This window comes from Enoplosus armatus, chromosome 2 (assembly GCF_043641665.1).
Source record: "Enoplosus armatus isolate fEnoArm2 chromosome 2, fEnoArm2.hap1, whole genome shotgun sequence".
Lineage (NCBI taxonomy): Eukaryota > Metazoa > Chordata > Actinopteri > Centrarchiformes > Enoplosidae > Enoplosus > Enoplosus armatus.
In genome coordinates, this window is record NC_092181.1 from 17,837,884 (window position 1) to 17,982,062 (window position 144,179).

Here is a 144,179-nt window from a genome sequence, read left to right on the forward strand (position 1 = left end):
ATACGTCATGTTTTTGTTCTTCAGGCCAAAGATAAGGCAGGAAGCTATATTCATTATCCCGCCCCTCCCTCTTCATGTCTATCTTTGTCTGCTTCCTACCTCCTAAAAACTCAACATTCATCTCACTGCCTCTTTTTTCTTCGCTGTATCTATTTGAAGTCCTAACTCGTCATACTATCCTCAGTTAATTGAAGAAATCAAGAAATACTGGATGAGATTGAAATGAAGAGTATGGGGGGGTTTGTGGCCACATGCTCCCAAGGCAGACTTAAATCACATCAGCGATGTCTATCAAGCAAAGGAGAAGTTTAATTTCTTATATTACTGTTTTTGATATCCTGATTATGAATATCGTCTACATAATTTTTGCTGCAAATGGATGAAGACCTTACTCCCTTCATGGAGTCTTGCCATTACCGTGATGTTGCCAGGAAGTCACTGCACCCAGACAAGAAATAGTCTGGCATGTAACGCGCTCCCCCGGTGAAACCTCAACATGTCATTTTGACACTTTTATTTTTGTATGAATTAAACAAACAAGATATAATTAATTAGTTAGCTTTAGAGGTGCTGGAAGGAGCAGCCAGGCTAGCTGACCCCATTGTTTGTGCTAAGCTAACTGACTACTGTATTTACTGTACATGAGAGTGGTATGAATCTTCTCATCTAACTTTCAGCAAGAAAGTGAACAATTAATGCTTGCCTTAGTTCCCTCTACTTTATTAATACTCCTGTTTTTATTTATTCAAAGAAAGAAAGTTTGACTAGAAGACAGAGTGACCATCTGTGCTCTCTCTATGGACACATGATCTGACCAAATCAGCAACTTCTGGACCAACTTTTTCTTTGAATACATTTTTAACCCATTTGCCCTCAAAGGAAAATTATGGGGAATACACCACAGACCAAGTGGACCACATTGAAGACATTTCTGATGTTCTTTTTTTTTTTACACTACCCCTTAATGTCAACGATCTGTGATGTTACATATATATACGTTACATTGGGCGTTTATGATAAATTTACTTGTTTTATTGTTTTATATTAATTTGTTCAAGAAACATGGTCAAAACAGGTTGACTGTATACAGGACACACTATTAAAGCATTAGAATTGTTAAATGGGTTTTAACTTACCTTTAATATCAAAATACAGACTTTTTCAAATTAGTTGCTTGTGTTTACATGTCACACCACCATTTTGAAAAGGTCCCGGCCTGTCACAGTCACATGACTGTGACATGACCACCACACCAGGATGTTTCGTATATGTCGCTGAGGGACTTAATGAGTTAAGATCAAGCACAAAGCTGTATAAGGAAGATTCTGGGGCCTTTGAAGTGTGTGTTACACTGGTGTCACCATGGGTTCTTATGGGTTAATATCTCAAAGAAGAGAGTTTGAATTATTTCCCAGACAATCGTTGAAATATGATGAGTGCATATGGAGACAAGTAACAAACATGATGCTCTAAAAATAACATTGATTGTTTCCTCCATCAAACCAAACAGCAAAGGTTTAAAAGAATGCACAAGGAGGATTGCAGTTTTGCTGATTCAGATAGAGAAGTGGAAATGGACCAAGGAAGTGAATATGTTGAGTTGAAACATGTTGAAACAAACATCCAAACAAACAGACAACAGATTTAACACTGACACAGTGAGCAAGTGTGAGTCATGACAATGTGTTATTGAATGGATTTAGTTAACAGCATGAAAACAAGTGCAAAAATGTAACAGAGAGGTTGGAGAGCTACAGATTTTTACAGTGGTCCCCAAAAAGCCTAAATAAACAATTGAAAGACAAGTTGGAGGAAACAAAGGACAAATGCTCACAAATATTAACAAGATAAGGTTAAAAATCAGTTACAATTGAATGAGCAAAGTAAAAAGTGATTTGTTTTGGCATCTTTGTCCCAAAGAAAATCAAATGAGGATTAGTCATATAATTATTCAGAGCTAAATAAGGGACATTGAGTTGTGTAGTTTGGTGGCGCTGATACCCAGTCACAATTCTGTCATCAACAGATCAAGATGTTTTTCTAGTTGTGTTTTTTATCAACCACACAGAAAACAGTGCAATGAACTTCCCGTATTTGTCCGGTTATAAGAGCATTTTCTTGATATTGAATGGAAGCTTGATGAGTTAAAAACATTTAAAAGCATAATTATAAAGTAGTAAATATTTATGAAATGATTGTGGCTTTTTGAGATCTTTGGGAACCAGTTTCCTTGAATTTGACAAAGCTATAAATAAGAGGTTCAAACATAGTCAGATACTTGTTTCACTGGGAGTCTTCAGTTTTATTAAAGAAGGAGAGGAGGAGGAAGCACTGAAAAAATAAAATTGTAATGACTCATTTGTTTTATATTGCTCCACCACACCTCGACAAGTATCACTGTGTTTCTCACGATAGCCGAAACCTCTTATAATCCTCAGGTTCGCCTTGTTAAATTCTTTGAGAAGCTACAGTAATGTCTATAAAAACCATAGAAGTAATACAGTATTTCAGGACTGTATCTTTACTTCTGACTATTTATGAAAATGTCATTCAATCTTGAATCACATTTCAAACTTGAGTGGGGCTTCATGTCTTTCCTTTTTATGTTTTACTTTGCTTGAGTTTGAGAACACACAGAGGCTTTAATTCAAATCTCCCCATTAGTTTCCACATATATGGTAGCTGTTGAAATTTTTTCTGTTTTGAGTAAACAGTTTGCACAGTAGCTGCACAACTAATTCAACTGTGTACTAATAAGTCATATGGTCCTCATTTCAACAACAACAATATATTTCTGCCTCTCTTCTTTTTTTTTTTAAGGAATAACAGAATCTAAGGGAGGTAGGAGAGTGTTTTATGTGACTGTGTATGCACATTGTTAACACTACTCAGCCTTACTTGAGATAAGCTGCTTTGTCTTTTGGGTCATTCTGCGAGAAAGGCAGCTTACTAGTTAACATTTCGAGAGAGACTTGGGAGTGGAGGAGGAGGAGGAGGAGGGGGAGGGGAAGGGGGGCATCAGTTTCGGGGGGGGGGCTGGGTGGGGGGGGGGTTGGCCAACACTTTGTGACAGGGCTCCTTGTTACACTACAACAACAGAAAACTCAGACCTCTGGCCAAGACCTGTTGCGCAACCGGTGGTGTGATAGTGTACACAAAAGGGAGTGAAATAGAGAAACAGAGTAAGGGGCAACAGAGATGAAGGGATAAGGGAGGAAAAGAAATGATCTGGAAAAGATAGATTCTGTTTTCTTGCTCTGTTTAACACTTTTACGTTTAAATGCTCATCTTTACTTTACTTCATCACTTGTTGGTGATGGACAACAACATGACTCCTCTCTTTCATAATGAATGTGACGTGAAAAATGTAAAAAGAGTGTCTTATTGTTTATATTTAACATTTTAATGGTTTTGGTCACATGATGGATTTTGTTTGTTTTGTTTAACAGCAAGAAAGAAACAAGTCTCTGCGGTTTAGACGATTGGATTTGGATTTCCCTTCTCACTCCAAACACATGTAAGTCTGATAAATTGGTCATTCTAAATTATAATTTAGAGTAATTGTCTTTTTTAATCCCTGTTAGACAGGGCCGTCATTCTGACAACTTTTATATCTATAAAAAAAGAAAGTTCCAGAAGTTTACTCCTGCTCGAGTGGAGAGGCCTTTGAACTACAGTAGCATTTAGACCTTCACAAATAAATAAATACAGATTATACAGAAATATATTTGAACAGTTAGCTAAATAAATAAATCATGAAATGTCCAAATAATTTAATCATTTTAGAGATGCAAAATACAACAACAAATATATCATTAATTAAAGCAGCTATATCAATATTTCTATAATAACAGTGTATCAAATGACTTTGTGAAAATGACTTTGTGGACCTACGAGAATGATAGTGATGATAGTGTCATGTTTGCCAAACACATCGGTTAGTCCTCATCCTTATCATACAAGTTATCTAGAAGCATTACAAATTGAGCCGGAGATGCAACCAACTCGTGGAGCTAACGTTAGCCTACTTAGCTTGCTAACTACAGCTGATAAAAGCAACAGTAGGCCTAACTAAGGGGGGCAGGGCTTAGCGGTCAATTGGATTCATGACCTCAATATTTCCAAAATCCTTTGATGAACAGATGTCAGTTGTTGAATGAAGTCTGCTTTATGGAGAGATATTTCGACATCATAAAATCCAACTTGCCAAGGCTTGTTTTTCCTCCAGACAACATGTGTTGCTCTCACATTAGTAAAAATGCTTGCTGTCCAAAATGTCCTGCCCTGAACTCTGCAGCTGACTCCCAGAAGCTCTGTAGTGGATGTTCTTTCCCACTCATAGAGGACCTTGAAGTCTGACCAAAGTACGTTACACTATAACAATAAACTGCCCATTAATGAGTGCACTGTGATTGGTCATTTGCACCCCCACCCCACCCCCCTCGCTGCTTCATGGTAGTGTTGGAGGTAATGAGTCACTCTGTAGTATTCATGCAGGTTGCTCGTTGCTGGGGAATAGCTCAGGATCATGAAAGGCAGTTGTAGCCAGCTGACTGACTCCGCTCTACACTGAGTTCCTGTGCATGCTCCAAGTGACCCATCAATGAAAAGCCACTTTCTTCCCCCTCTCTGGTGTGTGGCTGTGCAGGAGAGCGAAAAGGGAGGTGGGAAAACGATGGACAATACAGTAACCCAACTCTGGCCAGGCTCACAGTGTGAGGTCTCTGTGCCCTGGTGGACCAACAAACAGAGAGGCCTTTCTCATGATCCAACTGCTTCACCAATCCCACGCCAGCATTCCTCTGCACTTTAATTATGCAGCAAACACATGCATATTCACGTGCTAATTACGGCACCTCAGCTGGGACACCCTGTGAAGTAATCTAGATAGCAAAGGAACATGTGACCCAAGCGGACCAATACGTATAGAGGGCATTACTGTCTTTTGATTGCATAATCCCGTCAATAAAAGACTGAGGTTGATTGTTTAATCAGTGCTGATCTATCTTGTAGGGGCCCGCAGGGTGTCCTGCTGTGCCCTCATGATTTTAGCTTCAATAAGCACAGTATGGCTCCATCCCATGTCAAAACAATAATCCTGTTGATACAAAGATTCTATTATATCGGGCAAATGTTGAATATACTCATTTATACATTCAATTTGGGACTATTTATTTACATCTTATATACATTTATATCTATGCAATTTTTTTCTTCTTTTTAAAACCTATTTGCAGTACTTGTCTTTTTATTTTTCATCATGTCTCTTTTACATCTCAATGTCTTTTCTTGTCCTATGTAAAGCACTTTGAATTGCTTTGTTGTTGAAAGGTACCATACAAATAATCTTGCATTGCCTTGAATTACAAAAGCTATAGCAAACCAAAGTACGATGCACACATGAGTGTGGAAAACTTCACCATGATATACTTTAGTGATATATTTATTTAAGTGCTTGTATTTTATGTACACAAAATGTTCTTCCACAGAGTTGTGCACAGGTTAAGAAACTCTAATGACCTCTTTGCACAAGACACTATAATTTCAGTACAACTAGGTTTCTCCATCAGGATAAGCCTACTCAAAAAGATATAGGGCTCTTTCATCAATACTATACTTACTAGTGTGACAAAATGTGGTTATTGCACTCTTTCCTAAATGTGCATGAAACTCAGTCGGGCCTGTTTGAAGTCCATGTTGCACTCAATGTACCTGACCATTTTATGTTTATTCCAAACAACAGCTAAACTGAAAGTTTCTAGGGAAGCAGTGCAAACCCTACTCCAATTAATAGATAAACAGTTGAAAAATGAAAACTGTGGCCTCACTTGCAGAGCCACAGTTCCAAACAATTTCTTCACTGACAAAACAAATCTAAGATCTGAACATGGGCCAAACAATATTTGAATTTCACTTCAAACCCATTGTTTAAAAATGGGTCAAACTTTGCATTCCACATCTGGAGTTTGAGTGCTTATATGAGACGACGTCTACTTGGGAAGTTGATTAAAGTGCATTAAACTTACAGTCAGTCAAGGGGGTGGAAAAGTCACAAGTGAGGATGTGTAATCTATTTCAAAGTTGGCGACAAAATCAATAATCTACTGATCAAAAATAATTATTGCTCTGTCCTGCAGAATCCTGGAGTCACTTCTAGCAGGACAATGACGTTAAATAGGTCATGTATTCAAGTTATGCTGAGTCACTTGCTGCTGTATCTTGCAGAGCTTGACTTTTGTGATGGACAGATTCCAACAGACATACTTTCATACAATAGGTGTGTTCATTCTATTCAATGCTCATCAGGTCAAATAAAAAAAAAACCTTCTTGTATTATCTTAAATACGGTTGAATTCAGCTGCATTTATTGGTCCAAACTGTTGTGTTCGTCACTTGGTAAGTGTAAATCAGACTTCAGGTATACAGTGTGCTTGCCATTAGAAAAGAGTTGAGAGGACTTTGTACATCCTTAAAACTGTAGAGGGAGATTTCATAATCCATGTGAAACCGGTGACACTGGAAACAAATTCAAAACCGGACACATTAGGTTCATGAGTCCAAGTTTCCCCAATTGCAGATCCTTAAGAAATGTTTAACTGGCAGCCAAAAAGAGTCTCTAACATGTTCAGATTAGGAATATAATTCTGGTGGAGAAATACTTGATCACTATATTTTATTTTTATTTAACTTAAACCTGCATTTGGCCATTTGGAGTCTTGCTTCTGGTCACTGGGTAAATATGAGTCCAATATTCGCTCCACTGTCTGGTCTGTTTTTGATTTCTACTGACTCCTGAGGGAAATATCTGGCTCTTTAGCTGCTAAATGCTTTATTATATTCACCAGCTAGTGACCATTTGGTGCTGAGCAGGAAAACGACACGAGTGAGCCAAAACAGTAAAGTTGTGGCCCAAACAGCTAAACAATAAAACTCTGTAAAGCCGCGGGGAGCTGCAGATTCAGGTGATAATTCTCTGTAGCTTTATCACTTCGAGTGACCACTTTCACATTGATATTGTCATACATTGTCATTATGAAAATATCGATGAACAACAGCTTTAATGTTTTGCCTAAACGGTCAAATTTAAAAGTATTGAACATCCAGAAAAAACCCTGGGGACATAACCTCAGTGTCCTCAGTGGCTTTAATTGATTTAATATAATGGCCGGTGATATTCTACCTTCATTTGCTGTAACAGCAATAACAACATGATATCTTTACAGAAACAGATTGGTCATAAAGCTGTGTCAGTATAACATATTTTCATACTTCAAATATTGTTGTTGTGTTTAGTGTGATGGTTTGTGTAAAGATCTTTAGTTTTCTATTGCAGCTTGTGCCATTTTCTGCTGATTATTCAGATGGTAGTCTGACAAACTTCCTTCTTTTAACAAAGCATAGACAGGAAGGGAGGCAACCTGCAAGATGAACTTAAGCGATTATTGGCCCATTTACAGACAAACCCTGATGACATCCGAGAGGTGCACCGCTCCACTGAATCATCCACAGGACTTCCTGTTGATTTATGAGTTTGGACTTGTAGACAAAACAGCTGTGGATGGCCTTTAGGAGAAGGTGAAGGGTCAACCCACCAAAACAAACTTCCTGAGGGATTTCCTACCCAACAAATCCACCTCAGGCACCATCATCACTTTAAAACACTGTGTCGTGTCATTGAGGAGACACCATAAGCACCTTTTTTTTCCAACCACCATCTAAACAATTGTGTTGCTGATCGATATATTATTTACTTTAATTATGAGTTCTGTTTTTTTGTGGTTGCAGGTTGGAGATGGGATTGAGGCTGGGTATGCTTTATGCTTTTTTGTTGTGTATTATTTTGGTAATTTAATTAATGATGAATTTTAGGGTGTACATGTTTTACAATAGCCTCTAAATTATACTTGACAGCACTAACTTGAGAACATATTAAAGACTTCCTAAATAAATCTGTGTGAATAATGGAAATGGGCAAGAAAAAAATGTCTCTCTATTTGTCCAATGAACATTTGGTTTGTGCGTTTTCAATGTGTGTTAGTGTGTTCATGTAAATTAATCCTTGTAGACATGACTAGACATGTGTCTCTTAAGTTTATTATCTTTAAAAAACAATAGGCCACCAAAAGCTAAAACGAAAGGTAAGCAACATTGCAACAGCTTTTGGTGGCCTATTGTTTTTTCTTCCCTATATTGTAATGTGTCCCTTTATTAGACTGTTGACATAAGCTACATTCAAGATCAAAATTGTACATCCAAAATATATGATAAGCTTATGAAAAATGACGCCTTGACTCCAGTTTTTTTGATGCTCTTAATGTATTTACACACAGAACAATTTACAGGAAGATAGAAATAGACATACAGCTAAAACAAGGACAAGAAAGCTGAACAAAGATAGGTTCAAACATTTAACTATAATGTACACAGTACAAAAGGTGAAAGAATAGATGCGTACATAAATATATATGTCTATATACAAGTCAAACTGTTTCTGTAATAAAAACAAGAATACAATAGTGCAATGGTGCAGAGTGAAAAGAGTGCTGGAAGAAATATTGAATGATTAATATAACTGGTTACTTTATATACATGAGGTAGGTGGATATGTACAGTATATGCATGCGGAAGAAGTACTCAGATCTTTTACCCACAAAAGTACAAAGGTATTAGCATAAAAAGATACTTAAAGTGCCAAAGGTAAAAGTACTAATTTTGCTGAATTGCCCATTTCAGAACAATTATATTATTGGACTATAATTATTGATGCATTATTGTGTACTTCATCTTAATGTTGCAGCTGGCAATGGTGGAGCTGATTTAATTCATTTTTAAGTTTTATCTCATACTACAATAATACATCATAATCTATTCACTGATTATATTTTGTAATATTAATCCCAATCCACAAAGTAAATAAAGCTGTCTGATAAATGTTGTGAAATAAAAAGGACAGTATGTAGTGTGTGTGTGTGTGTGTGTGTGTGTTTTTCGCAGCCCTGTGACAGCAGGCTTACTCAGCGGAGGGCTGGTCTTTGTCGTCATCGCTGCTCATATTTAATTAATGAGGAGGCGGCGGCCACGGGAAAACTGGCTGCTTCTGGTTTCCAGGCATAAATACAAAGCGGAGCCGGTGTGAGGAGAAAAACGGCACAAAGGAAAGCTGAGCACTGTGAGGTTTTAAAGCTGAAGACCAAGAGAGTCAGGTAACCAGCTGCTCTTCTTAAACCTAATGTCAGGGATGGCGAGGGCTGTGATTTACATGTTGACCAGAGGAACAGACTGTATCAGTTCATATCGCTGAAAATATCTTCTTCTTCTTCTTCTTCTTCTTCTTGGACTTGTCAGCGCTGTGAGCGACCGTAGATCAATCAGACTAAATGTCAGCTAGTTTGTGTAGATAAGACAGCCGGCAGATCAGATGTTAGTTACACTGATGTATATTATAGGTCGCTGTCTCTCTCTCTCTCTCTCTCTCTCTCTCTCTCTCTGTGTGTGTGTGTGTGTGTGTGTTTAACGGGACGAGCTGCTCTGTCTGGAACAAGGTGTATTTGTGTTTTTCCGCTTGATTTTGTCGGCTGTAAACTGTGTTCAGGTTTTGTCGTGTCTCCGCCACACGTTGTCTCCCACAGACGATCAGTCAGAGTAACTCAGTGAAGTTGTTCGCTTTGTTTCAAACTGCTGCCACTTTGGCATCGCAGCTTATACGTGGCAGCAACGTGTTTTTTCCTATACAGTTTTCCAGCCAGGCAGCATATATAGGATGATCAAACACTTTAACTTTCAGGGTTTTCTCTTGTGTATCTTGTCTCTGTCTCCAGTCAGATCCTTCTCCTCTGTTAAAACTTTTCATTTTCGTTTCAGTATTTGTATTTTTGGTACCACTTTCAAATAAACCATCTTTGGTAAATAAGTCGTACGAAATGGCTGTATTAATGTTTGATAAATGCTTTAGAGATCAGATATAATCTATTCCTTTAGCTGGTGTTCACCTTTACTGTGTCATTGGTTTTATAAATGTGAATAAGTCAGTGAAAGTTTTTAATTCATCATTCATTCGTAAATGTTGTTAATAAAAAATAGATTTTGGTCCAAGAGGTCAAACCGTTCAACCAGATTTTGTACAACCTGGAAACCCAAAAGTTGCCTTTATTACTGGCTCATAACAGATCTATAAAGCATTAGTAAATTATTGATTAACTCTTAATAAAGCCTTATATTTATATTACATATATTTTCATTTAAAACTCCTGACTTATTAGAAAATGATACCCGCATTTTAAATCTAAAGGCTTCCCAGGATGTGTTTTTTATTACAGAAATATGTACTTAAAAGTTAACTTTAATGTTTATTTATCTTTTTGTTTGTTTACTTTCTCTATCAGCGCTCTCTGGGGTGATGATTTGCCACCAGTGAGGACTTCTGATTGAATGTATTGAGCCTGTTCTCTGAGGCAGCACTTCTGTAACTTGTGTGTATCTTTGGGAATACTACAATAATCTCAGGGCACTCTTTATCTGCACTAGCGGGAACATCCAGTGTGGTGTACAGTAACACAGCGGTGGAGTGTGTGTGTGTGTGTGTGTGTGTGTGGGGGGGGGGGTGCTTCCTCTTCATCATCCCAGCTTGGGAACGTCAGAGCTGGGAGAGAAGTGTGGAATGTCTGGCTTTTGGCACGAAGCCTCCAGGCTCCACTGAAGTTTTTTTTAAATATAGGGATGTAGAAACGTTAGTTACCAGGCTGATACTCTCATGGGACTGATAAAGGAAATTCAGATGTGCGTGTGGACACAGCTGGAAAGAGCAATGACCACAATTAAAGGAGAGTAAAGGAGCACAGATGAGAGACAGAGGCTCAGACACAGTAATTTAAGATATTCCTGCTCAAAGCTGGCTCTGCTCATGAAAAGGCCACCGGCAGACGCACTGCACAGTAGATGGCCATTTCTAGGTCAGTGGTAGCCCCCTGCCTGCCACCCTCCCTCCTCCTCCTCACTCCACCCCACCCTGAGCCGCCTGTCTACCCAAGGCCACACATTAATCTGCAGTGGTGGTGTAAAGCGTGCAGTGGTGGCATGTGGTGTACCAGCCGTGGAATTACAAGCAACCACAGGGACGGATGCACAATCTGTCAGAGAGGCCAGTGTGTGAAGTCATCAAATGCTGTCTATGAATGTCTATGTCATTAATCATTCATTTAAAATCGAGGTTGCTTAGGTACAGTATTCAGGTGAATTTTGCACTGACATGGGCTTCATTTTGTAGGTCAAGCAGATTAATTCTGAGCAGTCCAGGCCATGGACACTGATTAGGAAAATGTGCTGCTGCATTTAGCAAAAAGCAAACAAATGCAACAACAAAATACAACAAATACAATATTTTACAGCAAACAGAACAATTCCATCTGCCACTGCATCCTCCTTTTGTCAGATATGTTGTCTACATATGTTGTTTGCGTCAAGGCAGCGTTCTCCTGTGTCCCTCATCTCTACCAGCTGTGGAATATAAAAGAGCAGCAGTCATAGTTCTGAAACCCACTAAAAATAAAACACAGTTTATATACCATCTATTCTTTACTGTAACTAACTGCACGTGTATAAACAGACATGTTAGCCTCAATTCAACACCTCAGATTCAATTAACATGGACCACCCAACAATCACAGACAACAATTGCATCCTTTTGTCAGAGGCTTGTTTGTGTAACTTTGGAAATAAGGCCAATTTTACAACCTCTATCATTTTAGGGGATTCTGCTATTAATATTTTACTGTTACGAAAATAAAAAGTTAAACCAACCTCAATCCTTTACTTTTCTTTAAAGCCCAAGAATGAGTCTATTCATGTTGATTTTGCATCAACAGTTCGGGTCAGATTCTGGGAATCCAACTGATGATTAACGTTGTCTTTGAACTGTGTTTTCTGTGTGCAGATATTTAATGCAAAGCATTCATGACTGAGATTAGTTTCGGAGAGAAAGACAGAACTGGAAGTGAAACATGGCCTTTATTTAGTACTCACAAAGACATAATTCAGTGTAATTCTGTGGTTTAGCAGTAATACATTGGGAACCACAAGTGCAGACTGGGGTCTCCTAGGATTGTGCAATATGGATATGGATATGGGAACTCTTTCACGTAATACATTTTCTGACAAATCAATTCACAAACTGTTTATGGATATAATTATTAAAGACAACCAGAAAGAAATGTATGTTTTTGTAGAATTCAGTGAGTTAGATACTTGCCAAATCAAGAAACTTCATCACATTCAAATCATATAAAAATCCAATACTGCCACAAAGCAGTCAGGCTCATTGATTGGCAATATTGCTCCCAATGGCCTAATACACCCAGAATGTAAACAGTATGGCAAGACATATTGGCACTTCTGATTGGAAACGCCTGTTCAGTAAATCTGTGTCATGTCCGACCCACATTCAGGACGAGGGTCGTGGGGTCGGATCAGACGTCGTGTGCTGACCCGTCCAGACTATCAGGTTTGACCCACATCTGTGTCGGAGGTCAGCGTTCAACCAAGACTCTGGTAGACTTTGAAACAGGAAGTCATAGAGATTTACAGAAATCCCTGTATATGTCATCTTTAGTCACAGTTTGGTTCTTACTTACAACATACATATGTTACACACACGCACGCACACATCTTTTCTTGCAGAGCTGGCTGGCCGTTTCCTCTCTGACTCTCTTTGTCAGCTCTTGTTGATCATGTGACTCCTCCAGCTGAATTGACAAGACTGACAACTTGCTTACAACACAGTTTCTCAAACGTTAAAGTTGAAACAAGGTTAAAAACAAGTGAAGATGGCCACTCTCCTCTGCCACAGTAATCTGTATTTGTAGTGTACATACTGTGTGTACTTGTTTAGTTCTGATGATCTCTTATAATTTAAGGTAAACACATAGACAGGCTCACACACATATGAGTTTGATATTCACATCCGCTGAATTCTGTCTGCTGTGTGACCTCAACCTGTGAGGGAAATGGTGTGTACTTTCTACATCGTACCATATGTACCGCCCTGTGTCCAGCGTTGCTGTGGTAACAAAGCGGGGAGCATGTGTATGTATGTGTGAGTGTGAGTGTGTGTATTGCGTAACAGCAGGTTATCGCCGCCTTACCTCAGAGGACTTGATATTGTTGCTCATGCATGTCAGGAGTTGGACTAGAATAACATTTCACATTCAAAGCTCACAGATAACAGTTATAACATTACTATATACATCTTCCTTAAAAAAAACTGCCACTTACTGTTGGTACTTTGTAAATGTCTCTATTGGGTTACCAGGAATGTCTTCTGAATAGACTCCCACTGTGTTATTCTCACACACAGCTGTCTATACATTCACAGCAAGCAGCCTTGTGTACTGGAATAACAAGGTCGCTTGTGTATTCTTCACTCTGAATGTTAGCTTGAGCAATTTCAGTATCATTAGATATCGTGTAAGAAGAAAGTAAGAATCACTTTTCTTTGCGTAAAGTCTATTTTCTGACAGAAATAACAGGGTTGTGTCAGAACTTCTAATTTGGCTACACGGCGGGTACATCAGCTGTAAATGTGGGTCGTATTAGAGCAACACTTATCAGCCATAAAAGAGATCTGTGTAGTCAGCACTTCATTAGCAACACAAGACAACAGAGCTCTAAAGAGGCCAAGTCTGTAGGTGCATTAAAGGATCAGTTTGTTTTTCTTGTCTCTTGTGGTATCTAGTCATGCCAAGTTTTAAGACATCTGTCTCCACCCCAGTACAATGGAGGGATTTAGTTTGTGGGGATCACTGCACTGAAATATTGCATTTCAAAAATTGGAGCGTGATTTGTATCTTTACACAAACTGTGCCTGTGTGCCTCTCTGAATGATCCACAGACCTCACGGCAAGTTTTCATAGTTTTCAGTGAAAACTTATTATAGCTTTTTCGGTGGATTAAGTAAAATGAGTAACATGAACACTGGTTCTTAATATATTTATCTTGTGTGCATAGGAGAATAACTTGTTTTGTACAATTAGTTTTGCGCAAAAGATGGATCTAATGTATTGTTTGCACAAGTTATTATCACGTGTGCACAAGATAATATACTATGCACACAAGACAGTACCTTGTCCGCACAGAGGAAAAAAATATTTCATATATATATATATATATTATTATTATTTTTTTTAATATATATATATTTCAGGGCATCTGGGGTTCCATATTTTCTGAACACAATGCTGTTGTTGTTTTTTTAAATATGTGATTTTTCAGTGCTGTTCAAAAAATCCTTTATATTGAGATTGATAATCCATAAAATCTTGACAACATATACCAAACACAGACAAATCAATAGATCGGTAGCTGAAAATACCAACCAGGGATATGATATAGACATGCATAGGCGGCATACAACCCAACACGATCCACCCAACCAGAGGTGTTTGCAATCAGGATGTACTAGGTAGGTATGTTATGTAATTTATTGAACTTATAGAAAAAAAAGAAGATTTCTTTCTTTCTTTCACTCCATATCATCTTCTGCTGTGTGAATGGCTGTCGCCTGCTGACTCAGTGTTATAACTGCCATTTTTAACTTGGTTCTTTTTTTTTTCTTTTAATTTGTCCTCAGACTCAATCGAAGAGGAGCTTGGACGGCATGCAAAGTTGTGAAATTTCCTCAGACAGCACTGATGATCCTCTTAGTAGCGGCCTACGCACTCATCGGCAGCCTCGAATAGTAGTGATTGGTGCTGGCTTGGCCGGCCTTGCTGCAACTAAGGTCCTACTGAAAAACGGCTTCACAGATGTCACTGTCCTAGAGGCGTCAGACCACATCGGCGGGAGAGTTCACAGTGTTCAGCACGGTGAGAGGACGTGTCTCTGTTGACCTGTTTGCTACCTTAAACTTTGTGAAACACCTAAGCACTGTAACTGTGCCCTTTTTCGACAGCATCACTGAAACTGTGTACGCTAAATAAGACGTCAGAGCCAGTGGGTGGCTAGCCTAGCTTAGCATAAAGACTGGAAGCAGCTAGCCTCCAGGAAGTGACTGTGAACTAATGAATAACTCCCTGTCATTCACACTTTGGTTTTTGTACAAACAAGATATAATGTGTTGATGAGTGAGCTTTAGAGGTGCTGCTTACCTTTGGACAGAGACAGGCTAGCTGTTTCCCCTCGTTTCCAAACTTTATGCTAAGTTGCTAACCGGCTGTAGCTGCATATTTAGCATACAGGCATGAGAATGGTCAAACTGTTTCTTCAAGTCCATCAATATGTGGGTTTATAGTAATAATTTTCTTTGTGAAAATCTAAGTGTCGTTACACATCACTGTAATGCCAAACGGTTCAATAGCTGGTTCGCTCACAGAATACCTGATTGTTTTTGTGTTTGTGGGCAGAAATTTGCACTGAAGAGACAAAATATTTATTTTAAGTAACATTTTTTTTATGAGAAAGAAACAGCTTATCTGTGTAGTCCTGTGCACTACATCTGTTGTTGTGTTTTTCTAAGGTTACATTAACTTTGATTATTAAGTACTCTTCATATTTACTTTGAAAATGGTCGAATCAGCCGGCCATACGCAATCAATGTTGTTTCCCTAAATAACCTGAATTAATACACTTATCGGATGCGTGTCTAGTTCCAAGAGAAATATGGTGCTTTTCTCTTGATCTGCTTGAGTGGCGCTGGTAGATTTTCCCAGCAAAGTCGAGTGAACTGCAGCTGATTTCCATCATGACAAACTCTTTCAACTGGCAAGAACAAACAAGTAGCGCTGATACCATATGCACATAAAAGAGGTCACGTGTAAAAACACACACTCATGCACTGCACTGCTAAATGTAAACCTATAGGTCAGGCTCACGGATAATTGCGTCTGTTATGTAAATGCCTGTTTATGTACTAAGATGTTATGTTATTATAGAAGCATGAAGTCATTTCTGTCTTTGCATTGGCTCATTTTTATTATATAAATGAATGTAAAAAAATACATAGTGTGAGATGCCCCTCAGGAAAAATATTAATTTAATGCTACTCAAGTGGGCTTCAGCAAGTGCAGCATGTTAATTGAGTTGACGTCCTTCTTGAACTGTCCAGTTATCTAACACTCAAGTGTGATGTCTTAACAAAGCAGACTTATATACAGTTTCATTCAAAGCTATGAAGGAGATGTTGAGTTCAAAAAGATCCTCTTTTTTTTTTTTCAAACTCACATTGATCTGTGCCGCTTCTTTTATTCTGAAGGAAAAGCAACTTTGGAACTCGGAGCCACCTGGATCCATGGTGCCAATGGGAACCCAGTGTACCACCTGGCGGAGGACAACGGGCTGCTGGAGCACACCACAGACGGGGAGAGGAGCGTGGGACGCATCAGCCTGTACACCAAGAATGGTGTGGCTCATTACCAGACCAACGTTGGGAAGAGGATCCCCAAGGACCTGGTGGAGGAGTTCAGTGACCTGTACAACGAGGTGAGGGGACACATATACTCAGGGACAGTAAGGTGCACACATGAGAGCACAGAGAGACTTACTGTTCAGCCTGCCTAACATTAAAATATCAAAACGTGTGTAAGTTAAATTATGTTGCAAACCCCTAACAAACGAATGCTCTGCAGTTTTTCCACAGATCCAAAGTGTTCTGGGCTAAATTTGGGTAAATGTGTATGAAATGATGCACAAAGACATCTAGAACATTTCCACTTGATAGAACTTTGCAGCCGTAAATACATGGAGACTTGAATTTGAATGTTTCACAGTGTAAACATCATGCGGCTTCAATAGCGTATTGGACCAGGCTGATAGAGAATATATAAGATGCTGTCAGACAGTGTAGATGAAGGTGATCTTAGCAACCTTTAAAGCTGCTCAAGGGGAAACAAAAGGGGAAAGCTGGACGTTAAGAGGTACGTGCACACGCCACTCCTATGACAGCATTATTACATATATCTTTAGCCATCTTGTGATGGAACAGTCCACCAAAACATGCTGAATTTAACAAGGAATGGCCATTTTTGTTAGTCCAGCTCTCCGCTCTCTGCTCTGTCGCAGCCTCTGTTAGAGCACGATTATCATACTGTAAGTAGGTCACGTCTGGAAAAGCAGTTACAGAGGGAAGGTATAGAACACACAAGAAGGCAGTTTGTTTTTATTAACCCTCGTACATCTGTGTTTTTTCTGCGTAACCTCCGGGTCCACGTGCTGTCTCCTTGGGATAAATCTTCTTAATGGAATTTCACACCTTCACAAACACGGCGGCAGCTTCAGCATCCTAAAGACGGGATATATTCTTGCCTCTGCTACAGCTTAGCAGCCTTGTAAATCCACGTCAGCCATCTTGTCCACCTATTCCTCCAGCTTTCTTTCAGCCTTTGAAAATCTTCATAATGCTTTCTTTGTATGTTGTATAGAGTGTGAAGCTCTCTGAGACAAATGTGCTACTTTGGAAATGAGATTGACTATCTTTGTAAAGACTGCGAGCTGCCATCTCCAGGATGGGTTTTTCAATAGCATGGCGTAATGAAAAGAGAAAATAAATGAGACCCTGCTTCACGGTCACCTCACCTTTATCACTCTCTGTGATGTCATTCAGCCGTGACTGACACACTGCAGAGTGATCAGGACCAGGTTATCTCCCCTGTCTCCTTTCACACTGATGATCTTCATGGTCAGATGACTCATTATGCTCTTTATTCTCTTAATCTTCTTGTTGAGGGAGTGGAGGGAAGAAGTTTATATTTCCTCACTTCCATAACTGCCTCGAGTGCATATATGTACAAATAACAATTATTTTCATTTGTTTAATGTATTTTTAGATTAATCAGTTGGTCTATAAAATGTTAGAGAATAATGAAAAATACCTGTCAGAATTTCCCCAAAGCCCAAAACCCCAAAATATCCAGTTTGCTACCACAGACTGAGAACCTGAAGCCAGTGAAATGATGGCAAAATGACTTCAACGATGAATCCATGATCAAAAATGTTGCTAGATAATATTCTGACAATCATGTAATCGATAGTTTGATAAACTCATTGTTTCAGTAGTATATCAACAAGATACAATCTCCAACACCTTAATGGATTATATCAAAGTTATGTTTCATTATTAAGGGATAACAACACTCAAACTGAATATATTAAGCATTTACAGTACTCGTTCTACGTGCTACAAGTCAAAGATTTAAAGATTGCTGTTGAAGTCCAACTTCATTAACTTGGTTTTGACTTGATACATGTTGATATATCACTACAGTTGTTTTCACCTGATACTTCCCAGGAAATGGTGTATTATCACCTTCAAGAAAGACAACTTAACATAAACACAACACAGCATTCATGTAGCAGCTTGTCAGTGTAACGACATTTTCCTAATCTCTTTTCCTACTCTCGTCTGTGTATTTCCATCTCCTTAATAAGGTGCCGCTCTTGTAGCAGCGGGCGGCATTTCTTTTTAATGTGCTGTGGTTTGATGGTGTTTCTCCATCATCCTGCAGTTTACCATTTGAAACAATCAAGCACTTACCTGATCTGCCCCGAACTGAGCAAAACTGCTTTCTTTACGTCCGTCTTCATCCTGGTGACCTTCCGTCTCTCACCTTTCACCCTCTTTTTAGGTGTACGAGCTGACTCAGGAGTTCTTCCAGAATGGGAAGCCAGTTTGCGCTGAAAGCCAGAACAGCGTTGGCGTCTTTACAAGAGACGTGGTGCGCAAGAAGATCATGTTGGATCCTGATGATTCTGAGAGCACCAAGAAGCTCAAACTGTCCATGCTTCAACAGTACCTCAAGGTGTGTGTCCATGTCTACCTGTGAGAGAGTGACAATGAAGCAGTGTATCACCTCCTGGGTTTCTCTTTGCGATTGTCCTCTCAAGATACACTTATGTGAATTCAGAGGCGCTTTTGCCATAAAGTCCGCACTATAAGGGCTGATTCACTGCTGGCCTCTTGCTGAGCTAATACAGACTGATAATCAGTCAAATTCATACATGAATCATCAAGTCAGAAATGTGAAAACCTGGTACGAATGGAATGAGGAAGTTGATATTGGTCTAATCTGTTCCTGCTGGCACTAATAGCTAGGGTTAATTAGACAATAATTAGCTTTTAATCACAAAAAGATTGGTTTGCTAATTAGATAGTAATTATGAGCTTTTGTTTACTTCCTCGTAACCTATAATCCACATAGATATCCAATGACAAATATTCAGGCGAGGACTTTTGTTATTTCAAGCAGAGCTGTTTTTACATGTTTGTGTCCTACGACAGAGTTTAGAGTTGTTTTTACACTGACCGCTTTTCTTTTTTATCAGCGGGACTTTTACTCTGAAGAGTAGAATACAATATAAAAACATCCTTTCTATAGTTTGAGCGTGCAATGATACAAAGACATACAGGTTTAATTCAGTTTTAGGAAGGAAACATCTTGATAAACATTCAGTGATTGATCATAGGGATGCAACTAATGATTACCATCAATTCATCTGTTGACTACTTTCTTTATTACCTGGTAAGTCTATAAAATGTCAGAAAAATGCACATATTCCCAGAGCGCACGGTGATGTGTTCAGACCAACCAACAGTCCAAAATGAAAACATATTACATTTTCAATTACATAAAACAAAGAAAATCGCCACATTTTAGAAGTTGCAACTGGCTAATGTTTGGCATGTTTGCTTGACAAACAACTTTTAGGAATAGTTTGACATTTTTGGTTAGGGTTAGGGTAAAGCCACAGCCAGCAGCCTATTAGCTTAGCTTAGCACAAAGACTGGAAACAGGGGGAAACAGCTAGCCTCGCTCTGTCCGGCGGTAACAAATTCTACCTTCCAGCACCTCTGAAGCTCACTGATTAACACATTATATCTGGTTTTCTCTAACCTGTACAAAAACTGAAATGGGAAAAACAACAATTTGCCAAAGGTGGTTTATGTGCTGGACTATTTTTTGGTTGGGAGCGATTATTTCCTGGAGTCTCCACTGGTTACCTGGCAACTGCTCAGAAAGCAAATCAACATATTTCCCAAAATGTCAAAGTATTGCTTTTAATAATTAATCTATGATGTTGATTTCAATTAATTTCCTGTTTATTGGCTACTTAATTGTGAGAGGGAAGAGTTTTACCGTCCTCATTGGAGGCTATGTTTTGTTCTCGTTTTTTGTCTTTTTGTCTGGAGGACGTCATAAAAACATCCAAGAGCTAAAAGTGCAGCTCCTCATGATTACTGTAGGCTTTAAAACACCTCAATTGAAACTCTTGCTGGCATTTTATATCGATGGCCATTTAATAAATTCGTGTGAGCTGTATATTAGTGCTATATTCACTTCTCCTCCATACGCTCCTGCCCACACACAAAGACACAGGAGACAGAACATGTTGTGAAATGCAGCAGTGAAGAGACGGTGGCATATTTGCCACCAGGTAACCTCTGCCATGCTGGCTTACTATTTAATGAGGCAGAAGCTGTAACATATTTTTTTTTGCTTTGCAATAACACACCACCAGTAGTCCTGTAAATAAAACTTAATGTTCCCAGCATGTTTGAACATGCCTGTCATGCTGATTTGTTCAGAGCTGTGGCTGTAGAGACAAGCTTTTGACATGCTTACAGTATGAATTCAATGGGTGTGGAGAGTTGATTCAAAAGTCAGGAACGTGATTGCAAAAGTGATCCAAATGTTGACTTTGGGTCTAACAGCTGCAGATATTCGGTGGATATATAACGGACTGTGTGTTGATATGTTTCAGGTGGAGAGTTGTGAAAGCAGCTCTCCCAGTATGGATGAGGTGTCTCTGAGTGAGTTTGGCGAGTGGACGGAGATCCCTGGTGCACATTATGTCATTCCTGAAGGTTTCATGAAGATCGTGGAGGTCCTGGCCCAGGACATCCCCTCCCCCACCCTCTGCCTTAGCAAACCGGTCCGCTGCATCCACTGGAACTACTCAGCCCAGCATCAGGAGGTGATCGCCAAGAGCAACGGCGACAACAACCAGGACAACAACCACAATGAAAACAACCACGGCTGCCAACCTCACGAGGACCCCCTGATCCTGGGTCACCCCATTTATGTGGAGTGCGAGGATGAGGAGTGGATCCCGGCCGACCACGTGATCATGACCGCTTCTCTGGGCGTGCTAAAGCAGAACCGCGAGGCCATGTTCTCCCCCTCTCTGCCTGAGGACAAAGTGCTCGCCATCGAGAAGCTGGGCATCAGCACCACCGATAAGATATTCTTAGAGTACGAGGAGCCCTTCTGGAGCCCCGAGTGCAACAGCATCCAGTTTGTGTGGGAGGATGAGGCTCAGCTAGAACAGCTGGTCTACCCCGAGGAGCTGTGGTACAAGAAGATCTGCAGCTTCGACGTCCTCTACCCGCCCGAGCGCTACGGCTATATGCTGAGCGGCTGGATCTGTGGGCAGGAGGCGTTGTACATGGAGCGCTGCGATGATGAAACAGTGGCTGAGACATGCACTGAGCTGCTTAGGCGCTTTACAGGTCAGGACACACAAACACATGGAAACAGTGCATTGTGGGGAAAATGACACCGATCATACATCCTGTTTACACTACAGAAGCTTTTGTGGGTTTTCTAGGTTGATATATACACAGGGTTTCATGTGTCTCATTTATTTTATTTGACTTCTCTGGCTGTTTTATTTAATCATTATCCAAACAAAGACAAAATATTCTTTGTAAAAGACAATGCTACTTATATGATTCTGACTTCTGTAGATTTTTACAACAGAAAACAGACAAGATCGACTTCCGTCACCCAACTCTGTTCCAGTTAAGCTCTCACAAAGAATCAATAATCTAAAACTAACACAATAGCCTTGGAAGGCTGAGACTGAGTGACTCATAGGAGCCATAACTCTGGTTGGGTCATTGCGTTTTGTATAAAGGAAATCAGCTGTGACATAAGAAGCTTTTTTTCATCCCAAAAAAGGTTGACAGATAATACGGCTGAATGACTCAGGTGTCTGCCTTTGTGTCCAGTGAGCAGCAGCTACTGTAACTGGTTTGATGTCAGCACAACAAAGGAACAAAACACTGGGCAGAGGGATTGATCATGTGATAGATGAGGTGAAGAGGCCTTTGCTTTAACTGACACACAAGTGACACGGCTGCCACATTTTCTCTGAGACTAATTCGGTGTTGCTGCTACTAGTTATTTAAAACACTTCACTTCTTGTGTGATAAAGGAATTTTCCCTGAGAAAAGAAAAACATAACAAGACATAGCGGTTTCAAGGTGATTGCAACATAAAAATGTAAACAGTTTCATCACCGGCTGACTCATTGTTTGTAGTTTAGCAATGGGTTTTGTGTGTGCGGCTAGAAAATGGCTCCGATCATTACTCAGTAAAGTGATTTCCTCAGAAGTAGGTCACAGTGTGAGTGCAGAAACAATGACTGTCACTTCATGATGAGGTCAGTGGAATTCCTATAGATACAGACTGTACACCACACAGAGAGTCTACGCACACACACACACACACACACACACACACACACACACACACACACACACGCACACTTTGTTCATTTAGGTCAATGCGGTTTAATCCCCTCAGCTGTTGCTTAATTACATATAGACTCGCCGGTGCCTCGCTGCTCACAGAGGGTCACGCGTTCATTAGTGTTGGCAGATTGGACATCCCAGTAAAAGGCCTCAACTCACAGCTGCCACATTCCCAGTTTGAACTGGTTTGATTCTGTATTGTACTGGATCGTCGTTAAGTTTCTCCCTCTCTGTCCGTCTGTCCACAGGGAACCCCGACATTCCAAAGCCCTGGCGTGTCCTGCGCTCCTCGTGGGGCAGTAACCCCTTCATACGAGGCTCCTACTCCTTCACCAGGGTGGGATCCAGCGGTGGGGACTGTGAGAGGCTGGCCATGCCGCTGCCTTACGCCAACAGCACCAAGGCTCCGGTAAGACAGCCACAAGACAACACATGGGGTGGACACAATAATAAAAAAAACTCTGCCATGTAATGTAGTTCAGTAGCCCTGAAAATAATTAGTTTATAATGTTAGACTGTGTCAGAAAGGTGTTTGACTCACCATTATAGTGATTGTTAGGCCAAAGTTTAGTCGTGTTGGTACTGCATTATTTTGCTGCATGTTTCTGTTATTTTTTCCACCACACTATATATATATATATCTAAATGTATGAGAACACAGAGCAGTTAGTATCATATTTGTCAGTCACTAAAAAAGTTGTGTGATGCTATATTTTATAGGTCTGTATTTTCCTTGGAGGTTTCCTGGAAAGAACTATGTAATTTGTTGCTAATTTTAGGGAAATCAAGGCAAAGTTCTGGGACATTTATTTGAGTTTATAACTAGTTGTTGATTTTTAGAAAGATTTCCTTGGAAGAACTGCTCCATTTAAACCCAACTAAGAATTGACTCATTATTAATTTCTTACTGGAAACTCATACTCAACCTCATATGTGTTGAATTGGTTGGTGAATTGTAGACACAATTACCATTTTTGCATGTTCAGCAAAGGTTACATTAGCACTTACGTGGAAATAAATGAATGGAAGTTTACCAATTGAAAATTAGCTTCATTTTCAGCAGTTATTTCTAGAAACCTTCCTGTGTATTTACAGTTACATATCAGTTCCTTTGTAGGAAATTATAGCAAACTAAGGGACCTGTAAAATAAAGTCTTACAACAGTGGTTGCGCTCTGAATGTTGTAGAAAACTTTGAGCCTTTACAACAGTATTTTCACTGACTGTACATTCGGTTGTTTACAATCCTTCCAAGCACTCTGAGCGCATCTGGTTAATGCGGCGGTGTCATCACTACCATGTCACATCGCAGCACATGCAGAGCAAATACAGCTGGTGTCAGGGGGGTTGTGAAAGCTGATTCCTGGCCAGCAGTCTAGACCGTGAAACCTGATGCGTTCTGGGTGAAGGGGGGTTAAAGGGGGGTGAAGGGAGGTGGGTTTCGTGTGCTCACTTGACACTGCTGAAGGAACGGCATGACCCCTCCGCTGAAGACCTTCAACGCTGTCAAACTGAAATCTTAAGCCCTCAGGAAAGTTACTGTAGCCTCCTACATGTAGAGGACTAACAAGGGAGTCGGTGATGGAAATAGAAAATAGTGCCGCACAAGAGGCCAAAAATATGTCAAGATGACACTGACGGATCTCGTTTTGAATCTGGTTTTCTTCTCTAAAATCTTTTCTCCATTTTCCCTTTTCTCCTCCCTCCTCCCTCCTCAGCCTCTACAGATCCTGTTTGCTGGAGAGGCCACCCACAGAAAATACTATTCCACTACCCATGGTGCTTTGCTGTCAGGACAGAGAGAGGCCACTCGCCTAACAGAGATGTACCAGGACTTGCACAGAGCTGAAACCACAAAGCCTAATATCTAAAATAAAACGAACCTCTGACTAGTGAAAAAAAAAGAAATACAAAACTGTTGAGTTTTACGCTTTTTATCTTGATGATTAAGTTATACTTAAAAGCATAGCTGGGGCATTATTACATTACAGTACATTGTACATTGATAACAAATGAGTATTGTTTATATTGTACTGTAGATTTGAATCATGCTAAATTTCATTTGAGATGTACTGTTCAGAAGTTGCCAATGGTGCTGTCATTTCTTGTCTTTATCATTCTGTCATTATGTTTTTCTAATCAGTAATTTAATGTTTATAATAACAGCATCTGTAATTTAACTTGTTTTTGTAAGTGCCTTCTGTACGTAACGTTATGTTAATAATGGAAATACTAAATACAATTTGAGAAAGTTTTAACAAAATAAAAGTTCTATCATCATCTAACATGACCAGTTTCTACTTAATTCATTAGAGTATTAAACACACTAGTGGTGGCCATCAGATATCGCCTCTTCATCCACTTCTGTCCTCGTGGATATTTTCCAGGAAAGTACAACCACAGGCAAGAACTGTTTCCATACTATCACCATTTTGGTATCCTTTTTAAATCTATGAGAGAAAGGCAGAAAGTGAGTGCACATGGAAAGAAAAGAAAAGGCTCATAAGGCTGTGCCAAAGTGACAGATGGTGTTAGAACAGACCTCAACCCGGTCCTCACTTCTGTTGGACAACAGTGCAAATCCTCATCTTCAGTGAGAAACATGATCCGAGGCTGAAAAGAACTGGGGAAGTTTTAGTTAGTAACAGAAAACAGGGACATTTGTTTTAAAACTTTAACTTATTTCACAGTTATGCGGTTAAAAGAAACCTCCAGAAACATCTAGATGAGACGATATATTTTTAAAATGTTCACAATAAATTTCTCACATTAGGGGGGATAAAGACAAAATCAATCCTTTTAGACAATGTTTGTCATGTGCCGGTGGCTAAATAATGAAGACAAACTACATTTTCTTAAAATCTCCTACATTTTCCCAATTTACAATATAAAGTTAGTATGTTTTGGTTTTTCAGTCCCATAGTGTGAAACTGATTAAAGGGGTACCCAAGCGACATTACTCCCGTAATGTCAGACTTGCAACTGACAGATTTTTAAAAAAGATTTAAATCAATGCAGAAGAAGCCGAGATATTCTGAGTTCTAGCACCCAATATGGGTTAAGCTCCAAAACCCCTGGATCATACATTTCCCATAATGCAACAAGATAGTGTTACTTGTTAGATGCCTCCTGCCTTGTAAATGCCCATGTCTTTAAAACTCCATGTCTGTAACGCAGGCTATCTGTTAAAAATGTGTAGTTTTTAGTTCATCAGTGTTGTTCTCAGACTGTAGAAGCTCATCTGAAGCCACAGAAGACACTATAAGACACAGAACTGATACATTATCTGGACGTCGACTTGTTGCCAACTATAAATATCAAGGAGCATCAGATGGTAACTTGGTATTTGAGAAGGAACAGAAAGACTAAAGTTGACATGCCAATATTAAGAGACACTGCCACAGTTTATTTTTCTCTTCTTAAAAAAAACTACTGATAAAGAGACACCCGGTGTTATAAAACATATAATTCTGTGTGAAAATGAAGCCCCTGCACACTCATGGTCCACACACACACATGTTGACATCACACAGACTTGCATTCATTTCCTGGAGACTTACCCTAACCCTAACCCTGACCATAACCTAACCCCAACCTTAACCACTGATTTTGCCTTTTCCCAATTGGGGACACGACTTTTGTCCCCAGCCATCCCCAATTAACTGATCTTTAGTCCCCAAAAGTAGACTAAGTCAAATACACACACAAACACAAAGTGTTTCCACTGATTAGACCTTTTTCTCAGGACTGTGTGCAGGTATGTGCAGACTCTGCCTAAGTTAAATCTTGTATACTAACTGCTAAAACACTGTATTATGATGAGCAGTATGTGCTGTATAGAATTAGTACATAGTGTGGATTTGGGACAGTTAAACAAAGGTGAACTCTGACCTGTGATTCAGCTGCAGATCGCACTGAAACAGGAAACACATTCCAGAGTTCGTCAGTGATGCAGGCTTCAATTTAAGTGAGTGAACTTTTCACCATTATCATTCTACATCAAGCTTGGTAACGTCATGTGATTCTCTACAGAACTCTTCCCAGCTTCAGCGTGAGCAGAGGTCTAATCGCCCACAAATGAAAACACCTGTGTGAGTTTGCAGGCGCTTTAAGAGCTCTTTCTTCATCTCAACCTCGAGAGCTTTGAAAATGCACCAATTACATTATATCTAATTGGACAATAAAACAGGAGAAATAGATCAGATGGATTCAGACAATAACATTATCTAATAATTTACGTGCTCTCTGTGGAGCCTTGTTGTGGCAAAACTTTGGTAAGCCACAGTAAGACGTAACAAGAGCTTCATCACCTTCTGACACCACAAAGTGTCAAGGGCACAGAAAGAAGAAGGAGAGAGCCTGCCAACAATCTTCATCTCATAGCCAATCAGAGCTCGTGTTACATTTCAGGACACAAGACGGTTTGGCAGAGTTTCCCCCATGAGCTCCGAGTAAAGACACGAACACGGCTGTGTTTCATCAAGACAGCACAGAGTTAACATTAATATCTTTATTCGTCACTGTCATTGTTAATATAAAGATACTGATTAGTGGAGCTGTATAACATTCTTTTTTTTTTTCAATGAGAAAGGTTGGGGGGGGTTGTTGTGCTTTGTGATTGTGTGTACAAGACTTTAAAACTGAAGCCTTGTTTTCGGTGGGCAGCGTACTCACCCTCCTCTTTCATTCAGACAGTTGGAAAGCAGAGAGGGAAACACAGGGACAAAGTTCTGGCAGGAGTCCCGGTCCAGTGGGGGAACACGAGAGGCTGCAGAGGACTTAACCATTCAACTACAGCTATCACCAGAAGGTTAAGTCATCTGTTGTTCTGCTGTTTTAGTGAAGCAGACGGATCATTACAGAGGGAAACAGACTTTTTTTAAAAATCAGGACTTGATGGTTGTAGTGGGAAAATAGAACATATCCCTTCCTCACCCTGAAGAGTTTATTTTAGGTCACAGGTATTTGCTGTGGTGCCCTTTGACCCTAGCAAGGGACCATAGACTTCTCTACGTGTTCTCAGTGGTGCATTTTCAGCTGTTATCATTTATTGGGGACTTGATCCTTACAAGGTGATGACTGTCAAAGAGAGTGACGTATGTCTTAAGTGTTCACATTCTTCGCTGTACATGCTGTATAAAAGCAGACCACTCTGAGATGCAGTACGGTCAGCCGGGCAGGGACAATTGAGTTGCTGTCGGAACCGTCCGTCTGCAGACGTGAATAAAACCACAAGAACTACTCCCTTGTTGCCAGTCTTCTGTTTTTCCTGAAATTCCCACGACAATGGTGCTTCCAGGTGGTCGTTCTCCATTTATTAAGTTACAGATTTCTGAGTTTACCAGAAGAAAGTTGCACTCAAACGACCTACAAGCACATTGTTAATCTGTGGTAAACTCATACAAATCCCATGATACAGTTTACAAGGGACACTGTGTAATTTATAAGCCTTTCATGACAAACTAATCATTCAACTCTAAAGGATTGATTACTTATTATTTGATTGTCATGAATTAGTTGTAATTACTTTTTGAAACAGAAGTAATTTCAAACCATTTGTAAGTAGTTACATTTTTTTTATCTGTGCTTTTCCTGCTAAAACAACTCAAGGCCTGACATGAAAAAGGCCTATGAACATGCAAATGTAAAACCAAAAAAGTGAGCAAAAACAGGCTAAAAGTTGTTGGCTCTGCTGCAGAGTCGGGTGATAATTTTCAGCAGGTTTGTCAATATGATAATATCGTCTAAATGCTAAAATATATATACCTGTGTACAGTCTATGGTTCCAACAACAGGATACAGGCTTTCTTAAAGAAATGCCAAAATTACAAAGACACATTTTTTCCCTTACCTCTAGTGGTATTTATGAAATAGATAGATTTGTGTGTGTGTGTATTATTTTCCAGCTTTACAGACTTGAATACAACTTTAATTCAACTTCAGTGTGTAAAGGCTTCCTTACACCTTCTGTGATGTGTTTGGCCTTCTCGCACCTTAGCATTGTGTTGTGAGAGCAGAGATCGCCACGTTGTAAAGTTTTATTTGAAATGAATTAAACACCATACTTCTTTCAAGACATGTTCATGTTCATGTTTCTGTATAATCCACGGACCTCACTGTGAACTGGTGTCATTGAAACGAAGAAGAAATGAATTCGACCCTTTAATCGTGATCTAGAAGTCTTTTTCAAATCATATTTAAAAAGTAGCTTGAAGTACGAGCAAGTACAATTTAAAGCAATTTTATTGATGACAACAGATGAGTGAAAATGAGTAGTAAAACATTTCCATCTATTGCAGTCATCGTAGAAGGCTGATCATCTTTTGGGAAAGTTTTGTTCAGCAACAGAATCCTTTTTGTCGTTGTAGCAACATGGATGAAGTTCATGGTTAAATTGGCATAACTGTCGATGTCAAAAATGAAATAGTACAAAGACAAACTGCACACTTAACTGCCCAGATAAGTGTTGAGGTAATGTGTAAAATACTATTCAGATGAATGGGCAGAGTACAATCATTCATACATAAAATATGTACAGAGAGGTACATGAACACTCAGACACTGTTTTCCAATTTGCACAGAATGAGACATGAGTGCAACTACAACAGAGGAAGAATAAGACTTGATTTAAGAAATCAAATAATGTGTGAATGAGGAAGCACCTTGGTTAATAAGTGATGCTTCAGTTTCTGAATCTAAATAAATAAATTAGAAATTATTCTGCTTTATATTTGGAGAGGCAGAGAATGGAGATGTAAGCCAAAATTGACTCTGGCGTACTTGGCACCTCTAATCTGTAGTTTCAGAGCATACAGGCTCCGTTACATCTTCAGCAGGTCCATTTTCACAATAAAGCAAATAAACTGTTGGTATGAGCGTGAAATCTACAGTATAATGCAAAGCTAAAACAAAGACAGTAACAGACACAAAGGTGAGCATAAGGTCATATTGGCAATGAACCTAAAAAAGCACTTGAATGTAGTTGAAACAGTTTCAATCTTTAACTTCCCAACCGATGAGATATGACAGATGGTGTAAGAGAAAAGAGGCTAACTGTACGTCTGTTCGGTCAGACAAGTTCATGTGTAATCGCTGTATTTCCAAAAATCTTCTTTCCATGTAACCGAACATGTAAGTAAACAGTCGGTTTCACACCACAGAAACACAGAAAACGCCGGCAGGCATCCCGCCGACAGAAACCAGAGCTTCGCTTCTGACTAAACCGACGACCGACGGGCCGATAAAAGTGTTCAGGAAAAAAAGTGCATCATATTTTTGTCAAATACTGAGAAATAGCTGAACATTAAAAACAACACTCTTATAATAAACATCTGAAATATCTTCTTTTTTTTCTCACTAGTGCAACAACAGACTGGATCAAATGAAGAAAAACGTTATTAACCTGCAGGCAATCAAAGCTCTTTAAACATCTAATAATTTTCTTGTCACAGTAGCAGAACAGTTAAGAAGGCAACTTAATGATTTGATGCTTGAACACAAACATGCCAACATTATACACATCGCTCTTTTTTTTATAGAAATAAATAGCTGAATTATCATCTTTATCCTCTTCTTAAATAATTTCCATCTCTATATGACTCTGATGCACATTTAATATAAAGTATCTAATACACAACTGCAATTTCAACACTACTGTTATACATAATATAATTCTCTATATTTATCTTTCATTCAACTTTGGAGAGAAAATGCTTACAGAATGAAGACCTGTAAACTTCAACTTTTTCCACTCATTATATGACCTTAATATTATATAACATCAAATGTTGGTCCTTTTTTTGTCTTGTTTTTGTTGTTGTTTTTTTTACAAACATTATGTACAGAGTAGCTGATAGCGAAGGCAGGATTGTCTAAAACTCAAAATCAACAAGTGCTTTGTGTTTTCTCTATTGTGTCAGCAAAGTTTTACACCGTCCCCACAAACATCTTTCCCTCAGTGAAACCGAGCGGACAATCAGTACCAGTGTAGGATAATAATATGCAGTACTGGAAGAACATGAAGAAATGGACGTCCACGACTGTTTCTCACATATTGACCTGGAACATCATCACTACAATATGCAGCTACACAAGTCCTCAGAAACATTTTTGACTATGAAGCAGAGGCCAAAAACAGCAGCTCAGAGCTCTCCTCGTCAGAGAGGTTTTGAATCTTAATAAAGAACCCACATGACAAAACGCCTGCTCGGCATTCCTGTCACCTTGCTCTGTTGCACTCTACGCCCACGAATGTTGTGGTGCGTTGCAGAGACAGGGGCCGCTTGCCTCGTGACGAATGAGGTGTGCCAGGTAAAATGAACAAAACGTGCCACAAAGGAAGGAATGCGATGTTCTGCCTGATGTATCAGTTTAAAACCTGATTCCAAAAGGTGGGCAAGATGTCTTTAAAGCACAGTGATTGTAAGTGTCTAATAGGAGCTCTGTTTAAAGGGGTACTCCAGTGATTTAGTATTGCACTTTCATAGTGTTCAGGGACTCGCAAGAGACTGATTTAAAATAAATAAATAAATGATGCAGAAGAGGCAGAAAAATCCTGACTTTTGGTCCTTACTATGGGTCAAGCTCCTACACTTCTCATAAATAGTATTTCCTATAAACCCTCTGTGCCTTGTAAATGCATCTTTCCACATTTTTCTAGCCGCATGCCCACAGCTTCTAACGCAGGTTTCTGTGTTCAGAGATAAGCATTATGAGGATTATTTTCCTCCAGAGCCACAGAAGACATTACACAACCGTTTTCACAGTTGTATTCCTCATGAATTTTGACGTGTAACATTTTTAGAACCCCTCTTTAAGTTATCTGCAGCACTGAGGAGTGCACACCAAGTATCACCACAGTATGTATTGCTACTCATACTTCTTGAGAATTTCTGCAAGGTATGCCAAACTTGGGTGTGGCCATGAATTGCACCAAATCAAATTCCTAATTTGAAGGTGATACTGAAGACCTGATCCCTTGGATTTGAGCAAAACAGTAACACACGCTGCAAAGAGCACGAAGTGTCACATCACACCAGCTGCATATGTGCTTGGAAAAACCAGCAGAGGGAGCCAGAGGATGTCATCTGAAAAATATAAATAAGGATTGTTCAGAGCCTCGGCCATGACAAGCACTATTAGTAGGAATGGCACTGTTTAGTATGATTAAGTATGAAACTCACAGGATATATAAACACTGCAACACCTGTTCCATAAGAAACACAACACCCTTGTTCCTTGCTTACACTCAAATCAAATTGCAATAAGTTACTTTTGATTAAACATCTGCTTTACACGGTCCCTCTTCCCTCGTTAATGGCACATTGGAGAAAAAAACGTTCACTGGAATGAGGACAGACACTGTTACAAATGGCACCAGGTTGTGAGAGAAATGCATTATGGATCATCTTCCAGCCTTGTTAATGAGCAGTATCAGATACTGCACCCTGTTCTCTCAGTCGAACAGGTCTAGAGATACCACAACCATCGAAAACACAGAGTCCAGGTTCGTGACACGATGCTGTTCACGTGAGGAAGCAGAGGATGGTAGAAGAGGCTAAATGCATCGCTGCCATGCAGCCAGAATGACTGTCAAAGTCTGCGTGTAGCAGGGAGCGCTGTCCATGCTCTCTCCACTGCGCCTGGAGCTGGTGCAGCATGTTTCTGTCCTGGGTGGAAGCAGTAAGTGTTGAAGGTTGTCCGTTGTAAACGCACAGCAGTGCAGGGCAGGCAGGATGAAAACAATTTATTCAATCCTCGGCTGTATGCATTCGCACATCCACAAACAAAAAAGCTACCGTCTCGAGACTTTTAACCTTGTACTTCTGTGGAAAGTACATATGCTTTATAATGTGCTCCTGCCCCCGAGCTGTTGGTGTTGAAGGTAGTCTCAAGTATGCGTCAAGCATTATGTGGATGCAGACAGTTAAATACAGCGCTGTCACCTGGCTCCAGGCGTTTCAAGAAAGGGATCTGACTCTCTGCTGCGACACGATCCATTTTCATGGTGAAAGCAAAAAGACGACTGAGAAAGAGGAATCTGACAGTTTCGTTGGGTTATTTGAGTCTGTAAAATTTAAGATGTATAGTGCCTTAGTCCAAATAAGCCTCCTGACTGGTTTTCAGTCATAACCAACGTGAAGGAGATGTTGATTTCTCCTTACTGGAATAGTGAGTTTTTCTGTTTTGAAGTTTGTACTTGTGGAGTATGCGCATTGAGCCTCGGCCCTGGTTCATCATGGCGTTCTTCTGTTGTTCCTGTCGGTGCTGCAGACGTATTCAACCCCGTGGAGTGGGCTCAAAACAGCTGGTCTTTTCTTTCTGATTGACTGGAGCCAAGATGGCGCCTCTCCAAGACTCGAAGAATCTGCACAAAAGATGTTAGCAGAGACTGTCTGCTTTCACATGGAGGATTTTGGAGAAGCCAGGTCTCTTCTTCAAAGCCTGAAAGAAAAAGGGAGGAAGGGATATCACAATCTCATTTTCTCAAAGGCAACTGCTGTAGGATTTCTACCTACATATTGAAAGGTCAAAAAGCTCCATTTCCCTGTCATCTTTATGATTTTATGTTTTCTTCCATTAGCAGTAAGTGTATACAAGAACTGATGTATGACAAAGCTATAAAAACCTTCATAAGCTTCACCTCTACAGAACTCCCTTCAAAAAATGGATGATTAAACACCAGAAGAGAACATTTTGGCTTCCTTTTCCCAGCAAACTTAAAGAGGGAGGGATAAAAATAAATCATAGCTGTTTGCAGCTTTTGGAGAGGTTACCTAACTGCTGTGAGCAACCCCACCATCTTGAGTGTAATATCCAAGAAGAACACGCTGTAAACTGACTCATAAAAACAAAACATAAATAAAAACCAGGGATTTCACAGCTTTTATATCTCTGTTTGTGTGTGGTCAGCTACAAGAATGACCCGGGCCTCTCACAGTAAGCCTCTGCTCGAGTGAGTTAGCACCAGCGCATCCACAACCAACCATCACTGGGACTTCAAGGATTGAGTCATGCTTTAAATGGTGTGTAGTTGTGATAAAAATAGATGAATCTTATCCTCTGAACAACTATTGGCCAAGCTCATGTTAGTTATGAGCGTACACTGGTGCAAAACTCCAAGGACGTGTCGGCTGGAAAAAGAAACTATATTCACAAAAGAGTGCTTAACAGAGTGCAGACCTCTGTTAACAAAGCTAACCTCCGTGTTGGCCATTACCTTTACAAAGTCAATGCTGCAGTCGATGGATGGCAGAGTAGTTATACAGTAAAAGGATGAGTGTGTGGCACTGAGGGGACCGAAAGCAATACGTTTCTTCCTGTTTGGAGCCTAAATGTGCACACACACTTGTTATTTGTTTATGTGCTTACGGCAGATGAGATCTGCTCATCTGAAAACTGAAAGTTCAGCCAGATTGTGGCGTTAGAATAAAGAGTTTCAATCGGTTTCTCCCTCATGGTAACTTGTACGTGCAAAGCAGTTTTTTTCCACATGTATGAGCAGTGGATGAGGGCTCCCTTACTTAATTATGTCTGTGAATTTTATTATTTGTTTCATCAGCTGGCATGTCTGTGGAACACAAAGGTGTGTGGGTGTGTGTGTGTGTGTGTGTGTGTCTGTGTGTGTGTGTGATAGGTGTGATGTGAGACACAGAGGTGCTGTTACCTGCAGCTTGTTAACCATCTCATCGAACAATTTTCTAGCTTCAGGGCTGTTGGGGTCCTCAAAGTAGTCTTCTATACCAATCTGAACCACAATGGACTTCAGGTTGCGGCAAACACCTACACGAGGAGGATCATTATACATTTGTACTATTCGTAGCTATGAAAAGTAAATGCACAGTACCTTCCCATGATATTCTCGAAATAGGAAAGAGGAAGCAGACCTCAAGTGACTGTGGCATGCAGTGGCTCGACAAAACAGTGCAAAGAAATGTTGTTATAGCCGCCTAAATGCTGTTTTAGAAGCCTACCCAACACCTTAACCTTTTCAGTACCCAAAATATTTTTATGGCCTGTCTCTCACTAGAATATCACACAAATATTACATGAGATTACACAGCACAGTACATTTAATATCAAGTACTATATCAGAGGGACAATATTACAGTTGACCGTTAAATGTTGTACATTCACAACAGGATTTTAGACAGTAGGCCTACAGCACAGCAGTGTTCAAACTCACTGTTGAAGTGGAGCAGGGCTTTGGGGGTGACTGGTGTGGAGGTGAGCACCAGCATCTCCAGACCTTTCAAGCCCTCTCTGCAAACCTCTGCTGCCACCTCCTGGTTGATCTCGCTCACATGATCCAACTCCAGCACCTGCAGGCGCATGCAGTTCCTCGCTGGTGGTGGTGGTGGTGGTGGTGGTGGGGGGTGAACGGGAAAAAAAGGAAATGCAGAGATGGGAAGGATGAGTAGGATAATACATTTAAGGTCTCAACGAATAGTGCTTAAAATGCATTAGATGAAAAGATTTACTTAAGTACAAGAAAGACACTGGTTAAACGCTGGATCTGTGCTGTCCCAGTTTATGACCTGATATGACAATAATATTGTTTAATCATCTCTTAATTACAATTTTAATCACAAATGTTACTTCTGGCCACTTACTTGGATTAAAAAAGCAGTGACAGTATTTGAATATTTCATAAATATTGTATCTTAAATCACTAGAAGCAATTAAACTATGAATTGAAAAGTTGTTTTACAAGTAATACTTACCAAGAGAGGCCAGCCCCTGAATGCCACATCCAGCCCCACCCACACCGAGAGCACGGAGGTGCGGCCAACATCTTCCAATCGTCTGCAGGCATCTGTTGCTGAAACGAGCAGGTTGTTGGCTAAAAGAGAAAAAACATAGTGCATGTTCATCCATTTAATATCCCACAGCATTGATATCATAACAGATAGAGTATTTAGTATTAATCGAAAGTTACAGAGGTGTACAGTATATTACCATGGGTGTAGGGGCGCCACCTGTAGGGAGATGATGTCTCTACAGCCTGCTCCGAGGGCCCAGATCACCTCCTGGCCAACTGGATCTGTGGCACTCCTGGGGCACAATAAGTGCAGAAAATGTGTGTTTATAAAACTGAAATCTTTGTGCATGATGCAGCGGACAGTGTGCAAATTTACAAGAGAGATGGGATCTGGGTGTACTGGTCTACCTGTAGGTTACAGCCTGCAGAGCTCGGCAGTAGCAGCTGGCCAGCCAGAGGGAGCGATCGGTCAGCAGGTTGGGGCAGTGTGAAATCTTCAGTATCAGCAGGTTACTTCCTGTGGCCTTTAACAACGCCTCCAGACCTTCCTCCAGACAGCCACTTAGACGGAAACGTAAAGGAAGGTCAACAAAAAAAGATTGACAGAGACGGAGCAGAGGAAGTCATTCTCCTGTCCTTCAGAACAGCACTTCTACCATTTATAGTGCATAACAAAATGACCCTGCAGTGTTTGCAGCAATATATGCAGGAAGCAGCATGTCTATGCACTGTCCGCACAGTTTAAGAGCAGCTTGGAGCTAGAATATGCTCTGTCTCCTTCACACAAACAACTTCACTTCTTCCACTCATGTCAAACTTCTACTCGTCTTCTTTCAGGAAATGAAAACTGACATCGCACATGCTGATCATGATCGAACAGCACAAAAACGTCAGCGTTCAATCACTTATGTTCCTCTTGCTGGCTTCCTCTCATCAATCACTGTTTGAGGAGTCATTTAGGATGTCACTCAGTTCAACAGTTTTCAGAGCAATGTGCTTATTGTGATCTTTTTTTTAGGAAAATGTGTCTCTGTTTTTGCAGCATGTGTGTCTCACCGTGTGCTTTTCAGGTAGTCCTCCTTGGTTTCCTTCTTGCCCCGCTGTCTGGGTTTGAGGTTTTGCAGGATGAGGGAGTGCGTCTGAGTGCACCACTGAGACATTATGCTCAGGAACTAAGGGAGAGACATGGAGATCAGTGGAAATCTTCACAACACACAGCAAAGACGAGGCAGCCAAATGCAACACATGCTTCTGCTTCAATAATGCTGCTGACTATTGACTGCGTACTGAATATAAACGTTCACTATGCACCTTGGAAGAAATGCGAGCGTTCTCCAGCAGCACTCTGGTCCACACAGCCGGGTGACGAGCCACAAACTTCCAGTCACGGCAGACCTCCGCAGCTCTCAGCAGGGTTTTAGTATCCAGGTAGGTGAAGATACAGAAGAGAGCTGCACGCATCTTCAGGATCTCCGGACTGATCACCTCGTTGGATTTGGATGGGCTCTTTTCATGGCGGCATGGCTTGTTGTAGACCCCATCAGGCCGACCTGTGGGGAGAAAATAACAGTCTTTTGACCCTTTAACACAATGTGGTTTGGTCCAAGTCAAAACAAAGGGACTATTCTTGATCATTAGACCACTGTGTTGAATTTAGACTTTCAGTTTTTCGAGGATTTATTAAATTGTTGGATTACCAGACGGATTTGAAGGTCGGGAGGTTTCAGTATATTCTGCCGTATATTGTACCTTGATTACTTTTATGACCGCAAGTTCTTTCTTAAAATCATCACAACGGCAGATACGACAAGCTTCCAATCTAATGAATAAATTCACATTCATGTAACTTTTCATTCTGCTAGAAGTCCTGTAGAGTTCTACAGAGGCTGGTAAAAGGTTAAAATGATGCAACATTAAAGGCTGGACATGTGAATATTTTAAAGTTCAAATCCTTATTATTGGCCCTGACCATCTATAGCAGACAAATCCAGGCTTCACTTGGTCCACCATCTAAACATGTTAGTTCTGTCAGAAACCCAAGTGTCATTCCAGCCTCAATTATGAATTTCATATCAGCAAAGTCACCTAATCTTGCTTCTACCATCTCAGGAATATCTCTGCAGTTTGTTCAATTTTGAGTTGATTTTGATACAGAATCCATCATACATGCTTTCATTTCCTCTTGGTCGGAGAGGAAACAATTCACAGACTGCAGAATGACAAAACTAAGAAAAGATAACAAAACATACAACTTACTCCCCTTTTAATGTCCTAACACTGGAAGACAGTGTGTTTTAGATAAGATTTTTAAGATCCTACTACTCCTACTGCTTTTAGCACTTCATGGCCAGGCCCAGATTACATCTTTTAGTGACTTTCTACTTATCACCCTACTGAGGTCCTACATGTTGGCTGTATTTGGTATTTTACTACTCCCTTTTCCTGATTTTGTTCTTGCTATTTCACTTACATTTTATTTTTTTCATTTCACTTATATTTCTTTACTGTTCATTTTATTGTTCTTATTATTTTCTATTTTATGTTTGCTTTTTGTAAAGTAATCGTTGAACTGCTACATAAATAAACTTTATTATGATTATACATTTTTGTTGTAAGCATAGATTTCTAAAGCAAATTTCTACAGATCAAACACAAGTAAATGCAACTTCAACAATGTTGAAAAGATCTTCTGTCACATGGTGGCGCCAACCTTCAACAAGACACTAAATGAGATTACATAATTTTTTTTTCTTCTTTTCTTCTTTTCATGCTCACTATTGCTATTTATTGGCTGATACCATGTGTCCAATCCAAGCCCGTCTTATTCCTCCCAGCAAGATTGCTCCTAGATGACTCATTTCATCTTTGGCCTTGGAAGGCGTCTGCTCGAAACCATCAGGGCTATGAACCATTACTTACACTCTCACTCTCTCTCTCTTCCTCTCTTTCTTTCTCTCTCTCTCACACACACCACCTACGCTCAAGACTGCCAAATGAACTAAAAAAGCCAAGCTGTGTGTTACATGCTGAGAGAAAACTGTGTGCTTGTCGATACATACCATCTGATAAAACCTGGCAGAGACTCTCCCAATGAGGAGAACTACGTCAGAGCAGAGGAATGCCAGTAACATGTTGAGTGTTACGTGAGAAAAACCTTTGAGTTAATGGGGTGGTAATAGCAGTTCATGCGAATTTGTCATAGGGCTCTGGCCCAGTTTTGCTCTTTCCCAGACTGCCTCAGTCCACCTGGTATTTAGAAGAAACCCGACAGCAGGTGGAGAAAAATGGAGGGCAGCAGCAGTGAGTTTAAGGATCTTGGCAGGGTAGGAAGTTGACAGAGAGATGTACAATCTGTGGTGGATGTGAAGAAATGTGCGGGCATGATTGGCGGTCTGACTAACTCACTCGAAAAAGCAAAGCTTAGTATGAGACGAGGAACTGACATGATACAACAGGCAAACAGTGTTCTCGCAAATACAAATATGTTCTGCCAAAGACACAGACACACAATGAGAAGTGCATAGCAACAACAGCAATGTATGACTTGGTTTACTCATCATCTACAACAGACATACTGGTGGTAAACAAAATAGTGTAAACATCTCATGAAAAAGGGACTTTATCTGCTTAAATCACAACTGAAATCACTGCAACCCTGATGGATCACATGAGGTTTCATGCCAATTAGCAGGATGTATACACCCTGAGCTGTATATGTTCATGTGTCCCTGACAGTTAGTTGATTTTAATACAAAACCAAGAACACACACGTACGGAACCGGACATGAGAACTTCCTGATGACCTTACATGCGTCCAAACTTCAGCCACTGTCCAATCGAAGTAAAAAAAATCTGCTGTTAAATAATTTATTTACAGGACTTTTGTTTCCTTTATTAGATGTGTTTTTTTTAGTTTAGTCAATTTTATTCTTCTTTTTTGTGTTTTTAAATACTGTTCTAATACATTTCTTTGCCTGACATAAATCACTTTGAATTGCCTCTGAGTTTGAAAGATACTACACTAATAAACTTACCTTGTCCACATAAAAACAAATACCACCCTATTGTTCTCTCTAAAAATAGAAATTTTAAACTATACTGTACATATAGTATGTCATTATGAATCCACATCTAACTTTGTGCTTTTTCATACACTGAGAAGCTGAGCTTGAAGCTGCTGGGTTTTTTTTTGTCAATGCAGTGTTGCACATATTAAATCATTTTAATTTGTTTTGGTTGATGCACCTGCAATTTGGACACATACAGTATCATTCTGGCCTCTTTGGAGCCCTATTACTTGTCTCATGATGCTTTAAAAATCACATATCAGAGTGCTGACTGTCTGGCCTTATTAATAGCTGACAATGTTACTAATTGGCATTTTAACTAGTCAAGTTTGGATCAGAGAGCTGTGAAGCATACTACACCCACTGTCCTAAGAGCCATGATTTGGATAAGGAAAACTTCCAAAAAACATTTGTGGCAGTGTTTGTGATTAATTTACTTCAGAGTTTTTGTAGGGTGAGCTTTAGTCATTGACACAGCGCCAGCAACGTTACAGCTACTGCAACTCAACCTGACCCAGATCCACATCAGTCACTGCTCTCATGGGAGTCATTTTAAGGCCTTTGTTCTGTGAATCCTGGCTCCCATGTGTCTGAGCTGATAACTGGATGTTAGATTGGAGGGAGTGTGTGACTGTGTGTACATTTCTAAGAATAAAACAACTTCCCAGAGAGCTGTTACCTGTGTTGGGGCGATATCCTGCCCTGCCGTGGTGAGGATAGGGAGCGGCAGACTGCTGGACTTCAGCCACAGCTCTCCTCTCTTGTTCCCACATCTCCACCTCAGACTCGGTGGTCCGGGAGCCCACGTCTGACACGTCTCCTTCCTCGCCTTCGGTGCTGTTCCTGTAAGGTCGCCGCTGCCAGTTCTGGATAGCCTGTTTACGAAGGCCCCAGTTCCTTGATCCGCCACCGCCACATCCAGGGGAACGCTCGTAACCCCCCTCACCCAGCCGGCACTGCATGTGATAGTACTGAGCCTCGGGACACTCCTCCATGGGATGCATCTCCACGCTGTCACTGTCGTAACCTCCAGAGCCCTGTGAGACGGACTTGATCCGCCCCGATGCTCTGCAGCAAAACAGGAGGAAGTGTACTATAACTGATGATTGAATGATTTTCTTTTCAAATAGGATACTCAAACACATGGATGGTCCACCCCACATCCAATAACAATGCCATACTGTATAATCACAATAAGGAGAATCAGCAACATTATGACATTTTGGAAAAAATTGTCAGAGATGAGAAGATCGATACCACTCTCATGTCTGTCTGTTAAATATGAAGCTGGAGCTGGTTAGCTTAGCTTAGCACAAAGACTGGAAACAGCTAACCTGGCTCTGCCCAAAGATAACAAAAACTGCCTTTTAAAAGGTACCTTTTAAAACTCATTGACAGGTTGTGTTTTCACGGATTAAACAAACGAGATGTAATGTGTTAATTAGTGAGCCGTTTATTTGTATAGCACCTCCCAACAACAACGCAATGTAATGTGTTTTACATAAGACACAAAAGGCATTAAGACAAGATATAAAATAAAAATAAAAAAACAGCAATTATTGTTATTTTCAAAGAGTAAGCGAGTAGTCAGACTAGCTGTTTCCAGGTGTTACAAGTCTTAATGCTAAGCTATGCTAACTGGCTGCTGTCTGTAGCTTCATATAGCTATAAGAGAGTGGTATCGATCTTCTCATCTAACTCCCGGGAAGAAAGCGAATAAACGTATTTCTGTTCCTGAAACTGTTCATCCATCTTGTGGTCTATTTGTAATTTAGAAAAAGCAAAACAGTGTGCACAGACTGATGAGGATCATTTCGATCATGTTGTGCCATCAATAATTTAGATTTTGGATGCCACTGACGTGCTTACCTTTTTACTCTACTCTAATATATTTTCACAGCAATCATCACTAGAATCTAACAGTCAGATATTTGTATTTTGTCTCATAACTGCAGTTTATCATTTTGATTTTGATAATCATGTCATATGTTTTCAGAGACTTAAATGCTAGTCTAATTATGCATTGAGATATTTCACTTATTACTTAATACCTACAGCAAATACTGAACTTAATCTAATGGCAAACTCACACACATTCACACACTACACATAAAAGACAAATATAAAAAAAGGTATTACGCCTGCTCTAAATCCTTTGGTGACCTGTTTTTATTCTCCTGATTGTTTGTTCCTGTGGAGACTTCAGTCCCTTCAGCACAAAGTAACATCCTTAAAGGTCCACTGAGGATAACAGCAGTATTGGTACTTAATTTGACGTAGTGGATGCGCCAAAAATGAACCAAAATGAACCACAAATAGGTACTGTACGACCGACAAGGAACAGCTGTACTTCAGAGGATTTATAGTAGAACGAGGGCAGCTTTTGTACATATGTACTGCTACAGTACTTAAAATAACCTCCCAGCCGATACAAGTAATGAGCAGTTACAAATATCAGCCTCTGAAAAAGTAGGGCATTTTTCTTTCTTTTCTCCATTTCTTCCTTCTCAGTACTCCCTCCTCTCTCTCACAGCATAATATGAAGAGTGGAAGCATCTGAATACATCATTTTAAGAATAAAAATGAATCACAGATGATACTGCAGGTACCGCTTATCAGCACTTGCAAGAAAAAAGGATGCACAGAAGATGAATTGAGATTATGTAAAACCAAAACAGTGCTGTGTGTTTACGGTGTCAGCAATCTAAAACTGTGATTCATTACAGTCTCATTGTTGAGTTGTAAAGCAGTAACCTGATAGAAAGTGCTTTAATGTTTTGTCATTAAATCATTATCATTAGCAAGACACAATGTGCAGGACGTAACGATATGAATTGATCCCAATCAGCTAATGTTTTTTCACAATTGCTAATTAATGATTTCAGAGTGTGTACCCAGAATGCAGAGTAGCATCAGAGAGTAAATAGAAAACAAGCCAATAATCAGTGGAAGAAACACACCTTCTCCTGTGTCACCTCACTGCTCGTGTTGTAGTATGAAAAGGTGGCTTTACACTCTAAAGAAGGTCAATTTTATGTCCTGATTCTCATGCAACTATGAAGTATTCACAGGGATGAATTGCATTTACATTCATAATAATTACATAAGCTATTCAGACAGGTTTTCTATGTTGTTTGGAATTGAATGGCAGCCTGAACAAAACTGATTTAGACATTTTAAGAGGAAAGATCTCATATCCATGAATAGCAAAACTGTTTATTACTATTACTATTATATAAGAAATATATATTATGTACAACATTTGTGATCATTAAAGAAACACAAAATGTAAAAAAGAGAAAGCTGCATTTTGGTGTAAATTTGACACATGTAGACTAATGACTGCATAAATATCTGGTTAGGTCAATATCAATGAATCCCTAAAACTGTTGCACACTTGAGGTTATGACCTTTGCTACATCTAGTGGCAAAAACATCTTGATCCCTGATGAAAAGCTATTGATAACCAGAAGACAGAAGGCTTAGAGGCTTGTTGTTGGGCCACTATGTGTGTGTCGTGCCATCAATGATTCAATGGGGAAGGCCTGACAGGTTCTGCGTGACGTCACGTTAGGAAACACATTCACATACCAACTGGGAGTGACAGTTGTGTTAGTCAGCTAATACTATGGCACAGCCATGTGTCTGAAATCATCTCCAGCAGGGACCCAGAAATACTTCAGTCACATCTCACACAGAGAGACGTCCAACCTGCACCTCACAGTTTCTACTGAATGAGTGTCTGACTAAAAATGGGATCTATTCCATTGCATATCACCGTGTTCAAAACTATACTGCATATGAATATCGTAATGCGGATGTCTAAGTATGAAACAACATGCAAGAGGAGGACACACTCTATTCTCAATATCAAACAAACTACATAAAGTAGATCAGTTATTGTATAAGTTTTGCAGGGCTGCAACTAATGATTACTTTCATATCAATTATATGTTTAGTCAAAAATATCACAAAATAGTGAAAAATGACCATCACAGTCTATAACCAAAATATATTCAATTTCCAAAGATGAAAAAAAAACAGAAGAAAGCAGCAAATCCTCACATTTGAGTGGCTGGAGCCAACAAATTTTGACAGTTTTGCTTGATAAATAACTTTAACAACTATTATGGATTATGAAAATAGTTGACAGTATCTAATAATTGTTTTAGAATAAAGTATTGTTGTATAATTTCTGGAGAGGAGACATAGTGTGCACCTACACTATGGCTCCTCGACAGAAATTAGAGGGTGTATGAAAGTTACAGAAATCTAATTTTATATTATGTGAATCTACTACTTAACGACAGTATAATCTCTGGATCTTTTCTATAAATGAATGTGGGGAAGTCAGCACAGTAGACGGTGGTTGAAGGCTCTGGGGCTCCAGAGGTTTTGTTATATTTCCACATAACTGACAGATTGTGTTTCACTACATCAGCTCTCACAAGGTGAGACAGATGAGGTGCACCAAATTAATTTGACAGCGAAGAGCTCAAGTAATCCTCTCTTTACTTCTGGATGGTTAAGTGTACCAGTAAGTGAGAGTCTACATTCATGGCACAGCGGTGGTGAATTCAGAGGTATGAGATCATCTGTAAATGTGGAAGAGGAGCAGTGTGCTGACTTACCCTGTGCTGGGGGAGGAACGTCGGTCTGACACTTGGTACATGCCTCTCGTGCTCCCAGAGAGGCTGGAGTTTCTCTGGAGAGGCACAAACGTGCAGATTGGAGGGAAACAACAAAAAGTGTTATTAGTAAAATTACCCCGAAGCTTCCTTAAACATGCCATTAGCTCATGTTAGCTCAAAAGTATTCCTCTGTAAACTCCTGAAGAGTGGACGATGGCCTTGATGCTCTGGTTGTTCCGTTCATTTGTTCCACAATCTACATGAGTCCTCAGATGATTGTGATTGTTTTTGATGACATATGAGAACACAAGTGTTTTCTAAAATATAATAAAGATGATACACTCAAAACAGAAGGAGACATACATTTCATTTTAAAGCAGTTGTCACACTAAGTTAGCACGGCTATAAAACTGAAATGGGTACAGAAGGCCGCTTAACAAATCCCCACTGAAAGGACAATAAAATGAAATAGTACATCAAAAAGTAGCCTAATTTGCTGTCATCATGGGAAGCTCATCTATATGCATTTCAGATGTTTATCAAATAATCAAAACTGAAGTGAACAAGACAAGCAAACTTCAAATCAATGACTTCAGCTTACAGATTTGAGCATGTACATTATGACTGATGACAACATTGGGACATCAATGGGCAAATCTTTTCCCAACACAATAAGAATAAATGATGATCAGTCATAGGTGACAGTTAGGCAACTGTTGGGTCTCTGTAATAACATTATAAAGAGTCGGTCTAGACCTGCTCTATTTGTAAAGTGTCATGAGATGACTTTTTGTTGTGATTTGGTGCTATATAAATATAACTGAATTGAACTGAAGAAGCTTGTTAAGATTATTGGGATCATTTTGTCCAGAGGGGGGCACAAAAGAAAAGCTCAAGAAGTGAACGTAAAATGGAAAGAGTTAATTAAAGTAATTTCTTGACCTAAAAATAATATATTTTGTCACTAAAAGAAAGCTCAGGGAAACAGGAACACAGCAAATTCCTGGGAATTCCTGGGAATCTAGTGTCCGTTTTTTAAGATACCTTGTCATGAACTGAAGTGTTCGATGACATTTTAACCTGGTGCTGGACTGATATCATTAGAAATCACCATTTGGGACCATGAATAACCACAACAAATTTCATACAAATCCTGGTCATTACACATCACTATCTTGTGTCCAAAGTTGACAATTTGTCCTAAAGGTGGCAGTACAGGAAGGGCCATGGACTGTCTCAAAAGGAAAGAGTTCAAGAATATGCTCAATAATGCCAAACTTACATAGGATTTTCTTAGTTTATACAAGTGAAAACATGGGCCTAATAGTGATGCTACAGGACGTCAGAGGGTGACCAGAATCTTTAGGAGATGAATATCCATACAAAGCTTGCTGGCAATCTGGCCTGCCGTATTCCAAGATATCTTGCTGTTGGCCAAGGGCAAAAAGCAACACAAAAACCCCTCAACATCTTTCCTACTTCCTAAAATATTTGGTTGTAGCTCTGAAAGCAGGTGAGAGTTTTTCAAGTGTATTTGGTTGTGGGTGTGCAGCCTAACTCTCACTCTTTGCCTGAGAGCAAAATCCTCCTAGTCACTCTTTCATACAGCACTCAAAGCTGCCTGTGCATTGAAGTATGCCGTGTGTAGCGTTTGCACGCGCGCGTGTGTGTGTGTGTATATCTATTTGTGTGTGTGAAGTAGTGCCAGGTGGGACTCTGTGTACTAGACTGGCGACGTGCCACAGAGGGAAAAATGTGCTCAAACACAGTCACTTTCACTCCCTCTCTCTTTCTTTTTTCCTTGCTTCTACTCACACAGCTTGTTTCTGGCCTAGTGCCAGTGAAAATGGACCGTGGAGGAAACAGGCAAACACCATCCATGGCTCTCATTCCTGGCCAGCCTGCAGCGAAGGCAGAACAGGGACAAAACTCCTAGAAATGGATGGTACAAAATGCGCCCAGCAGAAGGTAAAACTCCAATCTGGTGGCCTAAGTTTGGTCTGAAACTCGAGTTTCTCCCTCGTCTTCACCTTGCACTTCCTGTGAAGAGACGCAGCTTGGATTGAGAGAGAGAGTGTGAGAGAGAGAGCAGGAAGCAAGTCATCCATCCTGTCTCTCGCTGTCAGTCCTAAAATACCTCTGTGGCTCTAAAACCTGTCTCCTAGGAGATGAGGGCGACCTCGCTGATGCCGCGACAGAGAGCTGGAGAGTGAGGTTGTGAGATCTCTGGGCTTCCCTTGACAGTGCAACAAGGTGCCAACCAGACTCCACACTTGTACTTGTCATCTTGATTATTTCACAGTCCTACACGAGGACTCACGAGCACACTAACATGAAACTGACTGACGTCTAAATTTAGGCGGCAGTGTTCCAGGTCGCTCACAGGTCACACGGCTCTTTAATATAGCTTAAGAAAGAGGGCCGAGTGTATTTCTTTATCGTTTTCTCAATTGTCTTTGCAACAGGTTGCTTACAGCATTACAAAAGAGGTATCACTTACAATATTCACTGCACTGTACGACTATATAAAGTGAGTGAGCCAAGGATGTCGAAAATACATTTGCACTTAGTGATAGTGATCTGAATGGAAGATATTTACTGAGAATCTCTCAAATAACAAGCGAATATGAAACAGCCAGTTTCTCTCAGGCGGATCCGTGCCACATTACATCTGATTCAAAATCATGTTGGAACCATCAGCGAGAGCAAGAACTGGTTTCCATGGCAGCACGCAGATCTGTGCAATGAAACAGGTCGCCTCTCTTTCAAGAGGTGTTGGATGATAATTTGAATAAGTGACATTTTTTAAGAACAGAAAGTGTCTGCTTTTACATTTTTTGTCATCGTGTAATGAGGCAAAGTAAAAATGCCACAATGGAAGCCGCAGAGAGCCGCCGGACAAAAGAGCTGATCTCCAGTTTCCGGAGCATGAGGCAGCTTTTTATGCAAGTGCACTCTCTGGTCAGGACGTCGCCTTCTGCAGAGCTTCACTGTTTCCACTGTTTTGATGCTGAATGCAAATCAGACAGGGATCAAATCTCTAGTTTCACTTTGCTGCAACCATGACTCCTAACTTTACAATCCTATGGTGAGTGAGCATCACTATATTACAACACAAATGCTGTAGATACATACACTATATGGCCAAAAATATGTAGACACCCCTGTCCACATATTTGTATGTACTGGTCTGGGGCTGTCTTTCAGGGTTTGGGCTAGGCCCCTTACATGTAACGCTTCAGCATACAGTGATATCTTAGACAATACTGTGCTTTTAACTTTGTAGCAACAGTTTGTAGCATCAAAATCTTTTACAAAGCCTTCCCAGATGAGTGGAGGCGGTTATAGCAGCATATTAATGTCCGTGTCAGCGTCTCGTCTTGTTTTGTATAGTTTTGTGAGTTTGTAAGAGTGTCCTTTGTCTCATGCCCATGTTTTAGCAAAGAGATATTTAACATCACATGTAAGGGTATCATGTTTGGGTGTCCACATACGTCTGGCCAGGTACTGTATTCAATCAGTTTATCAAACTTTGTTACCTGACATTAAAAACATCAGATGAACTGAAAGGTGAGAAACAAAAGATTGAAAATATTTGAGTAGAGGTCAAACAGCACAGCGTTGGGATATAAACAAAACCCAAATGCTTTAGAGAAATGAATCCCACATATAACCATTTAAGCACGCATTTCATATCCACGCCTTGTAACTTCCAGTTGTTTAATTTCAGGTTATAAAAAAACATCTCTGCAAGGTTTAATTAAAGTCATGCTAATACAGTAAGTAATGACTGAGTGATTCCTGGAACAGGAGGCACAACAAATGAGCTAAATGACTTAAAAGACCTCAAGCACACGTTCACAACACATTTACATACGCACACTCACTGATCCCCTGCTCTACTAACAATCCCTGAGCTTGTAGGCTTGATTTAAAATCTCAGCTCAAATTAAACACAAACCCATGGCGAGGACATGTATCCCATTTCATTTTCATTTTCCAATCATCCATAATCATCTTGTCTCATATATGTGTAGATTTTGACGTTTTAGTTTGTTGAATTTCACCGCAGACTGTTATTGCACTTTAGCTCAGTGAAGAAGAGTACATCTGTTGTCTCTGCATCTTGAAGTCTATTATGGCTTTGACCTGCGGTGCTTTACAGGGACATTACTCAATATAATCAATGCTCATGCACTATTTAACAGCAAAAAGCTGCTCTGTCAAACACAGAAAGGAAGTAGCACAAACAATTGCAAAAACAAACCATTCTAAATATTAATAAAAGAATCGCAGTTTTATGAAATAATATTGAGCTGTTGTGAGACAAGTCGTCTAATTTATCATGACAATTAAAATGTGTCACAGAATTAGATCTGAAACAGCTTCGTCTATTATCATGCAGTTCAATGTGATCAGATTCAATTCAACATTTTAAAACCATTTGTATGTTAGCAGATGTTGTTATGTATGGCTGCAACATTCCTGTTTTATGTTTTGTTGCCCTGGCGATATCAATACAGTCAAGTCAAATCTGAAAACACAAGAAACACTGCAACGCACAATGCCCTTTGCAGTGTGCTCTGAGCAGTAACCCGACGATGCAACAGAAGATGCAAGTCACGATATGCTCACCTGGCGTCCGTTGCCCTTTGAGGCCTGGAGGCTGCAGCGTCCCAGGCTGCCGTTCGGCGTGGTGCCACAGCTGCTGATGATCTGCAGCTGCTTTTCGGCACGGTCAGCTCGGTCCAGCAGCTCCTCAATGAACTGCTGCAGCCGCACCTTGGCATTGGCTTCACGCGCTGCCGTCTCCTGAAGGAACTGGTCAATCTGGGCGACTTCCCTGAGCGCAGAGAGGGGAACAGAAAAATGAATGGGACATGCTTATTTGTAAATTCGAAAACGTACATGTGCAGCTTAGACGGTTGTGTATTACACAAATGGCCCTTTTGTGACTGCAGGACCCCCCCCCCCCCTCTCATTTTTTTTAAACTTCTCTCACATTCACTCCAGCTGCCGTCCTGCCCTTTTTGCATGGATACTACGCACACTGAGGGTTTGTGACAGAGATAAATACACTACACAAACACAAAGGGAGGGAGAGAGAGAAGAGGAATAGAGGGTGAGAGAGCAGCTGGATATTTATACAACCGCAGGCACAGCAGGGCCAAGTTGCCGTCATTTTAAGGGACAGTGTGTTACTCAGATTCAGACAAACAAACCAGGAATTCAGACAGCGTTAGTAGTCGTCTGCAGCCTGCAGCCTGCTCGGCATGCTGTATATTTCTAGCGTTCCCTGCAGTGATTTTATTCGCTGTCATCTGATCTGAAATGGTCTGCTGATACAAATTCCTAAACGTTCAGATGTGATCAGTCAGTTCATGTCAACTCAATAAGTTTAAGCTTGGATTATGAATTATATAAGCAGTCCTTAATGTCCAGTACCAATGAGCGGTCTCTGCATTTATGGGAACTGGCCTTGACTTGGGATGTGTCCAAATCAGCCACAAGGAACAAGTTAAAGCAAAAAATAATGTCAATGGAAAATGTTATTGTTTACCTTAGTGACAGCTGCCACTATGAATACACAGAATCTGACTAATGCCCGTCCTCATACAGCGCTGCTCTTTTCTGGCCACTTGGGGGCAGCTGAGACAAGCTGCGAACACAACATTGACATATCATCACCTTTTAAGTTGACCTGACGAACTTGTTAGCAAAGATCTGCTTACTTATTTATCCAGCAGTTACAGAGCAACATTGTCATTCATGTGGAGTCAAACGCCCACAGATATTCAATCAGCGTCACACACAACTGGGAGAAGCAGCCAATCCTTTGAGAAGCTAGAACCAACAAATATTCAGCATCTTTGATTGATGCAGACAAACAACTAATCGATTATCCTATATAAATAAATGAATTGACTAATTGTTTCAGCACTACTTTTCACAAACTTTTCCATAGCTGAATATCTTGCCACCACTCGACCCAACATCCCACGCCCCACTTCGACAGAACTTTTTCTTTTCATGTTACGTGGAACTGTCTCCATATGGGACTTATACAATTCCCAGAAGCTGCAGATATCCTCCAGGCTTTTTTCTCTTTGTATCTCTGTTTATGTCCTCATAAACAGTCTGAGCCTTCACTGTCTAAACAACGCAGTCAGGAGCTCTTAACAAGACAAGTCAGACATCTGACCTTGACAAAGCCAAAGGAACCATTAAAAGGTTCAGGCCGTCACTGCAGACAGAGAATGAGGACATAAAAACTGTGTCGCTCCAGTTTAAATAGGTTTGCGCTCATGAAATAAACCAAGCCCGCTCATTAGGGTGGATACTTTTACGTCCAACTAATGTCAAACATCCACTACTACTAACCATTATACAATCCAGGATCCATCCAAAAACAGTAACGGCACTCACAGTGAATCTTCTTGAAATGGGGCCATTCTGAGATAAAAATAGTTTGGCTTCTGGCACACTTAACTTTTCTTATCCACGGGCAAAGATTACAAAAATATGGCTCCAAAATTAGTCTAGGTGTTTGACCGTAGGGGAGAAATGAAAGCACACGTGCTATGAAACCTGTGAGTAAACAATCAGTGAATCAGTACATTATATCAAAATGAAGTGGCCATAACTTCACTTCCTCTCTTCTGTGATCAATCCTGTTTAGAGTTTGTCTCTTGGTAACTGCTCATAATGTAAGATAACATGATTTCTCTTTACTTTGGGCCACATACAATTGGGTGTTAAGTGCTTTAAGTGATTGAAAGAGGTCTGTTACTGCACACTGTCTCCACTGCTGGAGATGACACTTCTCACTGTGGAAATCTACAGAGAAAACATGAAGAATGTGTGTGTTTGTGTATGAGACATAAAGCGTCTCAGCTCGAAGCTCTTTCATCCATCTCGTCCTCATCAAACTATAAACTCTTCTCTCTACTTCTGGCAAAAAGGAAAGGGGGACGTCGACATCCAGCCAACACATAAGAAAGATTGTATCAACAGGGATCTCTCAGAAACAAACTGAAGATACAGACAGGAGGCATGGTCTGGTTACATAATAAGTACCAATTAAGGACACTAAATCTAGAGCTAACTTGCAGAGGACCTAAGTCTTACCCCAGCTTTGGCTACATTTAAATCCTGGTTAAAAAAATCATGTTCTTCTCTGATTGCGACTGAACCTCAAAGCAGCATTAGTTGCTATAAGCTGTCAACACAGCATTGAGATATTATCACCATATAAAGTTGTTATGGCTTATTAGCAAACAGTTATTTACATATCCGGCAGACACAGAGCAACAATGGCATTCAATTAGAAGCATTTTTCTGACCACATGGTGAATTAAGTCCAATATTCACTCTCCTTTAGCTCTGTTTTTGGTCTCCACCAACTCCTGAGGGAAATATCTTTAGCTGCTAAATGCTCCACTATGTTCACCAACTTGTCGCTACTGCTTCTGTCTGCTGTTTCATGTTGTGCAGGTAGTGTAGAGTGAGTTTTTAGAGCTTTATCGCTGAAAGCAGCTCAGGGAGCTGCGATCTTTCTGTAAAGTTGTACAGTAGGTCAGTATCAAAACTGACACAGGATTGCAGAGATTAAAAATATGAACTTCCCGCTGTCCAATCACAAAACTATTTTTAGCCACTTTTTGGTGAACTGGATCTCTTGAGGTTATTATACACATCAAAAAACACACTGAATATGAAGGAAGGCAAAATAACACGCATTAGCAAACAGATTATATTAATGATTCATCCTACTGTATCTGATGCATCTCATTACAGTGCACAATTAATGAGCCCAAGTATAATTTATTTGGATTTAATGATTGGAGCTGTACCTAATGTGATGTATGATTAAGCAGCCTGAAGCGAAAGTTTTTCTCTCATTATTCACGTTAATAAACAGAGAACAATGACTGAGCACTGCTTTTAGTTTAGCCTCCAGTACAATAACATATAGCTATCTCACCACTGCTATTAATAGGGAATAGCTGAGCCAGGTTTGTACGCACCGTACATTATGCCATTTGTGTTTCGGCATCCAGATTGTAATGCACTTGTAATTCAACTTAGTTAATTATTCAACTGTATCAGATTTGTGTTGTTACAGGAGACAGATACACCAATCCCATGAGGAGGAAAGTGTTGGAGGCAACACAGGAAAGCCTTCCCTTCTCTTTGTCGGTGTAAGGAAGACATGCACAGATGCAACACACCGCCTGCCAGCCACTCATCCTTATGGAGAAGGAAGGGAATCGGGAATTTGGTCGAACGATCGAGATAGATGTTGGAGGGTTGGCGGAGGGGAGGAAATATCTTCACCAGATCCCAGGGGACGTGCAAGGAAAAAGGCCAGAAATGAAGAGAAGAGAAGAAACAGAGGATTGAAGCTGGTAAAAGCCTGTGAAGAGGAGGGAATGGGTACAAAGAGTGTGAGGAGGAAAAAAACACTGCAGTGGCTAAAGCAACAGACAGCAAACAGAAATCTGCAGTCATGTGGAAGCAGAAAGCACAGGAGGTTTGACAGAGGAGGGGAGAGAAATGGGATGTGGCTGCTTCCTGTTGTCAATCCTAATTTCAACAAACACGCACACACCTCACTCTCACAGTGTGACTCATTCCAACACCTCAGAAATAAAGCCTCAAGGTGACAAACATGCTCGCCTGTTTACACGGACGCTGGGGGAGCTAGAGAAGGAAGACCGCCATCTTTTCTGGGTGATGAACATGCAGGTTGTTCGTCTGGGGCATGATTCAGAGAAAATGACTCGGCGGTGGTTCCATGCTGGATGGACACCGTCCGCATAACGCCGATTCATAATCGCGGGTGAGGGGAAACCGCATATTTGTGACCCTCGTGCTCACTGTTTGCTGACGGTTTTGTCTCCTCTCTATCTTTGTTTCAATCTCACACACACTGAACATCCGGACACAGACTTTATAATGCGCACATACACTTTGCTGTGATTGTTCAGAGTCAACAAGGCACATAAACTATGTTTTCTTTATATTCATTGTCATATTTTGTTTTACAGGAAGAGAACATGCTTGGATTTTGATATAAGAATACAAAATATAGATTTTTGTTGGTATATATTGTAAAATAGGTACACAATATGACCGGGGATGTGATCTAAAAGGATTGAAAAACAGTATCAGGATAACAGTAGATGCAGCGTTTACACATTAATGCCTTGCAGATATGAAATGTTTATTTTATAACTGAACAGCTCACAAGTAAGCAGCTAATCTAAAATGTACCTTTACTTTCAGCTATAGAGGCTCTTTGTTGTCTCAGACTGACAGGATTTTGCATTTAATTGTGTTAAGTGAACTCATAATGTCAAGTCAAAATCTTTCTTTTTAATTTTGCAGGCAATGTTTCATGAACAATGACATAAATGACAAAAATAATTTTCTATTTCCATTGTTTATCCGTCCGGCCCAAAACTTAACTGTTTTGGTTCACTCTCACCGCTTTCATGGTGTAGTTGTCGACAGCAGCAGGCACCTGTTTTCAGTGAAAAAGCTCTAAAAACCCACTGTACACGACCTGCTCGGCACCAAACTGCAGACAAACACAGTGAGCAACTAGCTGGAGAACATAGTGGCGTATTCAACAGCTAGTTAGTGAATATTGGACTTATATTCATCAGGTGTTCGAAATATCAACTTAAAAGACGATGATGATGTCAATGTTCATAATTTGTTTCCGCTGCAATTATGTCATTCTGTCTGAAAAGTGCTACTATTGTGCATTCATCACCATTACCTCCAGGATGTTCAGGAGCTTCCATCATCCACCTGCTGGCTTCACTCCACCACCACCAGCGTTCAGACTCCATGGGACCCTGTCCTATCACCTATCTTCACATTGTTACACACCTCCATTTGATCTGTCCGTATTGAATTAAATATTACATACTAAGCTGAGCGCTGATGCAAACAAATTGCCTCACTAAATCCTAACATGAACACACAACAGTTGAGATACAATCAATACCACTGATTAAATAGAATAAGGTCACAACGCTGCATTCTAGTTTTACCACACATTCCCCCTCAACGCCCAAACAACAAACACCGGTCCTGAACTCTCGGCTTTCACCGAGGAGACTGGAACAAGGGGCTTGTTAGCCTGATATGCGACTAAAATCTGATGCCTTCTTGTCCCTTTAAGCTCTTGGAAATAAAAAAAAAAAGCATAATTTATTCTTTCACTCAAGTCTTGCTAAATTTAGGCCTTGAGAGCTTGCAAACAATCTAAGCTACAGTTTTTTTTATCAAATGAATGAAAATGGGTTTTGAAGAGCTCAATAAATGTCCAATGCTGCTGCATGAGCTCAGAGAAATAATGAATAGTGGAGCCAACCCATGTTTCATTTCCCTTCCACTTAACAGCCATAACAAATAGTCTATAGCAAAGACATCCAGCTGTAACAGACAGGATTAATAAGGAATGATCTTCTGACGGATTCTGTTTAAATGTTAATTACAATCGCTGGTCAGCCTCTTTTCACAGTTGTCATCATCTCTGGCCATTAATTCAAAATTATGCCTCATTAATATTTAAGGGCAGAGATGATTGACTGAAAGGCCCGCACGAGAAAGGCGAGGCTGTTTCATAAATACGAGCTTTCTCTGCCGTAACAAAGGACAGCTGCTCGTGCGTCGTTCTGTTTTGACACCTGGATCAAATAGTGTTGTTTTTTTTAGTTTTTTTTAGACAGATTCAGTAGGCTACATTGTGCCATCGTGTCATAATGTCACACATTTTTATGCATTACACATAAACACACAAAGAGAAAGGCAGCATGAGGAGATGTGTAGAGAGTATGGCTACATGAGAGGAGATGTGACACAGACAAGGATGAAAGGGTGAGAGAAAAGTGATGAAAGAGACGCAGGCTGACATGTACTGTTTTCAAAGCCTCTCAGAAAAAAAAAAGAAAGGCATGACTGGTTTCCCAAGAAACCACTAATCCAGGTCTTGGCTCAGATCAATCAGGGGAAATAAATATTTTATTATGGCTCCACCAGTCCTCCCAAAATCTAAACTCCCGTTACAAATCACAGACGGCTGAGTCACCCAGAGAGACAACAGCAAGGTGATGATGTAGAGCATTTCAGCGTGTACGACAGAAGTTGATTCATTACGGGAGAAAACGCCACCTGAAATTCAGCCGTCAGATTTTCAAATGAATTAATATGTCCTCAAATGCCTGTTTGCCATGATGACAGAGATGCTTTGTATTTGTGGATGCAAGAACAGAGACGAAGAACAGAAATGCAAACTGGAACTAAACTGGGAAAAAACAACAGATATGCGTATGGAAATATGGCTTTGATTAGGCTTTAAATCTATTCAGAGGCAGAAAATAGTGAAAAATGCCCATCGTAAGTCCCCAGAGCCCAAGGTGACGTCTTCAAATTGCTTATTTTGTCCAAAACTCAGAGATGTTCTATTTTCAGGGATATAAAACTGAGAAAAGCAGAAAATCTTCACATTTGAGGAGCTGGAACCAGAGAACTTTTTTGTATGACTAATTATTCCTCAATCCATATCAAACGTGTTGCTGAATCGCTTTCTGACTAATAAATGAATGGGCTGAACGTTTCAGCTCCAGCATAGACTTTTGTAAAGGCATACAGGCATTTCATAACATATACACAAGAGCAGCACTCATTCAGCTCTATGACAGCTTGACAGCTCAAAAAAAAGAGAGAGAAAAATCATGACAGCATCGTCTGGATATCAGGTTTCCACTGAAGAACCACACACATACTGACACTAAACCCCAGAACACCCTCCGAGCATCTTACACTCCTATAGTCAGTCCATCTGCTAACAGCGTAACGTGCAATGGTTACTTCAACCCTTCGTGTCAGTCTTAACTAAATGAGAAAGAAGAGAGACGTGTGCACTGATAGATTGGCTGCAGCATCCTTCCTGTTGCCATTGTGTTTCCAAAGCGTTTCATCCAGCCTCAAGGACACACGTCAGTTTCTTCCATCTAATGATAGACATGAACAGCCCTCCTCTGCTCATAAATCCTGCTCTAACTCCGCTGGATCAACACTACAATCTGGGTTATCTAATATCATGCAGAACCCTTTTCTTGTTATAAGCCACTTCACTTCACTGCTGGAAATCTGAATGCAGAGTCCACGTACACACGTTTGGCATACGTAGAGCATAATTCTCTCTAACACAGCTCTGCACTATAGCCTTCATATATCTAGCTGCAGACATCCAGTCCGAGCAAATGAGCTCTACAAGTACGTAACAATGCAGATAGCACGTGCCAAGTAATTAATTGTGAGAATTCTCGGAAATTTCCAGTTAATGAACATATTTCAAATTCTGCACAATGCATTCTGTGCATGCATGTTTCATAGCGTTTAAGTGTTTGGCGTCAGCGCTGCAGTGTTTTTCTGTCAGCCAAATTATTTACTGGCTTACAGGGTTTGGACAAATATTACTCTACTGTCTTACGCTTTGAGAGACACACTGCACTCTAACATTTATATTAAAACACAGACCCCTGATTGCATCCATCTTTATGTCAAACTAATTTTCAAGCCCAAGCCCTCCACATTCTTAGACGTACTGCAGATCACATTCTCCCTCTGATTTCTTTTCATTAGAAAGCCTTCAGAAGTCTTGGCATGCTAATACTACATGCTCCTCTCTCTCTCAGACACTGCCGTTAATGAGGAGAGTTCTCTCTGCCCTGACAGCTTCAATTTGCATTCAAGATTGCTGCTCGGTGAAAAACGAGCTTGTTTTTTTTTGAAGGGAGACCCAGTGACAGCCAATTGTGAGACTCCTCCATGTACTGTGGTGCCTTTAGAGCCTTCAGCTTTCTTATGCTGCACAGGAAACTCTTACTTTATCATAGCTGGTTGTAGGAATAAATTAAGCCTCAGGGTTGAGGCCTACTGCAGCAACTGTGTGTGTGTGTGTGTGTGTGTGTGTGTGTGTGTCTGTGTGAGATGAAAATGATATGAAAACCTGACAGGAGTTTTCTCTGTACTGTACTGCTCCCTTCTCTATACAGAGATCGTGAATCTAATACAAACAACTGCAATACTGCAACATTTAGTCCCTCCCCTGTTTGTACAGTATATGAGGTGGGAACAATACTAATTACAATATAATACAATTCGACACCACATGCCACAACGTACAGCTGCAATAATTACCACAATAATAATCTCTCTAACCAAAATGGACCACTATCCACAAAGGAAGTGTTTGTTGTAGGGCTGCAACTAACAATTATTTAAATTATCTCTATTATTTCTTTGCCGGTCCTTTTCTCAGTTAATTGGTTTGGTTTGGTCTCTAAAATGTCAGAAAATAGTGAAAAATACCCATCAAAACGTCCTACAGGTAAAGGTGATGTCTTCATGTGCACACGTGCAAAAGGGCAAACTTCAGACAATCCTGCGTAGAGGAGCAGGAGTGCAGTACGTGGAGTTTTGATTGATTAATTGTTTAAACAATTAAAACAATTACAACCGCAATATTCCCCATTTCATTGCTTTGCGTGTTTTATAGTATTTGCTTCGAGCAAATCAATGATTGGATGTTTTTTTTCTCCCCAGTTTATCTCCAAAGATAAAACTGAAATGATTGTGTTTGGACCCAAAGAAGAACAATTTAAAAGTCAGCACTAAGCTTCAGTTGCCAACGTTAAAGACCACAAACCAGGCCAGAAATCTCAGTGTAGCCACGGAAAGCAAATCATCACAATGGAGAAACTGGGACATGGACCCGTTTGACATTTTTGCTTGAAAAATGTCTTAAATTAATCAATAATTAAAATATTTACCATATATTATTTTGTCTATTGATTAATCGATTAATCAACTAATCCTTTTAGCTCTAACCTGTTTCAGGGCAGGAGTACTGGACTGTAAATATTACACAGGTCTGACTGATACCGTATCAACCCCCTGAACATCTCAACACACAAACGCATTCCACGAGAAGAGAAACAACTGGGTATTAAAAGAACAGCAGCTGATAATGTGGTATTATGTCCTCCCGCAGGAGCACTCAGTGAGGCCATGCTACCACTTCCGCACATGAAACGGATCACAAACTGTACTGTAATATCAAATGTTACTGACACGATCAAAGTTAATTAGAAATAGCTCTTTAAAATGATCTACCGGAACAATAATAAGACAATGGGCATATTAGCAATTATAATAATCTCATCGCAACTAAATAAACCTTGCCGTATGTCATCAAGCAATCACTAATTGGCTGGAAAGATTACAACAATATTCAGCATATTTCTGTGACAGACACAAAATGTGGCTGTTTTTCACGCTGAAATGATGGGAGATAACCGTCCCACCATTTTTCATTTCTCCTCCGGCTCCAGTTTCTGCTGATTACAGCTGCTCTCATTTATTCCAGCTGCTATTAAACCACTCAACAGCCAAGTTTGAGGGCCTCTGTTATTCATTCAGTTTTGACTGCCACACTAGAGTGTGTTTTTGTGTGTATTGCTGTTGTTTGTGAATGAATTTCGCTACAAACTAAAACTGCATGCTGAGATTATAACGAAGACCAAGATGAACTGCACCTGAGTCGTTCTGCATGCTTTTCATAATTATTTACAGCATTTCTGAGTGCAGAATAAATTGTTAGGTCGCTGTCATATTTTCATGCATAGCTAGCAGCCAGGCCGTGGGAGTTTCCTCTGGTTGCATAGCAACTCGCAGTGAGGTGACTCACATTTTTAGCATTTGACACCACTGATGTACAACAACATGCATTTCTCCTTGAAGGAGACTTTCACAGACTCATGTGTATCAAAAATTTAAAAAAAAATATCAGTGTATAAGGTTGTTAGGCAGCCATGTTCAAGCCAATAAGCTGCTCTGTGTCTGTTAACTACTGCTTAGTCATCAACCCTGCTGAACATTCACCGACTGTGACGCTCTTTTTCCACCTCAGACCTACTCTGCATTTTAGAGTCTGAATGAGCTTACTGTTTAACTGCCAGCTTCTCCTCAGAGAGACAGAGACAGGAAAAGTGTGTGTGTGTATGTGTGTGTATGTGTGTGTGTGTGAGAGAGAGAGAGAGACTGGGCTGCTGGCAAAACGAGGAGGCAGTGACTTTAAGCATACGACCTTCCCAGTCTGATGCTGCCAGCTTTGGGATACGTGACCACAGCGACTGTAACCTTTACAACAGAGGGGCGGGACTAAACAGAAGAAAAGCACACTTGTCTTCTGCTAATTCAACCCGAAGAGACACTGTGTTGTATCAGTCTATCACAAGATCAACCAAGTCAACTTCTATTTCAAGTTTAGTCTCTGTCATACGACTTGGGAAGAGAAAAGAATAGAATCATTTTTGTAATGTTAACAGACACAAAGAGATTGGTGAGCCAGATGAACTACTGCATATGTACATGCTTATTGTAATTTACTGCACATTATCTCAATGGACGACTCTAGTGCTAAAACAATTAGTCAACTAATCAATTAGTTCATAGACAACAATTTTGTTAATCAATTACTCTTTGAAGTCATCTGTATTAACATTTTTGCTTGATAAACAGTGAACAGTGGAAATTGAAAATCTTGAGGTTTAAGACCGCTGGTTGGATAAAACAATGACTTCACTACAAGGATCACCACATTGGTGAAGCAGCAAGGACCCTGGACATGAGACTGAATGAACACTGGAAGCAGACCACCAGACCAGAACCAAGCATGGACCAGGGTTCAAAGTCATCGACCTGGCGTCAGAGGACAAACAGGGAAAGACCAAGAAGGATATTCACATCCACACAGGGGTTACGATCTTCCCCCATATACAGCATGTATGACCGAAGTTCTATATTTAGGTCACATGATAATGACTAAATCATCTCCATGACAACTGAGCAACTTCATCCACTGCTAAAGGCCATTGGATGTGGCTGACAGTTTCGGAAAAACCAAGTAAGAGGACCAAAAATATTTATTTTTGCTAAACTTTGGGCTCTGGGAAATTATGTTGGGTGTATTTTTTACTTTTCTTTGACATTTTAAAGACTTAACTATTAATTCAGAATAATCAGCAGATTAATGGATAATGATAAAGATTATTAGTTGCAGCCGTACATAACACACATAACAATGCCTCACTATTAATACCCAAAAGCCAAATAAATTGATATGTACATCAACTTTGTGCCAGGAATCAGTAAATGGCACACACACACACACACACACACACACACACACACACAGTGCAGTGATATATGCAGTCGTGTGTTTGTGATGAGATTAGAGGCCTTGGAAAGCGCCTTTCTGTCTCTGACCTACTGTTGGACACTCGGGCCTGATAAAGAAAGCAGAGAGAAGTGATAAAAACCAAGAGGAAGATAGAAAGACGAGGCCGGCTGTCCTGTCAGATAAAGACGCAGTACAGATACCAGATGACTTCAGTATGAGCCTTGAATGACACTTTGACATCATTGTTGATCATTTTAACAAAGAAAAGGAAAGAGTTTGTGTTTGTGGTTGCAGAGGCTTAATCTATACAGGTGGACAGAAACTAAATATTTTAAAAACTTCCTACTGACACCTTCATTGGGCTTTCTGAGAACAAAATCAGATGCTTTAACTCACTACATTCTTATACTGAACACAAAATAATCAATCTATCGCATTCTTCTGTTTCCAGAGCCTCCTTTTCCCATAAGATTGTTATTGCACCTCATAATTTCCTTTCGTAAGCACTCATTAATAATGAATAAGAAACTTCACGACTGTTTGACATTGGTAAAATATTTTTATGGAAATTCAATGCCATGCATCTTTAAAAACCTAATCAGTAAGAGAGCAAAAAGGCAAACCATTTTGTAAAATATAATGGAAGAGGATGCATTAGTCTTATCGCCAGTAAAAAAAAAAACGTATTTTACGCATTGCTTCTAGGCTGTCAAACTAAAAATAGCATCCATGTTTGGAGCACACAATAAATTACTGCGAGATTCATTTCAATAAAAGCTCAGAAAAATCAGAAAAATAAAGCCTGGTCACTCTTTGTGCCATGCTGTGGGAGAGCTCCAAATCATGTTCCTCGGATTCAGAGCCAGCAATAATTTGCATCACCACACTGTGATTTATATCCAAGTACTCCTTCTATTTACAGCAGCCGCGCTTTTAACTAGTTCATGAAGCAGCATGGCAGCTTTATGGGGGCGGGGGGGTTATCTCTGCTGTCGACCCGACTGCTCCTGTCCAACTCTGCATTCAGCATGAGCTGCTAACCGGCCCTGGAGGGCACTGGTATATGGAGACAGCAGCAGCGGGACAGATGCTGACCACATCTGGTGGGTGGATACGACTGAGAATTACACTATCAACAGACAGGCAGGGGTGAAGGAGAGGAGGGGAGTGTGAGTGAGTGTTTGTGTGCATGACAATGTGTTTTATAAGAGGAAGAGTATAGAATCTGCGATCTGTATTGAGGTCAAGGGTGGAGAAATTGGTAATCAAGGGGGTTCATTTTTTACGTCTTTCCTGCTACTACGTTTCATTCACCACAGGCCATGTGGATTACAACCTTTGTATAAACAAGAGAGATGGATCGACCAACAAACTGACATCATCGTCATCAAAACAGCAGTAATTGAGACAGTTTGTGAGTTTTCACTTTTATTTTTTGGACACACAATGAAAAATAGGGCTGCAACTAGATTACTTTCATCATCAATTAAGGTCAAATTGCTTGTTTTGTCTCTCCAATTGTCGAAAACCCAAAGGTATTCAATTTTCTATCATAGAAGACAAAGAAAACCAGCAAATATTCACATTTTAGAAGGCGAAACCAATGAATATATGGCATTCTTGCTTGATAAATGACCTAAACAATGAATCTATTATCAAAATTGTTCTTGATTTCCTCAGGTATTAGGAAAGAACACAACAGGCCAGGCACAGCTCTAAGCCTACACTAAGATAAGATGATAAGATACAGCATATTACTTACTGTTGTTTGTGATTGAGCTCCTCCTCCTTGTTCACCAGGTCCTGTTTGAGGTTGGCTAGCATTTCCACCGAGACGTCCACCTGCCGGGAGAGCTCGGAGGCCTTGTCCTCCAGGTCTTGTTTCTCCTGGCTCAGCCGTTCGCTCTCCTGCTTGGCCCGGTCCAGCTCAGAGCTTTTCCTCTCCAGCTCTGCCTGAAGACGACCTACGCGGGCCGCTATTTTCTGCTCCACCTACAAGACGAGAGGCACTTGAGCTGCCTAATATCCCCCCGATAATCAGCACACTGTATGAAACATAACTAGTTATGCAAATGAGGCCATTAACTAAGATAAGCAATTAATACATTCATTAACAAAGATTTCTGTCAGCACATGTCTTCACATATTCATGTTTTGCAAATCCATCTTACAGCAAAATTAGTTTGAAGATAATTTGTTCCTAAATAAGATGCAAAATTAGATAAATTAATACTCAAAGGCGTAATGAAATGATCGAGATGAAAACTTCTTTAGATTGTCAACTGACAGTCACAGAAAGACAGACATCATTTTGACAACATATTGATGGAAAAAAGGTTGTTATACTAGCCTTGACAATGTACAGTCCCTGTACTAAAAGTGCTCAAATTATAAAACAGCTTGGCTTGGTGTCCAAAAATGTGACTTTTTAGTGAGAAAATCTTCTTTGACAAATAGCATGACAAATCAGTGGTGCGGTCACGGCTCTTCTAACCTAGAAAAAACAAAAATATTAAGCGTTTCTATCAGCTAAAAACTTGGACACTGTTATTACAGCCTTCATGTCTTCATTCCTTGATTAATGGTATTCACTATATTCTCATTTTGGTCAGCAAATACCTTCCTGATTACAATTATACAGCTGCTAAGCTCCTTAGAAACAACGTTTAGCTCGTCTCCACTGGTTACTGATAAAATGTAGCACTGATTTTTAACTGATCAGACTCGGTGCATGCATGTGACAAACCCATTACTTTTCTCTCTGCTGCTGAGCTCAAAGTTCTCAAAGCAGACTGAGAACATCAAGGCGAGTGCTGCTGGTAGTTTAAAGTCTAAACTAAAGACAAAGGGCGATGAGTATTTTCCTTTCCTTTCCTGAACTGTGCAATAACCCACCTGTGGAAATCAAACTGGCAAACAGGAGCAAGATACTGTTGCGATCTTGGAGTGATATCTAAGCCACCCACCTCAGTGTTGAAATTGCGAAAATCTGCAACATGAAATGTGAAAATCTGAGGGATTGGAGGTGATTTCCATAGTTCCAAAGCTACATTGCAACAGGTTTTCTTTCTCCATTATATTTTGTCGCAATACAACTTCCACCCATAAGTGGCAGGACTGAGCACAGTGCTATTCAACAGCACTTCAATCCCTCATGTGCAAGAAAGAAATTATGCAGCATTTTGTATTTTGCATGGCTTGAACTTCATTGGAGTTAAGCATGCGCTGGTTAATTTACAACCATATGACCTAAACTATTTCCCCTACGTCACAGAGAAGTTCCCTCTGGTGAGTTTGTATTTTTGCTCATGTTTGTTTAGCTTGTTATCTTTATTTAATTGTATTTATGTAAAATAACCCTTTTTACCTCTTCAGACAGCTTCTCTAGTCTTTCATCCAGCTCCAGCCGTTCAAACGCCCGTGCCTTCAGCCTGGCCAGGCCTTCCTCATAGGCTGCCTCCACTGCACTGGCCGCTACATTAGCTGCCACTGCTACAGCTGTGCTGGGGTTTCCATGGGGACCTGGGTCTGCGGATGTCATGGCTTTCTTCATAAAAATCTCCCCCAGGGGAAACTCCACATTGGGAATATACCTGGCAGCAGTGTTGGAGTTAGCCGGGGTCAAGCTCAGGTCGTCCGCACAAGGAAGCTCACGGCAAGGGAAGCGCCGCTCCTTTAAAGCTGAAGGCCGCAGCGGCTCAAAGGGGTCGTTGTTGTTGGCAGGTGTGAGGAGAGCTCCCTCAGCCACAAGGGGCAGCAGAGCAGCGGCGTCACATACACTGTTGGATTTGGAGAGGACGTAGAGGGTCTCGTACGTGTGGTTGTACTCCAGGTGTGCACGTAAGGACGACAGGCTTCGGAAGCGCTTGTGCTCCCCGCAGCGAGGACAGCGGTATGGCAGGTCCAGAGAGGCCATTCCGTGCAGTAACTGCCGGAGGAGGGGGGGGTGCTCACGCAGCACAACTGTAGCGCCAGTATGAGGGCACAGAGGTCACGCACCTGACAGATCCTCTCATGGTGAAAACAGGGCAACAGTGGTGACTATGGCAAGTCAGGAAGAGAGATCCCATGTGCGATGGAAGAGCCCAACTCAGTCACATGACCACACATAGTGGCAACATTCAGCTGGTCTCACTTCATCTTTCATGGTTCCCCTGCCTGAGGTCCTAGAAACAGAGCAGGAAAATACAAGTTAGTGCTTTATACTGTGAATTTTGGAATAACATCTGATGAGAATGAGAATCAAATTAACAAATGGAACATAATCAAGTTCAATAAACTGCTGACAGAAAGTTGATGAGAAAGGCTAATCTTAACACAATATACTGGGGAAAATTTGTGTCACTTTGACTTTGACTTTGACTCCTACAACTTTTTGCTTTTATTATTTTATTTGAGCCAAAAAAGTGACATGCAGTGATCCATTAGTCAGTTGTAAACAAAGAAAGAAATCGGACGAATTCTCACACACACAAAAAGTTAACAGCGTGATAGTAGCATTTATCAGCAGACACCGTAGCCTGCTGTGCCTGAAAACTCTGAGTAAGAATATTGATCTATACGTTTAGTGGTCAAGAAACATGAAACCACAATTTCACTAAGGGTTAAAAAGCAAACTCCTGCACTTGCACCCTGATATACTCAGAGGAAGACTCGGGGAAGAGTGGGGGAAAAGAAATGGCTCCATTAGTGAGAGTGCTTGTTAGCGCCAACATCATCGTCTGGTCAGAAGTCTACAAGGTCAGCTGGACAATACTCTTAAGTCCTTTACAAGGGGATCTGGTAACTCATACTAGGAAAAAAACTCTCCACTATCTAATTATCTGAGTTGTATCCAGCCTTTGCCTCTGCAGTTTCTTGTGAGTCTTAAATGCTGCCTCATATTTTTAATAATATCCCAAAAGAAAGTAAAGAAAAGATGAGTCAATTAAATTCACAACGAAGGATAAATAAAGAGGACCGAAGCTGCAATTCACCTATTTTCCTTGAACACATTCCTGAATAACAATGAACCTTGCACCTGGCAATAATATTTTTAAAATAATTGTATTAATTTAATTTATCATTTACATCTGCAACCTAGGTGCTGAGCAGAGTCAAGCCACTGCAAGAACATTGCATCATACCCAGCACTTGATGCCCCTGGTGAAATAAAGATTCAGCACGCCCGCCTCTGTTAGTTCCCCTGCATCAGGTCCTCTTCAACTCTTTGATCAAGAACTGTACTGAAAAATATTTTGCAAGATTTTCAGGTTAGTCTCAGAAACCAGTTCACTGAAAACTGGTAAAAACCTGGTGCTTGCTTGACTGTGAAAATGGCAAAAATAGGTCATACCTTCACATTGCATAATCATAAGAATATTAATATGGATAGATACGTTTGTGTCCAGATTGTAGTAACAGTAACTAACAGGGTATAAATTCAAAAAACAACTTATCATCACAGCATACCAGCAAAAGTTCAAAAAATGTACTAAAAATGGTTAATGTCAATACAACACCTCGCACGTTTCATCACATATATTGTGACTGCAGCTTTTGAGTACAGGCTATTTTTATCATTTAGATAAGAACCATTTTATTTGGGCTGCTGTTATATTATAGAAATGCAGATCCTGACTGTGAAGTACTGTTGGATATTGAACGTACCTCATGCAACAAATGACAACATTACTGTAAAGATAAGCAACCCGATTGGTGTATTAAAGGCCTGAATTTGGATTGGTGTACAACACCACGTGGTCTGCATATCAAGTGCAGCCCATGTAGTAGAGTGGGCACAGTCTGTGTCTCAACATGGACCATTTGGACTCTTGCAGCTGTGTAGAAACGGTGTTGTACACCAATTCGAGATAAAAGAACAGGCTCTCTCTCAGAACTTTCTATAGCAGCTATTAATGAGAGAAGCAGTGGGCTCAAACATTGGCGGTGTAATCACAAATCACAGATGCAGGCCGTTCTTCACAGAGGGCTTATACACTGGAAATCCCCACAAGCCACTGAGACTGTTATTAGAAGTCTGGTGAGGCTGGAACAGGGAGTGTACTGGAAAGCCGTGCCCACTTATTAAAGGAGGAGGATCTCACAGACACAGTCTGCAGACAGCAGGCATTCCCATCTGCTTAAAATTACAATTATTAGGCAGGAAATGGAAGGAAGTGAGGCTGTTTGGTAGCCACATGTCACATCCTGCCAATGGAGCTCAGCTGAGACATCATAGAGGACTGCCTTTAATGTTTTATTATGATTTGTGAATAGTGGATGTGTGTGTAACACATAAGCTTTCAGCTTCTCTCATTTCTACCAGCACCTAAGAGGGCCAGGAGACTTCATCTTAGTCATGCACCAACACACTGAAAGTACAGCATCTACTACATCTGCTGCATCGACAGCATTTCAGGCTCATCGTTTACATTTTCTGTATTTATTATATAGAATATTTTTTAAAATCCAGGTCACATTACAAAAATACCATTTGCAGTGCAACCAACAGTTACTGTGTTAAACTTACAAACGCATCAGAAGCAGCTCTTCTGTGTTTTCTCCCATATTGTCTGTTTACTTTCTATTGTAAGCAACATATACTGAGTGGTCCTCACCATGAGACGACCCTGTAAACTGCAGTGAATGGTGCTCTCTTGCAGCAAGGAACAACGATTCTTTGATGCATGGGAAACATGCAAATGAAAAAAGCTGAATTTCTGCACACTGTCAGGTCCTTTAAATAAAGGCAGTTGGACTGGAAACATGTCACTTGCGCACTGATCAGAAACACATCTGCCACAATCCCAAGGCTAGGTCTTGTGTTGTGGCACTATTTTGGGACGCAAACATACACAGAGCGGCACAGAACAGCCACCTGGTGCTAGGGCAAAATATCACAGAGAGTGGCATAGTATTTAGTATTTAATTACAGTATTTAAAAACATTTGTAATGCTTGATACAAGCATTAAGAAAATACTAATATTAGTATTGATGCTAAATACTAGGTTCATCTTTCTTTTGCGCTGGTAGGCACTTTTAATGTATATTTACTGTGTGATGGGAATACACAGTCATTAGTACAGATTTGAATATATTACATTACACATACTATTACTATTACACATTCTCAGACTTTCCTGGAGTATGGTCACCTGCTGAACCTGCTCACCTGCTATCCATCTACTCAACAACAGTAGTATTTCAACCCAGATCGTTGTTTCACCTACAGCTGGTAGTTGCTAAGTCTCGGCCACTCAACATAATTCATTCTGAGTTTTTCCCCTCATGTTATGTACCTTCTCTCTTGCGCCTCCAGGATCACCACCTCCCGGTCTCCCTGCCTGCTCTGCTTGCTTGCCTGCTACATGCAGGAGTGTTTCCTGTCTGCCGCTTCCACGTCTCCCCCGGTCATCTCAACCCCGCCATGGTCAGCCATCAGCATCTCCCCCCTGAACTTTACAATAAAGCTTTTTACATTTAATCCCTCTGGTCTGAGTCTGCGCTTGGGTCCGTCCTCTCTGATCTCTGACAAGCCATTAAAATATCACCCTAATTGGTTGTTTTATTTCTGTTTCTTGAGTAACCCTAATGTACAGACAGTAATGGAAAGCTACTTTTTAAAGGCTCTTTGCTGGGAAACATCTTCATTGTCACAGTCAAACGTCAGTCCAACATGAAACAGAACATGGGCTTAAATTTGACCATGCTTCTTTACAACAAGGTCATGAGTGAGAGGGAAGGCATCAGGACTAAATGGCTCTGAACATGTTGCTGTTTACAGTCGAGGGGTGTTTAAAAATGGAGGCTCATCTAAAGAGGTTGCCAACTCCCACAGTCCATTTCTATCGTACAGAATAAAGGTTTCTAAACATAATGTCAGGAGGAAGTCTGAGGTGAATATCCTCAAATAGACCGAGAGAATAAAGATACAGAAAGGTGATGATAAAGAACAAGAGTGAGAGGTAGACAGGCAGGGGGGGATCAGAGGTGTGGGAAACCTTCAAGAATGGGACAGAGACAGTGAAAGTCACAGTGATGGGGAGAGGTATCTAGATACTGCAAGAGCTTTACTAAGCGTAAGGAAGTAATCGATGGCTAAGAGAGCATAGCCATAAGTAAGTTGAAAATTCAGTGCTCCCCACACCACTGATTAGGAAACAGTTTGTATTTTGCTGTTCAAGGCTGGGCAGTTGTTGATTAAAGGAGTTTTTGACCACTAGAAACAGTGTGGTGATGCAAAGACGTGTAGTAATGCATCAACAAAGGCAAGACGAAGACTGCCAGCAAGCATGAATGTAAACAATGAAAGTTTCAAATTCTTCCAGAAATCGCCTCTGCAAATGTTTTATGAGGGAGCGATGCAATGCGTTTTGGTGAGTAGTGAAAGTTAAAGGTATCATGTACCTTTAACTTTCAGTGGAATCGTATTGTGACGACATGATCATGTCCTGCTATCATTTTACAAACTCCTGCTGTCTAAATAAACAATCCCAAGTCAATTGTCATTTGACGGTAACAAAACGAGTTATTGAGGTCAGCCTGTTTCGTCATTTTAGATTTTTTATATGACACTGATCACCAATTGCTGCTGATGGCTGGGCCAGCACCGTACATGGCAGCTCCAATACCAACAGTGTGTGCGTGGGTGAATGAGAGGCACATTGTAGAGTGCTGTCGTATAAAAAGCACTATATAAATGCAGTGTATTTACCATTTGATTACATCCATCGCCCAGCCCTAATCAAGAACGAATGAGCACTAAATAGTTTTGAGACATAAATATGGCTTCCATATACCAAATACTATCACTGATGTACTTCATATGATTTTTAGTGTTGCAGCCTTCAGAATCAGAAAAGTGTTGTGACACAGCTGGAAGCATTTCTCAAATTAATAAATCAAGGCAGGTATTAACTCTTTGAAGGAATCAGATGCTTTTTTTTTATATCAGAAATGATTACAGACACATTTGTACTCATCCTCTCCCTCTCCCTAATTTTACAGCATCTTTTAATTTCAAGCACTACAGGTATATGGTCACTGGATAACAGTTTGTGTACACAGCAGTATTTAAGCAGTTTTAATTAGGAGGTTTGGGACGCTCCATTGCAGCTCGGCATACAATCACCCTGGTTGTACCTGCTGTGCTGCTGTGTCCGGCACAGCAGCATTTTATCTGCTAAAGAGTAGAAGACAGAGGCTAACACCAGTAACATCTGTTTCAAACCACACGCTTTACAGACCCATGCTACTGGATATTTTAATATTTTACCCCTACACTCACTGCAAGCTCAACCATCCCTGTGGGTGATCCCTCTCTGACTCAGCCTACCCAAGGTCACTCTCTTTTTAAGTCTCTTTCTACTCAGTGCAGTCTTCTTCTTAAAGTCTCATGGTCAAAAAGTGGAAAGTACAGGCTATCTCCCTGTGTTGTGATTTATTCTTGATTTATTAAATCTAAGCAGGTTCTTCATTCTCTGTAATATCCTTTGACACATACTTGTCTTAAAAGGGCCATATAAGTAGATGAACTTGGATGCCAATGCTCTGCACAGCTGTCATCACTATAAACAAGATTTTTGTTTAAATGTTTCTCTTTCGTACGTGTTGTGCTTCTGTTTGTTTCTCAAAACACTGGAAATACAGATGGTCCTGCCTGGTTTTCACAGACCACTGGTTATTGAATAAAAGGAGATGATTACTGAAAATATTCCAGATTAGTATAGCATTACTTGAACTGGCCTGAGGAACTAATGACATGACTGTTAAAAAAACTAAAATGAAGAATAGTGTTAGCTCAAGCACAGCACTGAAGTTGCGCATCAGCGGCTACATTCATGCTTCACAATCATTGGCTTATTCACAGCCATGTGGCCATCAGCTGACTAGTAATGCCCAGTCATAGTGTACAGTACAACTTCCTCCTTTATGTACTGTGTTTTTTGGTATTGTATGTCACTCAGTTCTCCCAGCAGAATCCTTGTTTCTTATTGGATTCTTTGAGCCTTTTCTATAACCATTTTATGTTGAAAAATGCCTGAAAAACGAGGCTATAACGTCATCAGGATCAGCTCACATTACCAGAGACATAAAGGCACAATAACCCCAGTTACAATAATAACTTATTCAAACTCCTTGCATTACCTGTGTGAAGATACCGTGGCCTGTGCTGCAGTCGTTGCTACAGAATTCTTAAACTCTGCACCATGTGCATAAAACATGAGCTGGCCCTCGGGCTACACTAACGACGTGACTGTAAAAAGTTCAGCTCTAAAGGACGGACACCAACTGATCAAATTGGTCTGAATTCATTCATAAATAATAAAAGTCACCAGCTACAAGCAAAATGTCACTCAGCTTCACACAATTTTGGCTCACCAGACCGGCTCTGGAGCTCTACCTCACAGTCAGGTGAGAGTTATTCCCGTGTGCCTGTGCTCTCCGATAAAGATTTGTTTTGCTAGGAGGTGTGAGGAGCAGAGTGAGTCAAGGTGTATCACAGCGGTCGTGCCAGTCCTCTGCAAAGCTTCACCCAGAGATGCTGCGGCACTGAACTTGACCTAGCAGTTAGCGGTGCGCTACTGTACATAATACTGGAGGTGCCAAGACTGTATGAGAGGTGAGACACGAGCATCAGCCCACGCCTCAACAATGGAGCTGTTTTCACTGCTGATATTTCTCATGTGCTCCTCCCACTCCCACTCTCACAGTAAATGCCATGATAACACTGAATATCCAAGTAAATAATGAGAAAATATTGTGACAAAATAACTCACATTGCCCAACCCTAGTTTGCTCTGCATAGTATATGTTATGACGTGCGCTAAAGACTGCAAGCATTGTGACAGCAGCCGACATGGACGAGAACCCTTCAGAGCTTTGACATTATAATGTATAGGCTCCTTTATAAACTGAACGAGAGGTTTAGCGAAAGCTCCTGATGCCTTCTAGACTCCTGCATGAGCATGTCAAAGTGTGTTAGGCCTGAGAAAGCCGTGGGACTCCCATGACAGGACAATCTCACAACCTGGGGCTCCTCACCTGACAGCAAAGGGCAAAGCTAACCACTTATGTTGAAAGAGATTCAGCATGCTGTGGTTTTTATACAGAGAGCCATACTTCTGAAGAGGACCGGACCAAAACATTTCATCTCATGTGACAGTATTATCAGGACACTCCTTCATGGTCAACATCTGCTTTTGGACATTTGAAGAAGAAAAAAAGCTTTGTCTTGCTCGTATTTGTTGTTTTGAAATACTTCTAATAAAGTATCCACACATTTCACTTATGTTTGGCATTCTCTCATTGTCATTGTCTTGTCTTGTTTTTAAGTTGCTTAACGTTACTCACACACACAAACTGTTCTTTGACTGCTCTCAGGCTGTTTTGTTGTCTTGCCATCTTCTAACAGAAGACTCTGCAACACTGTATTTCCAAGCAGCTCGGCAGTACTGTGCCTTAGCTTAAAGGCAGGCGGTTTGTAAACACAACATTCAAAGTTGGCCCCTCCTCCCCGGCTCGTAGCTTCCTCTTGGATGCGTGTTCTGATCTGGCACCTGGTCGCTACGAGTCCCGCCCTCACACCCTGCGAGCTGTCATTGGCTGGGGGCTAAACACCCACTGCCCAAAGGTTGATGCCCAGAAACATCCTGAACACAACAAAATAAGAAAACACAGGCAGAGGACAGGGCAGCTCCCCTCGGCTTTCCAGAGCTTTAAAGCGAGTTTCAGCTGCTGTTTTCAGTGAAAAAGCCCTAAAAGCCCACTGTACACTACCTTCTCAGCACCAAACGGCAGACAGACACAGTTTGAGACTAGCTGATCAACATAGGCGAGCATTTAGCAGCTACAGAGCCAGATATTCCCCTTAAAGGAGAATGAATATTGGACTTATTGAACATTCTGCACGTGGCCAGAAGCATGACTCCAGATGAATGATAATGTTGCTTCGTAACTGCTGGAGGTGTAAATAGGTAACTAACTCATAAATAACTCTTTGCTAACAGGTTAACCAAATAAACTTAAAAGATGATGATATGTCAATGTTGTGATCACAACTTGTTTCGGCGGCGCCCAAGAGCCAAAACTCCCTCCATTCAAAGAGTAAAACTGATATTGTGATTATATAATTGTCTAAACCTACAGTATAATATAACTCCCACATTCTCCAATGTGGTCTCCAGAAAAACAAACATTGGTAAAGTATGGTACTTTGTGACTGATGTTGAAAGTTGTTGATGACTAATGTTTGTCATTTAGCCATTACTTCGTTAATACACGGACAAAGGAAGACAATATGTATGTAAATGCTTTTTCATATTTTATGACAAAGCGACCGGCCAGCACCCACTGAAGCAACATTAACATTCAGTTGCCCCAGTGAGACTGAACACAAAAACAAAGCTAAAGCTGCACAGCTCTCTCTGCAGGGACGCAGAATGAGCCGTCATTATGGGAGCTCAGGTCGGGACGAGGCCGGGGTAGTGAATGAGATGGATAGACTTTCACAAATGTGAGCCGCTGGACAGACTCATTCCCCGACTCACCACTGTCTACTATTGATCCAAACGGCTGTTCGCAGAAACAATTATCCTCCAGTATACATGGGTCCACAATGCATGCCAGGAAGATGTTGTTAAGCACACTAACACCACTTGTTCCTGCTGTGATCACTACGTATCTACACGTACACGTACAGTATGGGTCCATTGCTGATCAAACAAATTGATCTTACAAGTTTCCTCAACAACATAAGATCCATTAATAAGTCATACAGAGTGTTTACGTAGCATTTAGTGGCATTAATCTAAGCCACTGCTGGCTATGCAGGTAGCCCTCTCGTATATGCTGACACATTTGTCACCTCCATCAAGGAGTGCTACAATATTTTATCTAATCAGTGCTGGATAATGTACTGCGCTTTCTCAGTATCTCATATAATCTTAAAAGAACACAAGTAAGCTTCTTATGTACGTGCATTAAGTCCGCTGTGTTAGCCAAAACAAGACTGGCGAGGTAGCTTCTATAGAGGACGTCTGTGATTTGTGGTCGCATTTCGACTGTCACTGAGGTCATCTTATACTCATTAATCCTGAGCCTGTGTTGGCATGATACTGAACTTGCTGGTAGAGGAGTGAGAAAATCAGTGCAGACTAAATATTTCCTATTTCAACCGGGCTGATTTATGGCGCTCTGTCTAACAAGTATGAGAGACTTCCAATGAGAGAGCATTTAATAAAATTTGATGAACATGTCAATCATAAGGCATATGACGTTATTTGAAAACCTTTAAAACAATAAAGAATTAGTAAACACTGCATGAGTGCAATTTACACATTAGCGTCAGTGTTTTTCCACATTCAGTCTTTGGCCGTCAAAAGTTTAAATGCCAGAATCATGAGCCTGATCCTTGATCTCTAAGTGATGGTTGGATGAACACCATTTTACAGGCAGCTACAACAATAACAGAGCGGCCCGGAGATGCCTGAGCCAGCTGTGCACGGGCTCAAACACAGTCTGGTTATAACAGAAGTGAATACTGAGACGGAGTCGTACATTAATGACTAGCTGAAGGGAAAGACAGTCTGATCACAAGAGAATGGACATGAAACCAGATAACGACAAAATAACAAGTTTCAAATTAGGCACAAAACTGAAAACTAGTCCACATTTGTCAGAGGAGAGAGTGCCTTTATTTTAAGGGATAAGGCTGGTAATACTCCATATTTTTCTTTAGAGCTGAAATGATTAATCGATTGACAGAAAATTAATCCGTTTTTAATGACTCAATTAATTGTCTGACTAATTTTTCAAGGAAAAATTCCAAACATGGTCTCTGGTTCCACCTTCTCCAATGTGAGAATTTTCTGCTTTTCTCTGTTTTATAACTAAATACTTTTGGATTTTGAACTGTTGGTCAGACAAAACAAGACATCTAATACAAGACGATGAGAGAGAAAATAATCAGAAAATTAATCAGTACAGAAAGTAATCCCATTAAAAAAAAACAAAATAATGATTCTACTAAAAAGTACTTTATATCCAAAGCCTGATTTACTTTTTTCCTCTGTGCCACAGACCAGCTATTTTAGGAAATTATTGAGCCTTATCTTAAATTAAACTATACATTTCTGACTCTTTGTCTTAAAGATTTACATTTTCATCAGGAGCGAATGGTAAGGAAGTCGGAAAGTTTTGACTTTGTAGACTAAGGCATTGCTTGTTTTGGTGTTTTCATGGAATAGACAATAACAAAAATACAGAATATCACCAGAGTGTTGCTAGTTTATATGCATGAACTGACTGACAACATCCTGACAGGTAGATCTGCATCCCTCTCTGATCCATGGACCTCACATCCAGAGCGGTAACTGTCAGTCAGTCTGTCAGTAGATAGATAGATAGATAGATAGATAGATGGACACACATTCATATGTTTTCTAACAACGGAGGATTTCTATCTGGGTAACGAATATGAGAGCTGTGCACACATGCATACTGAATGAAAACACACATACACAAAGTAACATAACCATACTCAGGACTGCACAACATACAGTAAAATATTCTGCATCAGCATGAAACATGTGATTATTGGGAAACCATCTGTCTGCAGCGACTTTTACATGACTGCTGTAAACTGCAGGTGTGCTATCACAAAATCTGACTTTGACCAGTGAATGAAGAAGCCATGTGGTCTTAACACAGGCACTCAGCATGTGCATGCATGTTGTACACTGCTGCAGTGCAGATACACAACTGGGTCTTGAATAAAACAGCAGCCTTATTAGCTAAGTTATCTTCTGACAGTTAAATCTCATCTCATTCTACAAAGAAATCCCATCAAACATGTTTCCTTTCTGCTTTTTCTCTCGTCGTTATTCCTCCTCTTCTCAGCATGACTGACTTCAACTTTTGTCACATCTGATTTCTACAAACACAGCAGCATATAGACTGAGGCCCACTGACTCTGAGTCAGATTTCTCATGCAGTGTAGTCACATGACAGTTTCCCAAACTCCAGCAGCCCTGGCTGTTTGTCACTTCAGCAGTGTGTGCTGAGACACACCAGGAGAGTTTGAGGCTTCCCATGGGAATATTAGTAGCTGTTAGAGTGTGAATAATAGAGTCATGATTCCCTTGGAAACTTTCCTCATGAAATCCAAGTGTGCCCAGAGGAATATTAAAAATCCTAAAATTTGCAAGACTCCAGTCTGTGAACATGACTGCAAGAAGATAATAAATTCATGTATTTTATATGTATGAATAATGCCGCATTCACACACTAAAGCGACTAGTTCACAGCAGTGTGTGCACTGTACAGGCTGACACGTTTAACTTGTAATAGAGCACATCTTAATACCCCTAAATACAGCAAAAGCAGGTACAATCCCCACACATCCAGGCCAAACAGGCCGGTCAAACTCTCCTCTCGGTCTGAGAAGCTGATTCAATGACAGACAGCTTAACGACGTGACAGCAGCCTAAACATTGGCACATTCGGCGCCAAAAAAAAAAACACACATTGACCCTCATATCTGCACTGCACATGGATCAATCGCAAGCAGCGTATCATGTGGGTGTGGACGAGCGGCATCACCACACAAATGTCATCGTGGAGCAATGAACGCCACCGTAATGACTTAAATGCACGAACAGGCCTGGAGTCAGGTTAATTCACACCGATGCCCTCTCGGAGGAAAGGGCGACAGCCTGGCATGCACGCGATTTTCCCCTGTTTTCGCAGCAGCAGCGCGGGCTCATCGCTGGACTGGACTCCCGACGTTGCATAAATTTGTTGCACAGGAGCAGCGGCGTCAATGAAGCGACCGTTGTAAACATAGCCTACACAGGACGCACGCACACACCCTGACACAAAATGTGATCGGAAGAGGGGGTTAAGAAATGCGTTTCACTCACCTCGCGATCTTCTCCCCATTTTCTTTTTTTTCCGCTCCAAAGCAAGGAACCGCTCGAGCCTTCACTGACGTCACGCAGCCCCTCTCTGCAGCAGAGAGCAGCAGGCCTGCAGAGGACGACCAGGGAGGAGAGGCAGAGAGGAGGGAGGAGAGAGGAGAGAGGCAGAGGGGAGAGAGAGAGGGAGGGAGGGAGAGAGAGAGAGAGAGAGAATGCTTGAACAGATGCAAAAACATGAATCATTAAAAAAAACACACACCCCTCCAATCTCCTGATTAAGGATACTGCACCTGTGAGTAGCTGTGGGTGTGATAGATGACAGACAGTACACATAGGAGGGACAGACAGACAGTCAGACAGACAGACAGACAGACAGACAAACAGACATTTCCCATCCATCCAGCTCAGCGTTACAAGCTGTTTAGACAATTTGGTCGTGCCAGCTGCTGCTTTGCTTTGTGAATCAATCGACATCAAGTAAAGTGGGGGATTGTGAAACATCATCCATGTGTCATGGATTTTACTATTTAGCATGCTGTCAATCATTCAACCAATATGTTTCTTCGCCAGTCTTGGTACAAAGGGGGACATGAGGAGTCGTGCAACTCATGGACCCCCAGCTGGTTTTGTTCCTGGAGGTTCTCAGCAAGATAGAAGAAAACATGGTGTTTTTTGATTCACTTAAAGTTAAACTATAAAACTTTGGCTGAGCAGCTGATGCTGTGGCCACGAGTGACGTTTACGGGATGAATATGAAGGCTAGAACGTAGCTTAACAGTAGCACAAGTAGAGAAGCATCTTCTGAATCAGTTACTACGTAATGTTAGTCACCATTAGCTCATGGTCATGAAGACCAAGCAAGGATGTAGCAGCAAAACCCCCGAGTGCAGTGAACTGAGCAAGCGTATGTTTTATTGCTTATGAATTAAACTGATTTGTAAGAGGAAGAATGTGTTATTTTGGCTTTCAAAATAGTCTTGCCCCAACATGAGCACCTTCATAAATATAATGTAGTCCATTATAATAGTCCTGTAATGAATAGTACCTTAGCTGTTCTGTTTTTGTTGTCAGTAACTATTTTGATGATCGATTTATTGTTTAAGTAATTTATCAAGGTGGTTCTGGCTTCTCCAATCTGAGGATTTTCAGCTTTCTGTTTTAAACAAGTCTGGATTACCACCTGGGCAAAGTGGGCAACTGCTTCAGAAGCCCCTTTGTTCACTGTGTGTCAGATGTGGTGACTTAACACCACTAAAGAACAATAACAACTGGGTCCTTCATTATTAAGTAGTCCTGTGGACCTGTTTTATAGAAGGGCCCTGAGCCCCGGGGCCAGGCAGTATTCCATACTGTAGTATTGGTTGTTTTTGTGGGTCTCTGTGCAAAATATAAGGAAGCTATTATCTACAGTGTGCTGACTACTTGATGGGAAAACTTGGAGGCAACAGGGACCCAACAGCAAATGTTTGCTACGGGTCGCCCCAAAGAGGTTAATCCAGCTATGGTTTCATATCATTGTTACTGAATATCTCTGGGTTTTGGACAGTTGGTCATTTGGCTCTGGAAAACTGTGATGTTCATCACTATTTTCTGCCATTTAATAGACCAAATAATTAATGGATTATCAAGAAAATAATGATCATGACAGTCGACAATGAAAGTAATTGTTTGTTGCAGCCCTAGTTGTGAGCGTGGTGTTGTACTGAGGTCAAGTATTTAGGGATTTTAATGACCTGAGAGTTTGCATCCTGTAATTATAATGTAACATAATGGGTTTTAAATTTTTTCAGATTCATATTTCTTTTTGAATAAAGTATTGAGTGTTTTTGGCCAAAAATGTACATTTGAAAGATGAAGGAATTTTATATTTCTCCATAAGAAACGTCTTGGACAGTGGAGAAGGTTTAGAAACAGGACTCATACACAGAGATAATATATTTCAACTGTTGAATTAATATAGAAAATGTGGAAAAATAACATTTTACAGAATGTTTTGAATAGCTAGTCAAAAATGTTTTAGGGTTAGGGTTAGGGTTAACATTTCTAAAATCCTAAATTGAGTACATCAACTTAAAATTTAAAAGGATTAGTCATTTCACACGTGTCTGTTTTGGTTTACCTGCTATAGATGAATAACTTTTATTATAGATTTAGTCTATTTCACAATCACTTTTCCAGCTAAAATTACTAGTTGTAGTCATAGGAACTGCAAAACCCTTGAGATACGGTATCAGCAGTGTGCTGTTTATTTCACTGTGGGTCATTGACATCACACAGTTTGAGAACACTGTGGATCTTTGAATGCAGGGTGTTAGTGTGGGGGTCATAACTCTTGCAACTAATCATACGTTAAGTTGCCGTGTGGCGACAGAAAAGAGAAAGAAATAGAAACAAGACAACACACACAACCACAAATCTGCTCCCAGTGCTTCATTCTCCAGCTTATGTTCTGGTCCCATTCGTCACAGCCCAGGGGCATTTTTTGTACCAGTGATTAAAAATAGCGGTGTATTTACAGCAACTAGTATTTGTCTTTGTCATCCACTTTATAGCATATGTCACTTTAAATTTCATTCCTGTGCCACTATGATGATATGATACAAGTTTAATCCTTGAGTTTGACCGGATGGCTCTCCTACAGACCTAGGTGTCGCTGAAGTGATGCTACTTTTAGGAATGTAATGGAACAAAACCTTAATAAAGGATGCGTAGTGTGCCTGCAAGGAAAACTGAGCTGTCATTGCAATGATTTAAATCGGTCTGAACCCACCGAGAATATTTTTATACAATGAAAGAACATGCTACAATGAAAGCAATGGTTTTTAAGGTTATGAAGTCCTAAATGTCATGTTATCTGTGTCTCTTTTGTCAGATTGGGCTCCTGTTATTGAACCCATCATCATGCAAACTGGTCCACTCGGATAACATCATACATCATTTCTCAGCTTACTAAAAGGGTGTTTTTGAATAAAGGAAGTCGTTACACCTCAACTGCTGCAGGTTTTATGGTGTATTAATGTCTGAATTAATATAAATTGAAGTGGAAGATGTTAAATGCTTCTTTATACGGTAAGATGTTCAGCTTTAACAAGATGAAGCTGGAGACCTCAGACTGAATACACAGTAGAGGTTTGATTTTATTGTAGTTTAAAAATAAATTCAGCCACAGCCAGAACGTGTGTGTGTGTGTGTGTGTGTGTGTGTGTGTGTGTGCTGCAGGATCCCCAGAAATCCCATTTAGGAGCTTAAGCACCACTTACTGGTCAAAGACGAGAAGTACACCATGTACAGACTGCCATTTGAAAATAATCTGATTGAACACATCACAGTTTAACAAGTGAAATATATAACACATATAACACTTCCCATATGACCACATTTATGACTGAAAAACAGTAACAATGGTCCGGCCAGCTCTCCGTAAAGCCGTTGGTACATGTGATGAACTGAGTGTAAGTCATCAGTTTTACTATGCAACACACTCTACTGAGGGAAATCACATGCATTCATTAATGAATCATAGAATATTGGCTTTCAAACACACACCTTTGTTTGTTAGAAAGCACTTGTTCTGCACATTTTAGATTCAGTAAGTAAACTGACATCAATTTTGCACAAAAGGAGACACAAAAAAAGAACAAACTCAAAGCTCAAATTGTCTGTCATGTCATAAATTATAATTCAGACTGAACACCTTTATCCATCCTGAATCATATTTATGAGAAGTGACAAACCAATTGCAGCATAAGACATAAAGTGACACAAATACAATGAAGTACAAGTTGTCACCCGTAACAACAGACAATAACCCTTTTCATTATGGTGTTTACATCAGGAGGCCAAATGAACTGGTAAGATACGTTCAAGACAGTAACCGTTTTTTCAGATGTAGTCTAAAGTCCTTATTCCACAGTGATGATTGAAATATAGCAACCCTGGCTTAATTTTAAAATTGCAGTTCAAAAAATCTAACCCTCTTTGTCTTCTGGTGTTTTCTAAGAATTCATTTAGTCCACTTAACTTTAGATTATTCTGAGAAAGTACACAGAACATTAAGGTGTCAAATGGGCCATAATTCATCACACTCCTGCGACTGTCAAATTATTCATGCCAAATGTCAACATTTCCCTCGCTAATTTTCTCAGTAAAACTTAGTAGGAGATCAAAGATGCAGTGGGTTCTTTATGGCCAATGACAAGCTTTTTTCACTGTGGTAAATGCAGTACTATTGTCATGCAGTTAGTAGCAAGCTGGTGTTATGGAGAGGGAATGTTTTGCTCTAAAATTATTCTTTTTAAATGTTAATGTTTATGCACAGGAAACACACACACACACACACACAAATCTGACACTGTTTTGTTGTAGAAATTGTCACAGAGTCAAAACATTGGCATTTTGAAAATCCTCAGAAATATATATATATATTAAATGCAGAAAGTCTTATTTATGTATTTCTTTATTTATTTATGTGATTAATCAAGTCATCTGTCAGTCTTGTTATTTATAATGTTCTCAACTAATGTCAGGTTGGGGGGGGGGGGGGGGGGGGGGGGACGAGCCACAGCTGGTCAACACAGTATTACCCCAATAACCTTTGTTTAGCTAACATGCAAGGTCAATACGGCACATAATAATAATAATAATAATTGTAATACAAGTTCATTAACAATGATCAAGCTGAATCAAACCCATACCTGAAAACAGGATGAACCCATTCCGCAGTGCTTTATAGTCATTTTTTTTGTTAATTTGAAATGTAATTTCAGAAACCTGGTTATGTTCAAGCCTACTTTGGTGACATTGAGAGTACTCTCCATGGATACCACAACAGTGTAAGTGCTGATTTTCATATATACCATTAATATTTAAATCAACTAGACAATAACACAATCACAGGTGTTTCAGACAGCCATACCGTCTGCTATATCCTTGAGATTTTCATGCATTTCACAGTAACAGCTGACACCTTCAGGCTGTTTCTAAAAAATATAACCCTTTTCATGATTTAAAAAAAAAAAAAAAGAAAAAGTAAAAACCCAAACCTGTTACATCAATCTCTACCCCTCTACGCCCTCTACATGCTGCACTCATCCAGTCATGACAGGGAAAGACTGACACACAAAAGCTTAAAAACTCTCTCCCTCAGGAGATTTTGATAGGATGAATATGATGCTGGGCCGTTTTCTCGTTCTCACGTCAAAAACCGTGGCAAATTTAGACCGAACACCTTTATCCATCCCTCCTTATTCATATTTATGAGAAGTGACTGACAAACTCATTGTGTGGTAATTACAGTGTGGTGAACCTTCATTGTCTTTAGATTGGTAGAGACTGAGACATGCTGTGCTTTGGCTTGCTGCACTAATGCAAACCTCTTCCATGTAGATATTATTAGTCACTGTTTGCTTAGCAACCACAACACATGTCTGACATTTTTGTACAATGAAAATGTTTTGCCCAGAGTTTATTTTATTTTGGCTGCGAGGATTGAAAAAAAAGGGTGAAAAGGAGAGGAAGACTGAAAGGACATAGGCAAAGTCTGTTATTATCATTATTATTTATGACGCTAGACATTACGTATGTTGAAGTTATTTAACACTTATATTCTTAAGTGATGTGAACGTCATATGTGAAATCAATGGAAGAGACAGACATCTAGAAGCAACTGTGGTGATCACCTGTTTAATTCAACATAAAGGAAGGCCTATAATCTTATTTTTGGGATAATACTTACCCCTAGTTATAGTCATTATCATATTCTCAGAAGCCTGTCTATCTGACCTTAAGATCAATTTAATTCAATAGGTCATGTTGGACTAAATAACCCACTCTTAAACACATCAATAAGCCATGGCTGTAGGGTGTAGCAACAACAATATGTCAAGAAAAAAAGAGAGAGAGAGAGCAGTTAAAGCTTTGAACAGCAGGGGGCACCAGTAATATGCAAGGGTTAACTGATGGACATTACAACAGTTACTGAGAGAAATATTACAGTACTTTTTAGTCATCAGAACAAGATCAAATCAAATATTAGAAATGTCTGTAACTGTCTTGATGGATGGTTGTTACCTTGTTGTCAGCCTGCCAGCCTTGTCCTCATTTCTAAAACCAGACCTACATAATGCTCAAAAATGATTATCTGAACAGTGTAATATGTATATAAAGGATTTGATTGCCATCAAATCTTCTGTAAACATTATATTTCACAAAGCTATATGCTCCCTGATCACAGACCACACACAGTGCAAAATGAGCAAAATCCTCAAAAGGATGAGGAATTCTTGCTACATCAGTATGTCAAATGGGCTTCTGCCGTCTGTCAACACAAGAGAACAACATACAAGCCGGTGGGAGCTCAGCCAACATCAATATATTACCTCAAGTGCCAATTTTACTCATTAAAGGGATAAAATGTGATGAAACTGCTGGCTAACAGCTTGAAAATCATTATCACACTCAATGCACAACAATGTAACTCAAACTTAAGTGTACAATTTATCATCAGGCAGTCCAGCTATGAAAAAGAGTGTGTGTGCACAGACAATCTGGGGCGAGAGGCCGAATAACGGGTTAATATAAAACATTTGGAAATCACTTGAAGATGTATTCAATTAATTTTGGCAAACCGTGCTGCTGTTACTTACTGTTGGCACTTAACAAATGTATCAGTATTCTGCAGAAATGTTGTGAACTACAAAGCCAGCTGAGGAATTATCATCTCATCTCTCCGCTTACACAAATGTAGGTTTTAAGTTTTCTTCAATGGTTTGGTCTAAGGGTCATTTTAAATAGTTTCTACGTGTTGCAGACACTGCCAGCTTTCATTTTCACTAAAACATCAAAACTGGAAATGGCTTTTAATTGAAATTAAAATGCAATACACATCCAAACATGAGCAAATCTAAAAGTTTACAATGTGGAGTTGTGATTTGTTCCGTAAGTAGCCAGAAAATGCATACTGACACACCAACCAAAATGCTCTATTTAACACATACATATAAAAGTGCATACAGCCACAACATTGTCATTTTAATGAGTGCAATGTATGACTCATATCTGTACAGGAAGGACTATATGGAGTATATTAATCCTGAAAACTGAGATATAATGATGAGCAGAGGCTTTTGTGTTGCAGGCAGCCCGGTGTGTGTGTAGCCATTGTTGAAATTATTTCTGAATGGAAACTGATCTTGCTGACTGCAAACACATAAATGTCCCAATATAGTAATGCACGGGTCTTATAGCAAAACCCCATGTATCACAATGACAACGATTATCCAGATCTCTGCATTCTTAGCTTGAGCCATGGATGTTGCCATAGTAACACGAGTATGTCTTATCAAGTACGGCCCTTGTGATTTTTCACTGCAACTTATTTAGGCTGTTCACTGTAGGTATGACAACAGGCTATTGAGTTGTTGCATTCATTTCCATGTTAATGGAGTTAACAGCCATTGTGTGTTAGCTTAACCTTTGATCTTGCCTTGTCAAATTGTTGTCAGCTAATATTAAATTAGGCTAGTAATAGAGGCTTTTTATGTAAATGATGGAAAATGCTTCAAACCTATAAATAGGCATAATTCAGCTGAGAGCTAATATGATGGTCTCTGTGATATCAAAACATTTTTGCTTCGCTTTAATTATTAGATTGTGAAAAAAGCTATTATGATACATAGTCAGAGGTGCTGATGTTGAATGTTAATCTTATTCATCATAATCACAGTTTGTTTTGGATTTAATACTATGATGGCTCAGCATGCATAAAGCAGATTTATGCTGTTTTGATGCTGAAGAAGCTAAAACACTAGAGGTCCTGATTTCACATCATTTCCACCAAATGCTCTGTAAATATGAGTGAAACCAGTGACTTAAAGCCCCATGTCACCAGTCTGGAGAAACACATTAATCCCTGCAGCATTTTGCTTGTATAGCATAACCACAAAGTGCAGATTTTATTTGAACTTGGTAGTCACTTTGTAGCTTCAACTCGTCACACACTTGCGCTTCCTCCCTCGATGAAAATAATGAGGCTGTTTGATGTGAGACCACTATGGGCCGTAATGAGAGGAGTAGACTGTTCAGGACACATGAAAGCTCTTCAGTCCATTTGGACCATGAGCGGCCATTACGGCGCAGGACCGAGACACCATGGAGGTCTGCTGACTTTATGAAGGGGTACAGGATTTAATGATGGAGGCAACAGCTAAATCTGTCACCCTTTTAACTTCTCGTGGAAGGAGGGAGAAAATATTTCAGAGGTGTTAAACACAGGGAGACCTACAACATTCAAGGGCCATATGAACAGAAAACACGGTCACATTAAAAATGACTGCGTACCGCACAGGTGCTGCAGGAGATCACAAATGAAGAGAATCTGCTACATAAATTAAAGTCCTTGATTGTACCAGCTCTGCGACTGTTTAAGTGATTGTTCAACTTCAATCATACTTCTGTATTCGTTCATAATGATAATTTCTTTGAGGGTTATTCTTTGTTAGAAAAAATACAATTTTCGCGACCCGCAAAGTGATGAGTCCATAAATTATCTTTTTCTCGTCCAGAGGCAGGAAGCAGCACATCTACCTCTCATCATATCAATCTCTTCCTCCTTCACAAAACGCCACTGTCAGTGGTGCCAGAAGAGACACAAACACAGAAAGTGGATGAGTAGGAGGAAGGAGAAGCTGATGGTGATGGAAGGATCAGCATCTCTTCATTTATCTGCAGGACGATAGAGGAAGAGCCCCAGCTGAGATGGGGTTAATATTTCTCCAGACTAAGTTCTGGGGAACATTGTGATTTGTCACCTCAGTAGTAAGCCCAAGTGCTAAGAGTCTAGTTAATGGTTAGACACAGCATCCTGCCACCAGGCACCATTTTGGCTCCATAACAAAGGAAGGCCTGCCTCAGCCGCAGAGCACTGTGGAGGACCGGGAGACCCTGTCACTATCTGTCTCCCCAAAGATGGCAGTTCCTGATTAGTTAATAGTTAACAGACATGTGGATGCATCAATCTTGAGGAGTGACAAGGACTTTAAATGCACAAATACACAGACGGTAGGAGCCCAATGCTGATGCTGTAAACATATCTTGTTAACAGGAAGCGGACCCTATGCCGCCACAGCATTGAGTGACAGGATCACAGATGACTAACAACAACAGAGCAGACTCTTTTTTCCCCTCTTCTCACTCTCATTAAGCATTTGTGCTGCTAATTTTTTCAAAGCTGAATGGAGCATTATACCCTTTATTTATGCAGTAATGCCTCAATTGGAGGATTGTGAAAGTATTCATACATATCTCCATACACGTATTTTATATATTTTTGTATTATTTTATTTCCTTCTCTGGTGTGCCGCAATATAAATCACAATTTTTCCATTTTCAGTTATACCTGGCCATAACATACTCTCCAAAGCTACAAAAGCAATTACAAAAACTACAACCTAAATCACATTGTTAATTCACATGGTGATTGCTTACAACATAAGACAAGAGACTTGGGGGCCTGCAGTGAGAGAAAGTGTTTTGATTTTTAAATGTGTACTGCTGATCTGACTCATACATATGAAAGCCCCCATTTAAAGCGGCAAGAATCACAGGAGGGGAACAAAACACGTCTCTTTAGGTTTCCAACACTCTACAGGTTTGAGATCAGAGACAGCTTCTGTCTGATATATGGCCGGGGCTTTTAGGCTTGGGAAACATACTGTACTGTATACGCCCCTGTGTGACCCCAGCATGGCTCCTATACACTCAGACAGGGAGAGACGTCACTCTCAGTGCACCCCCCCCCCCCGTGAAAGTGACAGTCCATCACCAGCTAAAAGCCACTGGGGGGGCAGAACCAGCCATTATGCACTACTGAGGGGGAACAGTGAGGAATAAGGAGGGGAGGGGACCGTGTGACGCTACAGCTTTGCTATGCTACTAACCAGAGGGGGGTAAGTGGTGGAAGAAGTATTCAGATCCTATACTTAAGTAGAAGTAGTCATACAACAATGTAAAAATACTCCATTAGAAGTCTTACAAATACTAATCTGCAAAGTAACAGTAGCTGTCAAATTAACACATTGGAGTAAAAAGCACAGTATTTTTCTCTGAAAATAGTACTTGAGAAAATATCTGTAGTTACTTCCTACCAACAGGGCTGACTGAAGAATAGCGTATGTTCAGTTTGTGCTCAGCAGTGTTACTGACCCACAAGGAAACCAGTAGTGAAAAGTTGAGTATTATATCTACTTTATGTTGCCTTATACTTACCACAACATTTCAGAGGGGAATATTTACTTCACTACATTTTTCTGACAGCTATAGTTAGTAGTCACATTGCAGACTCTTAATAATAATATAATTGTGTGGATATTGGAGAATAAATAATACATAAAAAGACTGGAGGCTGGCCAGTCTGTCAGTCCTGAGATGGACTTAAGATATATATATTTAAATCTACAGCAGTAACTGAAACTCATAGAACATATTAGAACAGAACAGGATACACTAGAATAGAGCAGAACATAATAGAATAGAACAGAGGAGAACAGAAGAGAACAGAACAGAATAGAATCGAGGGTCGAAGGACAGATGGTGTTGTATTCTGTACAGATTGTACAGACTGAACAAAATATAATAGATTAAAATGGAGCAGAAGAGAACAGAACGCAATAAAATAGAATAAAATACAATACAACAGAATAGAATAAAAAGAATAAAACAAAACAGAATACAATCGAACAGAAAACCACAAAATAGAATAGAACAGTACAGAACAGAGTAGCACAATAAGAAACAGAATAGAATAGAATAGAATAGAATAGATCTCCTAATGTTAAAATAAAACACAAAACACACTTAGACATAAAGTAAGGAATCTCAGACCTTTGTCAAACAACCATTGTCTGATTCCATCTGTATGATTTAGGTCACTCATGTTCCTGTACAGAATATAATGAGGCTCTGCGTTTTCTGCTATTCTTTACTAATGGCTCCAAATTCACAGCTATCAGAGTTCAGCGGGCATTGAAACAACTGTTGCGGGAGAGAAAGCAGAGCTGCTAATGCTGAAGTAGCTACATTTTGCATACATTTCATGGAGCTCCAAAGAGCGGTGCTTGATTTGGACGGTTAATTTAGATGCAGAATACATACTGTAGTTGGCGTTGAGGCTGGTGTGCACATGCAAATCATCGCCCTGCTTGACGGGAGGGTGCACTGTGTGAGCTGAGCATGATCAGCCCACTCATTTTTATACTACTAGTCTTTATGTCCCAGCCCTGCCTCCTCTCCCAGTCTCTGATTCCATCTTGGCAATGACAGACATGCATACACACACACACACACATAAACACACACATACTAATACACTTCACGTACACCCTCAATCGGCCTCCCTCACTCACTTCTTTCTCTCTCTGAAACACACATGCGCACACATTTCCTCAGACTTCGACACATTCTCTTTGCTTCTCTATGGGTGAGCCATCATTATCTAGAGAGAGTGCCAGGGTTTGGCCACAGTATGCCTCCTTCCCAGCGTTGAACTGAACAGCCGAGACATAGGCTGGTGGTAGTGACACAGCTGTCACAGACATGCCTCATTACTGCTGTTGCAAATGTCAAAGCACTAAAGTAATCACTCACAGCTCTACTGGACACATGGTCATACTGTAATTTATTTTATGGGAAGAGAGGTTAACAGTTGTGTGTATATGGTGAAGGTATACAGATGAGTAGATTTTTACACATTTCTTTTGCTTGGTATACTTTGCGTGATGGCTGCATACTAATGTGACAGCAGGTTTCTAGATATTTGCAACAAGTAATAGCATGATAGACATTTTTTCTTTTTTACACAAGCACAAACTTCCTTCAGAGTCATTACTGTCAATCCGGGATGCTTCCAGCTATGTCGCTCTCATGGAGTTGATGATATATATGCACCTGAAGCTTGCTTCCCCCACAGACATCAAAGTATTTGTGCTGGCCATTTCATTGTTAACAGGTGATTCCCAGCTTTGTTCCTACAACAAAGTGATGAGAGCATAGGTGTTTTTTTTTGTTTTGTTTTGACATACATCATGAGTGATTTGACTGATCATTCACTGTTAGAGGAAGCTGTAGTGCTCTGCCACCGGCTGATCGGGTTAATGGTTAACATTTCATCCTGTTGTCACTACAAGCTGCTGTCACAGCCGTCCAAACTATCCAGGACCTCAGTCAGTGTGGCATTGTTATCACTTGTTATATACGTTGCCTTGTGGTGTGAGTTATTTGAAGTCTCTGCTATTTGAAAAATGGTCAGAAGAAATATCAAGCAAACCAAAAGTGAGAGCATATTGTGTTATTAAGCGCACTTACCAAACCCGAGCAATATGTCATCCTTAACTAGAGCAGAGCTCGGAGGTCTATTTGTGCTCGGTTAAGATCTGGCATTCTGCTCTTGGCTGTGGAAACTTTGGATTTTGGATGAGGGATATTTTACATTCTACTGTCCCTTTTAACTTTTTCCTGAAAATGTTTGATATGACAGATTCATTTACATACAAGACATTTGTCATAGCTCTGTTTTTGTTAAACGCTCACTCTCAACATATGAGAGCAGTGTATATTTAAGTTATAGCTGATATAATGTGTTGCTTCTTTTTGTTCTGCCTTGCCTCTAAATGTAGTATCTTGTAAGCCCACGTGGGCGGGGCACCTTTAGGTGTATGACACTTGAATAATAAATATTCATTCATTTGTTATGGAAGGAGGGGGAGAGAGGCTTATCAGGTCTGTTTGCTTGTAAGAACATGAGCAGGTTGTTTTGATGGAAAACGCGATGGCATTTCCTTTTTTTCTTGAAACTCAATTTGTCTTTTATAAATTCATCTTACAACTGCAATAACTGTTTTTTTGGGAACTTGGAGGTGGCGGACACAAGCTGTGAACACAACACTGACATTTTATCATCTTATAAACAGTTGCTTATTTACTCAGCCAGCAGATACAGAGCAACATTAGCATTCATTTGTTGCCATGTTTCTGGCAACCTGATGAATGCAAGTCCAATATTCAACGTCCCTTCAGCTCGTTTTGTGGTCTCCAACAACTCTTGGGAGAAATATTTGGCTCACCAGCTAGTTGCTAACTTTGTCTGTCTGCTGTTTGGTGCTGGGCAGGTAGTGCACTGTGGGCTTTTAGAACTTTTTGCCAAAAACAGAACCAAACCAATAAAGTTGAAAGATGCTACAAGGCTCCGCAGAGCTGAGCGGAACCACAGAACCAAGTAATAATTCTCTGTGGGTTCATCACTACAAGCATCCCCTGTACACATTACAAAAAGTCATTTGATTTTAGCAGTTTTAAATTATTATTATTTATGATTATGATGTTGCTGCACCCTGTTCCTATACCAACCTACACACTGGGGATTTCAGACCAACAGGTTAAAAAGAAAATAATATATGGCAACAAAGCTGTTAGTATGGACTGAAAAGAATTTTTCTATTGTCCAGATTCCTGGAGGTTTCTTCAGTATACACACTGCTGCAACACAGTGCTGCTGCAGTATTGTACAGGTTCAAACCTGAAATGGTCCAAGGGCAGCTATAAATTTTCCTCAGTGACTGAATGGCTATGAAGTCATTCGGCTAGCTAGGATATGTCCACCGCTTTCCATTCACTTTATGTGCAGCATATACTGCAAGTCCTTTGAAGTAGTTACCATAGAGATGTTGTGCCCAGGACAAACGTGCTAGGCTGGATTCCTTGACCCTGGAGTTGATGAAGTTTATAAAAGGAGCAAGGACTAAGTTCTTTTCTCAGTCTTGTGTTTCACCTGATCAGTAATACAAATGAAAAATTTGGGAGCCAGAACAATGGAAAGAATTAGGCACTTGGCAATGTTTGCATAACGAGCTCCTTCTCGTCGCAATGGTTCTCTTCTTTTTAATCACCTGCACTCTCCAGACCACCTACACCCTTCTTCATGATCAGATACAGGACCGACAAGCTGATGTATGATCCGAGGAATTAATCTGCTAAGCCTGATTGCCATTACTGCCATGCGATTATGCACCTTGATTACTGAGCCCACCCCAAGGACCATGACGTGCCCCGTTGCACATTTTAAAGGTGCGCATAAAATTATGTGGTGATTACCCCACAATAGATCAATCCACAAGCGAATGAGACTGTGTGGCCATATAGACCGTCTCAAGTAGGACTGTGATTATTAATAGGTACTTGAGGTGACCTGATACCTGAAGCTTGAACCGCTGAAACTGCCTCAGATCCTTCATATAAGCAAATAAATTCATTTTCATACATTCTGAAAGTCATTATTGGATTATTGTTGTAGAGGTAGAATTGTTTTGAGTTCAAGCATGGATAAAAAGGATGTTGGGCTCTTCAGGGACGACTGGGGCTGCACTTGTCCCTCTTCAGATAGACTTCAGGCGTTTAATGGCAGCACAGACGTGGATGTGCTTGACACTGAGGAGGGTGGCATGCTCCAGTTATCAGCCTATATAACATACATCTACTGGAGGTCACCATTTGCTTGTGTATGATGCAAAAGAAATTAAAAAATAGATTATGCAGGAGAAAAAAAACAAACTTTTGTGTGCCAATCAGAGGAAAGAGAAAGCTTACAAGTAATGAACATGTAAGTACATATCATTCTGCAGTGACACTTATCCTCAGAATTTGGGCCCCTCTAATCCTTCACTGTCATTTTTAAGGATTTTTTTATTTAATCCTGAGCCAAAGTACTCATTTGGTACAGCAGATAAATAGTCCCATTGACTTATCCAGAAGCAATCCTACATCAAGCGATTAATTGGATGAGACAATGAAGAAGTGAAATCACATCTTTTCATGGTTTTCTCCCCGGTTACATATGGAATATGTTAGTCACACAGAGACATTACCTCGGATAAACCCCCCCATGCAACAGTCCTAATGTTAACATATTTGCATTAGTAATATCCTGGCAAGGATTTAATGGACTTGATGTGCTACCATTCACAGGTCCACGTTCTGAGAAAGGATGGTTCTCAGTGGTGGTCATGTGCCCTCCCTGCACAATTACCTAATGGCTTCAGCAATTACGCACATCTACGGGAGTAAAAAAACATAAATGTCAGTCAGTGGGAAAGAACTGATTTATGTCTTTTGTCTCCATCAAAGCACGAGTTTGGAAGGTTTATGACACTGCAAACGTATAACGATAAAGACGACACAGCTAAAAACAGTACGCACATGCTGTAGATATATCAAGGGCCATTTACAGTATGCAAATGTGAATTTGAGCTTCCAAATGCACAAATGCAGAAATTCCATCACTGGCCAGAGTTCAATAACTCTTCAGTCTTCAAGTGTCTGGATAATGGTCACTGTGACTGCACATCACTGCAATTCAAAACCTCAACTATCCAACACTGGACAATGTTTGCCACTAAAACAACATGGATAAGGGAGTGCATGTTGATGCTGGTTGGGCCCAGAGCTATTGTAAGAGATGATGAGTGATGGACAGGAGAGGACGGGTACATACTATTCACAGGGCTCCATGTGGCAGCTTGCATTTTCACACTGGTACAGTATGTTTGTCAGCTACAGACAACGCAGGCACTTACGCACTGTCGTGGGCAAGCAAAGTAGCGTTCTGCCAGCCGACTGCGTCACAGGGGCACATGCATGTCCTACGTACCACTGCGGAGTCCCTGATAATACATGCCTGCATGGTTCGCAATGACAGCTTGTGAGATCTTGGCATCCTAGAAAGAAGCACAGAGCACAAAGCCTCCCATTTTAAGTATGGACGCAACACTCTACTCCCCAAAATCCCTTGCATGCACACTTTGCACTATAAATGACATGTCATAGTTGCTTACCTTAAACAGTGCTTGCACTATGCTTAAAGTGTTGGGAATTTTACCACTCACATGAGAATGCAGTGCCATTTGGGTCTGTTCTTTATAGTGATGTACACATTTTATTGCTTTGAAAAAAATGCCCTCACTATCACAAAAAGAAGCAATGGCTTGCGCCACTCTTTTTTCTTTCTCTCTTTTTTTATTCTAATAGCGAGACTTCGAGGCACAGAGACCATTAACTGCATTTACAAGAATGCACAGGCAGATTTGACAAGAGGAGACTTCAGCACCACCATTCTTTGAGAGAGAGAAATACATAATAATAGATCATAATCGCGTTCGGCAATTGAGTGGAAATTAATATCCTTTTATTGCAAAAATGGATGAGTGAATGAACAAAGGAATGAATGAACTGAGAGGATTAGATCATGTCATTGACATGGCAAGAAAATGTCCTGTTTAACAGGTTTCCTGTAGAGATTACCACGGCGCCCATGGCGTTCATCTCTACATTTACAACGTGAGAAAAGTGATCTTTGAAGTCGGGAGGGATTCAGAATCACAGCACTGAGTAATACAGTATTCACTTTAGTGTGCTTGAGTCAAAAGCCTTGGGAGTCACAGGGAAGAACTGTGATGGCTTATGTTACGGCTACAGCGTGGTGCCACAGGGGGACTGTCAAAATGTATATTGTGGGTAGAGATACACTCATCTGAACACTCCAATGGGGGTCCCAACACTGTATGAAACAGACTGGGCAAAGTGAGAAAGGGAAAATAGTCACTGAGATCATTCTAAACCATGCACAAGAAACTTGCTGCTTCCAGAAAATGTTTATTTTGTTCATAAACTTTTCATAAAAATAACAACATCAATATTAATTTAAAGTATTGTAGAAACTGTATATGTACAAAATCTTTACTTGAACAGTTAATATAACTTAAGGCGAGTTAAATTACTTTTTTGCAGTACCCTGTTGGTGACAATTTCACCAAACTCTCAACATTGTTTTTTTTTTTTTGTTTGTTTTTTTTTTTTGCTAAAGTGAACATTTCAGCATACAGTATCTCCAGCAAAAGATACCAGGAGTCAAAACCCTTTCATCACCAAGGTAAAGTCCACAGAAACTCGCAGCAATGTGTGCTACCTGATTACTCAAAAGCAATGTTTATATGATTTGCTAGTCATGTCTAGCTTGATTAAACATACTTCTGTACATACTGTAAAATCATTTTTGTTTAAAAGCCGTACCACAACTAGTTAACATACTGGTCCCTTTTAAATCTAGATCAGCAGTTCAATTAAATAACTCTTATCATACCAACAATGGGATGAAGTGCGAAAATGTTTCTGATATCAAATTGTAACATTTAAAATATTGTGTTACTAAACAATAGCCCTCGAAAACCAAGACATTATTAATGATTTAGAATACATTTCACCTTGATAAATGACGTTCAAATGTGATAAATGTAAAATATACAGTTAGCTATAAAAATACAAAGAAGTACAGTAATACAAATATATTTATTTCCCATTTATGATATATCTTTCACAATTGTAATAATCCAAACAATTGTAACACAACACAAAGACCAATGACAAAAAACACTGACAGCCAAATGATAAGAAGTTAAACAAACACTAAATTTGATCAAAGATGGACAGCTTTATGGTCAAAGCCATAAATATGTTAGCCTACATTCATGTCAATAACCCTCACTAGGGAGTGAAGGAGTACCTTGACAGTGGTTGATATTCCAGTTAAAGGAAAAAAAATAAAACACTGACATAAACATGCATTTTAAGAAACATAGTCCAAACCATTGCTCTAAGAATGCTAAAAGCAGAAAATAAGAATCTTAAATGGAGATATTAATAATCTGTAAGTGCAATCCATCCAGGCTCAGAGGCGGTGGAGGTTGGAGCTGTCCAGATGAAGAGGTGCTGAACAGCAGTCATGCAATGCCGCAGCAGAGAGGTTTGGCCCTGCTGACAGTAACAGCAACAAGTCACTGTTGATCTGTTTACCGACTTTTTTTCAACGTATGCATCTTTGCATAAAGTCAGCAGCATCAGCAGCAGGCAATAAGGCCGAAGCAGACCTCTCTCTCCCTTTCTGCTCCTCTAAAACTGCAATATTCGCAAAACCTCTTGCGTCAGGCATTGGCTTGCCAGTCAACCCAACTCAGACATCAACTTGTAGTCAGCTGGCTTATCTTCCAAGACGGAAAGATCCTAATAGTGTATGTCTGGACGCATAGCTTTGTCTTCAAATTCCCTCGGGAAGAGTGAATGGCCACGCGCTGGCGGTCACCTGTGGCTTTATTTCCATTTTCTCCTTTTGTTTCAGGTGTACGCGTCCGTGCCGTTTCCTCTCGTCGCTCCGGGCGAACCGTTTGCCGCAGACGTCGCAGGAAAACGGCTTCTCTCCGGTGTGAGTCCTGGTGTGGGTGGTAAGGTGATCGCTACGGCTGAAACTGCGCAAACAGATGCGGCACTGGAAAGGTTTGTGGCCCGTGTGGATGCGGATGTGCCGGTTGAGCTCATCCGAGCGAGAGAAGCGCCGGTCGCAGCTCTCCATGGGGCAGGCGAAGGGTTTCTCTTTGGCTGGGCCGTGAGAGGCCGCGGGGCTCTTTCTGGCCCTGGGGGGCTTCGTCGCACGGGTGGTGTAACTTTGGGCAAACGAATCTGGCAACAAGGAAGAGTACAGGATGGAGTCTATGGTGCTCGGCAAAGCTGGTGATGTGTATAAGGAATCACACTGATTAGATGGCTGTGGGGGTTCAGGGAAGGGTTTCAGGTTAGAGGAGAGGCCCATCGGAGGTGGTGGGAGGTAATTATTGTACAGGGGGCTGGAGTAGCTCTGAGAACAGGTGTCAGAGAAACACGGTTCCTGCTTGATACCTCCCTCCACTTTAAACTCCATCTCTGGGTTGGGACAAATTTGGGGAAACGTGTCTAAAAGTTCCTTAACATCCATTTGCTGGTCAGGGGGGAAATCGCTTGACATCGGGAAGGTTTCTGTCTGGAAACTCGTCTCCAAACAGTCAGACTTGTTAAATGCCCCCCACTCGTAGCAGCTGCTTTCAAACTCATTCTTGACCACGACAGGGAAAGAAGCGGCCTCTGACTTTGGTTCATCCTTCTTCTGGTTTGGAGCTCGGGAGGAGCCGAAGCTCAGCTGGGAAGTGGACGGGTCTTGGGCCTGGCTGCCGGCCTGATCATCAGCATACCTCGGGCACGTCTGATCCGGAGAGTATACCGGGGGGGAAGGTCCGGAGCAGGTGTAGGGTTGCCTCTTGACGCCGGGGTCTCCAAAATTGCCATTGCTGCTGTCCATCGGCGCAGGCGATGGATAAGTTCCCCGACTGCTGCCGCTCTGTTGCACTTCTGAAAGTGGCAGTGTAGATATACCCACGATCTCAGTGATCATATTGAGAAGTGTTTCGGTGCTGCACGGCGCTCCCTGAGATGCCTCAACATAGAAACTGCCAGAGTAGGCGAGCGAGGAGGGGGTGTAGGTGTCTTTTGGGCACTCGCAGGGGTTAAAAGCAAATTCCGAGTTGGAGGCTTCGGTTTTGAGGGTGGCAGGGGCTCCTTCTGTCAAATTAGAATGAGAGAAAACTTTGTCACCGCGAGTGTTTTATATTTGAGAATCAGAGCAAATCAAACGAGGAGGAAAATCAGCGTTACATAAACATTCATGCGTATTTTGGCACAGGAATGGGTTGATGAGATGCCTTGATATACACGACTGCTCGAAAAGAGTTATCTATTCCCCGTGGTGCTCACATTTAACACATTTCAGTCCTCATGCATGCACATTTTAATCGACTGTGCAAAGATGCGAACTCACCGTGGCCAAACTGGGCAGGTACCCCCCGCTCTGCATCGACATACACCTCCTGGTTGTCTTTCCGCACGCTGTTTTCCATTCCCAGGGAAGAACTGTTGCAATTCTCAAACTGAGGGTAAAAAGAATCTTTCGCATTCAAATCCATATTGTTCAACATAATGATGCACTTAGAAGTCCGTCTCTCCCAGGGAAAAAGGTAAAAGGGGAAAATGTAAAACAAATTATGCAGATGACTGTTTTCTTTCCACACCCCTTTTGATGGTTTTCAACAAATGATCCAAAGAGGTCTGTGTCAAAAGGTGTAAAACGCAATTAAAGGTATTCCTTTTCGTCTCTGCTCCTCGGTAGGTATTTGCTTGCTGTGGATTTCACATCAGCGACTTCCCCTCTCTCTCCTTATATACACTTTGGCAGCTCCCTCGGCCCTCCTCCCCATTCATCAGCTCCAGTGAGAGGATTCCCCGCTGCGTGTAAACTTCATGCCCATATATGGACAGAGGATGTGACGGAGTCCCCCACCTCCCTCCCCCCTTCTTATCCTCCCTCCTCCCATAGAGGAGAGATGGAGTCTGACGTTGCAACAAGTGGCGACCAGTGTTGGGTGGTGAAGCGTTGTATCGATATTTCTTTCCACAGTAACGATTCATCACTTCAATTAAAAGAGTACTGAAGTGAAGTCAGTCTTTACAAAGTGAAGTCGTCTCTCTCTGTATCACCCTCCAGCGCACACTGGCTCATACTGGCGTAGGTACCTCCACCATCCGCCGATTAGTTTTGACCGACCTCTCACGATATGAGAGATAAGACATGGTAGAAAAGCGGACACCGGCGCTGTTAAACTGACTGGATCACTCACAGGAGGGATATTCCAGTTTTGGGAGGTAAAAGGGTATGCAGCCGCCAATTCAGGGGGTGTAATGGGAAAGTAACGTAACGAGTAATGTGACAGATGTCCTCTCAGGGAGTCTTAAGTACTACAGTGTCCAAGTAAGAATAGGGAAATCATAAATTAAATATTTTTTCATGTTTAAGGTGGAAACTAAAAGACAATCTTACACTCTTGTTATTTATGTATATAATAGGCCATGGCATGGACTCACTCAGGATAAAGCCTGTAGGTCAAAGACACTTTTTTGGGGAAACCATTTCATAAAACAGCAAAACATTTGCTCCAAGTTTGTTCCACAAGATTTTTTACCACTTACCAGCTTTGAACATGTATATTTGTATACGTTTAGTTAATATAAGCTATGAAAACAAAGCGCCACAGTCATTCTATAACAAATCTTTAAGCATATCTAAATGAAGATATTGAGGCCTATAGTTGCTGCAGCAAATTAAACTGTACGTCCTGAGGGAAAATTAATGTAACAGAGATAGGCTACTGTAAAAAACGATGAGGTGCATTTATAGATCAATAGGCAGAGATATTAAGATGCTATACATATAAAGGTCAGTATAAATCAGTGACATAAAAAGTCGTTGCAGGAGTGTCAGTAACAGTTTTTGCACGTGTTCACTGAAGGCAACACTGGTGTCCAGTGAGTTAAAAATCACATTTCTGTAAAAGCAGTAGACATTTGAAAGAGGTTTCTGTTTTGCCTGCACTTCCTGCTCTTTGCAGACCTCACCGCAGACACCGCTGATCCGTGCGATTCAAGGACACGGAATAGCTAACCGAAGCTAACGTAGCTGAACGTGACAAAAGTAATGAAGTTTACAGTTGAAAGCGACACGCTAAACGACAGTTCATCAAACGAGTTAAGGCGAACAGATGATAAACTATTCTCCCAGATCTGCCAGATTATCTTTGATGATAAGCGAACACGACTTTATTTCAAGGGGAAACACAAGAACAACCTGCAGCGCAGTTTCACTCCTGTTTCTGGCAGACTGCATGGCCTGGATGTTTTCTGGCAGTTCAACTGAACAACTCTTCCCGACAGACCACTGCTTAGATTCACTCTCACAAATACACTGCCTCTCGTGTGGTCCCTGGAAATTGCGGTCGCTTACACCATCAGGGCGAATAACTGCAAAGCCCAGTCTAAACGAACCCTTGGCCTTTAAAAGCATTGAAGGGAGTCGATAACACCCCTGAGGTGTTCAGTGGTTGAACCCAACTGTTCACATGACATTTCAACCCCCAAAGCATTTTTTTTTTCTGTTTCGCATCTGTTGCTGGGTGCCCTCCGTGGTCACACTTCCTATTACAAAAAGTCGATACTCTTTCATAGGACGTTGCCGTCTGCAGCAGACCTCTGGCACCGGCTGGAGGTTCAGGACCACGGATAGCGACGGTGCTGCATTCAGCCGTGTAATCACACATGAACCAGCAGCACACAAACACTTTACTTTTTCACTTTACACTCAATGGTTCCTGTGGCTCTGTATTCACGTGAATGGCGTTCTTTTGCATGAAATCAACCCAATCACACCCCAGAGGACTATGGGAAAGTCACTACTGACACAATGATTTTGCATTAGTGCATATCCTTTTACAGAAAAAGTGGTCAACAGAATCATAATTATCCCGTTGATACAATGAGCTGTGACCCTATGGTTCAAGCAGTATAGTATTATAATATACTAGCATTAATATAATATACAATCCACAGACAGCTCCTAAAAATCTATAGTTTACAACAGAAGGTAACTAAGTATATTTACTCAAGCATTGTAGCCTACTTACATACAATTATGAGTTACTACATTTATTTGACAGCTTTAGTTATCAGTCAGATTTTACACACAGAACATATGATCAGCTTGTAATATATGCAGCATTTTTATTGATGATTTTTTAAAAATCATTTTTAATTAGCTTGACCAACTACAACATTATGGATGAAAATATATATAATATCATAATATAATGACACAACACTGAAGCCATTTTGCATAATGAATAGTTTTACTTTTGATACTTTAAGTACATGTTGTTGCTAATATTAGCTTGAATATTGTGACTGCATGACTGTAATGGATTCGTTTTATTGTGTGACATTGCTACTTTTATTTATTTACTCTGAATACTTCTTCCACCACTCGTAGGTCCCAACCTAATTGTTGGTACCCTTGCAAGGGGTCACAAGATTGTTGGGTAAGACATTAAATATATTTTGTATATAACAAAAATGTAAAAGAAAAGAATATAAGAAAAATATAATAATAATTTTCGAATAAATTTCAAAAATGTCTTGCCCAAAAATCTTGTGACCCCTTGTGAGGCCTTTATTGACAGCAACCTGTGACAAGGGGACACAAGTTCACATGTACACAAGCAAGAATGCTTGAAACCACAGCTGTATAAGATAAGTCGACCAAAGCTATAGCAGAAAATCATATCTTCACACCATTACAGACAGCATTTTAACAATAACCACAGGATTTACTTTTTTAAGTGTAATGAGAGGGCTCCTGTGAGCTCAGAGCTCCGGCCATGTGAACAGTATCCAAGTGTGCTTTGTTATGGACAAAATTAAATGAAGATAAGAAAGCTTGTGGGCAATATGGAATAAAATATATTGTGTCTACTGCAGCACAAATGCAAAGAGACTATTAGACATAATACACCGCCTGCTTATACTAGACTACTCAAATTTTGTTATCTCCTTCAATACTGAGCGATGGAAAAATGTATCAAAGGATCTCTGAGACGCTGCCCTGTCATCTTTTTAAGGTAGTGTATGATAATAGCATATAAGCTCTTTCGTTGCAGCAGTGACATTCTCCTGAACAAATCGTTTTCACCTCAGATGTGCACTCTAATTCTAGGCACAGAGATGTTTAGCTTTGAGGAACTGCCTCCAAGTAATCCAGAGTCTATTAAAACCAATCTGATCACACAGAGTTCAGATCACGGGATGCTGTTATGATAACTGCAGTGTGGCTAACCTCTCTCCTCCATAAAATGCCACAGCACAGGGACTAAGTAATGGATTTATGTAATGTTAGCACTTACTGACATTATAGTGCAGGGGTAACTCCATACCTGTGAAAGTTAAATGAAAGCCTTTGTTTTATTCCCTTGCATCTTAGCATTGTGAGATAAAATGGTCCTGTTTCTTAGGGAACGGTGTGGTAGGTTGAGAACGAAGATAGAGCACAAAGCAACATAAAGTTGCTTCCATGTTTTAACAAGGATATTGACTTCAAAAGAAGTTCAAAGTACTGGCCACGGAAAGAAGATGAAACATTGCTTTAATGAAAGGATATCTTGGAACTTCTACAGAATGGATCATTTCAGTTAAGTACAAGTGGAACGGGATTTAATATAGTCCTGACCTAAAATAGGCTCAACATGTAGTATGTCTTTCTAATTTAGCCAATGTATCAATTTGTCTACATAAGGTAACAAATAAAATGTATCTATCTATCTATCTATCTATCTATCTATCTATTCGTCCGTCTGCCAGTTTGTCTATTAGTAAGAGTCTATGAGTCTACAGCTATGCTAGCGGCACTGTGATGCCGTGCTTTGAACTAAATGCTAACATCAGCATGCTAACATGCTCACAATGACAATGCTAACATGCTGATGTTGAGCAGGTATAATGTTCATACCATGTTCACCATCTTAGTTTAGCATGTTAGCATTGAAATTTTGACCTGATGGTGGCGCTAGATGAAAAGTCAGGGGATCACCAGAGTGATTACCATGTATCCTGAGGGGGGCTTGAATGTGTGTAGCAAATTCCATGGCAATCCATTCTACAGTTGTTGAGACATTTCACTCAAAACCCCAAATGTGAGTCTTTGGGCCTATCCCTCAAATAGATATTTCACAGGGTAAGTGAAAACTTTGACCTGCCGGTGATGCTAGATGAAAAATCAGGGCTCACCAAAGTCATTAGGATCCATCATCTGGGGACCATGAATGTCTGTACAAAACTTCATAACAATCAATCCAACAGATATTTCAGTAAAAGCCAAAAATGCTGGTGGCGCTAGCGGGAAAGTCTATGCTTCATCCTCTGGACACCATGAATATCTGCACAAAATGTCATAGCAATCCATCCAGTCCAGACTGACCAAACTGTGGTGGAGCAGCTGACCGACACACGGACATTGCCATCCCTAGCGCCATGCAGCAAGCATGGCTAAAAAAGCTCCTGTACAGCAAAAACGATGTAACCCCTGGCCGTGTTATTTTCAGGTTCTCTCCTGGACAGGGTGTGGGAGTTTTGCTTGCAGGTGGGTGCCTGATAGAGTTGAAGAGGCAGTGAGGAGTGACTGCCCTCTGAGATCGCTGCCTGCAAGATGAAGGATGGGGTGGACAGTAATGTCTGTTCTATATTTTCTTATTTTGACTTTTAATGTTATTCTTCACTGTTCATTAGTGTTTAGTGTAGAAAAAGAGTGGCTATGCTCACAACGCAAAGCTAATCTAACCCAGTGATATAAACAAACTCAGTTGTCTCTGGCTGTATTGAGTATTTATAAACCATATTCACAAACATATATAAAGCATTAGCAAGATACTACATTCTGCTTCAGACAAAGCTAATACACATCTAAGAAATTTACAAGCTGTGGCATGTTGTTGATTTGGCACAACTGTGCAGCAGTCAAGCTATTGACAAAAACTAAAGGCTCATCAATGGATTGTATTACATCTAATTTGGGTTCCGTCCATGTTAGTTTAAGAATATATATTTTCAACCCCCCATGAGCATGAGACTATGATTTCAAGTCCCAGCCACAGACCAGAATCACTGTTATCGTTTGTCATTCTTATCATTTGATCTCATTATTGCTTTAAAAGCACATTGTAATTCTGGTGCAAGACAAATCAGATAAGTGGAGGACTTTCACCTGTTATTGAAAATCAGCAGCTAGTTTGTTCAGCTCTGGATTTAAAAAGGGAATTCTGAATTTAGTGGACAGCACAGCTCCACTGTTTTTTATATTTTCTCATACTAACCTTTGTCTCGAGATCGTAAGAATTGAAGTGAATTGAATTACTACTCAACAGCATAAAAGACAATCATTTTGCACCTATTATTCTTACTTCAAAATGAAACATATCTCACTTGATGTACAGTAGCTCCTCAAAGTCTCAATGCCCTGGCATTCTGTCAACCAACTATGCAACCCACACTGTTGGAGAGTAAATAATAGAAGAACCTGATCCATACCAGGAAATCCACTGAGATGCAGAGGCTGCCATTGCTGTTTGAAATAAAAAAAACACTTAAAACCTACCATGATGTGGAGAGGTTATACAGGAAATACTGTACTGCATCTACAAGACAAATGCAAAAAACCTGATATAAAAAAAGGTAGGCTACATCTTTGCCTGCATCCATATAGTAATGAAATGCATATATATATATATATATATATATATACATACAGTACACGCAATTACATTCAGCCTCAAGTGCTGTGTTGTACTTTTGACTAATGCCTTTTTAAGTTTGTGGATGCAAAGCAGATTTTTTTGGAGCAATCCTACGAAAGCCAGGGTTGCACAAGAGCCGGAGAAATCTATCTGCCTCCCCCAAATCACATTTTGACGTGTCTCACAGTCAAATCTCCCCCCAAGGCGCTAGATGAGGGAACATCTTCAATCTAAACCTGGATACAATAGGGCCTGTAAGACACCGCAAAAATGGATTGGGAGTGCTAAAACCACAGAAACCTCTGCCGGAAACACGACTTTCTATAAATACAAGATACTCGCCTCAGCTGCCAAGTTCGTTATTTTTTTCTCCCTCTCTCTCTCTCTCTCTCTCTGTCATGTTGGGCTCTGCATAGTTATATATACTACATCATCATTCAAACACTGGGCAATTGAAAGAAAAATAGCATAAATAAAGAAAAATAAAAGCAGCGGAAGCGTGGTTCTTCTTTTGAAGGAACATCTCTCTCCTGCTCTTCCTCTGAGAGTGGGAGTGGGTTAGGGAAGCCCGGTACCAGGCCCCGATGCTGCTGCTGCTGTTGGTGTGGCAGGTTTCCCGTGCGATCCAAAAATACTTTCGCACTCGCCCACTTTGGTCCCCAGCCGCCTGTACTCTTTGGTTCTACAACAGGGATGGGTGAGAATCATATTCAGCTCTCCAATCGTGATTGCGGAATGCCCCAGTGTTTCTTTAACCATGCCCCCAGACTCCTCCACACACATTGCACTTGCATGGCTCCCACCTTGCCCTCTTCTCTGCTGGATCCATGCTCGCAGCACTCTGACAGTCCAATTCTTGGGCCTGATCCAACTACTGTAGCTACCTGCTGTTACCTAACTGCTTGGACATTTTCAAGAGAAATCCATGAAATATAGCAGTGAATTTTCATATTTTCAATTACAACAGAATACAGAATGCCTTCACTCCCAAATAACCGATATCATGTTAGATAACAGTAGATGATAGTGCAATAAATATGCAATTTCACACTAAATGCAATCTTTTGCTTTACCAGATACAACAACAGTCCCCTTAAGACTGAAGCTCAATAACATCTACTACATAAAATCATTATCATGCAACATGGGACTAATTGCATGTACTTTTGACCAACAGAAGTTAGTACGTCTACATATTCTAGTCTCTGACTCATCTGCACCCACACTGATTTCTATTTGTTGCTCTTTTTCCCAATCCATTGACACTACAAGGTATATGAAAATATATGAATGTTAGCAATTTGAAAGCATTGTTTCCGTCACTGCTTTATCGATGCATATACAGCCATTACGGGAGCATGCAATGCAAACAGATTCAAATAGCTAACAGCAGACATGTGAGGAAACAGATGAAGAATGTTAAGAGCTTGCAGCTAACAAAAGTAACTATGGAAACGGCCAGCTCTACATTGCACTAGCTTCCACAGCTCTCTCCAGAAATAAAAACTGTTGGGCTAAGAGCGAATCAGGTAAAGACAAAAGATCCCGGGTGAACCTATTTATAGTGGGCCTTACATAACATACATAGACCTATGTTGGCTGAGGCAAGTTTGGTGCTCAACAGCAAGCTTCTGGGGGGCAAAGGCAGGGTAGAGATAGATGCTGGATCCTGCAGGGTATTTTATAGAAAGACATTAAGTATAAACAGCAATTAGGCCAGTGTGTATGATGATGTTGATAGCACCTGAATTAAATAGAGGGAGGAAGGCTTGCTGGTTTGATGAACAAACACTGTTGCACTGTCCTGGGAGGGCAGTGATGTCAAAGCCGGAGTTACACAAACAACATTTACATGCAGTCAGCTAATGGAAATTGACATATTAAACATCTCATAGCCATGAGGTCTGAGGAATACACAAAGACGGAAAAAAATGCAAACGTCACAAGAAGCAGAAGTTCATAGCCAGTTTGCCCGAAAGCCTTGTTTATTTGTATGGGAGGCAAATAAGTTGTGTCAGAGGAGGGCACACACACACACACACACACACACACACACACACACACACACGCACATATTATCATGTGGCCTCAGGACAAAACATCTGACATCTCCAGTGAGATGATATGAACATACAAGCCCACATACGCACAGAAAACCTGTGTGAGAGCCACTGTAATGCAGGAGCAGTGATCATCTGGAAATACAGCCTGCCACCATATCTTAAATCCAAATTGAGCCATTAGCATAATTATCCACTTATACTGCTTTAATTCTAAGTAGCTCTCCATTGTAAGTAAAATGATAGCTAAGCTGTATTCAAAAAGCCTCTTTTCCACTCACAAATGCCTTATTAATTAGCTCCCTCTAGCATAAGTTCCCAGTAATTACATTCAATACAGCAGTCAGTGCTACAAGGGGGGTATTTCAAGCAACTATTAGACAACTTTATAATTACTCTGCAGATGTATAATGATTTCCATCATAAAAATATTCAATTTCAACACTGAGCAAGGGCCATTTGGACACCACATTCACTCTATGTTCACTGCACTCCCTAACCAATTCATTGGTAGTAGGCAATCACAAAATATTCACTATATAGAAGCTCTGATAAGGTTGGGATGATATGCAAATGAATACTCCCTGACTCATCTGTTTATTATGCAGTCACATTAGTTAGCTCTGATGCTGTTTGGCTATTATCCCATCTCACTGTGAAAAAAGGGTCTTGGGTGAGGGGGATGGATTGCGCAGTGAGTGCTTTAGTCACACAGATTGTCCGCACTCTTCAAAGAAATAAATGCATTTTCGACTGTAGTCGTATTGAGGGGTTGTGGAATCCATTTCCTCTGAGAGAAACAGCGAAAGGCAGAGGATATGGCTCATCTGTGTCCAAATCCCTTGATACCGTGCTTTGCGTTAACAGGTCAAAGGGTCAAATGACGAGCTTGTGTCTCCCACGACTGAGCCCGAAGGCAATCATTGCACATTGATACATCATACGCTTTTGAGATCTAAGCTCGCAACGATTCAGTCAACTGAACGTTTCACAATATTGAAAAATTGCTAAAAGATAAATTTGAACCCCTTTTCAAGATGCACACAGGTAATTACTTAATGCTCATTCATGTTGTTACAGTATCTACTGTTTTCATGAGTAGAAAAACTGAGGGACAAGCTGCAGCTTCTAATAAATGTGGTGAAACTACCAATCTGTGGCTTCACAGCGTATCTGCTGTTCTGCTAACTGATAGAGGCACTATTTTTAGCCCTGCAACCTTAATGCACCATGCTAAGCCTTCAACTATACAACTGCACATCTAGCCCATTCAAAGGATTCACAAAAGTCCAAAGGTTGGAACCCAGTGGTCATGCACACAGACTGAGAGCCCGTATCAGTGCTCTCGGTACCAAAGTTATATATTTGGTGTCAAAGTATTAATAAGAACATTTGCCACTGGATGCCCAAGTGTGTGAATGTATGTCAGCATATGTCAAGGAGTGAAAAGAGTTTGCCATATATACTCTGCATGCCTTTTGATTTTAGTTAATTAAGCACCTAGCCCTCACAGCAACTGCGCTCCATGGAAACCAAGCAAAGAAGCAGACTGACGTCAGCCAAAGGCCTTCGAATGTGCCGTCTGACAAAAGAAAGAGGACAGGGCTGCTATAGTTAAGGTCACAGTGTTCAAGCTACTGTCTGGTTTGACTGACATCTGTACTGAAGAGTTATTAACTGCAAGCTGAAGCTTGTTGTTTCAATACTTTACATTACGTGCAAAACAGGGACTGTCAATAACTGGAAGTGGAGGAGTGGTACGAATTTTGGCTAATTGGTAATATTGAAAGCAAATCAATTAAATTCCTACTGTTAAAGACATATGAGGTTAAAATACCCTGGGTCTCCACTGTACTGACTAACGTTCGTAAAACATATTGAGTATTGGAAAGAAACAGTTGTCATGGTGGGATTTCATCTACTGGCAATTAGAGCAATCTAACTAATTCAAGATTATACTATCCAAGATATAAAATGTGCACGCATTGAAAAAATACAGATGCAGACTGATGTGCATTTACTGTACATGTAAGTATTGTAACGTGGAGAAACCAACAGTTGAATTAATACATTTTATGTTTACACATATTTTGTTCACTGCCTTCTTTCTTAGTGAGTCAGCTGTAATGTTAAGTCAAATGTAGTTGTAGTCACAGCTGTTTTACATTACGTTATTAAGGTCAACAGTTACCTGTCTGTTTTATTCGTGAAATATTGGGATGATTCTTTCATCCACAGCAACTCATAAGTAGTGATAGAAATATCACCAATTACAAGCCCCCAGTGTGAAAAAGCGCCAGGGTCCGAGCCACAAAAGCCCAAATTAAAAAGTAAGGTGGAGGTAATCTACTGCATTGCAAGCAGAGATTGTAGATATATGCTTAAATTCAATAATGAATTTGCTTACATCAATGGAGGTAACACACCAACATCACCAAAAAAGTAGAGTATGACAAAAAATATTTAAACCATTTATTGTTTTTAACAAAACAAAACATCACAGTCAATGTTGTATTCCCTGCCAGTCAAACCATGGGCTGTGTATACAAAATATGGCTGCTTTTAGAAGCAGTATTTTCATAAATGTTGAGCCACACTGTGTTGATCTTTTTTTTTTTTGAAGGACTGCTAACAATTAAATATCAAAATGACCTATAATTAAGACAGAGAATTGAGGACGAATGATTAAAGAGAAATGGCACAATAAAAAATAATGGCCCTCATTTGTCAAGTGAATGCACAACTTGATAAGAGCTGTTTATAAACATCATCACACATATAGTGTGTTAGCATGAACCCTCCCTCAGAGGTGGACCAGAAGTTTCCTGCATATTAAAGAAAAATACTGTAATTGCCTGCCTTGATTTTCCATATTAAAACACTGCAGTTGTAAGCAATTAATTGGGTGTCTGCGAGGGATATGAGTTCATTAAGTGTTTCTTAAATGCATCTTAAATATATAACTGAAACACTAGACAGCGCTTGGCTTCACATACACATGCACTAACACTTGTTTGAAACTGCCCTTCAGAGAGCAACGGTGTGAAATCTGTTATTTTAATTAAAGGTTAAATGTGGAATTGTGATCATAAATGCCTATTTTTCAGCTGGATTTTGCAATTACAGTTTTTCAATGGCTAGTAGAGCTCCATCAACCAAACAAGACATAATACTTTATCTTAACACCTGATCATGTTGTTGTTTCAATCACATCCAGATAAATGAAGGCCAATATCTTAGAAAACATGAGATGAAATCTACAGTATCAGTACTGTTCAGCCATCATTAATACTGTCAGGGCTGACCAGCCAGTGAACGGGTGGCTTCCTTGGCCCCTGCCAGTGCTGTCATTGTACTGTTCCCAGATATACCCTGTTTCAACATACTGTCTATAAACATTATTGATAATGTTAGTCCTGAGTTCCTCATAAAGAGCAGCTGCCTTCTCTTGGTATGGCCCTTCTGTGTTGCTATAGTGGTGCAGGGCTCTGACTGCCAAGTAGTTGATGTTAATCCATATCGGCCCCCTCCAGTAGGGGGCATCGTGTTCTGTGTTTCGCTTCATATACATTGGATCGGCCTTAGAGAGTGAACGCAGGCCGTAGGGTGTCCACAGCTTATTGGAGTCTCTCATGTCACGGAAGATATGTTCTAGTTTGGGTGAGTCCGGTGTAAGAATGTGTAGTAAGAAAGGGAACAAGCTAACATAACCCAAAGCATTCACATACTGCAGCTTGGGGGCCCGGCGGACTGACCGCACAAGGCGTGCCACAGGGAACTGGTGGCGAGGTTGCCCGGGAGGCACGTATACCTTCTCCTGCTGCAAGGACACAGCCTGGGTGTGGTTGCCAAAGTCACTGAAAGCTTGAAGTTGTTCTGACCAGTGGAGCTCATTCAGCTGGTTGTTGTCCCTGAGCACTTGGTGGGAGAGTTCATAGTCCTGATGGGGCTCGCCCAGAAGTCGGGCTATACTTGCCATGATGCCTGAGGCCAAGGCCATCCAGCAGTGTAAATCCACATGGCGCTCATCTGCTGATGGATGTGAGGCCCGAGGGTAGTCATCCAGCCCAGAAGTCAAGGTCTTGGGATTAAGGAAAAGATTAGTGTCCTTGTCACGTCCGCGCCAGCGGTAAGAGTTTGGTAGGGGCCCCGTCTGTGTGGTGTTGTACCATTCAAACCAGGTTTTCAGTCTGGGGAAAAGCCGTTGGAGAAAAGGCAAAGTCGGTTGAGATTCCACCTTCTCTGGATTTGAAGAAAGCTGTTCAATAAGTTCCTGGAGAGCTAAGAAAAGAGTAGGTGGGTTGGCATTCTCGTTACGCTGAACTACAAACTCAGCTGGGACTTTACTGCGAGCCTCATCTCCCAGGATCTGCTCACGGGGGATCCAGCCCTCCATATTGATCAGGTCTATCCAGTGGGCAATAGCCTCCCTTGTCACTTGAGGATCCCACTTGCTCAGCAGCAGCTGGTGAAAGCCCTCATCCCAAAGGAATCCTCTAGGAAAGAAAGAGCGTGACGGTACAGCAGTGAATAAAGCACCTTCGGGGTACAGGAGCGGGTATTCATTGTAGACTGACTGTACCACTGACTGGCCATAGAAGTAGCCCATTCCACCCAACATGTTGCTGAGCGCTGCCTTGCCAAACTTTATATGTGCCTGACTAAAACCTTTTTTCTCAAGCCCGAACGTCTTCTCAAACTTTGCATCAAACTCAGCTTTCCTCTTCTCCAGCTCCTGAGTCATGATGGAGCCCACCAGTTGGTTGGGACGGTTATGGAAGCTCCCAGACTCAAACAGAACTTCAATCTGGAATGGCGTCTGGAAGGTCACCTGGTGAACCACAAAATCGCTGTCTTTCCTTGTGTCAGCTGGTTTCTGTTGGTTTTGATGGTGGGGGGGCTTGTAGGTGTCTACAGCTATGTAATGCCTCTTTTCGCCAGAAGGAGAGCTGTAGACAAACCTTCGGTTCAGACTGTGCTTCACAATGTCAGTCAGCTTCTCCAAACCAGGAGAGACAGTCTGAAGATAGTTGTAACTGAAAAGGCAAGAAACTTCAGTGTTAACTGCCCTGTTTTCAATATTTATGAAATCAAAACAGTCACACAAACCTTTAAAGTAGTTTATAGTCAGTCACTGACCAACAAGTGATCTCAACTGCACTAGCTATGTTTGTGAAACCTTAACTGTGTCATAACCTTGAGCAAGGTGTAAGCCTTTGCAGCCTCATACTGGTGACTCAGATGTTAAGCCACAGGTCACAGTAAAATCAAACTTTAAGCTCCCACTTACACTTTATCATCCATCTTCCTACAATAAATCATAATTCAAACAATTCTTATCATTTCTATCAGTGCATACTGTACCTTTCTATTTTGCTATGCTGGTCTTCTGTGGCCCTGATGAAAGTGTGAAATACTGGTGCTCCCTGTGAGTGCTGCTAGCAGACAGTCCTGATCCACTCGATACAAAAAATACTGACTGTTCTTTCTGAAGGTGGATAAACACCTTTACTAATGAAATGACAGCTGTTTCAGATAAAGACTAGAGTCTTTATGGAAAGGGTCCGCTTTTCTTTGGCTTTTCAAACGTTATATATAGTATATGTATATCCTGCTATAATATACATCACAATGTTCAGAAAACTTTCACAAGAAGGAACCTAATTCTTCCAATGTGTTTTTGGATTAACACATTGATGAAACAAAGGCTGGAAATCCTGCTTTTGCTGCCATCTAGTGGTTGGATTTCCTTTTTACCCCAGTGGTAAGGCAGGGTCACGCTACAGTACAACATGACATTACTGCAGAGTATCGTCCAAAGACCACACATCTGAAGCTGGGAATGAAGAGAGGTGCGACAGAAAGTGTACGAGTTGCGAGTACTGCTTTTCTTCTATAAAAGATCTGGTGATTCATCACACTTTAAATGACGCATTCTTTATGCACGGATCATTTACTCATATTCAGTTTAAATAGCCACTGTTCATCGCTGCAATATGATGATGTCTTCTCACCTTTCTATGGAGGTTTATCTACATATGGCTCATTTACCCTGACCGATTGATAATTAAATTATTTGTATTGTTACTGCAAAACATTAGTATATATGTATGGTCAATTGTCTTTGCTGCATATCCTGATAAAACTGAGCACTGTCATTCTACAGTATGTTGTCCATAATCACTATTTTGAAACTGCTGCTGACCATTCACTCCTGTATTCATGCGTTTACCTGGCATATTTAGCGCTGGATAATTCCCCAGTAACTGGCTTTCGGAAGGTGATCTTAAAGTTTCCGAGCTCTTCTGAGAAACCAGTGATGGATGCAAGGCGGTTTCTCTCCTCAATGTGAGCTTCCAGTGTGCCCTGTGTGTCTGCTGCTGCGTAAATCATCAGGGAAATGACTGGTGCCTGAGGGGCAGAGCTCTGGTGGGTAAAAACAAAACAAAAATCAGCAGCAAACTTAAAACAGAAACTGTTGCTTGGTAATTGCTTGGTAAACTTTATATAAATGGTAAAACCTAATTGGGTCATGTGAGGGAACATCTGCACATCTGGCTGAGTAACAGTCAGTACTCACATGCTGTTTGGCAGTGATCCTCCAGGTCCAGTCTCCTCCGTGATCCCCTCCCATCCTCTTGACAAACTCTGTAGTTAGTGTGAAATCGTTGTCTCGGATTTCCTGAACGCCAAAGGTGATCCCATCATGCATCAGCCAGCCATAGCCTTGCAAGCGATCCCCTTGCTCACACGTGTGCCTCAGGTTTACATCCATGTCAGAAAACTGACGCATCCACATCATGCCTGGGGAGATGTAACAATCACAGTAAATACATTTGGTTGTACAGCACAAAGGATGCACAAATATATTATTTGGAAAATAATATCTAACAGTTTCACATAACAGGTAAGTCCTGAAACTCACTGGCTACATGCACCATGTTACCAGCCAACTGTGTTTTGAGAACAGCAGTGCTTAATTATCTGTTACTCAACATTGGAAAATGTAGTGCACTTTCAGCTGTCAACTAATTAACAATATTGGTCATCCAAATTGGCTGACAGGGTAAACAGTCCTAGCAACTGTGGCCAGAATTTACTTGAATTTGACAAGTGCCTGGGCTTGTTTCCCACCCTGTCCCTGATCTAGTGCAATTAAACATTGAAGATTTGATTAATGCAACAAAGCAAATATTTTGCAAAAGCAAAGAAAACAATTAAATATTAAAGGGAAAATCCACCCTAAAACAGAATTTACATTGAGGTATTCCAATGACTTGAGACATGTTTTAGTGTGATTTTGACAGTAAAGACATTATCTACAAATCCCCTTTTATCTCTCCTTAAGTAGCTTCTAGGTTGTAAAAATCATCTTATTCCACACACTGTCTGACAGTATTTTGTATCAGTTTATTCTAATTAATTGAAGCTATATGATGTTTACATATATATATATATATATATATATATATATATATATATATATATATATATATATATATATTCAAACCCAAGAGTCCGTGTTTTTATGGCTGCACCATTTCATTAAAAAAAAGAAATGTTCTAGATGTATTATGCTTCATTGTATATAGATTTTCCCAGCCTGATATATGTTGTATCTTTAGAAACTTTAGGTTATCTGCTAGAATTTGAAATACAACTCAATATGCACAGAATCAGCGGAGCTAAAGACAAATGCAAAATAGTGACATATTATCATTTTGTCTACTGTATATCAAGTTAATCTGTCATATACTGTATATTGTGATATTTGATTCTGTCTGTATCATGCAGCATGACCCACATCCCCACCATGGGGCCTGTGACAGTGACCCAAGTGGTGTGTGTCCATTATTCACTGCCTATGACTCTACATGACATCATCGCTAATCTTGGTGGTCTCAGCCTCTCAGTGGCTCATATGAAAGAGATTCACAAATTTTCCCTTCAACTGATCCGCCACAAATGTACTTAGCAGCTTCAGCTCGACTCTGGAGATGTCTGCCTACCTGTCACAATCGACCTGGGACTCCTATTTTTCATGCCAAAGTAGACTTGAGGCCTGTATGAGCCCCAGAACCTCTGCGGGGAAACCTTGGCACTGCTGCTATTGGCATCCAGGACTTTGGGTGACGGGTGCAGGGTCACCACCCGTTTAGCCAGGCTGGACCGCATGTAGAGGGCATAAAAGAACCAGATCAGGCTGAATATGCAAAGGCCAATGGAGATGTTGATGAAGACTTTGCCAATATCAACTTTCTTTTTCTTCTCTTTGCGGTGAAATGCAGAGGGCTTCTCATCTTTCCTTGGAGGGGGAGCAGCTTCACCAGTCACCACCCTCTTCCTCTGCCTGCCCATCCTGCCCTTCTGAAGCTGGAGACAAAAGGAGGAAGGAAGATATTTGATTAACTAATTGACTAATTATGTGTGTAGCAGTGTCAAGGAAACAAGGGTGACTGAAGGTCTGTTTCAAACAGTGCTTTCTTATGCACTTATCAAGCAACTTTTTTATAGAACTGTTTTATAAACAGTTTTGGTTATGTGTACCCAAGAAACTGGTAACTGAGTATTGTCTCTGATGTTTCTCCTTTTTTGAATAAAGAAAAAATCCTTATCTGAATAAACTGTACAAGGATAGAGGGTGTTGTCAGCTGCGCACATTGTAAAGCACTTTGAGGCAAATTTTCTCATTTGTGCTTTTGGCCTATGTAAACAAATAATACTTACATAAATAGAACTGACTTGAAATTGACTTGACTTTCTTGTGAGCTGGCTGGTTGTGTGGTAGCCTGACTTTAACTGTGAGACTACAGGATTGAATAAAGATTCACAGTACAACAAAATTCTCACTGATTTACAGTTAAACAAACAAGCAAACAAAAGGTGAAGCCAGGGTGTAGGCTATGCAATTCTAACAAAAAGGAAGAGATCTAACAAAAACACCAATAGGCATACAGGTATTACATGCAGTCTAACACAACAGACCTGCAATAAACCCTTATCTCCATGAAGGCTTTTGTTTTAGAGGGATGTTGATTCAACTTCATGGCCATTTTGGAGGCTACAGTTTGTGTGGGGCTGTTCAGTTGTATTGCAATATACTAAGAGAATATTTCAATATTTAGTCTACCAACATTTATATAAATGGGGTGGACAAAATATGATTGAATCAACACCTCTACAAAATAACTTCAACAAAATCTGAACATTGTAACTTTCATGATGATAGTATTTATTGCAGTACTGTTATATGAGACACCATTAGTTTTAGCTAATGTTGTGTACATAAACTCACAAAGGAGTGTGTTTTTTCATCAACCAGAGCAGCGGAAAATGCTATTAGTACAGGAGTATATACAGTTAAGAATCTGGCCATAATTATAAGAACTTCTCAGATAAAAACCGTCTTTACCACTCCTGATGTGAGTCTTGTAGGAGCTTCCTGTAACCTACGTTAAGTTCACCTCATTTAAGGCTAAAAAAAAGCGGTCTAGCTAGGTTAACCTCGCATGCTGGACAGAGGCAGAAAAAGCGTTATTACGGCGCCGACCATTTTATAAATGAAACTCGGCTTCTATACAAAGTGTCACCAATTTAACAAGCGACCACCAACACCTGTTTAACCCAGAACACATACAGTTAGTACCTCGCCACTACGCCCCAGTAAGGCAATGCAACGTTGCCTGCAGGCTGCACGCTACTCGCTAGTAGTATCGCAATGCTAACGTTAGTTTCAGCGAAACCGACCGGCTGTCACAATAAAATACGGCTTTAATTAGTCCACAGCTGATAAAATACGGGGTCAATTCGTAGATCTAGCTTAATGTTCATTCAGCAAATGGTTACCGACCTGTCAAAATACCAGAGTCTCAGCCGCTCATTATCCGTTGCTAGCTTACTAGCCACTTCCTGGTTACTACTCGTTCCCACTGACGTGTACTCCGCTCCTTAGTGGATGTGTGTGATGTCATCAATTACCTCGTTGCCTGCTCATCATACTGCTAACTAAAATAAATATAATAAATATCATACTACTATCATAAGTAAAAAGAAAAAAAGTATGACATCGTAGAGGGAAATATGTCGTTTTATTGAAATATATAATATGAACTTCCGGTGTAGAGGGAGTGTGTTGTGAACAGTTTTCTGATGAATCAATAGTACAAAGATGACTGTAGAAATACAAAACATTATTACAACATTATAGCCTCAATTTGGCTATAGGCAGCTACATGCATGAATGAGTGTGTCCTGTGAATGACACAACCAATTTCTGAATATGAACCATTTAACATCATTTCCCTCTACCAGTTATTTACACTGTAGGTATAACAAATGTGTGCTATGAGGACACATAGCCAGGTATCTTAGATGTACTGTAAATGGACTCAAGAGTTAGAGCCTTGGGACAAAACAAAACAAAAAATCCAATCTTTGGCCTTAAACTGCTTCTCAGTTACAGGTTTAAGTTAACATTTTCACACCTGCTCTGACCACGAGTCATAGAGAAAGACTGGGAATGAGACACACACCGACAAGAGAAGGAATAAGTGAAAGGCAAGGTTGAAATATACATTAAGGATCACAACTGATGCTGGGTCAACAAATGTGATCGATGTACATCTCGACTACGCTTGCCCAGTCACTTACTCCTGGTTACTCTTTCAGCAATACTGCTGGCACGAACAAACAAACAAAAAAATACAGAAACTTCATTTTGTTGCTTTTTTTAATGAATGAAATATATTTCTTAGTCACATCTTCAACTTTGGTCAACATGTAAAACTATTACAGACAGTGGCAGAAAAGTCTGAATATGCTTAACATATCGTCTTCCGAGAAAAGCTGGGATGGCCATTGCACAGACATAAACAGATGTTTAAACACAATTTCCAGATTAATTCCGCTCTCTACAGAAGGTCTGGCTTCATGTTATGGGTTACCTGTCCAGAATTCATTGCTGACTGTGAGCTGTAGATTCATTAATTGCAAGCAAAGTCAGGGGGCTCAAAATATTACCATTCAACTTTTTTTTTTTTTTTTTTAACAAACATTAACCCCAATGTATTCAAAAAGGGCTTCCAAAGTATATTTGCCCTAATGCAAGTTTCAAATAAACACCCAAACAGTGCCAAAACACTTCTTGCTTTGACTGCTGTGCTTTACAAAGTGAACATTTGGCCTCAGAGGCCAGGAAGCAAAGAGAAGAAAAAAAAACCTGTTTACAAAGGATCAATAGAACCATTTGAACCAGAAGGTACAAAGCATGTTGTCCTTAAAATAATTTCAAATCATTTGAGGCAGAAAATAAAAAGGTTTAGATCCTTGTTGTTGAGCTAAATTACTAAGTGCTCACTGTCTGTACAGTATGCTCTGTCTTTTAAGTGCTTTTCTTCATTTATAGCGCATTACATGAAGAAGAAAAAAATACAAACATGGCAACAGGTGAAGCAAAGCAAGAGACAAAAACAGCCCACTTCATCTCCCACAATCCCCGGTCTGTCCACCTGTGTTTCTGCCACTCTGACTTGAATTATTCTTGAGAAACAGGTACAAAGACTGAGGCAAGATGGGCACATCAACCCCAGAAATAAAGAATATTCTTACAAAAACGGTGATCAACAAGATGAAGGGAACTGAACGTTCGGGTCACTGTTCAGTCTACTTTCACCGAACGTCAACGCTGGTTTGTGTGATGACAACATTATCAAGAGAGGAACAAGGAAACTTTAGACTGCCAACATTCCCGGTTTCAGGGGAAACATGCTGGAGTGGAAACAGGGTGTAAGAACCTGTAGACAACCCCTCCTCCTCCTCTTCCTCTTGAGGATTAGTTCTTGACCACTCCTCCATCTCCTTCGCTTACAAAACGCTTCCGCCCTCTAGTGGAGGAAACAGAGTTTGAGAGACAGGTGAGTGTAATTTTAGTATGAACTATACAATACTAAAAGGTTAAGGCTATTTTATGAAAAACATTTTTCTTATCATCAACAAATCCTGTGAAAATAATAAAACCAAAAATTAATTCATCGTCATAACAAGTACTCTGTGCCATAGAGCTCCATTGTTGTCCAAAAACTATTAAAAACACATCAGTGAGCCACGCTGTTGCACTGGGAGACATTATTCTTCATTACCACGAACATTATTTTGAGTCAATACCACAGACACCTCCTGCTGCAGTCAATACTTGCTAGAGCCCAAAAATGTGTATTAATCCGTGGCTGAAAATAGTCCCCAAAATGCACTATTTACCCCTGTTTAAGTAATGCTTGCTAAAAACTAGAGTTCCCAGCTGTTTCAGGAAATTACTGAACCTTTATTTAAAAACTCACTAACATATTGTTGGTTTTGGTCTTTTCATGTGATTTGTTGACAATATGAAAAACATCAAACACCAGACATTAGGAATGATTTAATCATGATATAAAAAGAAAAACAAATGTTTTAAGTGCTAATTATTGGCCAACTAACCTGGAGGGACAGGCATCCCTCAGCTGTTTGGTGATGACAGACTCCTGGTAGCAGAGGTCCACAAAGGTCTCCATGATAGAGTGGGCATGTGGCACATCAAGGTTGATCTCAGGGAGCTCGTCATAGACACGCTGGAAACCCTACATGGAAAACGTACATCGTATTAAAATGGATAGTATAATTATAAGGTTAAACAAATTTTCATTTAAAATGCACATTTTGTTAAAATCTTGTAACTTGGCTAAAAACTAGAACATAAAAAAAAAAGAAAAAGGCACTGACTCTATTCATCTGATCCACAGTGATGAGGCCTGTTTTCCAGAAGGACTGCAGCAGCTTTATGATCATATGACTGGCGGTGTCTCCTTTCGACTCCAGCACCATCACTATAGCCTGAAAAATAACGATCACATAACATAATATGTGTAAGAAAGTGTGCTGCCATCATCTCATGCCTATCCTCTAATAATAAAGTCATAGATCAGTAGAATCAATAAGTGATTGTGTGACCAAAAATGAATGACCTTTTCAGAGACATGTAAGCTGCATATTTCACCACATGGTGGCAGTGTTTGCCATGTGACATTATTTTATACAGAGAGGAGAAGGTGGGTGAATACTTTGAACAAACAGCACTCGGTTAAGTAAAAGTACACTGTGTACACAACTGAAACCAAAACAAATAAAAACCCAATCGGACATTTGGCAACCGATTCATCATCAGCTGTTTTTATTTACAAAAGGAGATGTCTTTACTTAAATTAGAACCATCGCAAATGTTCGCACGTATTCAGCAACAGAGTGGCATAACAATCACTGAGCAATTACATGCGGAGGATAGACAGTTCCATGTTACACAATGTGCTTTGCCATTTTGGATTGATTGATTTGGACTGAGCTCTGTTAATACATGTGGTGCAAATGAGAGAGCATCTCTGCCAGACACACGCTGTCCTTGGCAGAAAACAGAAATGACCAGTTTTCCTCTGCAGTTCACTTGACTGGGCAGCATGAAGAGACGATTAATAGGTTCACTGTGCTGATTTTAACTTACATCTTATTGTCATAATGTGGGGAGAACATGGAGAAATCTGACTACATTTGACTTTATCTCTGCAAATATAATTTATTCTTAAGACTTTTTATCCAGTGTCATGCTTACAGTGTTTTATTTTGCTCGATGTGTTCGAATCTGTGAGCTTTTGTTTGTTTGCTTTCTTGGTGAATATGTGGAAAAGTATGTGTTATGTGCAGGTTGTTTTATAAAAGAGAATAAAACCAAACCAAACCAAGACACAATAACATCAAGTCTTTAATACCTCATAGACCAGCTCATGGTGGAAGTGTGGGACTTCCAGATCCCGCAGACAGTGCTCCGCCTCCGACACGTCTCCTGATATCAGGTACTCCTTGAGCAGGAGGTTCATCTGGAACAAAGAGACAGACAATTAAACATTAGCTTTTGCGTTTGTTTGTTTCGATTTGATTTTGGTGCACAAACTACATCAAACACAGCTGGAATGAAATAAGACTTTTCTGGTGAGGACACAACAGGATGGACAGGCCGACGTCAAATCTATCTTCCTTTCTGTTAAAAAGAGAAAATCATAGTGACAGAGTGATGATTACGGTTATATTATGGACTATTAATGGAATATTACTGTGGAAATGTAAATTATGCTGAATTGCCCATGTTTAAGAACAGGTTATTTTCCACCCCTTTGTTCCCCAGCCTTTATCTATGACAAACCTCTCTTTGTTCCAACAGACTCTGGATATTGAGAATTTACAGTAGTTGTAAAGCCATAATACGTTTGTATTCACAGGGATGAATTCACAGGACAGAATATTGACAGGATGAGCTGAACAGAGAGCTCAATAACACCTGACAGCACCTGTCTCTGAAAAGTATTTCATCAAGCCACTATATATAAAAAGGGATTTACTCCAGCAATAACCCGACTTCCTTGGGGAAATAAGACTTGGCATACATGTCTTGTGTACCCGACAACCCGAAGTCAGTAAGAAAAGCAACATTTCTTCCAGTTTGACGGCGTCTTCAAATCTTTCTGTCTCACCTCTCAGTGATTGGTTAGTTTTGCTGGTTTATGCCACTCTCATTGCCGAGCTGCACACGCATCAACCACTTTGCTTAACATTTATTTATGGAACAATTAGTCATGCCGCTTGAGATTTGAGAGGAGCGTGATTGACGCAACAAGTTCAAAACCCTCAAAGCTAAACCAACACTTGTGAGTCAACTCTGGGTCTAATGCAATGAGCTGGGGGAATGTGTGGTCATCTGAACATCAAAAAAAAAAAAAAATAACACAAGGGGATGTAATGTGGACAGAAAGCACGGTGACAAAGGAGAGGACGAAGAAATTAGAGGAGGCTGCAAGTGAGAGCACAAGAACGGAGTGAATCAGAAAGAAAGCGAGAGCAGCGAGTGAAAGAGGCCTTGTGCCTCCTGCAGCCCAGTGTGTCCCCCCCCTGAGGCTGCACACAACCAGGCAGGAAATCAAAACTGGACAGGAGGGCCAGAGGCTCTGAGGGCTACTGAGGCTTACACAATGCTACATGACTGAGAACACACTGCCAGACCACTCTACCATTTCTTAACATGCACAAAATCCCTTAAAATGTTGCAGAATTTCCAATTTGCAAAAGATGTGCACTTGAAACTCCCACACCATCCACACCCACATTAGCACAAAATTCCAGAAAATCCAGATCACGGAACAATAATTGTAAACAAAGACAAAGCCGAGAGCACGTGGGGTGCAAGTGTGTGCGTGAACAGCGCACGCGTGTGTGTGTGTGTGTGTGTGTGTGTGTGTATTTCAGTTAAAGGCTAGGGTGTGTATCTGTGTCGGCCCATCCTGTGCCCTCATTTTTTTCAATTCCGACTTCTCAAGGGAGGAAAGTGCTCTGCTGACACAGCAACATAACAGAGGGCTGGCCTGTGGCTCTCTACCCAGCATGCATTTCTGCCTTCTGTTTACATTACATAATGTCAATAAAGAAGTAGAGATTGTCAATCCAAACACTCACATCAGGTGTTAAGGATTACTTATGAAATCATTTTGCATATGGAAACGACCAAAGGGACAGCTTATTGTTTTTAAATTGTGCAATATTCCAGCTGTTTGGCCTGAGCTTACCTCTTTGATGAGATGCTTGACAGGTCTCAGGCCTCCACCCACACCCCACACATTATCTAGACGCACCATCTCCCTCTTCATGGTCAGCAGCACTGCAGCTCGGTCTAAAGCCACTCTGGAAAAAAAAAAAACCCACGACCAAAATATAATTGTTTTTGCACAGAAATTGGCATACAGTATGCACATTAAGTCTAGTTTGTTTGAAAAGCAGGACTAGAGTGAGTATGGAAGTCCAAAATGACCACGATAACACAACAACACGAATGTTTTATTCTATTTAAACATTATCTGATAAAATCACTGTACTACAGGAGAGGAGTAGAAGCTCAATACAGAGGAGGAAAGTCAAAGATTGTTTCGGTTGCATCTGTAATCAGCTTTTTGTTTATCTTAACTTGACAAATTCACCTTAAAGAACCCTAAAAAGGCATATCTGCATTTTACATTTTTGCCCGTCTTGGCTCACCTGGCATGCTCACAGTCCACTTTGCCCTTGTAACAGTCCAGGAAAGACATGGGGAGGATGTGGTCCGCTATGGCTCTGGCTATAAACTGGCCTAACATCTGAGAGACATTAGGCAAAACAGCTTTACAACAGGATGCATCCACACATCCCGTATCTCTTTTCCTTTTTCTATTTCAGTCCAATGTGAACAGCAAAGGCAAAATGTAGATGAAGAGAGATGAAGAGATGTACTTGAAGAGCATGTTTTGATCCCCACAACTAACGGGGCATCTTTTCAAAATTACAGAATGCTTTCGACCCAACTGCTCCCAAAATGTGAAGCGCCCTTCAAGCTAGTTAAGGAAGTCACTTGGTGTTAAGAGCTTAAGCGGTGTGTGTACGAGTCAGTGCCTCATGAGGTTTGTCTGCGCACCTCCATGAAAAAACAAAAGAATTGAACGCATGTTCTGTCATATTTCATCTTTTAGTGTGTTAAGAACTGTAGTCTGCCCACTTATGAACTCCTTATGCACACAACACAAATTCACATAAACAGAGATCTGTGGCTCTTACTGCTATTTTTCTCTCTGCATATATAAAGGTCTACCTGTGGGGCCTCCGGTGTGTCCAGTATGAGGTCTGGCAGTTCTGTGAGGATCTTGTCGAAGGCTCGGGCCATGTCACTTTGTGACAGCAGCTTGCCCGACAGATCAGACAGCAGGCGGGAGGTCAGCTCTCTGTGGCTGGCCTTGCCTTCGAGGGACAGGGACACGGCCAGGGAGGAGAACTCGTACTTATGTGGGCCCAGGTTGAGCCCCTTCAGCAACATCTGACGGGAGGGAGGACAAATAAGAACATTAAAACATAGCTCTTGTGTCAATTGCTCAATTCTGTAAACTGTATATAATATATGGAGTTTACAGAACTATACAGTCTCTAATCAGTACTGTTACTGATCTAAAGATCTGTGCATACAGGTTCTCCATTACGTGGTTCATCCATCCACTGATACATTCTCTAAACGCACTCATTCCTGGCCAGCGTGAGTGAAGGGAAGAGGAAACGCTTTCATTTGAAATCATTTACCTGGACCTCTTTTGTGTCTCCATGTTCAAAGTACTCCTGTACAATCGGGTTGACCATTTTTTCCAGTTCCTTCTCATCTACCTCGGGCACAACTGTTGCATAAACCGTGTCCCCCTGTGCAACAACAAAGACATTATCAGTCAAAAAAAAACAAAAAACATACGCACAACAAAGTGGATGCAGAATAATTATCAATTCAGTTTTTCAATTTGCTATATAATCTTATATTCCTCTAATCACTACAACCTGACTGAATGATCACTATCAATTAGAGCTGTCAGTTATCAAATAATCAAAAACACCATCATGGTTTAAAATTCATGTGCAATCCAGGTCTGAAAAGTTACAGCATGGCACAATAATTTGAGATTTCTCTGCAGTGTTTCAACGCTTTCATTAGTGAATGCCAAGAATGTCAGTCAAAACCGGTCCAACTAACTCTTCAGGTGAGGTTTTGTTTGACCTGGAGAACAATAGGAGGCGTTGAGAAAATCATCGTAGCACAGATTGAATAGACTGTGTACCTACAAAACTATAACAAAGAGAATAACTACTTTGGCTTTTTAAAAAGAGAGGAGCTGCCTCCCATTTTAATGTCCTGTAGGATTTAGAGCATAAAACAATAATTACTAAATTGTCTCCTTTGAAGCCCAAGTTCATATAACAGGAAAACAAACATCAGTATAAAGACGGATTGTAGCCAAGCGGTGATTCACTTCCCTGTTTTCTGTTCGTGTTGCATGAAGGGATTGTTGAAAACCAAAACAATCATTTATGGCCAAGTACAGGCAAAAGAATTAACCAGTGTTCAACATTTCTGCAATTTTTTGTCTCAACATGGAAGCCAACAATACTTTAGCCAACATCATTTCCCCCAAGGACAGGATGACCTGTACTGTTCAGAAAACCTTTATCAGGTAATCACCCAAGTCTGATTCAAAGGGCACAGTCTGCACATGCCCAGTGGATTTCCCCGTTAACACACTGACATCTTTCCAATACGCTCCTACAACATTCAAGGCCAAATCACACAGGCTTTTCTGAGCCGATTCCCAAACAGTTATCAACTTCTTTCTGACAGAAGCTCCACTTCCCACTCTGCATTCAGTCAGTGTGACCATAACGGGAGACAAACTTGGCCTTCTGCATCACACAGAGCATTCGCTTGATAACAGAGTTAAAGATTGAAAATTCTGTTTGATTGTGATGGGACACGGCCATCTGGATGAAACAATCACGTGAGTAGTAGCGTTTTAAATGAGCTTTGGCCAAATCATGTGGACTTTTTGATATAAAACAGTCTAGCTTTTCCCAATAGATTAATAATCCAGTAGATGTTACAAAAAAGGTTCTTTGATCATTTGCCATCCAAGATATTCATCATAACAAAGCAAAACACTGTAAGTCATTAATGATGCAAGAGTGCATGCGTTTGTTGTCTGCACATGGACAATCATTATCTTGTTCACAGAGCAAAGCCTCTTTTATATTCAGTGTTTTTCAGCAGCAGTCCTTCAACATCAGCACGTTTGTTTGACACAAGAAATAAAAAAGGCGTCATCCAGTGCGCCACAGCTTTGATCAGTGGGCCTCTTTGGAACAAAAAAGCTGCTCCACACAACTGGTCCGGCCAACAACAACTGTGATAAACTAACCTGCTGGTGATGCTTTTTCATCAGTGGCAACAACAGTTCGGAGTGTGCGTGAACAGACTGCTGATGCTCGGGGTAATGCAGACATTTTGAAAATAAAGGATCAACTTCCACAGTGCAAAAGAAAGGCAACATCTCATTTTACTATAGGAGTTGAAACAATTGATCGATTAGTTGTTCGACAGAAAATTAATCAAAACCCACAGATATTTGACATTTTTACCCAAGGAATGACTCCATGAAAATGTCAAATATCTGTGGGTTTTGGTCGGTGAGTTGGACAAAACAAGTAATTTGAGGACTCACCTTGAAAAAAAAACAAAAAACGAATTTAAAACAAAATGAAAGTTAATCAATTCAATCAGAAAATAACTGGCAGATTAATCAATATTGAAAAATAATTGCAGGTTGTAGCCCGTCTTTAAATGATTGTCAAAATGTACACACTTTCTTACACTATGGAAAAATATTTCACATGGTCGCTAGTAGTTTTTATTAAGTTGTAATGTATGTTTATAATTGATAAAACTGAAGCTCCAGGAGAAAAAAGTATTACAGTTCACATCCTGTCTTTGTTGCATGTAACTTCCTATCATCTTTCTACTGCCATCTGTCTAACAAAAGACATACAAAGCCCAAAAATCCCAATCAACCCAAGGCCTCATGTTTCTTTGTGAGAGTTCAGTCCAAACTCTTTCAGATAAATACGCATACTCATCGCTGAACAGACCAAAATCCAAACAAAGACAAGTTTGCTGTTCTCACTTACCTGAGCAGATTCATCGTAGTTGGGGTCCCGCACATCAGGCTCCTCATCTTCATAAACCATCCCAGCAGCCCCCCAAACTCCTTTACCACCTGCCCCACCTGGAGACAACCAGACAAACCACAAAGGCGCGTTCACCATTATAATCAAGTGCAAACGCCAATCACCACAAACACATTTGGTGCAGCTAATAAAAAGCAGGTCAGAGTCCAGGAATATGCTAACAAATGTTTCTACTAGTGCAGTCTGGTAGTTGAGGTCGGCTGTTTATTTACACCAAAACCCTGTTTATTGGTGTTAACTGGTCGCCAAGACAAGAGGAAGCCCATGTCTTAAGTCCTCCTCTGCAAAGCCGAACTTTCTCAAGCTACAGAAAATGTTCCTCACCACCTCAAAGCAGCAGCTGAGCACAGCGCCTGTAGCTGTTCTCCTTTCTCTGTTAATGTAAAAAGGTCTGTGGCAGCTTCTAAAATAACAAACAAAAAAAAGCAGAACGCTGCATACACCAGTGTAGCTCAAATGTACCTTTTTTTGGCAGGCCTCGGCCTTTGCCCGTCCTGGATTTGCGGTCGTTGGTGTTGACTTTTCCCTTTGGACTGTTTGGGTCACTTCCTGCCAAATCCCCCGACTCAGAGAAGGACTCGCTGGTGGAGTTGCGGGACGAGGACTTGCGCAGGCGACGCTTGGCTTTGGCTTTCAGCCGCGCCTCGTGGAGTGCTTTCTCCTGAGGCGTCCAGTTACCGTTCACCTCCGCTTCATTCAGCCCGTCTTCGTCGCCACTGTAGGGACGGTTAGCCTCTGCTAGGTTGTTGTCGAAAGAGAACATCCCTGTGGGCAGAAAATCACAGTGGGAGATGGCCATTAATGATGGGATTTTGCCAAAATGACACAATAACAAATATTGCAACGGATTTTTTTTGTAATTGTATAAAAACACTGGAGACATTATTGGACAGTCAAGTACACTATATGGCTAAAGTTTGAGTTTGAGGAAGACCCTTTCCTCCTTCAACAAGACAATGCAAGGTCCATAAAAAATGTTTTTTTGGTGTAAAAGAACCTGACTGGCCGGCACATAGCCCTGACCTCAACCCCATCCAACACCAGCCAGAGCTTATCGCCCAACATCAGTGTTGGACCTCACTAACGCTCTTGTGGCTGAATGGGAGCAAGTTCTCTTATGAATGGCTTCTCACAAGCGTGTTCCCAGAAACATATTAAGAATGTAAACCACGCAAAAAGGAAACACTAATGGAATATTTAGTCGTAATATATGAATCTCTATTTGACATTAGTTCATTTGTGTCCAAAAATATATAATCCTAATAATAATAATAATAATAATAATAATAATAAGGATTTGACATGCACCAAAAGTGAGACATATTTATGGTTAACTTGCATTTATCTGCACTGCAAACGCAACAGATTATCTTGCTCGCATTCAGCACGCTGCCGGAAGCCGGCTCGGGGCGTGAAGACTATGCTTTCTGACCGCGTGTGTCTTGTCACATCAAGCCAAAGGTCACATAACACCCAAAACATAACCCAAGAAGGTGGCAGCACACATTCGCACATACTTTCTTGTGACACTCACCAGCTGTGTCAGTAGGCTTAAAGGTGGGTCAAACTGTCAAGTGAGCTAATATACTATTCTTCTGTGGGTGTAAAAAACATACGACATATGTTTCTTCTAGGTGTAGAGACAGAGACAACAACAAGTGGGACTGGAGTGCTCCTGAAGGCATGGGGGGGGGGGGGGGGGGGGTGCAAAGGGGAACACATGTTGGAGAAATGCTGACAACTTTTTTTTTTATTCATCTGTCTTCTCGCGATCTGTCCGCAGCAGCTAGAGTGGACCTGACTACATATGGCATGGTTGGGTCCATGACCGGTCACATGACAGGGCTGTAGAAGAGAAGGTAAGCAGGAGGAGGAGGAATGCCTGAGGGTGTAATGAATACTTACGGGCCCCAAATGGCAGTTTGAGGAGTTAAGGCCTATAGATTACAGGACATGTAGAAAACACACAGAGGGAGGAGGGAGGGGGGGGGGGGGGGGTGTCCAAGGCTCAGATGAAACTAACAACCTAAAAAGCAGCAGCAGCCTGCATTCTGTAAAAATAGAAAATGGTTACAAGTAGAGTAATTATCATACTTCTAGCGCAGGAAAAAACAATTAACTTGCAACCAACTTTAACAAGGTATTCAAAAGATCTCAAATGTTTTGACTTTGGCAGAGTTTGGTCAGCTCAGGAGGGTCAACAACAAATGAAAGGAAGCACCTTTAAGCAAAGCAGGACACCTCCCTGGATTAACATGTTGCAGTAAGAGCAGCACCACACCCTTGGCCTTGGAAATCTGTAAACAGCCGACCATGTGTCACCTCCTCCTCCTCCTCCTTCCCTCATGTAGACCACAGGGGCTGCCAATGCAGTAAATTGGTAACTAACCAATGGTAGTGTGCCAAATACATGACCGGCCAATTGCAACACAGCAGAAAATGGGAAGGCAGAAAAAAGTCGGTGACGTTTGCCAAGAAAAGAGTTGCGAAACAAGCATAAGAAAATGCAACTGCAACTGCAAAAGAAGTTGTTGTTTTAAGGTTAACTATACAAAAAGGTATGTGTCACTGTCACAGTCCCATAAAGCTGCGGCAACAAACTCACTCTGTTGTCTTTAATCAGAGGAGAACAAGATGAATACAAAACACTGTCATGATGGTTGTCAGAACCGCCCCCACAGTTAACCAGTTTTGAAACACACGGCCAGATGCAGGCCAGCAGAGGACCTCTGTCCTACATGCTGTGTGGGAGCTTTCCACAGCCAGCCAGCCTGAGCAGCAGTGTTGAGGCGTTTCGTTTTAGGTATCCATACAGTAGCAGTGTTTATGAATGAGAGGGACGTCAGTGGAGAAGAGTTCTCACATTCCTCCCATGGGACAGACCTAGTTTTCACGACTGTAAATGTAATCGTAGGTATGCAGCATTGTGAATTTTTGGGAGAATCTGTCAAATGCAGCAACATTTTTATTGTCCCAATCCGCTCAAAAATGCTTATTTGTACTTCACTTGAATGTGCAAAATGATGTACGTGTAAAGTTTGACACTAGAAGGCGTTTTCACATTTATCTGCTGATAAATTCTGTTTTTTTCAATGAGGAACAATAAGTAGATGTAATTTTAATACATTTTAACTAGGTAATCCAACTTTTTTGTGGCAAAACCATATCAGACACTGTTAATATTCAAAGCAAAGTATCTTTACGTTTCTTATAACATGTCTGGAGGGGATCTTTAAAGACAGCAACACATTACTATGCATGACACAGATTTGTTTTGCATGTCTTCTGTCAAAAGCGTCAACTGACTCAAAGTGGTATGATTTAGATTCAGTCAAAACTTCGTGCCAAGTTTTATAATCCCTGAGCATCTTAAGAAATATAGTGCACCGAACCCATGACTGCCAGCAACTTTAACACTATATTAACTCTTGAAGACACTTGGGTGTAAATTGTTTATAGTTGGAAGGTAGCAGTGGGTTATTGGTCTGTTTGGACGCTCAAAAAGGTTGCACACAAGGACTGAGACAGAAGCAGTACATTAAGGACAACTTTTTGTTGTTTTAATACTTGCTTGCTATGCCTTTGTATACTTTATTCCTATCATCTACTAAAAGATCTTTCTCTGTCAACCCACACGCAGAAAAACATGAGTAAAAAACAGACTGCACAACGACATCGGGGACAAAAAAAAGAAAACAGCCCAACTGCACATGGTCCTGTGGTGATATTCTATCAGAGGAGAAAAGGGTGTGGATGTCCTAGAGGTTCAACTGTCATTTTATTTAATGAAAGGAGACTCAGAATTTGACTTGAAAACATGCTGCAGACACACATCGTCTAAACTTGTGTGCATATGCTGACTTGTGTTTAAATATACAACAGTAACAGCGGACGCTGAGGAACTGGCCGCACTCACTCCACAAATAAAAGCACAAGTGTTGCCACATGTGAAACAATGTTATGTCTCTTGTTTTATTAATGCAGAGAGAGAAAGATGAACAAACAACTTAATTTAATGGAGACGTGTGCAATTTTGCTGACTGTGCTTCGTGAGTCACACACTGTAACAGCTGCAGAGCAACAACACAGATAAAGTGCATACGAAAGATTAGAGCTACTCAGATAAACAAGGAGTCTGATAACATGTCTTTTTTTTTTTTTTAATAATCAGCCAATCGCCTTCACTGATGCACTGTAAAGCACTACTTTGCACGGGTGGTGTGTGCAGTTTCCAAACAGAAGAACTTAATGCAAATGGACAGTGTGTGCAAACGTGTTTCCATGAATGTATGCGGGGGGAGGAGGGTTAACAAAAGAAGAGAGGGCAAGACCGTAACATAATGTGTACTCAGCAGGCCACGAAGAGATCTGGCTTGACATTTATGGCACTGGGTTTCTTCCATGCTGCTTTAAACGCATGTATTTATCCAAGGAGTTATGTAAATGTTCTCACAGGTTTTAAATCTGCACTCATAGGGCACTCATCGCAGCACAGACCTGCACTGTGTTACTCAAAAAACTCACACATTACTTTAAAAGTCACTCAGTCCAATGACATCTGATGAATCATGTCAAATTTTCACAACTAATTTCTGTCATTTAGTAAGTAAAAATACATCCCTAAAAACACATTCCACAACACGTTGAGCTGTGTTTTACAGGATTTTGCTTTTAAGTATAGATCATAGTCACCTGGAAAAAGCTGCATCGTGGCAAAACATCATAACTAGCACAAGATACTGTATGCCAGAACTGTATGTACCAACCGGTCAGGTGTTTTGTTACGTTAATAGATATCATAACCCTTTATAATATAATAGAATAACCCTGACATGCAAGCAAACTCCACCCTCTGATTAAGGGCGAAAGGTGCAGCATAAAAGCTCAGAACAAGCTGGTAACTGGACCTTGAGTTGAGATTATTTTGTCGAAGTACTATTTCCAAGGTCAAAAACTCAACGCTCAACAAACATGATGGTTTTAGACGTAAAAAAAAACCATGCAAGTTTTACATATTTCCCATACTGTTGTGTGAGCTCAGTGTCCAGACTGACCCACGAAGTATCGAGGAGTTGTTTTCCAGCACAGACAATAGAGTCTTTGACAGTGTGTGTGTGTGTGTGTGTGTGTGTGTGTGTGGGACCACCTCATCAACAGTGGCTCCTCAATCAAGCGTGGCTGACCTTCCTTGAGGAAAAAACGGCCAGTCATGTTCATGCAGAAACGGTCATCTATGCACTGAGGCACCTGCTGCTTTGACACAATGACAACCATAACATACCAGTAACACACCATGTGGTGTCTCACATGCACTGAATTACCTCTGTGTATCCTCAGTTGTATGTGTGTTTTTAAGGCAAACGCAAATCAAAGTATTTATGTCTGAGGTTAAATGCTTACTACACACATGCAAGCAGTATCAGTTTGATACATTATAATTGGGTTACAGTGCTAACTATACATTTCTACTACTTATATAACCTTTAGATACACAACAACGCAGAGATTATGTAAGGCTTTCCTATTGGCTCTTATAGTAGGCTAGGCTATACGTGTCAACGTCATCGCCAGGCTGAGAGAGGAAAGCAGGGAACCCAGTGTGCCATGAGCTCAGATATCAGCCAAAAAAAGCCACCGCGCGACGATTGAAGTCATTACTCGAACATCGTACGCATTAAAAACGCGTGCATGGTAGAGAAATGATAAGTTAAACATCAGAGCTGCCCGGATTGTTCGAGTTGAATGTAAATTACATTCTGTTTTTGCATCTCCCGACGACGAAACAGACATCCGCTGTGCACTGCAAGCATTTGCTTATCAAAAAAAAATATACATTTCGTGCAGGAAATGTAACAATATCTGCACTGCGTCTCGGTCTAAAGAACGGTTAAAATACCCAGGCTGGCTCACAACATGTTGACACACAAGTAGGTGATTGAGGAACCATAACATCCTGCATATGTGCGTTCAAGAAAAAAACATGAGGAAGCAAAACAGCTAAATCTTATTTATGCATGTACTCGGTTCATACCGAAAGTGATCGGCAAAGACACGTCTCTCTCTGTGCATAAAAATGCACCCAGCAGCTGTGCTAGTGTGTGCAAACAACGACTTGTCAAAGCGGAAGTAAGCAGTATGGCCTCGTCCAATCAGAAACGTGAAAGGGTTAAATGTAAGCGCAGTCAACAACAAACACATGAAAGATCGTAAAAAAACTAAAAAAAATACAAATAGAGTTCGGTTCTAGTTGCAGCGTTTTAAGTGCAAAGCTGCGTTCGCGTGTGCAGTGATTGTTGCACCAGTGCTCGGTGTGTGTGTGTGTGTGTGTGTGTGTGTGTGTGCGTGTGTCTGGTTTTAACGGAGCACATGGTAGAGCATGGCTACCATTGCAGCCCATCCCATGCAGGGACAATGGATCAGGGGGAGCACGCCAGCAGGCCCAGCGGCAGCTCCGTGAGACGCTGCACCGATACACGCCACATAAAGCGAGGCTGAATTCATGCACTCACCGTCGGCTTGTGGAGCGCTGGACCACGTATCCACTTCGGTCGCCATGGCGCTCACCAAATGCTCGATTAAAAATCCTCACGGTGCGCTCCCGCTGTCGAGCAAGCTGCAACAAACCCCCCAAATAACTGCAAGCCAAACGTCTGCAGAACAAGCAGTTTAGTGTAAAACAGTCTTTTGACAAATGGCACGCGATGGAGGGGGAAAAACTGGAGTCCTGACCTTTTTTTCCGTGCTGCACGGTATCAGCTGAAGAGAACAGGGGGGAAAAGAAGAAATTGAATCACAAAGAGACCAGAAATGCTACAGAATGGAGGAGTGAAATGCAAAGGTTTCGCACTCTCCTCAGCGTTTACGGCTGGGAAGAGTAAAATAACAAAACTGAGGGGGAAAGAAGGCAGGTTAACTAGCCGGAGAGCATTTCAGACAAACAGCCTGCAAGATAAACAAAGTCTGTTTTTAACTTTGAAGGAGCGATCCGAGCTGGGTCACGTGGGTGAAACGCGGCTGGGGAGTGGTCAGTACAGGGGGTGGGTGCTGGTCCAGTCTGACCAATCACAGATCCGGAAAAACAAAAACTATCTACTGTAATATCTAGACCGCGCTACATAAAAAATAAAGTACAAACAAGTAACCCGAAATTAAGGTCACGTGTCATGAAATCAGGTTTAGTCTTTGCAGCATTTTATTTATTTATTTATTTAATTTTCTGTTTAAATATATCATTATTGTAGTTGTTCATGTTTATGAGGTATTTTGATTATATTCACTTATTCCTTTTGTTCAAGCTGTGATGCGGTTGTTTGTATATAAAGATTTTACTAATAAAGATGCATTATATCAAATTGTATCAAGTGCAGTTTTAATCAATTGATGCCAGTTTAAAGACCCCAAACAAAACTTTTAATTGAAGTCATACCAAGCACTATAATGCTTTTTTTGGTGGGGATTGCTGCAAAAGCAGTGGCTGCTGGATGAATGAAAAACTGTTGGTGGTGTTACAGATGTTTGGGTGTTCACCTCAATCAATATTTCTGGGCACAGTGGACCTGTCTGCTCTGGTTTGTTTAATGGTCTTACTCACACACCTTTGTGAACTTTATTTTATTTAACAATAAATAATATCTGCCTCATTTCCTGTCATCAGACAGTAGTGACCGTCTGTCATCTAATGAAGGCAGACATGACCCAAAAATACTTGAGAGGGTTAAAATATTAGAATAAGAAATATTTTTTTGTTTAATTTTATGGGAGGCATAAAGGTAAACTTGCTGTGCATGAGATGAACTGATAATCCACATTCACACCACCAGATGGTGCTGAAAACATGTGCAGCTCAGTTTGATGATGGCCAATCAGCATCCAGGTGCCCTTGGTATTTAGCAGTATCAACTATCTTTTGCCCGCAACCTTGCTAAGGATAAGCGGTTACAGAAAATAGATGGATGGAACTATCTTTTGACTTAAATGGCTGCACACTTATGGTGCTCACTTAAATGTTGGGACGCTATCCATATTTATTTCTACATAGTTGCTATTATTTTCTGGACTGTTTTGTCCCCTCCATGGGAGCTACTGGTTCCTCTTTTCATCTGCCTCAGAATATAGTCTCTATGACATGACAGTTGGCACACAATAACATATTGGGCTTGTAATAATCATGGCAGGAAGCCCCAGGGCAGATATGAGCTAATGGGCCCATTTTACACACCTGTTTCTTCCACTCTCTGTGCAAGTCGTGCTGATTTTCTGGGCTACCTGGTTTCCTGTGTGGTAATTTGCTGATTAATTTAGGAATATGCATCAATTAAGCTCAGGAGTGAAATAATGAAGGTCTTGAAACTACATTTTTGACAGAAGTACCAAGACATGCTTCAAGATTAGGTAATAAAGCTTTAGAGGAGCTTATTCCAAAGCAAATTTTCAATTACATTAACACAAACCAGTTGATATGGATTTAATTCTGGAGCTTTTGTGCACAGCTTTCAGACTGAGTGCAGCCTGATGATTCATCCTCACAGTCACAGTGACAGCTACTCATGAGTGGGTGTTTTTTTTAGCTCATTCCCTGCTTAAATAAGCAGTTAGTGCATTTGCTGTATGTCAAAGCAGAACATTGCTTGTATACCAGCCAACTTTCGACGTGTGTAATGTAAATTTAAAAGTACAGACGTGTATTTTCGTAGCACTTGTTAGCATTTATTTTGACACAAAATCCACAGTTTTTGTTGAATAAAGTAGCGCAGATGTCCGTGTCGAACGTGGTAGAATCCCAGTGAGCATCAATGAAAAAAAACCTCAAATGGAAGAAACCTAAATACAGCCCCCACATTCTGGAAAAAGCACCAGGATCTGTGCAACCAAACAAATATTTAAAAATGTGAGAGCATCTCATTGTTTGGATTTTACATCAGGAACCTCTATGCTATACACCAAGATACAAAATCAACTTGATATTCATGATGACATAAAAATGTTTGGATATTCATATTGACAAATATCATGTTAACAAATACCAACAACAATCAACTTTGGCCTCATAATAAGCGACAGTGATTTAACACCACCACAACACAGCTGACAATAACTCTCTCACACATGCGCACAACACACTGAAGAGCTGCAGGTAGAATTGCACAAGGATACCCTCAAAGAACACCACATTTTTGTAGTAATATTAATCTGAACTACTCCACGTACAATCACATATAGATACTTCTATAAATCCTGCTGTCTCGTAGCTGCAGGAGTAAAAGGAGAACACTTTGTTTCAAACAGTGTCGAGTTATCCTGAATCAACAGGGTTTGATGTTTTGTTTTTTCCCGGCAAACGAGTTCAGCCGTACCAATGTGGGCTCTGTGGGTGTTGGTTTTTTTTTTCTTCAATTCTTCAATTCTTGTCATTACAAAATAAAGTCAGTACAAATATAGAGTAAATACTATCTTGATGCGGATAAGTAAACAGTCCTTTGCAGTCAAAACTCAGCGAGGTAACAGTCTTATATCAGGCCTTGGCCTTCAGTGGCAATGAGGGTAGAGTTTGGGCATTTTGTCTTTACATACTAGCTGCTGACAAGGCAAAAGAAAATCAAACTAGTTGTATATACACTGAACCCAGATCTGTTTGGCTTCAATGTTAAATCAGAATTGGGGTAAAACAAGCCCGTTTGTGCCTCTTGTGTATTACCATTGCAATCGAGTCACAGAGCTAAACATCTGTTCTTCTGAAAAATACTTGACGATCTTTGAAAAATCCATAAAATCACTTAACAACTCTTTCAGAATCCTCAAGCATTATTCTGTCCATCTGGATAAACAAGTATTCAGCCCACTGCAATATAAAAAAGATTTTTTTATCTCTTCCTAAGTTTCAGCTTTATTTCCTATGTATGATATTTCCTAAAATATAAAGACAATACGTTTTTTCATCATTATATATCATGAATACAACTTAAAAGATACTGCAAATTCATAATGCTGCGAATACGTTTTCAAACAAACGAAGGAAATGAGACTTCCCCCAAATCACACTGCTCACATATTGTTTTTCTCCTGAATAGTTTTGAATGTGCAACTTAAGATCTTTGGCCTCTATATAAACAAGATGTGACATATGATTCAGGGCCAAATTACAGCATTATTCTGTATGAAAATATAAAAAATAAAATAGAATTTCATTTAATCCAAATGGACAGAAGAGTCTTACGTACAGAAACACGGATGCTTAACTCTGTGACCTGAATGTAATGGTAATACATGGGAGGCACAAACTGGGACTAAGGTAAAACCAGATAATCTGAGTTTGCACTTGGGAGAAACCTTAAGCCAAAGGCATTTAAAATGCAGTGTTATGTACAATCAAGGGCCTCTGCCCAGCACAGCTCACGGATCAGTTATAAAGAGGTAAATGTCTTTTTCACAACAGTTAATTTCCTATCAACCAGCATTAACTAGAGTAAGGAAAAAAGTGTGAATACTATTGCTAAATACTATTTTTGCAAGTCTCACATGTACTACGTACTGTGTATATTTTATAAAGAGACTGCTAAGCACTGCTAGAAAATGTTTGCCCATTTGATGTACAACTATACACAATTTACAGGAAACACACGCATTTACTATTCACACGCACACACACACACACACACACACACACACACACACACACTCACTCACACTCACATAGCAGCAGTAAACTATATAATGCCTAACAGAAAGTCTATTTTCATCTAGGCACAATCTACTTCAATAAACACACATTAGCTAGAACTAATAACAAAATAACAGCTGTTCATTCTTTAGCCAAAAAAAATGTACAGTAGCCGAAAGGCTTTTATGTTGATCTGACGATGAACAGTCTTCGTCAGAACATCGGTCACCTCTGAAACACACCTGTGAGTCACAGCAAAAGAGCTTTGAACAGAGATGATCAGAGGATGTCGAGATGACCTTCATAACAAACCTAAACTGCAACACAAACCTGCTTCCCCTCCCTTTTAAAAAGGTACACACAAACACACAATTCGTCTATGACAAATATGTTATTGAGCTGAACTGAGGCAATGTTTTCTGTCCACAGAACTATAAATGAGTTGAAAGCTTTGCCTTCAGGCATTTGACAATTAAGTCGGCTTCGCACTGCGCCAAGGACACGACGAAGTGCCCTCTAGTCAATTAACTATAGAGAGATTTGTCTCATAATAATTACAGCAAGACAAACATGTACAAAATTGTGATTTGAGACATTCTCTCTTTCTAAATCTTGTTCTATGCTTCAGCACATTTTGTACTGAGAATCAATTACAAGAGAACACATGTGTGCTATTCCCACTACAAAGACCAGGATCAACTAACTTAATCCTAGCAAGTACAGAGCATCAATGAAGGATACCAACCTCACACTCCACCTACTGAGGCAGAGACTACTCTCTAGTGACAGACAAAATATTTTACATACAAAAAGCGGATCAATCAGGATACATTTAGAGAAAAGCAGTCCAACCCTCAGATGTGACCAAGTTTAGCCACAGCAATAATAAAAGAGGCATTATTCTGACTGTGACTCTAAACCCTCACTTCGTAAATTTACACCTTTGCTATTTCACAAGCATTACTCGACTCAGACAGACGTTCCAATGGGCACTTCATTTCAAAGTGTCTTCTCAAAGCCCACACCTGGCAGATTGTATTTGCCTTGATGCAGTTTTGGACACTTTTCCAGAGGTTTTCAGTCAAGCATCATGCTATAAAAATTCTCCGTAAACAATTCATAGTATATATTTTTTGTTGTTGCGATGCATAACCTTTTACATTCATTATCAGTGATGAGATTAGGCTTAAAGTTTCTGCCTTGTAAAAACTCAACAGTCCATCCGTGGAGGAATCAGATTTATACTGCCTTGCAAAAAAATGGCAACGAGCAACCAGGAACATGTTGAAACACATTAAATCCAAAGTCAAACAGTCGGTTAATTAAACAGTATAATCATGTAACAGTCTGAAACAACAACGTATAATCATAATACCATTGTAAAGCTTTGCCACCCACGCATTTTAATCAATGTTTGCACCCTTTTTCCTTTCGGGAGCAACATAAGACACAATGTATAAAACACACACTTCTTCAATCAGTCAAAATAGTTGCCTCCTCTGATGAACAGAGGGAAGTAGGCTGGTGAAAGCAAAACTTCACCCCACAACAGAAAAAATGTCACACCTCAAACCATATGTTCAATAGTTAGAAAGTAAATTAAGATCATATCACGTGATCCAGACACAGTTTGTTAGAGCTGCTCTTTTGAAAATGAATTGTTCAATGATTTTACTTCATATACTCCTACAATATAATCTTTTTTCAATTCAAGAAGACGTCAATGAATGATAAACAGTCTTATTCCTTTTTATAGATGCTGATTAAGCTGCCTGGGATGATTTGAGTAATATGCTATATCAGGCAGTGGTTCCCAACCTTTTTGCTGAGTGACCCCTCAAATTAAAAGAACATTTTGTTGTGACCCCATCACACATTGCATATGTCAAGACATTGTGAGCAGTTCCACCAAAGATTGATTTACGCTTCTCAGATTGTTTCACTTGAATGCCCAAAGAGGTAAAACTATCCATCATTTCACACACAGAAAGTAAAGATTAGAGAAACATTGGAAAATAAGCATTTAAGTATAACAGGACTATGTTTATCTTCTTTCTTATACTGCCAACATCATCACATGACCACTCTGATTTCTCTGGTGACCGCTTGGAGGGGTCCTGACCCCAAAGTTGGGAACCACTGACTATTAGGGATTTCATTTCAAAGAGCTAAAATGCTATTTTAGCAATGTTGCGTCATGCAGAGAAAAGAGAGATGAAAAGTAAACAGCAGAGGGATGTAGGGATGTTGACACCAAGCCATAGATTTGGTTAGCGGGTGGGAAAATGGAGACAGAGAAAGAGAAATTCATACGCATTTTCATCACTTTACAGAAAAGGATATGTCTTCTATGTCTTCTCCCAAACCACAAATAAATTAACTACAAAATAGGACTTTCAGGTGTCGGCTTCTCTTGGAGTTTCTCATTTGAAATAGAATACAGAGAAAACAAGAGGATCCATTACTCCATTACTCATCCTGTCCCTCTGCTTGCAACCATTACAGCAAGAGCTGCAAGACTTTTCTTCAGTGATTCAACTTTTCACCTACTAGTCTTGATCTATGAGGATGCTATCGAGCATAAACATCTCACTTTTTCCACTTGTTTGACTACATCTCACTGGCTGTCCGCTTACGAGGACTCCACAGTGATGATGGCCTCGCCTGTCTTCTGGACGATACTGGAGGATGAGGAGACGTGGCCACGCTGCTCAGCGCAGTCATCCAGGAGTGGTGACTGAACAGCGGCCTTTGCTCGGAGGGAACAGTCCACGCTGTCATGCAGCACGTCTGCCCTCTCCCCTTCCTTCACAGCCTCTTTCGCTCCTTTACCAAAATGCCCCTTCTGCAGTTCCTCTTCCTCGTGCTCCTCTCTCTTCACGTGGCAGCGACAGACCTCGATGCCTGAGTCACCCGTTAGCCGTCGATGCCGGAAATGATCCTCCTCGTCATCTTCTTCTTCCTCCTCCAACTCTTCCTTCTCTCGTTTTTGCCCCTCTTTGTTGTTGCAATGTGTGAAAACAGCCACATTTGATGAGAAGATAGCCTGTTTAGGGGGAGACAGAGTGGGCCTGGCGGTTGGACCACAAGACGAGGCCTCTTCTTCTTTCTCTTTCTGAACGGCCACAGCTCCAAGTGGGTCTGAGAGGACGAGAGGATGGACTTGACCAGGAGGGAAGGAAGATAACAGAATGAGGGGAGAAAGTGGGAGGCGAGAGGGGTGTGAAGGACGAGAGTGTAAAGGAAGGGAGAGTGGTGGAGCTGATGGTGAGACTCCTTCACTGCCGTTAGAGGACCGTCTTTGTACGGGGATGACATCTGGAGTGACCGCAGGTATGACATCAGGTGGAACTTGCGATGGAGTTGGCGGGGAAGGAGTTGGTGTGAAGTTGGCTCCAACCCTTGGCATGACAGCATAGTCGCCTCCTGCTTCGCTGGGTGTGGAGATGTGGCTGCTGTCATACGTCTCGTCTGTCACCTGGACAGAGAAGGAGGTGCTGGAGGGGGAGGTGAGGGAGCACGACTCGCAGGAGCAGCTGGTGTAGTTGTCAGAGCTCTGGGAGGAAGTCAGGCCACTGGGACCAGGGCCAGGGCCCAGATAGGGAGGGCAGGGGTGACGGTGGTGGTGATGATGGGGGTAAGTGGAGCTGGGACCCCCCATGGCACCTCCCTGTAGGGCGAAGACAGAGCTGTAAGGTGGAGGAGGGGTGCTGGGTTGCGCCGCCACCTCCTCGTAGGAGGGCAACTTGAAGGAGGCCAGAAAACCTGTGACAAAAGAAATTTCACACATCAGCTCAAATGTGCAGTCTGCTAGTAGAGACTAGTAAATCTACACAATCAAAAATTAAACAAATATGTGAAATGAAATAACATAAACAAACATACTGAGGTCCAGCATTGAGGAAGGGTAGTTGCAGGCTCCGTTATAGGCGATCAGATTGATCTCCCTCTGTCTCTGCTGCTGTTGGATCCTCAGCTTGGCCCGGCGGTGGCGGTAAGCACAGAAACAGCTAAAGAGGATCAGCACCGTCCACAGCAGCCAGAACCCTGCAGAAAACAGGAAATGAACCCAGCATGACCCAAACATTCATCATTATGTAAACAAACATTAAAGTTTTGTTCTGTTGTCTGAATTACATTTCAGATCTACTCAGATTACATAGAGGCAGTCACTGTTTTAAAATAACAATAAGTGGTTTTGGATATTTTATCTCATTACATACAAATCATTTATGTTTCACATCACTGCCGTCCATTTTCTAAAGCATACCGTGAGATTTTAAATCATTTTCTAGCTTTGTTTGCATTCATTTGACCATGATACTTCCAGACAACTTATTTGAAGTAGGTAATTCATTGCAGTGAAGAATTTGCTGCTTTTATTGTTTTACAATAGGTATGTATACTTTGAAAAGTCCTCCGGTTGGCACATTCAAGGATAGCTCATGAATGTGGTGGTTTTTAATAGCCCACAATTGTAGAAGTGGTAAATAAATCCTTTTAAGTCAATGTTTACATGTATCCTTAACTTATCTGTAAATGTCCAGTGTTCAAATCCTGTGATCTGATCAAGAAAAACATGCAGTTTGATTTGATTTGCAGAAAGTGATTTTTAAGATCTAACGATCAGCTATCACTAGACAGCGCTGCAACATGTGGCCTAAAACAGTTGTTTGGTACCTCCTAGTTTTTATTTAAAATATTTGACCATGGTAGTATTTTAGTTTGAGTTGAACAAATGACATAACAACAATGAAAGGTAATACATAACATGTACATATACATAAGCTGTGAGTAAACAACAGCTGTCTTTTTGAAACATTTGTAAGACTTCGATGATGATGTAATTTTAACCCAATGAGAAAAGAGTTCCACCACTATATCTTATTAAAAACTGAGGGAACCTGTCACTGTACAGTGCAGAAGAAGTCAGTCAGTTGACTCACACCAGAGTTCATAATAGTAGGTACAGCAGCCTGTCTCTCCGCAGCAGTGCCCTGTTTCACACAGGTAACCTGGATTGTTGTTTACCCCAGGACAGTACTTGGGACTGACAACAGGCCGGCTACCAGAACCCCCATGATGCTTCACCACCTAGTGGACAAAACACAACATCACATATCACCACAGTGAAAATAATGCTGCTGCATTGATAAAGTTTTAATGGCTGGTACAACTATGGTATTCCCTTTGACAGTATTATACAGGTGTGAGAGTTCATTCTCAACCCACGCAGAAGTAGTGCGACAAATACTCTTGACATAAGGTCCACTCATTCGTTTTTTTGCAGAGCTTTTAACCAGAAGATAAGGTCAGGACAGAACAGGAGGATTTCACATCTGACACCAATCTTTGAACCGAGACAGGGGTTACAATCTCCCCTTTATACGGCCACCTGAATATACATATATATCTCTTCTTTTTTGGCCACTTGGCAACACTTGACATGGTATCACTACATTATGGCAGACATGTTAGAGTAACATTAGCATCTATTTGGAGTCATATTTCTGGTCACCTGACAATTATAAGTCCAATATTCACTCCTACTGTATTTCAGCTCTGTTTTGGTCTCCAGCTCCAGTGGGAAATATCTGGCCCTTAGCTGTTATATTCTCCATTATGTTTACCAGCTAGCCACTTTGTCCATCTGCAGTTTGGGGATGTGCAGGTAGTGTACAGTGGGTATGATATGAGCCTGAGACTGTACCAAAAAAGTCAAGTTGTGGGTCCAAAACAGTGAGCTGAAAGATGCTAAAATACTTTGTAGTGGGTGATAATTCTCTATGGGTACTATGCTCTGAGTGACCCCTTTCAAATTAGACATGACACATGTAATCCATTGTTAATATAAAAATATGGATTAGTGCATCTTTGTTAGATGACAGTATGTTTGCTGGCAGCTACAAGTTAAGGTCACATTTTAAAAATCTCGCACCTTATTAACTGTGCGCATGTCAGCCTCCTTCTGAGAAACAGCCACCTAAAATGAGAAATGAAAGGACCTCTGTGAATTTTACAGTTACATCTTAATCATTAGCAAGTCAGTGTGAGGAGAGTGAAGAACTAAACCCAGACACCAAATATTAAATGTTTGACGCATCATAAAAAGCTGGCAAAAAGTCTAGATGAGCCCAAGCACTTCAGCCATAAACCACAATAATAATGCAGCAAAAAGAAGTTGCTAAATCTGTTATGTACATAGTCACCACACATGAGACTGAGAAGTGCCAACAAATAATTATGCGTTGCCATAGCAACCACTGTGGTTACGCTTGGAGGCTTTTTCTACTCATGTGGACAATGTTTTATATCATCCGGTGGTATGAAATGTTTAGCGGTGGTTGAAGGTCGAGCTACCTACCGTAGCAGTTTCAGTCCCATCCAGCCCCTGAAGGGACATGGTCATCTGGTAAAAGACAGAGAGGTACAATGGTTTAGATGGAGCAGTAGAGAGAGAAATGATACGATATGGCAAGAATAAATAAAAGATTGGCACTACATGTTTCAACTGACAAGGGCACATGCTTCACAAGAAACAAATCATACTGCGTTGTCATTCTAGTAATCAAGCATGACAAAAAAAGGCCATTACAGGCCTATTTTCCAGTCTGAAGACGCTGGTGCCCTACAAGGAGATCGGAAGGTCAATGGCTTTTTAACAAAACCTATTTCTCCTCTGTGGGCCGAGATAGCAGACGGAAGGCACATATTCCCCGACACGCTCTTAAAACACCTTGTGTGCTCTCTCCCTTTCTCTTTCCTAGAACTGTGATTAATAAAACAGGCAACAAGAGTTGCAGCTACCAATTATCTTTACTGATTTGTCTGCTGATTATGTTTTGGGTTAACTGATTAACTTTTTAGTCTATAAAATGTGTCAGTCTAAAACCCAAAGATAAGAGAGGAAACTGAAAATGTGAGGCTGGAATCAGCAAATGTTTGGTATTTTTTCTTGATAAATGAATTCACTGACAAATCAGCAGCAGATATTGATACTATATAAGCATTAACGCTACCCAAATACAATTCTGTAACAGATTTTAAAATTCTGTGTGTCACTCACGCCTCTGTAAATGTCATTCAGGTCCACTGTGAATAAAAGGAAAAATGCCTGTGTGCGTGCTGCTGGATGTGGGGCCACTGTCAAATACAATGTGGAGACACTGGGGGCTCACTGCCTTGTTGCACACCAGGCCTGCAGCCATGTAAATGAGACCTCTTTTGTTAACAACTGGCTGCTGGTTATGTACTCAGCATGGGGAACAATATTGGCACTAGACTGCAGTGTGTGTGTGTGTGTGTGTGTGTGTGTGTGTGTGTGTGTGTGTTTATATGCATACATGCCAGTGCACACACAGCTATTAACAGGTTCAGAATTACAACTACTGTCTATTTACACAGTGCACAAATGACAATGAGCTAACATTCAACAAGCAGCTAACTCCACATACTAAACTGAGGCTGTACAAATGACAACAGCAGCTGTTAGTCTAGAGACACTGTGCAGTAACAAAGTAACAACTGTCCATACTATACACTTCTTCAACACTTGATGCATCCACAGGTTTATTAAAATTGCATAATACAACATTACATGATACTTTGGTGGATGAGCAATGTCTAACCAAGGACAAACGGGCAGAGCATGGGACAGATAACTCAAAAATTGATCCGGCGGTAGGCAGCACTATGTGGCCGTGAACACATGATCTTCACAGGCAGTGCTCTTACGGCTGGGTTAATCGATCTTTTGATACTAGTGCTAATACAATACTTAATAATCAAATCTTGTTGTTCAAGCCAGACAAGAACTTTGCCTCATTAAATAGTTCTGATTTAAGTCTGAAACTATCTGATCAATCAACAGTTTGCTTCAAAATTCAAGATAATTTTACATGTTTGCTATTTTTCATCAACTTTGCTACTACGAATTATAGATAAATAAGACATCCTGCAAACAGTGTTTTTTCTGATATGTGTAGACCACTAAATATTGTACAATAATAAAGCCCAACAGATAAGTCGCGTTGCATATCCAACTGTCAAATATGACCACAGGTGGTTCATAAGTAAGCTTCTATACTGTTGTGAAAGTCAGAGTCAAGAGGGGAAATATTCTGGCATCAGTGATGTCAAGCTGAGTTCCTGTGGTAAGCCCACCACATGGCACTGAGTACACGCAGACTTCCCCAGAGACCACGGATTAGCCACAAATGATTTCCACTCCAGGGATGCCAAAGTTCTCCATAGCATAGCCACACACACACCTTCACTACCTCCATCGTAGATGACATGACACCTGTGAAGAACATGCCACAAATCACGAGTGGAGGGAAAATCAAGTGGAGGCTGACTGTGAAAGGATGCAGGATGTAAGACAACATTAAACCTTCTGTAAACCACCACAATACCATTAAGTCAAAGGTATTTCAGCAACAGTAAAGGGAGAACATGCACAGAAAACATGCCATTATGTAATGTAGTCAAGAAGACTATGGCCAAGGATGTTAAAATATAAAACTGGCATCTATAGATGTGATTAAGGTGTGGTTAAACCTCCTTATACTTAGATTGTCAAGCAAACTGTTGTTATCATGTGGGTCTAACACATTCATTTTCATTGTCAGACTGAATTCAGGAAAGAGACCAAAACAAATTTGACCAAATTAGACCAAAACAAAATTTGCTAGGGAAAAAAACACAAGTTACATCCTCCAACTGTCCTTTTCCCCTTTCTTGATGAAATATTATACTTACATTGTAAACCTGGTACAACCTGCTCTGTCAGTAGTGTGCTTCATTATGGTTATGCCACTAAAGCAAACTTGAATTTGAAAATTTGACGTGCAAACATCCTTTTCTCTCCCCACAAGACTTTCACCTCTTAGTGCCAGGGGGTTTCTGGTCAATGTTATTTTACATGTTACAATGACATAAAACAACATGTGTGTCCCTGAGTACTTTCACATTTTCTAGATGTTTTTCATTTCCTTTCAATTTCATTTTGGTAAAATACAGTTGTATAAGCCAAAATACCTCTGTTCAACAATAACAGACTTGAAACAAGGAAACATCATCTTCAGTGTTGAGCCGACAGTGTCCTGAATCAGCAGTATGGTGTTATTATGCTGGACAAGCAATTGTACATTAGATTTATTAGGCTATAAAGGATCTGGCAGTAAAAGCTCTTTTAATCAGGCCTGAATAAATTAGAGTTAAATCCTTGATGCATTACCACAGATTTTCTCAGCAACTTTGCTTGGAAAAAAGAGGAATCAACTTAAAATCTAATTGCAGTTACAGCAACACAAGTCAACAAGTCACAAACTGCTACTGAAATCAACAATACATAACTTATAACATCCCATTAGTATTCCCAGAGAAAGTTTACTGTATGTCCGCGGTAACCCTCTCAATTTAGAATTTGAGTGTAGTGACCTTACAGTAAATTTGAAAACATTTGTAAAATATTCCCATAATAGTCTGGACATTTTGTTGTGCATGAGAAGGCCCATGCCTCTAAAACCTATAATCAGAGGGTTTGCATTGACTACAGCATCACAGACAGCCTTTCCACTTACCACAATCAAATAGAACCCATACCTG

At 40.6% G+C, this 144,179-nt stretch overlaps 5 protein-coding genes across 6 annotated transcripts; 1 reads left to right on the plus strand and 4 right to left on the minus strand.

The window, feature by feature from the left end:
* Positions 1–9,130: 9,130 nt before the first annotated feature.
* On the plus strand, positions 9,131–24,800 carry smox (spermine oxidase). The gene is made up of 7 exons (XM_070919985.1): positions 9,131–9,203; positions 14,621–14,855; positions 16,241–16,467; positions 18,609–18,782; positions 20,743–21,490; positions 22,765–22,925; positions 24,234–24,800. The coding sequence occupies exons 2-7, from the start codon at positions 14,648–14,650 to the stop codon at positions 24,384–24,386; spliced, it is 1,671 nt and encodes a 556-aa protein (XP_070776086.1). The 5' UTR covers positions 9,131–9,203; positions 14,621–14,647; the 3' UTR covers positions 24,387–24,800.
* An 8,095-nt stretch (positions 24,801–32,895) lies between these two features.
* fbxo41 (F-box protein 41) lies at positions 32,896–64,153 on the minus strand. The gene is made up of 13 exons (XM_070924478.1): positions 63,605–64,153; positions 62,000–62,229; positions 48,609–48,816; positions 43,974–44,047; positions 40,022–40,410; positions 36,587–36,825; positions 36,332–36,447; positions 35,684–35,836; positions 35,473–35,568; positions 35,238–35,356; positions 34,700–34,858; positions 34,181–34,296; positions 32,896–32,958 (listed from the first exon to the last, which is right to left on the minus strand). Exons 1-13 carry the CDS (start codon positions 64,151–64,153, stop codon positions 32,896–32,898), a joined length of 2,511 nt encoding a protein of 836 aa, XP_070780579.1.
* A 30,117-nt stretch (positions 64,154–94,270) lies between these two features.
* On the minus strand, positions 94,271–96,014 carry LOC139302680 (early growth response protein 1-B). Its single transcript, XM_070926389.1, has 2 exons — positions 95,858–96,014; positions 94,271–95,601 (listed from the first exon to the last, which is right to left on the minus strand). The coding sequence occupies exons 1-2, from the start codon at positions 96,012–96,014 to the stop codon at positions 94,271–94,273; spliced, it is 1,488 nt and encodes a 495-aa protein (XP_070782490.1).
* Positions 96,015–107,528: 11,514 nt separating this feature from the next.
* On the minus strand, positions 107,529–112,630 carry mogs (mannosyl-oligosaccharide glucosidase). Its single transcript, XM_070925861.1, has 4 exons — positions 112,273–112,630; positions 110,844–111,067; positions 110,496–110,689; positions 107,529–109,299 (listed from the first exon to the last, which is right to left on the minus strand). Exons 1-4 carry the CDS (start codon positions 112,619–112,621, stop codon positions 107,529–107,531), a joined length of 2,538 nt encoding a protein of 845 aa, XP_070781962.1. The 5' UTR covers positions 112,622–112,630.
* A 2,344-nt stretch (positions 112,631–114,974) lies between these two features.
* pdcd4a (programmed cell death 4a) lies at positions 114,975–130,861 on the minus strand. Of its 2 annotated transcripts, none has more exons than XM_070920005.1 (12): positions 130,643–130,861; positions 130,423–130,526; positions 124,376–124,678; positions 123,854–123,951; positions 121,433–121,546; positions 120,954–121,175; positions 120,368–120,465; positions 119,902–120,016; positions 118,057–118,164; positions 117,020–117,130; positions 116,738–116,877; positions 114,975–116,145 (listed from the first exon to the last, which is right to left on the minus strand). In XM_070920005.1, exons 2-12 carry the CDS (start codon positions 130,466–130,468, stop codon positions 116,094–116,096), a joined length of 1,407 nt encoding a protein of 468 aa, XP_070776106.1. In that variant the 5' UTR covers positions 130,469–130,526; positions 130,643–130,861; the 3' UTR covers positions 114,975–116,093. The 2 variants fall into 2 exon arrangements, with proteins under 2 accessions (XP_070776106.1, XP_070776097.1); XM_070919996.1 differs by having other exon boundaries at positions 130,423–130,563.
* Positions 130,862–144,179: the final 13,318 nt, after the last annotated feature.

Excerpts from the sequence above, each read along its gene's own strand:
- smox (XM_070919985.1), top strand. The coding sequence starts at position 14,648 with ATGCAAAGTTGTGAAATTTCCTCAGACAGCACTGATGATCCTCTTAGT. Across the intron at positions 18,783-20,742 it reads TGCTTCAACAGTACCTCAAG|GTGGAGAGTTGTGAAAGCAG; the intron begins GTGTGTGTCCAT and ends GATATGTTTCAG. Across the intron at positions 22,926-24,233 it reads CCAACAGCACCAAGGCTCCG|CCTCTACAGATCCTGTTTGC; the intron begins GTAAGACAGCCA and ends CTCCCTCCTCAG.
- LOC139302680 (XM_070926389.1), bottom strand. The coding sequence starts at position 96,014 with ATGTTGAACAATATGGATTTGAATGCGAAAGATTCTTTTTACCCTCAG. Across the intron at positions 95,602-95,857 it reads ACCTGCCCAGTTTGGCCACG|AAGGAGCCCCTGCCACCCTC; the intron begins GTGAGTTCGCAT and ends CTAATTTGACAG.
- pdcd4a (XM_070920005.1), bottom strand. The coding sequence starts at position 130,468 with ATGGCGACCGAAGTGGATACGTGGTCCAGCGCTCCACAAGCCGACG. Across the intron at positions 123,952-124,375 it reads CCGAGGCCTGCCAAAAAAAG|GTGGGGCAGGTGGTAAAGGA; the intron begins GTACATTTGAGC and ends GGTTGTCTCCAG. Across the intron at positions 117,131-118,056 it reads ACCATGAGCTGGTCTATGAG|GCTATAGTGATGGTGCTGGA; the intron begins GTATTAAAGACT and ends GTTATTTTTCAG.
- mogs (XM_070925861.1), bottom strand. The coding sequence starts at position 112,621 with ATGGGCAGGCAGAGGAAGAGGGTGGTGACTGGTGAAGCTGCTCCCCCT. Across the intron at positions 110,690-110,843 it reads GGATCACTGCCAAACAGCAT|AGCTCTGCCCCTCAGGCACC; the intron begins GTGAGTACTGAC and ends TTTACCCACCAG. Across the intron at positions 109,300-110,495 it reads TCCAGCGCTAAATATGCCAG|TTACAACTATCTTCAGACTG; the intron begins GTAAACGCATGA and ends TTGCCTTTTCAG.
- fbxo41 (XM_070924478.1), bottom strand. The coding sequence starts at position 64,153 with ATGGCCTCTCTGGACCTGCCATACCGCTGTCCTCGCTGCGGGGAGCAC. Across the intron at positions 48,817-61,999 it reads GAGCTCAATCACAAACAACA|GGAAGTCGCCCAGATTGACC; the intron begins GTAAGTAATATG and ends CTCTGCGCTCAG. Across the intron at positions 35,357-35,472 it reads GTGGCGCCCCTACACCCATG|CCAACAACCTGCTCGTTTCA; the intron begins GTAATATACTGT and ends TTTCTCTTTTAG.